Source organism: Musca domestica, unplaced genomic scaffold (genome assembly GCF_030504385.1).
Source record: "Musca domestica strain aabys unplaced genomic scaffold, Musca_domestica.polishedcontigs.V.1.1 46, whole genome shotgun sequence".
NCBI classification, from domain to species: Eukaryota; Metazoa; Arthropoda; class Insecta; order Diptera; family Muscidae; genus Musca; species Musca domestica.
This window is the reverse complement of record NW_026712336.1, coordinates 2,293,546-2,437,724: the sequence shown is the minus strand read 5'-3', so window position 1 is coordinate 2,437,724 and position 144,179 is coordinate 2,293,546. Positions and strand designations below refer to the sequence as shown.

At 35.1% G+C, this 144,179-nt stretch overlaps 13 protein-coding genes across 13 annotated transcripts; 9 read left to right on the top strand and 4 right to left on the bottom strand.

The window, feature by feature from the left end:
* The first annotated feature begins 11,931 nt into the window (after positions 1-11,931).
* LOC131804544 (general odorant-binding protein 56d-like) lies at positions 11,932-12,417 on the top strand. The gene is made up of 2 exons (XM_059127563.1): positions 11,932-11,997; positions 12,058-12,417. The coding sequence occupies exons 1-2, from the start codon at positions 11,932-11,934 to the stop codon at positions 12,415-12,417; spliced, it is 426 nt and encodes a 141-aa protein (XP_058983546.1).
* Positions 12,418-23,046: 10,629 nt separating this feature from the next.
* Positions 23,047-23,685, bottom strand: LOC131804543 (general odorant-binding protein 56d-like). The gene is made up of 2 exons (XM_059127562.1): positions 23,623-23,685; positions 23,047-23,562 (listed from the first exon to the last, which is right to left on the bottom strand). The coding sequence occupies exons 1-2, from the start codon at positions 23,683-23,685 to the stop codon at positions 23,212-23,214; spliced, it is 414 nt and encodes a 137-aa protein (XP_058983545.1). The 3' UTR covers positions 23,047-23,211.
* Positions 23,686-28,267: 4,582 nt separating this feature from the next.
* Positions 28,268-28,905, bottom strand: LOC101891197 (general odorant-binding protein 56d). Its single transcript, XM_005188708.4, has 2 exons — positions 28,746-28,905; positions 28,268-28,685 (listed from the first exon to the last, which is right to left on the bottom strand). Exons 1-2 carry the CDS (start codon positions 28,803-28,805, stop codon positions 28,335-28,337), a joined length of 411 nt encoding a protein of 136 aa, XP_005188765.3. The 5' UTR covers positions 28,806-28,905; the 3' UTR covers positions 28,268-28,334.
* An 11,675-nt stretch (positions 28,906-40,580) lies between these two features.
* On the bottom strand, positions 40,581-41,222 carry LOC101891025 (general odorant-binding protein 56a-like). Its single transcript, XM_005188707.4, has 2 exons — positions 41,062-41,222; positions 40,581-40,987 (listed from the first exon to the last, which is right to left on the bottom strand). Exons 1-2 carry the CDS (start codon positions 41,116-41,118, stop codon positions 40,640-40,642), a joined length of 405 nt encoding a protein of 134 aa, XP_005188764.1. The 5' UTR covers positions 41,119-41,222; the 3' UTR covers positions 40,581-40,639.
* Positions 41,223-43,956: 2,734 nt separating this feature from the next.
* Positions 43,957-45,082, top strand: LOC101891888 (general odorant-binding protein 56a-like). Its single transcript, XM_059127561.1, has 3 exons — positions 43,957-44,064; positions 44,572-44,637; positions 44,704-45,082. Exons 1-3 carry the CDS (start codon positions 43,957-43,959, stop codon positions 45,049-45,051), a joined length of 522 nt encoding a protein of 173 aa, XP_058983544.1. The 3' UTR covers positions 45,052-45,082.
* An 8,513-nt stretch (positions 45,083-53,595) lies between these two features.
* LOC101890852 (general odorant-binding protein 56a) lies at positions 53,596-54,228 on the top strand. Its single transcript, XM_005188706.3, has 2 exons — positions 53,596-53,756; positions 53,830-54,228. Exons 1-2 carry the CDS (start codon positions 53,703-53,705, stop codon positions 54,175-54,177), a joined length of 402 nt encoding a protein of 133 aa, XP_005188763.1. The 5' UTR covers positions 53,596-53,702; the 3' UTR covers positions 54,178-54,228.
* Positions 54,229-57,424: 3,196 nt separating this feature from the next.
* Positions 57,425-58,082, top strand: LOC101890680 (general odorant-binding protein 56a-like). Its single transcript, XM_005188705.4, has 2 exons — positions 57,425-57,571; positions 57,645-58,082. The coding sequence occupies exons 1-2, from the start codon at positions 57,515-57,517 to the stop codon at positions 57,990-57,992; spliced, it is 405 nt and encodes a 134-aa protein (XP_005188762.1). The 5' UTR covers positions 57,425-57,514; the 3' UTR covers positions 57,993-58,082.
* Positions 58,083-66,071: 7,989 nt separating this feature from the next.
* Positions 66,072-66,771, top strand: LOC101891718 (general odorant-binding protein 56a-like). The gene is made up of 2 exons (XM_005188711.4): positions 66,072-66,164; positions 66,364-66,771. The coding sequence occupies exons 1-2, from the start codon at positions 66,108-66,110 to the stop codon at positions 66,718-66,720; spliced, it is 414 nt and encodes a 137-aa protein (XP_005188768.1). The 5' UTR covers positions 66,072-66,107; the 3' UTR covers positions 66,721-66,771.
* Positions 66,772-76,680: 9,909 nt separating this feature from the next.
* LOC105262151 (uncharacterized) lies at positions 76,681-77,345 on the bottom strand. The gene is made up of 2 exons (XM_011296348.3): positions 77,176-77,345; positions 76,681-77,104 (listed from the first exon to the last, which is right to left on the bottom strand). The coding sequence occupies exons 1-2, from the start codon at positions 77,263-77,265 to the stop codon at positions 76,733-76,735; spliced, it is 462 nt and encodes a 153-aa protein (XP_011294650.1). The 5' UTR covers positions 77,266-77,345; the 3' UTR covers positions 76,681-76,732.
* Positions 77,346-77,450: 105 nt separating this feature from the next.
* On the top strand, positions 77,451-78,233 carry LOC105262149 (uncharacterized). Its single transcript, XM_011296346.3, has 2 exons — positions 77,451-77,695; positions 77,755-78,233. Exons 1-2 carry the CDS (start codon positions 77,624-77,626, stop codon positions 78,112-78,114), a joined length of 432 nt encoding a protein of 143 aa, XP_011294648.2. The 5' UTR covers positions 77,451-77,623; the 3' UTR covers positions 78,115-78,233.
* An 18,423-nt stretch (positions 78,234-96,656) lies between these two features.
* Positions 96,657-97,287, top strand: LOC101891543 (uncharacterized). The gene is made up of 2 exons (XM_005188710.4): positions 96,657-96,737; positions 96,803-97,287. The coding sequence occupies exons 1-2, from the start codon at positions 96,672-96,674 to the stop codon at positions 97,166-97,168; spliced, it is 432 nt and encodes a 143-aa protein (XP_005188767.1). The 5' UTR covers positions 96,657-96,671; the 3' UTR covers positions 97,169-97,287.
* Positions 97,288-101,241: 3,954 nt separating this feature from the next.
* On the top strand, positions 101,242-101,870 carry LOC101891367 (uncharacterized). The gene is made up of 2 exons (XM_059127560.1): positions 101,242-101,255; positions 101,465-101,870. The coding sequence occupies exons 1-2, from the start codon at positions 101,242-101,244 to the stop codon at positions 101,868-101,870; spliced, it is 420 nt and encodes a 139-aa protein (XP_058983543.1).
* Positions 101,871-108,126: 6,256 nt separating this feature from the next.
* On the top strand, positions 108,127-108,676 carry LOC131804581 (uncharacterized). The gene is made up of 2 exons (XM_059127633.1): positions 108,127-108,197; positions 108,268-108,676. Exons 1-2 carry the CDS (start codon positions 108,132-108,134, stop codon positions 108,643-108,645), a joined length of 444 nt encoding a protein of 147 aa, XP_058983616.1. The 5' UTR covers positions 108,127-108,131; the 3' UTR covers positions 108,646-108,676.
* The last annotated feature ends 35,503 nt before the right edge of the window (positions 108,677-144,179 follow it).

The following is a 144,179-nucleotide window of genomic DNA, read 5'->3' as shown; positions in this document are numbered from 1 at the left end:
TCGAAATTTAAAAAAAAAATATTTTTTGCACATAGAGAGAAACGATAATCCGATTTTGCTTAAACTTTGCAGGTCTTAACATTTGCGTCAGTACTAGGTCATGTGTAAAAATGGACAATATAGGTCCACTCCTTCTGGTACCTACCCCACAAAGGGTCAACATTTTAAATAATTACAAATCTCATAAAATGTGATGTAAGAGTCCGATTGTCTTCAAATTTCACACATCCCAATATTTATATTAACCCAAGGTCTGGTGTTTAGATGGAAGACATCGGTCTACTCCTTCTGGTACCTCCCACACAAAGGGTCAAAATTTAGAGTATCCATGAAGCTCGTAAAACGCAAAATTAACATCCAATTCTATTCATAGTTGGAGCTTCTCAATATTTTCATCGACACAAGATCTGTTATAAAGATAGTAGAGATCGGACAATTTTTTCTGGTACCTCCCCACATAGAGTTCAAGATTTTTAAAAACAAAACGCTCAAGGAATTCGAGAAAAAAACATCCAAATGCATCCATCCATCTCCAAATTTCCCACATACAGACATTATTTCTAACACAAGATCTGTTGTGATGAAAATAAACATCTGCCAACTTATAACTGTCATAACTTGCGAAAAAAGTCGGCGATTCTTTGCTATATCTAAATATTTATCTTCACCAGTATTCTGATATGAATATGTAATTTGTCGAAATTTATGATTTCGCATAAAATTGGATACGGATGTATTAGATGAATGGAATACTTCGGTCCGCTATATCTATTTTTTCGATTTTCCGAAAATGTGCACATATCTCATATAAAGTACAAGAAGTAGTCGATATAGTCCAAATCCGTTACGTTCATAACTCAAGGCTGGGGATATACATCTGTCGGCAAAACCGACTGATACTATTTTAGTTGTTTACCTGTATTTCCCAGTTGTGAATAAGAATATATTGTATTCCCTTTGTGGGGCTAATTGAGACAAATAGCTCTCCTGGAAAATGTCTCCGTCTGTCAAATATTTACTTTTGTTATTCAGCTGAATATTAAATCACGTAGACCACTGTAGTGTAAATAAATACCTAATTTTCTTTCGGTTCATAGACATATAATTTCCACCCATTGTCCTCATAGTTCCTGTTGAACTTCATTTTGCATCTTGGCTCGTTTGCTTCAAACCAAAACAAACCAACAAAGACCCGAAGGAAAAGGACAAACAGGACAATAAGTAAAATAAAATAACACTTTTTTGTGCGAAAGAAAAATCCATTTAGTTTTAATACCACTACACAGCCACTCAAGCGTTACTCAACAGAAGCGGTTGTCATCGTCTACGGCATCATCATCATCAGCATCCTCCTCAGTGGCAAGAGTGGCAAACACCACCAAAAGCTCTGGCAACTGTCTCCTATTTCTGCAACATTTACCATGGTCCTTGGCGGAAGCACCCCAAACGGAGGGATTGTCTATTAAAAAGTTGTATATAAGCAAATGATATTGCAGCAGAGATTTTGTTGCTGCTCTCATCCGGGCATAACTCCAATAAGGATACATTCTACATAAGAGAGAAGAAAAAAAAACACCAACAGGACGAACTGTTGCATATTGCAATAACAACATTACCGGCTACACGTTCAATGTCACATGACATGGCACTCTCTGAAAGCAGACAGCTTTGGCTGGGCGACAAGCATCATGTCTTGCAACACTTTCCAATGTGGTGGTTGGTTGTTATTGTTTTTGTCTTTCCGTTACAATGCTTCACATTTTTGTTGGGATCCTGTCTGAACTGTTGTTATCCTTATATATTTTTTTGCTTTTTATAGCCATCGTATAATGCAACAATATGCTAAATTTGTTTAACCATACTCAAGTTCCTATGAGTGTTATATTTCGTTAGGTTCTCCTCTTTTTTTCCTATTTCCAAGGTCTTCTCTATTAGTTGCGGCCTCACGGGTTGTTATTCCATATACCTCGCCGCTGGAATAACCCAGGGAAGACGTGGCAACTTCCTATAGCCACTTTAGCCATTTGAACATATGGTGCCATAGTAAAAGACATAATTGCGTGAGATTTCTTGTTGTTGTTGCTGTTTTTTTTTTTTTTTTTTGCAACAACACACTCACACACTTACATTCACATGGTGTAAGTTACATGGACACCATTGCATATTTGCCCTGTTTACTACCACGTCATCGTGATGCAGCAGCAGCACCATAACTGGCTACAGCATCTTTATTGTCTGGTCTAGTCCTAGCCTGGTGTTTCTTTCCTTAAGGGTTTGTTGGTTTTGCATACTCCATGGCTTTTCTATAATCGTTTTTTCGTTATGGCAGTAGTGTGCTCTTTTTGCGACACATTATTTGGATGCGCATTTGGAGTTCGTGTCAGGTTTTCTTTTTTGTCCAAGTGCAATAGTCGTTCATCCTCATCTACAAATGAGGCGTATATATTAGCATTCTAAGAGGATATGTAGTATTTCGCCATATCCTCTACATTGGGAATGGAGGTGAATTGGGTACACTGAATTGATTTTGGAACATAGTTACTTTGGATGATCTCCGTAGAATCACTTTCTGAGTTGATTTAGGCATGTCATACCGTTTATCCGTCCGTCTGTCTGTCCATTTACTTTTGTGAACAAAATGAAGGTCGCATTTATTATCCGATTGAGATGAAATTTTCCAAACAATATTTATTTGGCCCACTGACGAACTCTATTGAAATTTGTGAGAATCGGTTCAAATTTAGATATAGCTCCCACATATATCCTCAATAGGCTTCGGTTAATTGTGCACCAAATGGCCAATAATAGCCCAAAAAATCGGTTCGGGTATAGCTCCCATATATATGTTTCATCCGATTGAGATGACATTTTCCAAACAATATTTATTAGGCCCACGGACGGACTCTATTGAAATTTTTAAGAATCGGTTCAAATTTAGATATAGCTCCCGCATATATCCTCAACATGTTTCGGTTAATTGTGCATCAAATGGCCAACAATAGCCCAAAAAATCGGTTCGGGTATAGCTCCCATATATATGTTTCATACGGTTTGGTGTTTAAGTCCCTCACATTCGTAATATGTACCCCACAACATATTTGATACCAGATATCATGTACAGACCAGAATTAACTCTGCCAAATTTTATAAACGTAGGTTCAAATTTGGATATAGCTCCCATATATACCTTTATCCGATTTCAGGTTTATTGTGCACCAAATGGCTAATATCAGTCCAAATGAACTGAATTTTGGCACTTCTAACCGAATTCTCTCCTGAAGTAAATACCTAAAATTTTGGTGCAAATCGGTTCCGATTTGTGGTTTTAAGTCCCTCACATGTGTAATATGCAATCCACAACAATTAGCTTTGGTACTAGATATAAGATACAGCTCGAAAATAAGTGCCTAAAATTTTGTCAAGATCCGTTCAGATTTGGATATAGCTTCGATATACATCTTCCAGATTGGATTCATCTTCACCATATATGTAATATCAGTCCAAATTTGATAAATATCTTTATATTTAACCGAATTTTCCACTCAGTGAATCTATGTCCGGTATATCTATTGCTCCAATGAATATTTTTTAATACAATCCTCATCGATGTAATATCATGCACTATACAACAATGGTTTTTGGTACAATTTGTTGAAAATGTATTAATAGTCTAAAACCCAGTGCTAAGTTAGGTCAGGAAGTTGCCCTCCCCGTTTTTCTATCGACTCCCCCAAAGAGGTAGAGTTATTTTGGCAAATCATCATTTTTATACCTTCCACCTTGGAAAGGAGGGTGTATTAACTTTGTCATTTCGTTTGTAACATCCCTAAATATTCGTCGCAGACCCCATAATGTATATATATTCATAATCAGCATAAAATTCTAAGACGATTTAACGATGTTCGTCTGTCTGTCCGTCTGTCTGTCCGTCTGTCTGTCCGTCTGTCTGTCTGTTGAAATCACGATAAAGCCCACATTATTTGACGTAGAGCGTCAAAATTTAGCTGAATATTTTGTATTATGTCTAGGATGGTTGGTATTAAAAATGAGATATATCGGTATTTTGGTGATTTTTGCCACATTTTTCCATCGTTTTGGTATAGCCCCCATATAACGGTACCTCCCGATGTTCGGTATTTTGATGATTTTTACCACATTTTTTCACGGATTTGTCTGAAAATTGGTATTTGTAGGTCATAATGGGTCCTAGTTTGTGCGCCGAAACATTATATGTATAGGATCACGCTTTGGTATAGCCGATATTCGGTAGTTTGATGGTTTTTGTCACATTTTATCACGGATTTGTCTAAAAATTGGAATTTGTTGCTCATAATGAATTCTAGCTCCGTTGGCGAAATATTGTTTGTATAGGTCCACTTTTTTGTATAGCCCTATATAGCGGCACCTTCCGATATTCTTTATTTTGATGATTTTGGCCACATTTTCCCACGAATATGTCTAAAAATTGGCATTTGTGGATGATAATTGGTTGTAGTGTTTCAATTACCCTAAGGTGGAGGGTATTAAGAATTCCGCCCGGCCGAACTTAATGTTTTTTACTTGTTTAAACAAATTGAAATATGGCACGATTTTCTCGGAATTTTAGTCAGTGTTGCTGAACCAAAACGATGAATGGGATCCGGCATTCGAAAGTTATCGTGAGAAAGGCCACATAGACGGACATCGCTAGATCGACTCCAAATATCCTCTAGCAAATGCACCTCCTTCTCTCGACCCTAAATACCCACATTGACATCGATACCAAATTTCAGAATTCCATCTCTAGTACATTTTGTGGAATTTTACATTTTTTGTACGTTCATAGTACACATTTCCCAAACCACCTCCAACAACAGTGACATCTATATCTAATTTCACGATTTTAGCTCTATCCCTTCACACAATACCAAATTGACTATCATTTCACTAATAAACAAACGTTGTTTTTATAAAAACAACAATAAGAGGATTAAGCCTGACCATTTTGCAACTAAAAAAATACTATGGCATCCCGAACAAACAATCCAACGTTGTTCTATTATTTATTTATTTTCGTAGAGTAAAGTACTCATTTTTAATACAATTTCCATCAAAAGTGAGCTTAATATCAACTTTCAGGATTTCAGCTCTGTAAGCCCTCATTAACAAATTAAGTACCATTTAGTACAATTATAGTACGCATATCTTACCACATACATCAATTGTGACATCTACATTAAAGTTCAGGATCGCAGCTTTATCATTTCGAAACTTAGTTGAATTTAGGACTTTTCGTACAATTATAGTACATATTTCCAAGAACATCCATATATCTTAAGCACAGATACCAACAGTGACATCTATATTAAATTTGAGAATTCCAGCCCTATCCCTTTACTCAATGCCAGACATATATCTAAACCACCGCCAAATCTCAAACCATCATTAATCTTATATAAAATTTTAGAATTGTATATCTTTCCCTTCACCCAAAAACCAAATATAGTACCACTTAGTATTTTTCGTACAATTATCGCACACACTTTCAAAACCACCATCATACCTCATTCACAGATACCAACAGAGACCTCAATATCAAATTTCGGGATTCCAGCTCTATCCCTTCACCCACTACCAAATTTCGAAAAATTTAATACTATTCGTTCAAACCATATCTCAAAGCAATATTCATCTAAATATCAAATTTCACAAATGTATCTCCATCCCTTCATCCAATACCAAACATAGTATCACTCAGTACTTTTCGTACAATTATAGTACGCTATGTCCGAAACTTACTCCATATGTCAAGGCTACAAACACCAAATTTCAGACCCCAACATCAAATTTCAGATTTCTGGTACTATCTGATCACACAATTCGAAATTGTACGAAATATTGTACTATTTAGTAATTTTAGTGCACTTGTTGTACACATTTCCAAGACCACCTATTTATCACAAACCAATCGCCAAAAGGGACCTTATTACAGAATTTCAAAATTCCAGCTTCATCCGATCACTTTAAACCAAACTGTTCCAAATTAGGTACCAGATCAGTTCACACACTATGTACCCATATCCAAACCCGCCTTCATATATCAAACTTTCTTTCCAGCTTTTAGAAGTTTTTTTTATCATTTTAGAATTTTTCGTATCCTTAAAGTTCGAAATTCAAAACCCCAGCCTTATCACATGCCTACGCACCAAATGCTAAATTTCAAGATTCACCTGTTTCGTTTGGCCTTTCATTCTCGGTCAGTCAGTCTACTCTATTAGATATATAGATGATGCTAGAGGCTTATAAACCCTTATTAGAGCTAATTTAACACCCAATAGTGGTCCGATGAAAATATTTTGATGATTTTCGAAACAAAATCTAACCAAACTAGCTATGAGTAGGTCCATCAAAATTTTTATCAATCTCTATTCACGTTTTAACAACATCACTGTATAACATACATAAGGATTTGTGATTGTCGGAAATTATTTTCTAATCGAGGCTTGTATATTGAAATATTTAAGGACGTAATTTACCCTCGCAAATAATGCTCAATATAGGTCCAGATTTCGAAATATCCCCCACATAAATGTGGACCCGTCATTGGTATTTTGAGAATCGTATTGCCATTTGTCAGCATTGGTATTGCGCTCTTGTAACGACTATCGACCGAAGTATTCAGACATTTAAAATATGTTATGTTATCGATCATGTAACTCTAAGCCCGCAAATTTAGGGCTTCGAGCCCACGGATTTGAGTACTATTCAACTTTTCCAAAGTGGAGGATAAAAAAGTTGTATTTTTATTTGTTTTACGATTTTCCGAATTTTATTTTCATAAACATTTGTTTTAGAATATTTAAAATATTTATGCGTTCTCTCATTTACTTTTAGGGTCCTTTTCAATCCATACGTTCTATACTTTCACATTTATTCTCAAATACATACGCACACATCTATCTGCATACGATGCTAATCCTCGTGTATGGGAATTTTGCATATGTTTAAATCCCCTGGCATGCAGTTCGTCCCGATTTACATAAGGGATCCCATGTCAACAATGTCAAGCTAATCTCAAATGGTTATTTTCATATGAATGAATGTTGTCGTTTTTTTCTTTTTTTGTTACATTTGCTTTTTTTACTTTGTTTTCCGCTTCGTATATGTGTCTGTCCGTCTGTTTGTAAGTTTATTTGACGGGAAATGTGTTTCATTTGTATTTTTTTGTGTTTGTATGGAGGAAATGTTTCAACAAAATGTTAAACTTTTTTCGGGATTAGAACACATTTAATGAAAAGGAAAACATTTGGCCGCATTAAACGCTTTTCCTTTTATTTGTTTAAAAAGTGATTTGAACAATTTTACATTTTTCTTGTTGTGATTCAATTAAAATTGTTAACCATTTTAGAATTCTAATATTAGAATGCGTTGGAGGGGATATTGGTAAGTAGTAGCGGCAGCTTAATGCGTTAATTGAAAAGTTCAATATTGACTTGTAATCTTGATGGCTAAATGGCAGGGATGGTATTTTAACTTAGCTTATTAACCCAGGAAAAGTTGGTAAGCACATGTGCCACTATCAGAATTACCAGCTATGACCACTACATACCCTCTGTATTTCCAATGGGTTAAAATAGTTAAAACTGCGTAATTAGAAATGAGAATTAGACGTCATAGAGCATCGGCAGCTTTATATGGTTATATTGAGGAAACATATATTTTGGCTTTGGTTATCTAGGTCAGGTTCCGATATGAAGCCTTAATTTTTGTATAAACCTTAATTTGTATGCCCTTGCTTTTATAGTATGAAGGGCATGTTATGTTTGTCTTTCCGTCTCTCACTCAAAGAAATAATCACTTGTGACCCTATAGAGCATATATTCTTAATCAGCGTAGAATTCTATCTGGGGTATTCACTTTAATTTTTAGGAAAACGTCCTAGACGATTAAAAAACAAGTAAGCAAAGGCTACAGTCGAGCGGGGCCGACCGTTGAATACCCTACAACACTATAATAAACCACACAGTTTATATAGGCGAGATACTCGAAAGAACTCCACAAGATATTGTGACAAATAATAAAAGAAAACCATCAGGTTTCGTTCTCTAATTTTCGAATAATAGCAACTTGAACTAATTTCCTCATTTCCAATTTATTGGTAGATGTTGCACGTAAATGATCTTCCTAGATCTGGAACCAATATTTCCCAAAGACCTATAATCTCTCAGAAGTGGCAAAAGATTAACATTTATTATTGGTTTTTGACTGAAGCGCATCTATATGAGATACAGACATTTGACTATATTCTTCAACGAAATTGTCATAAGTGCATCTTTCCTGTATTTGTGAATTCTCCAAAAAGTCGCTGGAGTGGACATTTTCGTATTTTGTCTACAAAAGTTGGCAAACTATTTCACATATTGAATACTTTTGGATGGCCATCCAAAACTGCTTGGCTTTTGCAATGCCCGGTAACCCCCATTCAAATGTGCGTGAGGATCGGGCGATAATTACGACCTGCTGACAATTTTGCAGTTTTTTTTGGTCCTTTCCAACCCAAATATATGGCGATCATCTCCAAAAAGAGACACTCATTTGATCCCCATGCTAAATTTCGTTAGGATCGGGCCATAAATGCGATCTGTATATGATATCCTGATATCCTAACTACTTAGTTTTGTTAGCTGTAAAAATATTACCAAATGTTTAATTCAAAATGAAAATATGTCAAAAATGTGACAAAATTGAAAAAAATATGAGAATATTTTACAAAACCAATATTTTCATCTTTAGAGAGATATATTTATGCGATTTTTTTAGACGTTTTTTCTTTCCTGCCAAGAGGCCATTCTGAATTAATGAGAACTGTCGAAATCAGTTCAGCCGTTCTGGACATAAAAGAGATCTTTCAAGCATATCTTCTTTGATAGACATATATATCGCACATATTTTGCTATATATCCGATTTGTTGGATGTTAACATCAATGTAAAGATCAGAAGTAACCTTGTCATGGCTTTGTGATTTCGCCGGGATTTAAAATATTCACGGTTTAATGAAAAATTTTGATTTTTTTCAACATAAAAGATATGGTCTATTTTATCCGCTAAATATTATCCGATGAACACCCAAATTGGTAGGCTTTTTCCCCGCCCTAAACTCTAGCTACATGCGAAATTTCGCGTCGATTGGTCTAAAATTGCGACCTGTATAGCTATACATGCAAAATCCTACATTTTTTCAGTATTTGGTCCATTTCAACCCCTAAACAGTTGGCGATCATCTCCAAAAGAAATAGGCTTCTATTCTGAGCCTAACCCCACCTTCGTGCAAAATTTCGTAAGGATCGGGCCATAATTGCGACCTGTAGCGTGATTACAAATTAACATGGACAGACGGACGGACGGACGGACATACATAGCTAGATTGACTCAGCTCGGCGAGCTAGGAAGATCCATATATACTTTCCTATGTGGGAAACCAATATTTCGATGTGTTACATAAATTCTGGCCCAATCAAACTTATAATACCCCCAACACATAGTGTTGTAGGGTATAAATATTTGAAAATGGGAGATTTTTTTTTGATGTCCCACATGAAGGCACCGCTCGATTTCAAGACGAGATAGGCTTAAAATTCGACTTATGATCAGAGTATCAGAGTTTTATGGGATTGGTATTTCGATCTTGAAGCCTTTTTGAACGGAATTTCTCATTGATAACTTAAACAGAATTATCTACAATTTAATTAAAAAATTTGAAATCGGTCTGCATTTGCACGAACTTGGACAAATTTGAGAACATTTTGCAACAGAAATGGCTATAATTTGGTATCTGGTGTTCTTACTGAGTAGATCAAATCTGACAAAACACTCAGAACAAAAAAAAAAAAAAAAAAAAAACAAGTAAAATCGACGTTAAGCTTGTTCGGGTCAAACTTTTAATGTCCTGCACCTTGTGAAAACTTGACTTATGACCACATGGTCTTCACTCAAAATCCCTCAACTTCAAAGATCCGTTATATGAAGGTCATTCTTATATCAAATACTCTTTTAAATCCAGAAATAACCCGAAAAGTTAAATTACTGCTGATTTGAATAGAAATTAAGTGAGAGACTCCCATGAGATATCGGGAATTTACAAAAAGTTGAATCTACATGGAATATTTTTTGCATGGAATATACCTATTCAGAATCCACAATACCCAAAGACAGGTAATCTAATTCTAAATTAAGAATAGGACCTTTTAAGGATTTGAACCTTCTATAAAGTCATTTCGGGGGTCCTGGCCACCACTATATGTCCCACTATGTCGCGAGTTTATAATAATAGGAGCTAGCAATGGTGGATGAATCTGGGTACAAGTATTTATTGTTGGCTTACAATGTCGAGGACCAAACACTAGGTAGTTATATCCACGTTTTCAGTAGCCTCATATAACGGCATTTTCAGAAATTCGGTAGTTTGTTGACTTAAGTCACATTTTCTAATGGATTTTTTTTTTAATTTCGGTATTTAAGGTGCAGATTTTACCTTCTGTGTCAGAACATAGTCTCCATTGTATATGGTAGATCCACGTTTTGCTTTAGTCATCATTTTAACGCTACCTCAAGTTATTCGTTATTTTGATGATTTTAGCAGCATTTTCAACGGAAGTGTGATAGTATTGTATAGGACAAACGGAATGATCCAGAATTCTGAAATTTAAAATAATAAATAAAATTCGAACTTTAAGGTTACGAAAAGTTCTAAAATGGAACTAAACTTCTAAAATGAGACCATTTAGTATTATGTGAACGAATAGAGCTGGAATGAGAATCAAGTTTGATACGAAGATAGAATCCAGTATTGCGAACTGTACTAAATGTGGAACAGTTTGGTTTAGGGTGAACGGATGAAGATGGGATTTGAAAATTTTAAATTAGGGTCCTGTTTGCAGTTGGTTTGTCATAAAGAGAGGATTTTGGAAATGTGTACTAACAGTACACGAAAAGGACTAATACTACTATGTATATTTGGTATAGTTAAGTATTGGGTGAAAGATAGAACTTAAACTCTCTAATTTGGTGTTAGGGGCGCTGTTCAGATGTAGCCTGAACATATGGCGGTGGTTTCGGAAATGTCTAGTCTACTAGTACGAAAAATACGAAGTAGTTCTAAATTTGGTAATGAGTGAAGAAATAGAGCAGAAATCCTTAATTTTGGAAATGTAGTATTCTTGTACGAAAAGTATGAAGTTGTGCTAAATTTTTTATTGAGTGAAGAAATAGAGCTGAAATCCTGAATTTTGATATGGATATCAATGTTGGTGCCTGTGATGGAGGGAAGGAGCTGGTTTTGAATATGCGTACTATAATTGTCCTAAATGGTACTAAATTTGCAAATGGGGGAAATTAAGTAGCTGAATGCTGAAATTTGAAAGTAAGGTCACTGTTGGTATATGAGGTTTAGATATGGAGATTGTTTTGAAAAGGCGTACTATAATTGCTCAAAAAGTACTAAATAGTACTACATTTAGGGATAGAGCTGAAATCTTGAAATCTTCAAATATCAAATTTCAAATTTGATATAGTCGGCCCCTCCCGAATTCTGACTTTTCCTTACTGCCTTTTTTGTTGTGTTGCATTGAGTTGCGTACCGAAATCCAGTTAATTTTAGAAACTATTATCAGTAACAATTATTTATTGCTTAAATCATTGATCCATTTTTTTTTTTTTTTAATTGTTGTCATATCATGTTTTTAAATATGTTTATGCATTATATTTCGAAAATTTATTTTTGAATAAACCGTAACTAAATAAACATAATCAAAACTAAACTAACAATGTTTTTTTGTGTTTTCTTCACTGTTTATATTTTGTACAAATTTTTGGGTATAAATATCAGAAATTTTATGTACAACTTCAGAAGCTAAACTTAAGCAGAGTTTTCTCTCCAACAAATTGAAAAAAAAATGAAAATTTTGGCATTTGCCGTATTCGTTATTTTCCTTCATAGCCCATTTATTAATGGTGATAAGGTAAGTTATTGATTATTTTAAGGTAATCTCTATAATTCATTACTTTTCTCGCACTTTCAGACCTTCACGATCCCAGCTGACAAAAGGGCCGCTCTAGAGGCTATCATAGACCAATGCCGCGAACAAGTAAACCTCTCACCGGAAATGCTAAACAAAATACGCCACTGCAAACATGGAAATGTTGATGTTGAAGAAAATGTGAAATGCTTCTACGAATGCACTCTGAGTAAAGTGGGATTTTTCATTGACGGTGTTATTCAACCAACAAAAATTGCAAAAGTTTTGGGACCAATTATTGGCATGGACAAACTCAATGACATCATGGCGAAGTGTAATAATCTGACAACAGGTGGCAGTATATGCGATACGGTTTTTAACAAATACGATTGCTATTGCAAGAATCGTGTGGAGGTTGATTAAATTAATGCAATGTTTTTGTGAAAATCGAAGAATCTGTTGTAAATGAATCCATGAACATTTTAATAAATTCAAGTGCATATTTTAAAATGGAAGTGTCGATAATATATTGAATTTCAAAAGTCATATGCAAAGTGACTTTTTCCACGATTATCTTAAGGATTTCTATAGCATTCCTTAAGACACTCCTACAATTTTTAACTTAAAAAATATGTTTATTGTATTTATTTTTATATGATTGTAGCATGAAAACATATCGTTCCCTTAAGTTTAACAATCATTGGGAGAGTCTAAAAGTATGCTATTAAAATACTAAATATAAAATGTGAAATGTCACTTTACATATGACTCTAGCGTGTTGTGTAAACTAGCTTTGAAGACATAAACTAATGGCAATTTTTGTGTGGTTTGTTATAACGATTACATAATTATGTTTAGAAAATATTGCATTTTTGAACGAAAGTTCATATTTTATAAATGCGTAATAGAAGTTTATGTAGGTATGATCATGGCAAACAAATAGAGTAAAAACAACTAGAAAGTCAGTTTGATTGGGCTGAAATTTTATTATTCTCCACTATTTGAACAGTAACACATTTAAAAATATGACTATAACTGCCGATTACGAATATACCAAATTTAAAATTATTGAAATACCAAATTCGGAGAGTAACAGTTTAAATACCGAATATAGAAAACTACCATTAAAAGGGGCTTAAAGTAGACGTGGACCTGTATGGACCAAATTTAAAATAATTCCTTTAAAAAATTGACAAAAATCCTCAAAATGCCGAATATCGAGTAGTACATTTATGAAGGGACCATACCAAAATTTGGATCTATTAGAACAGTTCTTCGAAAAGACTGTCCATACATACTATGAACACAATCTGCAATCATTTCGACTGTAAATTTCTTAAGAACTGTTAAACCCATATATATATATATGGTTTATTCTGAGATTTGTAGTGAAATTTGGCGTAGATTATTTCTACCTTTGACACTTTGAGTCAATAACGAAATTTTATGCCACATTCATGCATCACCTCGAAAAAAGGCCGAGGAAAAATTTATCAATTTATCACGTCAGTCCTCGTTTTCGTATAGTCCCCATACAACGGTACTTCTCAATTTAATTATGTATAATATAAGGTATGTTGATGATTTCAACGACACTATAAACCGGAAGCGTTTAAAATTTCGAATATAAAGTTGGTAACTGGAACTACCGCCTCTGGTAAAAAATTGCATACGCAAATCCACGTCTTCGTATAGCCACAATATAACGGTACTTCCCTATATTCGGAATTTTAATGATTTTAGCTGCATTATTCACCGAATTTTTCTATTCAAGTTACGCATTTGAATATACGTCGTCGTAAAGACCCTAATATAACGACTACATTCGGTATTTTTAAAATTTTAGCAGAATTTTTTATCTAGGGGTTGAAATGGACCAAAAACTGAAAAATTTCTTGATTTTGTTTTTGCTCTATAGGTCACAATTATAGACCAATCGAAGCGAAAGTTAGCATGGGGCTAGAGCTTTGGGCTGGGCAGAAGCCTTCCAATTTTGATGGTCATCGGGTAACATTTAGTGGTGGAAATAGACCGTAGCATTTGTGATAAATAAAAGTCAAATTTTCCATTAAACCGCGAATATTTTTAAAGCCGGCGAAATCACAAATAGACGAACAGGTCAATTTTGACCGTAAAGTAGATGTCGATAGTAAAAATACAATGTATATATACAAAGGAAGGGGGTGTTAGCTAGAATGCTTATATCTCTAGAATGGCTGGAGCGATTTTGACTAATTTTGTAAAATTAGAATGCCCTTTTGGCATAAAAATATAAAATCTAAAAAAATCGAATAAAAAGATACCCATAAAGGTGTTAATATAGATTTTGTAGTATTTTGTGACATTTTTTTTTATCGCATGCGACTTTTTCAATTTGACTTATAATATTGAAGTGTGTATTTTGTAATATTTTTGCACTTTACAACACAGGTTGGGGTTATTATTTATATACAGATTGCAATTATCGTTCGATCCTCGCGAAATTTTTGACAAAGGTAGGGTTAGGCTCAGAAGGGCTTCGAAAATGTCCGCAATATATTTAGGGGTTGAAATGGACCAGCAACTCAAAATGTTCCTGATTTTGCAGCCGTTATAAAGGTCACAAATAGAAACAAAAGGACACGAAATCTTGCATGAAGTAAGAATTTGAGACAGCTGGTAGAATGGACCACTACTTTTGTATGAACAAATACCAACATTACTTACATGTGATATCCGAAATACACAATAGGCGAACTTCTAGCTTTTTTATGCTGATTTCGTTATATATATTTCGAATATAGCCAAATTGCTTTTGGAGATGATCGCAAAATATTTAGGGGTTCAAAAATGTCCCTGGTCAAAATGCTAAGGGTAATATCTGGGCAGTGCTCCGTGACATAATTTCAAAAGCGAAATCTTCCAAAATGGATTTGGACATGAGGGGGATTCTCACATATTGTAGTGTTGTAGGGTATCACATGGTCGGCCCCGCACGACTATAGCCTTTGCTTACTTGTTTTATAATCTGATGGATTTTCCTGTCGTTATTTTATATTTGCACAGCATTTTTTATTTATTATAACAAAATAAGCTAATACATATTGTATAAGTTAGATACTTTGCCCCTCAACTTCCCTTGCTCGATCAATCACGGATGCTGATTGGCGCACAGGCATCTCCTCTACAACTCCCCTGGCGGAGACCGTAGTGAGCGGATCGTCGCTGGGCATTGGTTGTTGTCGGTAACCTCACCTTGTTACACATGCTCTCATTGGAAGTAGTTGTAGTTGTATTAGTAGACAGACATGAGATCCTCTGCGATCACCTAGAACCTCTGCGTTCACTTGTCTTTAGTCTTTGAAGCGAAACCCAACACGGCCACTGTCGCCAACACCATATTTGAAAAGAGGTAATACTTATTGTTGAAAAAACACACCAAAAGCAATTCAATAAACCAGCAAATTTTGCATGAAAAGAAATTAATTCTATTTGTTTGTTTTATTTCTTATTGTTTCTTTTCCCCCATTACTCTACATAAACATTTGGTCGCATCGAGCCGGATTTGCCAAGTTGAGAAGTTTGCCTGGATATTAATTGCTGTTTTTTGTTCTCTTTTACAAAGGAATCAACTCAAAACACACATCCCCCCTCATAAATCGCACCACCGCATCAACATCATTATTTTATTCATCATCATCAACATCAAAAAAGGTACGTAAGTTCAGTTAATTTTGTTTTGTGAGCTTAGAGTGCTTTATTTTTTGAAAAAACAAGTGAAAAAGTGTTAGTTTTTGTTTGCTTCGCGGTACTGGTCGCCTTTGTTTTACCCTTAGTCGCGGTATCTTTAAATTTACAGTCCACAACAATTTTGTTTTGCTAAAAAATCTATTAAATATTCCTTTAAATCGGGGCTTATTCGCATTATTTTCCATTTTCTCGCGAAATAATCGAATTTCCCGTTTGTGTTTAATAATTCACATTTATCAAAAAGAAATATATTTCTGTTAAAAAATAATCTACCGCTGTAGTGTGCATAATTTTGTGTTTGGTTATTGCAATATTCCCCACACATTTCTGCATTGCCGAGTGATCTGTTTTCTATCTCTCTATTACTCTGAACGAGAATAAAATCACCGCATTGCAAGTGCCGCTTTTTCTAATTAACATACAAACATACCAACATTGCTAAATCCCCCCGTACCTCGCCCCAACACACACTGTTTGGTCATTTTCGTTGGTCTGTTTGTCTTGCCATTGCAATAACAATAATCCCTAAAATTCCAAGCGCCTTTTTCTAGCGTCAGTCTACTAACCAACAACTATAACAACAACTTATTTATTTCTCCAACTCTCACTGTTGGTTCGTCGTCGTTGGTTAGTTCGTAACGAGGCAGTTGCTTACCCACACACACTGAGCGCTCTGCTGACGCTGCTTGTGTTTTATTTTCTTTTGTGCGATATCCGTTGCGATCATTGTCGTCGGTCAGCTCGTAGTGTGGTAGATAACCCACCCCCGTCACCGTTCGACCATCAAACACTGCTTGTGTTTTATTCTTCTTTGTGCGGTATTCGTTATTCACCACTGCACAGTGGGTTCAAGTAGAAAAAATTGTGAATTATAAAAAATAAAATTTTGAAAAATAATTTTTATTTTGTTTTTGATAATTGTTGATAAAGAAGTGTTTTTGGACTTTTTTAATTTTTGTCACCCTATATTCGGCATATTATATGTACTTTTTATTGTGCTCTTGTGCAAGGAAAATATCGATATTTTAGAAATTTTCTTAAAAGTTTTGCTCATTTTAAAGAAATTATTAGTACGCGTGTACATATCAATATTTGTCATTTGGAAATACGTGCACCCTACACTCGGCACACACCGACAATTTATAATTTTTTCTTATTTTTCGAATTTTTTCAATATTGATTGATAAATATCTCCAATTTAAATATATTTGATTATTACTTGGATATTTTTATACGCTTTACTTGCCTTTTCCTCATACATTTGTTTTTAATAGCCTTTTTGTTCTTTTTTTTGCTATTTCTTTGGTAAAATTTGGGAAGTTATTCAATTTTCTTTCCACCGAATTAGTTTTCCTTTGCGATTTTCAAATATTTGCCTTTTACTTTGAAACTTTTTTCGCTTTTACAGTTATTTGGGTGTTTTTAATAAGACTTTGCGTCATTTTCTTCACTTTATTTGAATATTTTCATAGCATTTCTTGAAATCGAACTCCGAAACCATGTCTGCAACTCCACTAACTCAATTTATTCGGGCCTCCGATAATGTAGTAAAATTTGCTGCTGCTTTTAAATTGATTAAAGCAGAAACTCACACGGTTTTCAATTTAGAAATTCGAAACACCGAACTTCAGGACTTGTGGTACAAGGTCAAGGATACTTATGAAAAGTATCTTGATTATTTGATAACCGTTGAGGGCACTACCTCAGACGGAATTGCTTCTGCTGATGAGAAATATCAGTCCACTAGAGAAAACTACGTTGAATGTTTGTCGGAAATAACTGAAATGTTGCAGAAACTAAGGTCTGCAAAAACACCTCCTTCCACACCATCAGAAATTCGTGTTAGTACCCCCCAGAATGTCCAAAATCAGGTTTCTGTGGCGCGGTCATGCAATAGGTCGAATACTTCACAGTCAGGTACTACAAATCCAAACAATGTACTGAATAATAGTTTGCCGCCTTTATCCAATATGGCTTATCCAGATATTCAGAGTACTTCTGATATCTCAGTTTCGAATTGGAGTTTACCGCCTTGTGGTTCCGACACCATGCATAACCTTAATTTACCGCCGTGCGATATAGATGATTTCCACGGAGATTTTTTGTCGTGGCCCACATTCCGGGATCTATTTTCTGCCATGTTTATAAATAATTCCCGATTAACTGATATTGAGAGGTTGTGTCATTTGATTAAGAAAACTCAAGGTGAGGCTAGGGAAATTGTGTCGAAGTTTCCACTCACGCATAAAAGTTTTGTTCTGGCTTGGAAAGCTCTTAGGGATGCTTATGACAACAAAAGAATTCTAGTCAATAGTCATTTAAAAATTCTGTTCGATCTTCCATCATTAGCTAATGAAACGAGTTCAGGTCTTAAGACTTTACAAAGGGGCATTAACGGTTGTTTATCTGCCATGTCAGTCTATGACATTGTCACGGATCATTGGGATCCCATTTTAGTTTTTATTTGTATTCAGCGTCTGCCAAAACTTACGGTGACACTCTGGGAACAGAGTCTCACAGATAAGTCTTCCTTATCGTCATGGGCTCAGCTCGATTCGTTCCTTACGGAGAGAATTCAGACGCTTGCCTGTTTGCGGGACATAAAAGGTATAGATTCATCAAAATCCCCAAACAAACGCAACGTTAAGGTACATGTGGCGAAAACTTCTCCTGATACAGTAAAATCTTATCCAAAACATCGTTGTGTTGTATGCCCTAATCAAAATCATGCGCTCTACTCTTGTCATCGTTTCAAAAAGATGTCTTTCGATCAAAAAATTACTGTTGTAAAAAAGTATGGCTTGTGTTTCAATTGTTTGTCAAGAGGTCATTCTGTTAGTAATTGTCCCAGTGCACATAGCTGCTATGTATGCCATGAAAAACATCATACGCTTATGCATAAACCTAAGCGTTCGACACCTACAAATAGTTCCTCCTCAAATGTGACGCCCACAGTCCGAGTCCCAAGAACTGCTTCCAATTCTATTCTAGATAATGTTGCCTCTACATCCACTGGTGCCAATCCGACTGTAGTAAACCGTCAAGTGTTTCATACATCACATAACTCGCGAGTCCTTCTCGGTACCGCCATTGTAAATATTGTTCACGGAGGAAATTCTTATCCTGTTCGAGCCCTCATTGACCCTGCGTCTGAGGCTAGTTTTATAACTGAGCACCTTCAAACTAGATTGAAATTATCGTCTCGATCCACTCTTGCAACCATTTCTGGTGTAAATGGTTCGTCTTCCGTTACCTCTAGGAAAAACTGTCGAATTTGTATAAGCTCTCGCTTAAGTGCTTCAGTTTTGTTGAAAACAGATGCTTTTGTTCTCCCCAAGATTTCTAGTAATCTTCCATCCTTTGCTGTTGACCCTGTTTTATCTCGTTCTTTGCCAAATCTCCTGTTGGCTGATCCAAATATTTTTGATTGTCGTTCGGTAGATATGTTGTTGGGTGCGGACTTATATCCGCAAATATTGTTGCCTGGGGTACAACAAAATATATTAGGCTCTCTATTGGCGCAAAATACCGTCTTTGGTTGGATCCTCTCGGGTCCAATTCCCTCCTCACCATTGCAGGTCTTTACGACCACTTTGAGCTTCAGTGAGGAAGACAGTCTCAATAAAACCATTCTGCGTTTTGGGGAATTTGAGGAGGTTCCCAAACGCAAATTACTTTCGTCATCAGACAAGTTGTGCGAGGACAATTTCCGGTCCACAACTACAAGAAACTCGAAGCGTCGTTACGTTGTCCCACTTCCCATACGTTCTGAATTCCCTCACAGCCTGAAAATTGGTGATTCGCCTCAGAATGTTCTGAGTCCATTTTTTAGGAATGAAAATCCGCTTCAACGCAAACTTCCTTGTAGGCGCCTCCCTTTTTGCTCGGCCAGAACCTATTGTTGAAGAATCGCTATTGAATTTAGCCAATCGATATAGAAAACTGAAGGCATAGTTTTGTTCAGGTTTGCATTAGGTGGAAAGAAGAGTAATAGTTTAGTTTGAACTTTAGTCGAGATACATCCCGATAATTATGGTAAGGTTCGCGTTGCATGCGTCCGAATGCACAGGGTATTATTCGGCGACCAGTCGTCTAGTTAGTCGTGTTACATAATTAAGTCTGTTGTTTGCGAAAATTACCTCGTTTGGTTGGGTAATTTCAGGCCCGTCAATTTGTAATTGCCGCGGTATAGATATCTAATTATATGAATTAAAATGATTTGAATAAAATGCTCACAAATAAACTGAACTTACGTCCTTGTAAATCTTATTTTACATATTTATATATAACATAATTCCTTTGAGCTTTAATTAGTTGATACACATGCATGTATATCAAGGTGGGCGGCAATGTATAAGTTAGATACTTTGCCCCTCAACTTCCCTTGCTCGATCAATCACGGATGCTGATTGGCGCACAGGCATCTCCTCTACAACTCCCCTGGCGGAGACCGTAGTGAGCGGATCGTCGCTGGGCATTGGTTGTTGTCGGTAACCTCACCTTGTTACACATGCTCTCATTGGAAGTAGTTGTAGTTGTATTAGTAGACAGACATGAGATCCTCTGCGATCACCTAGAACCTCTGCGTTCACTTGTCTTTAGTCTTTGAAGCGAAACCCAACACGGCCACTGTCGCCAACACCATATTTGAAAAGAGGTAATACTTATTGTTGAAAAAACACACCAAAAGCAATTCAATAAACCAGCAAATTTTGCATGAAAAGAAATTAATTCTATTTGTTTGTTTTATTTCTTATTGTTTCTTTTCCCCCATTACTCTACATAAACACATATACTAAGAGCTAGTGTAAAATTATTCACTTTCTCATCAATTTTTTGAAATTTTGATTCCACACATTTGATAAAACATTTCGAGTTATTTTGAATATTTTTCACATTGCACTTGTGGGGATCTCTAAGTAAGTCCTTCGAGAACTTTTCCAATTTTAGGCATTCATTCGGGTATGGTTTCACGGATTCCATACTGGATGGTATGATAACCTTAGAAGACTGAAAAATAAGGGAAATTTCATTGTATTTGATAGAGAACACATGAACCTCAAATATATACCTACAACCCCAGAATTTGCCAGAATTATCTCGCCAAAAATCAATAGCGCTATGACTGCCGCCGCCATCATCAAAAGAACTGCGAACGCGATTAACAAACTTCACACGAAGTACCTACATTTCTGTGTAATTTTATGTTATACCACTAAAAAGTATGTCCAGAGAAAAAGCTTTAATAAGTTTTTGTGGTTTTTAATTATTTTTAATTATATCGATATAATATCATAACTCTGAACAAAAAACAAGCCTCATTATGTTTTTATTTCCTCTCTAAAAAAGTTCTATGTAATTGATATAACTCGCGACAACTTTATTACTACTAATGATAATAATAGCTTAATTTTTCTATTAATAAAATTATTTGTTAATTATTACAATTTTTTTGTGATGATTTTTATTGGGCATAGAGTGGATTTTATTAACAAAAAGTTAATGAGAAAAAAACTTTAAATGTTATTCCATGGAAAAATTATAAATGAATACCTAGCAGCTAATGATACTCGTATTTTCAAAGTAGGCTCTCTATAGGCATATTAAACAACATTAAAATATTTATAAGTTATATAATTTGAATATTAATATTTCCGCTCTGTTAGCCATTATAGATTTAGCGGAAAGAAATGTGTATACTTTAACGTCGTTAGTCATCAAATTTTTTAGAAACGTCAAAATATTGAGAACATATGCCGATTTCAAGTATTTTTTAGTTATTTTGTTGTCATATTTTCCATTAGAAACTATTATCAAGTAAAAAATCTGTAAGTTTGGCCAGGCCGATCTTTGAATACCCTCCACCATTTGGAAAGATTTTGGCAATTTTCAAAAAATAAAATCCGTTAAAAACCCTGTTAAAATCTTAAAAATACCGAATGTAGCCGTTATATTTGGGTCTATACGATGACGTGGACCTGCGTAGGCAGGCCAAAAACGTGAACAACTAAAAAAGCTGTAACTTCGTGCTGACCGATCTTTGAATACCCTCCACCATTTGGAACGATTTTGGCAATTTTCAAAAAACTAAAATCCGTTAAAAATTCTGTTAATATCTTAAAAATACCGAATGTAGCCGTTATATTAGGGTCTGAACGACGACGTGGATCTGCATAAGCAACTTTTGTCATAAGCCATTACAATATTCTAATGCGAAACTTGAATAAAAAATTCGGTGAATAATGTAGCTAAAAAATCATAAAAATTCCGAATACAGGGAGGTACTATTATGTGGACCTGCAGAGACAATTTTCTGCCTTAGGCTGCAGTATTCATTACGAAGTTCAAATACAAAATTTGAAACAATTCCGATTAATAATGCCTCTAAAATCATCAAAATACCAAATATAGGGAGGTACCGTTATATGGGGGCTATAAGAGGATGACGACCTGCACAAACAATTTTCTGTCATAGGCTGTAGTATCCATTACGAACTTCAAGTACCAAATTTCAAACAATTTCGGTGAACAATGCCGCTAAAATTATCAAAATACCGAAAATAGAGAGGTACCGTTATATGGGGCTTTTCGAAGGCGTGGACCTGCACGGACAATTTTCTGTCATAGGCTGTAGTATCCATTACGAACTTCAAGTACCAAATTTCAAACAATTTCGGTGAACAATGCCGCTAAAATCATCAAAATACCGAATATCGGAAGGTGCTGATATATGGGGGCTATACGAAGGCGTGGACCTGCACGGACAATTTTCTGCCATAGGCTGAAATATCTATTACGAACTTTAAATACCAAATTTGAAACAATTTCGGTAAATAATGTTGCTAAACTCATCAAAATACCGAATATCGGGAGGTACCGTTATATGGGGGCTATAGGAAGACGTGGACTTGCACAGAAAATTGTCTGTCATAGGCTGTAGTATCCATTGCGAACTTCAAACACCAAATTTGAAACAATTCCGATGAATAATGCCGCTAAAATCATCAAAATACCGAATATCGGGGGGTACCGTTATATGACGCCTATACGAAGACGTGGACCTGTACGGACAATTTGGTGTCATAGGCTGTAGTATCCATTACGAACTTCATCGGGAGGTTCCGTTATATCGGGGCTATACCAAAACGTGGGCCTACATGTCCCATTTTCAATACCAAAAGTCCTGTAGACATAATATAAGTTTGAGTAAAATGTTATCAACCTACTTAATTTCGTTCGGAAGCTAGAGTGATTTCCATAGACGGGCATCGCTAAATCGACATAGAATTTTATGCTGATCAAGAATATATATACTTTGTGGGGTCTAAAATGTTTATTTCGAGGTGTTGCAAATGGAATGACAAACTTAATATACCCTGCATACTATGGTAGAGGGTATACATTGGGAGGGAGGCACATAGTAATTTTACCGTAGCAGTGACACATACAAATATTCATATTTTTTAGAAAAATGTCTGACTTCATAATTTAAGCAATATCTGCATGTTCCTTGTGATAACATTCGAACATCATAAAAGCTGTCTCACATTGATCACTGCCCTTCACTTTGCCACATTTTTCCATTATGGCCTTTAGTTTTGCCTCACCCACACTTGGTGCCATTTTCTCCATAACCACCGAGGTCTGTAGAACACCATCAACCAAAACACCTGCCTTGGTGAGAAAACAATTGGCATAACATTTGACATTTTTATTAGCCTTTGAGAATTCTCCCTTTGAAAATTCCACTGCTTGTTCCGTGGTGATCTTTTCCTGGGCAATACAATCGCTGGCAATTCCAGCAGCACGAGCTTTCTGATCATCAGGAATTTTGAGGGGCTGCAAAAAGGGAGAGAATTTGAGAAATGTTTAATATAATCAGGTTGTTTGATATCTTACCACAAGTCCAGTGATTAGATTGGCGGAATATATTACCAGGAAGGTGACAAGAATGGACTTCATTTTTTACCGAATTTTTAAGAGATTTGTTAGCTGTAAACGTCCTTGGTGATATTTTAGCTGAAGTGCATACTGTCTTTCGCATTTATAGAAGTATTTCGCTAATGGATTTTAAATTAGGGCAATCATGCAGAAACCAAATAAAAAATCAATTTACTAAATCGCTATGGATAATGCAAAAGTTTGGGTGCATTATAAGAGCAATGATCTGAGCTACAATGACATTTATCAAATTCATCTTAATTATATTAAAAGTGCCTTACATCCTGCACCATGAACAATTAAAAACATTGGGAAATATGTCTGAATGTCCTTGTTTCAACAATTCTTGAAGATATTCTAAAATTCCAAACAATCCTATGCGCCGGAATGGCTACGTAAAGCCCCTAAATATAGGATTGCTGTATTATAATGGATATATCGTAATACGGACCCGATTAGCATACTTTGTTGTACAATATAAGGTGCCCATTAAAAAGTCTACATAGTAAATTGTTAATAAATATTAAAAAAACAGGGGAGGAGTCTTTAAAATATCTAAAATAAGACAGGGATGTAAACATACAGGGTGAGATAAAAAAAAAACTGAAACAAAGTCAAACGCCATAATCTTTTTTTTTTAAATTTTATTGAATGAAAGCAAAAAATGTCGGAAATAGCATCAAATCTTAGAATTAGTTTAGATTTGTTCGAATTGGCCAGTTTTGAAACGAATTATGGCCTTCAAACGGCTAATGAAACCGTCACACGCTGCCCGAATGTTGGTCTGCGGTATTTTGGCCCATTACAGGCGAAGCGCTTGCTTGAGGTGATCGACCCTTTGGTATTTTTTAGTGCCCACTTTGCTTTCCAAAATACTCCAGACACAATAGTTCAACGGATTGGTATCCGGAGATTTTGGTGGTCATTTTGCGCTGGAAATGAAGCGAGGAACCTCATTTTGTAACCATTGTTGGGTGGCGCGTGCGGGGTGCGATGGTGCTGAGTCCTGTTGGAATTTCCAAGGTATGCGGCCAAAATGTTTGCGTGCCCAAGGCTTTAATACACCCTCCAGAATATCTTCGCAATGATATTTCTGCCTTTATTCTGATGCCACTGTCGATTAATAAGAACGGAGAATGACCATCGGCTGTTATGGCGGCACACACCATCACCATGGCCGGCGCTTGATTTCTGGTGGCCAACCTAAGTTGCACATTTTAGCTGACCTCTTTGGCAAGTAAACCCGATCATTTTGTTTGTTTACAAACTGCTGGACAACGAATGTTTTCTCATCGGACAAAACCAAATTCGGCAGTTCACCACTTTCGGCCAAGCGATACAACTCTTTAGCTCTTTTTAGTCTATTTTCTTTCTGTTATGGTGTAAGCTCTTGCACTTTTCGGAATTTTAATGGCTTTATCCCGAGCTCATTTTTCAATATTTGCCCAATGGAATATTTGCGATATGTTCAGCTCACGAGCCATTTTTCGGCCACTGCGACGCGTGTTTCGATCAAGTCGCTTCTTTACTTTTCGTACCATTTCTGCTGATGTTGCTGTTTTCTTCCGTCCACTTCCTTGACGTCGGGCTACGCTACCAGTATCACAGTAACGAGCGATGTTATGAGACGCAAACGATTTATTCACATTTAAATGCTGGAGTGCTCTTCCGATATCCACTTGTGGTTTTCCAGCCAAATATAAAGAAATCACACTATCACGCCTAAATTCCATCACGAATAACTTTTTTTCTGGAAAATTCTCAGCAAAATGCTTTTGTACACTTGTAAAAAATATAATGAGCTGTCACTGGAATAATTTTAACAGCTGTCGGACGAGTGGCTTAGAAATGACAGCATTCTGAATTGGTTGGTTGCAGTTTTTTCATCTCACCCTGTACATATTGTAAATGTCATAAATAAATGAATTTTAATTATTTTATCGGTGGTTTAAGTGAATATCTGCATGCAATTAAAAATCAATAAAATGGTCATTATTTCAAAAACCCATTTGAGCCACAATATGATGTAGGTAATTTGAAAACATGCAATGTTGGTTAAGTGCAAAAGTGATCCACAGTCAGATGAAATTAATAGGCGTTGCGAGTTAGGAAGTTATTTTGCTACTTTTACCGTCTTCTTTTTAAATTCCAGATACATGACGATAGTCTTCTGTGGGAACTTTTACAGTGATCCTTCAAAAATATTTGTCTAGATACTGATCGAATAAAAGAGATTTATACCCATTTGCCCATTTTCTTTTTTTTTCCTTAGTTCCTCGTAAGATTTGAATCAAAGTTAAAATAAACAGATAGCAAATACAGCTTATACATTTTTTTAAACAATAGATAAAATTAGTTGAATTTAGATTTTAGTTACTAAATTGCTAGTTGACAACCACTCTAAAACTTTAATTAAAAATTATGAAAATACAGAACAATTAAATATTTCAATAAACAGCATTTACGTGAGAGTCACATTTCATTATCACACAACTTTACCAGAAACAATTAGTGAAAGATTAACGTGTTATTTATATGATAATTTTTTATTTAAATTCTAACGTGTTAAATTCTAAAAAAAAAATATTAAATTAGTAGCTGCAGTATTTAATTGATTTGTATTAACATTTAATACAATAGTGTATTTCACAGCAAGTAGGCAATTAAAAATAAACACTTCATAGCTGCATCAAATCGGATGTGGTGTATAATGTGAAGATTAAAACAGAAAATATCAGATACATGAGCAATTGAAAATAACGGATAGTTTGTTGGGGCTACGCTAACTTTTTTCACGCTTATGGTCCTAAAATCAATTAAAAACTGAACAAAATCCACACTTATGATACTAAAAAATTTTGGAAGAAATCTTGTAAATATCCCTACATATTTGTAAAAAAAAAATTATTAAAAAGTCAACGCTCAATCCAGGCTCATGATGCTTAAAGTCCATGGAAGAAATTTTAGAAAAAAAAAAAATAAAATCCATGTTTTGGCACAAAATCTTTGCACAATTCATGCTTATGGTATTAAACGTTTTTGAAGAAATGTATGGAAAATCTACTCGCGCGAAAAGTTCCTGGGAAGCCTTTGCAAACCATTCTTTAAAAAATGCACGCGTTGATTTGAAAAAACCTTGGGAAAAATCCAACTGGACAATTTTTATTAAAAATTGTTTATAGATCTGTCCTTGTCCTTGTACATTTTCTTTTACATCTACATTTATATAAATCTTAATGTCCTCGGATTTTTTTTAAATCCACGTTTATAGATCTTGATGTCCTTGGACATTTTTTTAAATCCACGTTAATATACGTCTTGATGTCCTTAGACAATTTTTTTTAAATCCACGTTTATATACGTCTTGATGTCCTTGGACTATTTTTAAGTCCTCGTTTATAGGACTTGATGTCCTTGGACAATTTTTTTTTAATCCACGTTTTTTGGATTTGATGTCCTCGGGCAATTTTTTTCAAACCCACGTTTATAGGATTTGATGTCCTTCATGATTTTGTCAAACCGACGTTAATAGGTCTTTAAATTGTTAGAAAAAATTTTACTTATTTGGTTAAAAAATTCTTTAAAAAATGCACGTTTATAGGTCCTTAAGTTCTTGAAAAAATATATTTAAAAATCAACGTTTATAAGTTTTTAAGTCCTTGGAAAAAAAACCTTAAAAATTCACGTTTATAGGTTTTTATGTCCTTGGAAAAAATTCCTTAAAAAATCCACGTTTATAGGTCTTTAAGTTATTGGAAAAAATTCTTTAAAAAATCCACGTTTACAAGTCTTTTAGTCCTTGGAAAAAAATCTCTAAAAATTCCACGTTTATAGGTCTTTAAGTCCTTGGAAAAAATCTTTAAAAAATCCACGTTTACAGGTCTTTTAATCCTTGGAAAAAAATCTTTAAAAAATCCACGTCTACAGGTCTTTAAGTCCTTGGAAAAAATTCTTTAAAAAATCCACGTCTATAGGTCTTTAAGTCCTTGGAAAAAATTCTTTAAAAAATCCAAGTTTATAGGTCTTTAAGTCCTTGGAAAAATTTATTTAAAAATCTACGTTTATAGGTTTTTAAGTCCTTGGAAAAAATCTTTAAAAAATCCACGTTTATAGGGAAAAATCCTCGCTTATAGGTCTTGAGGTGTTCGGAAAAAATCTGTAAAAAAACCAAATTTATGGTTTGACACGTCCTTGAAAAAATTCTTTAACAAACCCATGCTTATGGAAGAAAAATATGTCAAAAATCCACTCTTATGGTTTTAGAAGTCCTTGAAGAAAAATATTTCAAAAATTCACGCTTATGGTTTTAGAAGTCCTTGAAGAAAAATATTTTAAAAATCCATTCTTTTGGTCTTAGAAGTCCTTGAAGAAAAATATTGCAAAAATCCTCGCATAAGGTTTTAGAAGTCCTTGGGAAAAATATTTTAATAATCTTCGCTCATGAAACTAGAAGTTCTTAGAAAAAAAAAATTCTTTAAAAATCCACGCTTATTGTTATAGAAACTCTTGATTTTTTTTTAATTCAGACTTAGTCCTTGGAAATAATTTTGCAGATCTACATCTTTTCACCTTCACTTTCAATTAAATAAAATTTCGTGTGTGCTTATTTTTTAATTTCTTAAAAAATTTATTATTTGAATACTGAAAAAATCCGGCTTTACACTTAAGCCTCAAAAGAAGGCAGCATGTTCCCTGTAGTAGCACTGATACAACACAAATGCAGTTTCACAATTATCACTGCCCTTAAGGCTATTACATTTCGACATTATGACATCCAATTTATCCTGGCCAACATTGGGACCTAATTTTTCCGACAGCACAGCCGGTTGGACAACACCATCGACAAGAAAGCCGGCCTTTTCCAAGAAGCAGTTACCAAAGCATTTGGCATTCTTGTCCAAACCCTCAAATTGACCCTTTATCAATGCCTTGGCAGCATCGGTGGTGCTCTTTTCCGTTTCCAAACACTCGGCACTGTATTTCAAGGCCTTTAGTTTTTGTTCTTCGGTTAGGTTGAGGTGCTAAAAGAAAAACGTATTTTAATGTCAAAAAAAATATTTTTTTCGCTCAGTCCATCTTACCTGCTGTCCATAGGCAATACCGCAAACGATGAGGGCCACAAAAGCAACGGCAAACTTCATTGCTGAGATATTAGTTAGCTTTTAATTATAATTTAAAGTATTTGTTCTAAACGCCAACGCGATACTGCTTAGGAAGTTCCAGTTTGTTTCGGCTATTTATATTCATTTCATGTTTTGCATTGCGTCGCTGCATGCGGTACAAGCCATTAAAATTTAAATACGATACTTTTGTTAACTAAAATATCATGCATTTTTATGATACCCATGGTCGTCAAATTAGTCATTCCTACTTGTTGTTTTTTTTTTTTTTTCAAACATGTGTATTAATAATTTTAGCTACCACTGTATTTTGGTTTCGGTTGTTATATAACTGGTTTTAGTTGCCGGCATTTGGCAACAACAAATTTTGTGCAAAACTGCAACAGAGCCATGTCGCTAGGTTTCGGTTTTTGTTAAAATATGACATTATTAATGATTGACAATTCAGATTAAAGGTTTTGAGGAAATCACTGCATGTTAGTTTTGACACTTGGGGGAATCGTATTTTACAATTTACCTAATGTGTTGAAAGGTACACAAATTTAATAATTGCATTTGTAGATTTTGATATATTTTTTTAAAACATGATAATTTTATTTATCTAGACCTAATTTTATTAGAAAAAAACTAAAAATATTTAGAGAATATCTAGACGGTTTTGCGATAGGTATAGATACTCGACCTAAAGCCGTTATATGTCATTTGTGGGAGAGCTACCAGAGGAAATAGACAGATATATAATTAAATTGAAAAAGTTGAATAGAAATATTAAAATGAGCAAAGTTAGAAGGAAACCGGGCCCACCCTTTGCTTCGTAGAAGAAAAAAACCTGTTTGTAATATAGATATGTCATGGGATGTAAGTACCTTAAAGCAGCAATAGCGAATCAGTATTTGCTATTGCTTTTAATAAAATTATATATAGTTAAATATTTTTTTCAATAATTCCATTGAAAACTCCGACTAAATTCAGTAAGGAAAGGTCGGGCGGGGTAGACTATGTGATATCCTACACCACTATGCGTATTTATTAGGGCTCCCGTAACAAAAAAAAAATTATATTGGGAATTTATGTGAAGTAGATCGTACCAACTATGAACCATATTTGAATGCGTATCATGGCTTTGGAGTAGTCACAGTTTGGAAACTATATCGAACTCTGAATCGATTTTTAACAAATTGGGAGAAGGTTTTGCACCTCTAGTAACAAATAGCATTGCTGTATTGTGAATGACATGACCTCGATAAGAATTAAATTAAACCAGTAAGGAAAGTTCAAAAGTCGGGCGGGGCCGACTATATGATACCCTACACCACTATGCATATTTAGTAGAGCTCTCGTAAAAAGGTTTATACAGGGCATTTCAGAGCTCTATGTGATATTTGGTACAAAATCAAAATCTATCGTGCATTTTACGTACTATAGCTATCTTTGAACCGGGTTTCTCCAAATTTGACGTATTAGCTTCTAGACTGAATTCGGTCTTATGTACGAAAATTCAGGTGATTTGGGCTGATATTGGCCATTTGTTGCACAATTAACACGAAATCGGATGAAGATATATATAGGAGGTATATCCAAATCGGAACAGATTTTAATAAAATTAAAATCAACTATTTTTGGGCTTTATCTGATATTTGGTACCAAATATCATTCCTGTGGAGTGCATATTACGAATGTGAGGGACTTAAAGACCAAATCGGACGAAAGATATATAGTGGAGCTATAGCTATATCTGAACCGATTTTTACTAAAATTGGTGTACTTGCTTCTAAGCTGGTTTCGGTCGGATTTGCCAAAATTGATGATATTACGGCCATTTGGTGGTCAATCACCCGAAATCGGATGAAGATATATATGGGAGCTATATCCAAATCTGAACCGATTTCGATAAAATTTAAAACAGCTATTTCTGTGCTCCATCTAATTCCTGGTACCAAATATCACGGTTGTGGAGTGCATAGTAGGAATGTGAGGGACTTAAAGATCAAATCGGATGAAAGATATATATGGGAGCTATAGCTATATCTGAACCGATTTTCTCCAAATTTGATATACTTGCTTCTAGGCCGAACTCGGTTGGGTGTGCCAAAATTCAGGTAATTTGGACTGATAGTGGACATTTGGTGCACATTTAACCCGAAATAGGATGAATATATATGTGGGAGCTATATCCAAATCTGAACCGATTTCGATAAAATTTAAAACAGCTATTCCTGTGCTCCATCTAATACCTGGTACCAAATATCACGGTTGTGGACTGCATAGTAGGAATGTGAGGAACTTAAAGGTCAAATCGGATGAAAGATATATATGAGAGCTATAGCTATATCTGAACCGATTTTCAAATTTGATATACCTACTTCTAGGCCGAACTCGGTTGGGTGTGCCAAAATTCAGGTAATTTGGACTGATAGTGGACATTTGGTGCACATTTAACCCGAAATCGGATGAAGATATATATGGGAGCTATATCTAAATTTGATCCGATTCTCACCAATTTCAATAGGGTTCGTCCTTGGGCCAAAAATATATTGTTTGGAAAATTTCATCTCAATCGGATAATAAATGCGACCTGCATTTTGTTCACAAGAATACATGGACAGACGGACGGACGGACGGACTGACATGCATAAATCGACTCAGAAAGTGATTCTATGAAGGTTCTCAAAAGTAACTATGGGTCTATTTCGGTTCCTTCTCCATGTTACAAACAAATGCACAAAGACATAATTCCCTTACCACTATGTGGTGTAGGGTATAAATATTTATTGGAACTATAGATATACCGGACATAGTTTCACCAAATGGAAAAATTCGGTTATGTTTGGTTCGGTTCGGAATATGAAAAAATCTATCCAATTTGGGCTAATATTACATGTATGGTGGATAATAACCGAAAAATCAAATAAAGATGTGCATCGAAGGTACATAAAAATCTGAAGCCATTTCGATACAATTTGACAGTGATGTTTTCGTGCTGTATCTGATATCTGGTACCAAAGATAATAGTTTTGGGGTGGATGAGGAACTTAAAACCCCAAATCGGATGAAATATATGTATGGGATCAACAGCTTTATCTGAACCGATTTTCACCAAATTTGAAGTAATTGTTTCTAGGACGAATTCAGTCGGAATTTCTAAGCAATTTATCCATATATCGGATAAAGATATGTATGGGAGCTATATCCAAATCTAACCTGACCTCGATAAAAATTGACAGAAGCATTTTTAAGCTATATAAGTTATCTGGTACCAAACATCATTCTAGTGGAGTGCATATTATGCATGTGAAGGACTTTAACACCAAATCGGATGAAACATAGATATGGGATGTGGTTGCTTCTAGCCTGAATTCGGCCAGATTTGACAAAATCCAGGTAATTTGGTGCACAATTAATCTGAGATCGATTGAAGATATATGTGGGAGCTATATCTAAATTTGGACCGATTCTCACAAATAGGGTTCGTCCTTGGGTCAAGCAAATGATTTGTGGAAATTTAACAAATTTAACAAATTTAAGGCTATGCAGGACCCGTCATCATTTAATACGTGCCTCATCGAAATAACGGGTTTAGGTCCTAGGGCTCTTTGAACCAAATCCATTTCAGAAAATTTAAAGTCGACCTATTGATGTCCGTCCGTCCGCCTGTCTGTCTGGCTGGATGCAAGATAACTCTCAAAGGGTGTGTCCGATTTGGTACAAACTTGGTACATCGTAGTATTGTTGTCAAATTAATATAGAGTTCAGAGATGGGTAATATCGGTCCACACCTTCTGGTATCTCCAACACAAAAGCTCAAAATCTTCAAAGAAAATAATATACCGAATAGGACACGAACGGTTTACCCAATTTTGTACAAACTTTGCAAGTTTGCATCGGTGTTATGTCAGGTGCAAAAATGGACAATATCGGTCCTTTCCACCATATACTTCCCACACAAATGGTCAACATTTGGAATAACTATAACTCTTATAAAATACGAAATAAGCATCCAATTGTCTTCAAATGTCGCACTTCAAAATATATCTACTAGCAGAAGATCTGATGTGAAGATGGAATACATCTTGTACATATACAAAAAAAGTCGATATTTTCAAAAAATATTTTTAATAACCAAAACGATTATAAAATCTAAAATAAGCATCCGGTTCTCTTCATATTTCACACATTCAATAATTTCTACAAACACAATATCTGCTGTGAAGATGGGATGAATACCCATGAAGCTCATTAAACCGAAATTACCATTCGATTCCATTCTGACTTGGCACATCTAAATTTTTCTATGAATACAAGGTCTATTATAATGATGGTAGAGATCGGATCAGTCCTTCTGGTACCTCTCCCACAAAGGATCAACATTTTGAATATCCATGAAACTGATAAAAAGCTAAGTTCACATCCGATTCCATTCAAAAGGGTCACAATCTCTTATCTGTCATAAATTGCGAAACAATTCAGAGATTTTTTACAACTTGCTATATCTTAATATTTCTCTGCTTCAATAGTTTTAAGGCTATGATGCCATAGCCATAGACAAAGCAATATCAAAATTTCTAAAATTTGTAATTAAAGTAATATAAAACAAGTAAGCAAAGACTACAGTCGAGCGGGGCCGACCGTTGAATACCCTACAACACTATAATAAACGATACAGTTTATATAGGCGAGATACTCGAAAGATTTCCACAAGATATTGTGACAAATAATAAAAGAAAACCATCAGGTTTCGTTCTCTAATTCTCGAATAATAACAACTTAAATATGAGATACAGACATTTGACTATATTCTTCAACGAAACCAGCGTTAACGAAATAGTCAGAAGTGCGTCTTTCCTGTATTTGTGAATTCTCCAAAAAGTCACTGGGATGAACATTTTCGTATTTTGTCTATGATTGGCAAAATATTTCACACATTGAATATTTTTGGATGGCCATCCAAAACTGCTTGGCTATTGCAATGTCCGATAACCCCCATACAAATGTGCGTGAGGATCGGGCGATAATTACGACCTGCTGACAATTTTGCAGTTTTTTGGTCCATTTCAACCCCTAAATATATTGCGATCATCTCCAAAAAGAGTAGGCTTCTATTCTGACCCTCATCTTATACCCATGCAAAATTTCGTAAAGATCGGACCATAAATGCGATATGTATATGATATCCTGATATCCTAACTACTTAGTTTTGTTAGCTGTAGAAATATTACCAAATGTTTAATTCAAAATGAAAATATGCCAAAAATATGTTTCCTGCCAAGAGGCCATTCTGAATTAATGAGAACTGTCGAAATCAGTTCAGCCGTTCTCGACATATAAGAGATCTTTCAAGCATATCTTCTTTGATAGACATATATATGGCACATATTTCGCTATATATCCGATTTGTTGGATGTTAACATCAATGAAGAGGTCAGAAGTAACCTTGTCATGGCTTTGTGATTTCGCCAGGATTAAAAATATTCGCGGTTTAATGAAAAATTTTGATTTTTTTCAACACAAAAGATATGGTCTATTTTACCCGCTAAATATTATCCGATGACCACCCAAATTGGTAGGCTTCTTCCCCGCCCTAAACTCTAGCTGCATGCTAAATTCCGCGTCGATTAGTCTATAATTGCGACCTGTATAGCTACTGCAAAATCCGACATTTTTTCAGTATTTGGTCCATTTCAACCCCTAAACATTTGGCGACCATCTCCAAAAGAAATAGGCTTCTATTTTGACCCAAACCCCACCTTCGTGCAAAATTTCGTAATGATCGGGCCATAATTGCGACCTGTAGCGTGATTACAAATTTACATGGACAGACGGACAGACGGACGGACGGACATACATAGCTAGATCGACTCAGCTCGGCGAGCTAGGAAGATCCATATATACTTTCCTATATGGGAAACCAATATTTCGAGGTGTTACATAAATTCTGGCCCAATCAAACTTATAATACCCTCAACACATAGTGTTGTAGGGTATAAAAACGTCTTGCTTGTCGGAATATTGAGTTCGCTAAGTTAATATTATATTCACTTGTTATTCTTAAACACAACATTCAAATTTTAGAAAAAAAATCAAAGAGCCCACTTTTATTACACTAACAACTGACAGCGAATCGTAGTTAAAACATTAAATACACTACTCCACACTGATCTATAAATCAAAACCAAGAATTTACAATTGAGAATATTTCTCTCAATTACAAAGAAAAATGTTAATTAAAATAGAAAATAAAAAGACAATTTATGTAGACAGTTTAATTTCATGTGCATTCATTAGTTTCGCAATTCAACATCAGTTTTACACTACACCAACTAAGCAAAAGGGCTTAAAAGCAGACATACTTACATCACTTCGGCACTGGCAGTTGGTTGGTTACTTTACACCGAAAGGGAGAATTACAAAGTTGTAAAAATGTTGAAGAATTTTTTTTCCTAAAATTAAATTTCAAGTTCAATTCTTCTCTGTGTTAATTGTATGTTAATTAATGGCAATAAAAGCTAAATTTAAACTTGCCACGATAAAAGCACAATAAGATAATGAATGACGATATTCAACCTCAATCATGGTCAATATTACAAGTCATAATATTTAATTGTAAATTAACTGAATTTTCATTGATGGTATTGTTTTTGTTGATTTTTTTTTTTTTTTTAAAAAACTGTGACTGAAGTATTAAATTAAAAAAAAAAGTAATGTTACATGAAATATGACTAAAAACAGGTGAGGTTGGCTACCATGAATACACAGTTTACGTTGTTAAGGGAATACAGCTTCAAAATAACAATTTTGGTAAAAACTTTAATTGAATGGGTATTAATAACTCTTATTCTATCTTACCTCAATAAATAGAAGGACAAGTTCCGCACTCTGCTAAAATCATCAAAATACCAGAAAACGTGGACCTGCACAGACAACTTTCTGTCACATGCTGTAGTAGTCGCTAAAATCATCAAAATACCGAATATCGGGAGGTACCGTTGTAAGAGGGCAGATCTTTACGAACTTCAAATACCAAATTTTAAACAATTCCGGTGAATAATGTCGCTAAAATCATCGAAATAGAGAATATTGGGAGGTTGCGTTACATGGCGGCTATACCAAGACGTGGACCGAAATATCTCATTTTCAATACCAACCATCCTAGACATAATACAAATTGTTCTGCTAAATTTGGAAGCTCCACGTCAAATAATGTGGGCTGTATCGCGATTTCAACAGACAGACAGACGCCCGTCTGAGAATTTTAAATCGACTTAGAATTTTACGCTGATCATGAATATATATGCTTTATGGGATCCACGACAAATATTTAAGGATGTTACAAAAGGAATGACAAGGTGGATGGTGTAAAACATTTACTAGGGCTAAAGTCGTGCTTTATATGAATTTTGTAAAAAAAAAAATCTCCAACAAACATTATTTTAGATGGATAACGATAAAGACTTAAATATTGTTATACCCTACACCACATAGTGGTAAGGGTATTATGTCTTTGTTCATTTGTTTGTCACATGGAGAACGAGGCGAGATAAACCCATAGCTATATTTGAAGATCTTCATCACAGATGCACAAAACAGTACGTTTGCTGTGGTCTCAGTCGTTGATGAGACTTCAACGAATGTAGACATGAATGGGGGATGCATGCTTTGTTGCTCCGTTAACATAAAGAAAACAAATTATAAATAGCTTTTGTAGAAAAATATAAATAAATGTAGTTTATATTTAATGTTTTTTGGTAATTTGCTAAAATAAGATTAAAATTCTTGTTACAAAACGTCCAAAACAAGAAGGTAGATATTTTTTACGCGCTTTTTGGTTTCTCTCACACACAAAAGCGCAATGTTCATTTTGTGCATCTATGATCTTCATAGAATCACTTTCTGAGTCAATTTATGCTTCTCAGTCCGTCCGTTCGTCCGTCTGTCCATGTATTTTTGTGAACAAAATGCATGTCGCATTTATTATCCGATTAAGATGAAATTTTCCAAACAATATTTGTTTGGCCCAAGGACGAACCCTTTTGAAATTTGTGATAATCGGATCAGATTTAAATATTGCTTCCATATATCTCCAACAGATTTCGAGTTAATTGTGCACAAAATGGCTAATATAAGTCCACATGACCTGAATTTTGTCACATCCAACCAAATTCATTGCAGAAGCAAGTAGATCAAATTTGGGGAAAATCGGTTTAGATATAACCATAGCTCTCACATATTTGGTGTTTATGTTCCTCATATTCGTGATATGCATTCGACAACAATGATATTTGGTACCAGACATCAGATACCAGCCCAGAAATACCTCTGCCAATTATTATAAAGATCGGTTCAGATTTGGATGTAGCTGCCATATATCTTCAACCAATTTCTGGTTAATTGTGCACCAAATGGCCAATATCAGCCCAAATGACCTGAATTTTTGTACATCCAACAGAATTCAGTCTAGAAGCAAGTAGATCCAATTTGAAATTCGGTTGAGATATAGCTATAACTCCCACGTATATGTTTCATCCGTTTGGTGTTGAAGTCCCCCACATTCATAATATGCACCCCACAAGAATGATATTTGGTACCAGATACCAGATACAGCCCAGAAATAAATCTAAAAAATTTTATCAAGATCGGTTCAGATGTGGATATATATCTTCAACCATATATTATCTTCAACCGATTTCGGGTTAATTGTGCCAGCAAATGATCAATATGAGTCCAAATGACCTGAATTTTGGCACATCCGACCAAATTCAGTTAAGGTGAAAATCGATTCAGATATATATAACTCCCATATATATATATATATATATATATATATATATATATATATATATATATATATATATATATATATATATATATATATATATATATATCATCCGATTTGGTGTTTAAGTCCCCCACATGCGTGATATGCCTTCGACTACAATGAAATTTGTTATTAGATATCTTATAGAGCTCGAAAAGACATTTGCCTAATTTTATCGATTTGGATATAGCTCCCATATAAATCCTTAGTCCGATTTCTGGTTTATTGTGCCATTACTTGTATAATATCAGTCCAAATGGAGTGTATTTCGGGACATATATTTCCGATACATATTTTTTAATATAATGCTTCTTGAAGTCGTATCATGCACTCCATAGCAATATTATTTGGTAAAAGATTAAAATGTTTACGTCAAATTTAGTGAAAATCGATTTAGATTTAGATATGCCTTCCATATAGTCGTTCCCTTTGCAACCAAATTATGACTCCTCTACAGCCAAAGGTTTATAGGAGGTATGATCTGCTTCAAATATATTGATTTGTTATGGGAGCTTTACAAAATATGCATAGTTGTGTAGGGTATCATATAGTCGATGATTTTAGCGACATTATTCTCCGGTATTGTTTCAAATTTTGTATTTGAAGTTCGAAATTGATACTACATCTTAAGACAGAAAATTATCTGTGCAGGTCCACGTCTTCGTATAGCCCCCATATAACGGGGGCGGAGTAGTTTCAAATTATGTATTTAGAGTTCGTAATGGAAACAACAGTCTGTTACAGAAAATAATTTATGCAGGTCTAGGTCTTCGTATAGGCCTCATATATCAATACCTCCCTATATTCCGTATTTTGACGATTTTAGGTATAATACTCATCGAAATTGTTTGAATATCGGATTTGATTTTTGGTTCGTAATGGATGCTGCAGCCTGTGACAGAAAGTTGTCTATGCAGGTCCAGGTCTAAACAATGTCATCAATGAACATAAATCCCTATTTAAATTTTATGTGATTTTTATATGATCTCTTATGTCCATATCCCATAGTATTTTTTTTACTTGGGTTTGACTGTATTTTACATTTCATACCCATTTTTCACCGGCCGACTTTTGAATTGTTTTAAGAAAAAACAAAGATGTTTGTAATTATATTAAACAAATTGATTGATTGTGTGATACTTATGTTTTTTGGCAATTACTAAGCGTGGTAGCTGCCTCTGCATGAGATACAATAATAATAGTTGTTGTTGTTTTTTATTCACTTTTTAGTTACTTTTGCCATTAATTTGAATTTGAGTTCAATATACCTTAATGTGAAAAAACAACGATAGCAGACACTTCGTGGCAGTAATTATTTTATATTGAGGCATCTAATCTTCAACTACTTGGAATGGAATACTTAATTGAATGAAGATTGCAAATCAGCTTCCCACAAATATACGCGTCTGTTACGATAATTTTTATACCCTTAGCCTTATAGCATCAGAAGATAGTGCTGACTGAGACGCACTATTTGTTATTTTATCGGGAATTTATGTGAAGTAGGTCATACGAACAATGATTGTTATTGGATGCGTAATTTGTCTTTAGATCAGTTATAATTTGGAAACAAAACGAACTAACATATGGGATTTTCACTAAATTTGACGGAGACATTTGTATCTCTTGACTTTGAGAATGTTTAAATTGAAACATATATTTCGGAGTGATATTAGCCATTTGGTGCACAATAATCTTAAAATCGGATAAAGATATATATGAGAGCCATGTTAAACAGATCTCGATAAAGTTTGGCAAAGGTATTTTTCGGCTGTGGACGAAGATACATTTGAGAGCTACATCTAAATTTTGACCGATTATCTCCAATTTCCAAGGGGTTCTTCCTTAGGCCAAACAAATAATTTGTGGAAAATTTCATATCGATCGGGCAATAAATGCGACCTGTACTTGGTTTACAAAAATACATGGACGGACTGACACGCATAAATCGACTCAAGATGTGATTCTATGCAGATCATCAAAGGGAACTCTGGGTCTATCTCGCGTAACAGAAAAATGCACAAAGACGTAATACCCTGACCCTAATGTGGTGTAGGGTATAATGACCACTATATGCTTCTACACCACGTAGGGTATGGAGGGTATAAAAAGGTAGAAATTCCGTTTGTAACTCCGCAAAATAATTTTAGTTCTAAAAAGTTATATATAGTCTTGATAAGTGTAAAATTCTAAGGCGATTCAGCCCTGTCCGTTCGTCTGCTGTAATCACGCTAGAGTCAAAACGAATTAAAGTAGGATGCTAAATTTTTGCACAGATCAGTCCTTTGTTCGCAGGCAGGTGAAGTTCAAAGATTGGCTATATCGGTCCACGATATCGTATGGCCGCATATAACGGTACCCCCCGATATTCGGTATTTCGATGTTTTTAGCCACATTTTTCTATGGAATTTTCCAAAATTCTACGCAAGGAGTTCTTTTTGGGTACTTTACCGCCTGTAAGAGAATTGTCTATAAAGGGCCTCGATATCCCCCATATAATGGTACCTCCCGATATTAGGTATTTTGATGATTTTAGCCACATTTTTCAATGGAGTTGGCTCAAAGTCCACACAGGGAGTTCTCGGTTTACCCCCTGGAAGAGAATTGCTTATATAGATCTACGATATTCTATAGCCCCCATATAACTGTACCCCCAATATTCGGTATTTTGAATGAAATCCACATAAGGAGTCCCTTCCGAATACTTTACCCCCTGGAAGAAAATTGTCTATATAGGTCCACGATATCGTATATCCCAACTATTGCGGTTTCTCCAAATATTCGGTATTTTCGTGATTGTAGCCAAATTTTTCAATGGAATTGTTTTAAAACAAAAGGAGTTCCTTTTGATTTTTGTCACAGGTCGAAGATATTGCTGTACCAAACGTAGACCTATACATATTGATCATTGCTTGCTTCTATAGATTCTAAATCTCCAACAGCAAGAGATCCTTTTCACTAACAACTCAGCTAAACTTCTTACATTTATATATTTTTTTGTTTACATTTTATTAACTATTTTCAAATTATCACAAAAAATCACTTAATAAGCAGCCTTGGCAGCATGGAAACATTGGAAGATTTTGTAACCGGTTTCGCAACGATCTTCAGCCTTGATGCCCTTGCATTTCTCCAAAACAGCCTTGGCCTTCTCCTCACCAACCAAACCGCCCAATTTGGCAATCACAACATCGTCTTGGAGTTCATCATTTTTCAAGGTACCGGCACGTTCAAAGAAACATGTGCCCAAACACTTGAAGGCCTTGGAGGGATTTTCAACATCCTTGTTGCGGAATTTCACAACATCTTCTTCGGGGACATTTTCCTGTTTGGCACACTCCTCGATGTGTTCTCTGGCCTTGACTTTTTGCTCCTCGGACAATTCGAGGGGCTACAAAGAAGAAAGGAATTTGAAAATTAACAGAGTCCGTTTAAAAAAAAAAAAATAAAAATCTTAAAACTTACATTGGCCAAAGCACTGGCAACCAAGCAAACAACAGCCAAGGTAATGAAAGCCTTCATGATGATTACTTTGAGGGAGTTGGTTTTCTTTTGAAACGCTTGCTTCGAAGGTGTAAAAATGTGTGATGCTGATTCTCCTTTACTTGGGGCTTTTTATAACTAGAAGTTTGCTGAATATGATTATTGTTTAATTTCTTTAGTGTGAGAGTTGAGAACACACACAGTTCACACAACTATGTGTGTGTATATCGATCGCCAACAGAAACTACAAAAAATACACATATCAACAACTTCAGTAAACACTTATGTTGTATAAGGGTCAATAAAATTTTGGCAACCGGTTTGGCCTACAACATCAATAAAAATTGAAGAAATAAGTTGTCAAATTGAATAGTTAATTGCCTTCGTTTTGTGGCGCATTACCATTTTATGGTAATTACTGTCCGAAATTAAAGTGATGATGGTAAAAAAGGGTAGTCTCATTATAAATCTTTTGCTACGATATTGCTTGAGCTTTGTTCTAGAATTTTAAGAATATCACTTTTTGGTTTAGTTCATCGAAGACTAAAAAATAATTTTTGAAGTATGTATCCCACAATGATCTTGTAGGACCTTACTATTTTTCAAAATTTAGCAAATATTTGCTGGAATAAAACACGTGACATTTTTTTTTTAATTTAAAAATTATTCCAAATTTTAGAGTTGCAGTTTTTCCCGTCCGCTCCATACATTGGAAGGCATACCTTGGCGGCTGTTTGTTTTGTGAGAATTTGCGATTAATAAACCTTACCTTATTCCCAAGACATATTATCTTGAACTTTACTCTTTTATACCCTCCACCATAGTTATTATTAAATTATTCCGTTTGTAAGACCTCTAAACGTACTTAATAGGACTACGGTATCTCTTAACATTCGGTATTTTGATGATTTTATATACATTATTTCCTCCAATTTCGAATTTGAAGTTCCTAATGGGTTCTGCATACTGTAACAAAAAATTGTCTATGCAGGTCCAGGTCTTCGTAAAAACCCTAAATATCGGTAGCTCAGTATTTTTAAGATTTTAAGGAATTCTACTTTATATTTTTTTTATTTAGTTTTGTTTTTTATCCGATTTCGTGATAAAGTCCCTCTAACGCATTATATGCACGTCACAACAATCATATTTGATATCGGATATCAGATACAGCTCAGAAATACCTCTGTCACATTTTATCAGATATACATCTTTATCCGATTCTACGGTTATTGTCCACAGGATACAGGATGAGATGAAAAAACTGCAAACAATTTCAGACTGTTATCATTTCTAAGCTACTTGTCCGACAGATGTTAAATTATTCCAGTGACAGCTAAGTTTATTTTTTACAAGCGTAAAAAGCATTTTGGTGAGAATTTTCCAGAAAAAAAATTATTCATGATGGAATTCAAGCGTGATAGTGTGATTTCTTTATATTTGGCTGGAAAATCACAAGTGGCAAGTTAGAGCACTCCACAATTTAAATGCGAATAAATCTTTTGTGTCTCGTACCATCGCTCCTTACCGTGATATTGGTAACGTAGACCGACGTCAAGGAAGTGGACGGAAGAAAGCAGCAACATCAGCAGAAATAGTTCGAAAAGTAAAGAAGCGACTTGACCAAAGCCCGCATCGCAGTGGCCGAAAAAATGGCTCGTAATCTGAACATATTGAATATTGCAAAATGAGCTCGGGGTAAAGTCATTGAAACTCCAAAAAGTGCAAGAACTTACACCGCAACAGAAAAAAATATACTCAAAAGAGCTAAAGAGTTGCTTAGCTTGGCCGGAAGTGGTGAACTGCCGAATTTGGTTTTCTCTGATGCGAAAACATTCGTTGTCCAGCATTTTATAAACAAACAAAATTATCGTGTTCACTTGCCAAAGAGGTCAGCTGAAAATGTGCACTTTCGGTTGGCCACCAGAACTCAAGCGCCGGACATGGTGATGGTTGTCGCTCTCCGCTCAAATTAATCGACCGTGGCATCAGAATAAATGCCGAATATTATCGCGAAAATATTCTGGTGGATGCGTTAAAGCCCGCAAAACATTTTGGGCGCAGACCTTGGACATTCCAATAGGACTCAGCACCATCGCACTCAGCACGCACCACCCAAGAATGGTTACAAAATGAGGTTCCTCGCTTCAAAAATCTCCAGATACCAATACGTTCGACTATTGTATCTGGAGTATTTAGGAAAGCAATGTTGGTACTGAAAAATACCCAAGTGTCAATCACCTCAAGCAAGTGCTTCGCCGGGAATGGGCCAAAATACCGCCGTTGGCCGTTTGAAGGCCATATATCCGATATTTTGCTTTCATTCAGTTGCAGTTTTTTATCTCACCCCATATAAAGAGAACCTGATGCTTATTTCGGATTTTATAATCGTTTTGAATACTCATCATATTATAAAAGTTATAATTATTCAAAACATTGACCCCTTGTGGGAGAGGCACATGATGGAGTGTACCTATATTATCCATTTTTTGCACCTGACATAGGACTGATGCATATATATGGATTTGCTAAGTTGGAGCAAATCGGATTAATGCTTCTCTTTCTGTGCAGAAAATATTTTTTTTTTAAATTTTGACATTTTATGGGGGAGGTACCAGAAGGAGTGGACCGATATTACCCATCTCCGAACTCGATCTAAGTTTGATAATAATATTACGATATACCAAGTTTGGACCAAATCGGATACTCCCTTCGCTAGATGGGCTCCAAATGTCCTGAAACGGATTTGGTCCAAAGAGACCAAGGGTCGACTAGACACGTTTTGACCATATCGAATGATATATAGCCTCTCTAGCCATATGACTGAGGGTATAAAAAGACTCTTCTAGCACTCGGCCAAGATTTTTATCACCCCCTAAGATGGCACAACGCTCCCACCAATATCGTCGATTTTTAACTACCGTTAACGAAGCCAGTTCAAAGGGCAAAGTACATTCGAACTCGAACTCATCACACATGCCCATTATGGTGCCACTAATTTAAACAAATGTTAATATATACCTGCGCATACATAATTCCCCAAACGCTAAACAACAACAATGAATCGGCACATTTGCTACCGTTTAAGCGCCAGACAGTCAGACATTTCCATAAAAAGGTAATGCATCAAAATTGGATGGCAATTAAGTATTCAGATTGACATCAAATTTCATTAACTATTGTCTATGTTTTGAGGCAAGAAACCGGTTATTTAGTTAAATTGGTGAGAGAAGGTGTTAAAGTAGAACGAAGTTGTTGATGTGCTTTATGTTGTCTGGGGATTTGATAAATCCCACCTACAGACAAACACGTTTAGGGGTCGTGATATCTGCCGGCATCACGTCCATTATTGACACAGAGAGAAAATGAAATGAATGGTCTCAAATAATTGGTTTCACCAAAAAATTCCAGTTATAAAAAGCCATAGCTTTTGGGCAAACAGCATCAGACAACTTCCCAACCTCTCTAACAAACGTTTCAAAAACAAACTCTTAGAAAACCATTTTGAAGGCTTTCATTACATTAGCTGTTGTTTGCTTGGTTGCCTCTGCTTTGGCCTCTGTAAGTATTTTATAGATAGTTTTCTAAGGATCACTTTTTTACACCCTAATTGTCTTTTCTTTATAGCCCCTCGAATTGTCCGAGGAACAAAAAGTCAAGGCCAGAGAACACATCGAAGAGTGTGCCAAACAGGAAAATGTCCCCGAAGAAGATGTTTTGAAATTCCGCAACAAGGATGTTGAAAATCCCTCCAAGGCCTTCAAGTGTTTGGGTACATGTTTCATTGAACGTGCCGGTACCTTGAAAAATGATGAACTCCAAGACGATGTTGTCATTGCCAAATTGGGCGGTTTGGTTGGTGAGGAGAAGGCCAAGGCAGTTTTGGAGAAATGCAAGGGCATCAAGGCCGAAGATCGTTGCGAAACCGGTTACAAAATCTTCCAATGTTTCCATGCTGCCAATGCTGCTTACTAAGAATGTCTATTAATTTATTGCAATAATAAATTTTATAAAAAAAAAACAAATATGTATTCTTTTATTTTTCGGAAGAAAGAGCCAGAGAAGGTGTTAGATATTCTATCATTCTTTTTCTCAATATTGGGGTACAACAAGGGGATACTACGGTTTAAAATATACATGAGGAATACTTTTTCGTATTAATTTGCAAATTCCATATCTCAATCGTAGACACCAAAAGTCTTGCAGTTTCGGCTCTCAACCAGTAACCAATTAAGTACCACTTAGTTCTTTTCGAATAATTATAGTACACATTTTCAAAACCATACCTGAATTCCAGTTACCAAGAGATACCTCAATATCAAATTTGTGGATTTCAGTCCTTCATACAATACCAAATTTAGTACCCTTTAGTACTTCTCGTACAGTAACTATAGGACGCATTCCCAAACCTCCACCAAATCCCAAAAACACAGATACCATCAGTAATCTAAATTTCGAACATCAGAATTTTATCTCTATCCCTTCATCCAATACAAAATATAGCACTATTCAGTACTTTTTGTACCAAAATAGTACACATTTCCAAAACCACCGCCATATGTTCAGGCAACACATAAACAGCGACTCAATCCAAAATTTCAGATTTCATACACTATCAGACTATTCAGACAATGCCAAATTATACCCATACTATTATACCCATACTATTTAGTACTTTTCGTGCAGCTGCAGTACAAATTTTCTCATCTTTATCACGAACCTTCCACCAACAGGGAGGCAAATATTGTTATGGCAAAATTCCAACTTCATATGTTTACCCAAATCCAAACTGTTCCAAATTATCTCTCATTCCGTTAGTCCTATACTGACCCTCTTGCAGAATTTCAAGATTTTAGCTTCAGCGTTTAATCTGGGCGTTGATTCCCAGTCCTTCAATTATTTCTTTAATCTCTTATGTGTATGTACAGGGTAAGATGAAAAAACTGCAACTTCAGACTGCTGTCATTTCTAAACCACTCGTCCGACAGCTGTTAAAATTATTCCAGTGACTGCTCATTATATTGTTTACAAGCGTACAAAAGCTTTTTGGGTGAGAATTTTCCAGAAAAAAGTTATTTGTGATGGAATTCAAGCGTGATAGTGTGATTTCTTTATAGTTGGCAGGAAAACCACAAGTGGCTATCGTTAGAGCATTCCAGCATTTAAATGTGAATAAATCTTTTGCGTCTCGTACCATCGCTTGTTGCCGTGATACTTGTGGCGTAGCCCAACGTCAAGGAAGTGGACGGAAGAAACCAGCAAAATCAGCAGAAATGGTTCGAAAACTAAAGAAGCGACTTAATCGAAAACCGCTACGCAGTGACCGAAAACTGGCTCGTGAGCTTATCTGGCAGTTTGTAAACAATCAAAATGATCGTGTTTACTTGCCAAAGAGGTCAGCTGAAAATGTGCACCTTCGGAGGCGGAAGCGGAGGCCATGGTTATGGTGTGGGCCGCCATAACCGCCGATGGTGGCTCTCCGCTCGTATTGATTGACAGTGGCATCAGAATAAATGCCGAATATTATCGCGAAAAAATTCTGGAGGGTGTATTAAAGCCTTGACCTTGGACATTCCAACAAGACTTAGCACCATCGCACTCAGCATGCGCCACCCAAGAACAGTTGCAAAATGAGGTTCCCCGCTTCAATATCCACCAAAATCTCCGGATACCAAACTCTTGGACTATTGTGTCTTGAGTATTTTGGAAAGCAAGGCAAAAAATACCAAAGTGTCGATCACCTAAAGAAAGCGCTTCGCCGGGAATGGGCCAAAATACCGCAGAGCAACATTCGGGCAGCATGTGACGGTTTCATTTGTCGTTTGAAGCCCATAATTCGTGCTAAAGGTGACCAATTCCTACAAATCTAAACTTATTCTAAAATTATATGCTATTTCCGATAGTTTTTGCTTTCATTCAATATAATTTAAAAAACATGTAAAAATGATGGCATTTGACTTTGTTGCAATTATTTTTTATCTCACTCTGTATATATAAGAAATTAAGAGATATGTTCATAGAAAATCTAATTGTTTGGAGGTAGCTGCAATTCTGATACTTTATCTTCAGTTCCAAGTAGCACTTTAAAAAAATATATATAGCCTAAGTTACTTTTAGGTGATGTTGTAGTATATTTCAAGGAAATCTGTTTAGCGGTTATTAAAAATAAATTAAAAAAACAACAAGAAGCGTACAGACATTTTCCTCTTGTATAGATATAGATGATTTAAAGCGTCATACCGCAAAGAAGGGTAAACACCGTTCTAAAACTCTTATAAAAATTTACTAAAATGTATTAATGCTAAATGCTTATTGACTCAATTGTCTCTGATTTCAAATTTAAGTATATTATTTTGCCTTGCAAAATTAAAATAATTCCGGATAATCCTGTTCAGAAATATATTATATCCATTACTTGAAAATGTTGACTTCAGTCATGTACATATTTTTTTAAACCCAACCTACAACAAAGTCTTGATTTCTCCTACACCATCCGTCTGATTAAAAACCATCTGAAACCTCTGTCTCTATTTCTAATGTTTATTATTTATTATAATGATTTGTTTGTACTATGCCCCCAGGTTAAATGTAAATTTTGCCGATAACCGGTTTTTTGTTTACCGCACATAGATCTCCGCTAAATGAGAGCTTGTAATAGAAACTGACATGTGTGTGAACTCTAGGCCATGTTACATTATCCATCATTTGATTACAATTTCAACACCCAGCAAACCACAACTTTCTTTCACTACAGGCACACACACATACACATGCACACTCACTCAATTTATTGACGTATTCATATCATATTTCAAATAGTGCAACCTCCTCAAGCTATCATTCTACTGTTCATCTGTGCAGCAATTATAAATTTTCCACTAATTTCGCTGATCAAATCTCAATGACTTTGGGATCTACATTCACGATGTGATTACAGTCGGTCTGTCTCGCTGTTAGACATAAAGCATTTAGTTTGAGATCACGTTTGAAATTTGTTACAGTCATCGGCATTATGTACGAGCTTGTGGCCTGCAGCAAATGATGGCTGAGGTGTTTTTTGTTTTGTTTGTTTGTGGTTTTATTTGTTCTTGTTTCGAGTTCGCGTGTCGCTGAGATTTATGACTGAAAACAAATAAAAGAAAACCGGTTACCGGCAAAATTAATTTACCGGGGGCAAAGTACAGGCCCAAACCATAACAAACAATAAAAAATTTTAAGAGACTTAGACAAAAACACACATACACACATATGTATTGGCGGTAAGTTCGAGACGAACATTCAACAACTATTAAATTGGTAAAAAAAAATACAAAATTTGGTTCGTAGGCTTCGCGGCACCAGATGTTAGTTAGAAGGGGGAATGGGAATAATTTTTTTAAAATATATGCAAAAATTATAATTAGAGAAATTAAAGATATGTACATATATAAATGCAGTTAGTTTAGTAATTCTGATTTAGGGGATTTTTATCACTAATTTGAATATTGTACTTCGACTGGGGTAAATTATTGCCTATTATTTTGTTGGAGTTCCGTGTTGTTGGGAAAGTGGGGAATATAAAAATTGTTAGCTTTGCTGTTAACTGTTGTATCTCGAATAAAACCTCCATAATTTGGGTAAAAAAATAGTTTTCTTGGAAACAAAAACAAAAATACGGGTTATATGTGTTCGTCCGATTTTCAACACATTTTTACAATAATATTTTAGACTTTATTCCAAAATCCAATTCCCTTTAGAAATAATTAATCAGCAACGACAAAAATTGAAGGTTTGGCAGATGCCACCGCAGGCTTTAACTGATTATTTGTTGCCATGCTCAAAAAATTATACATGTCAATTGAAGGGTACTCTAATGTGTCTGCACCTTTTTTGGTTTATATGATCATTTTCTACAAGTATAGTCACGATGCGACGATGGTTTCTGACTAGTAAGATTTCAAATTAACAGCTACAAATGGTGATAGGACCTTCGGAAAACTTAAAATTGACCGAACTTTATATTGGAGCTTGAATGCCGACCGAGAACCCAAAAGGTGTAACAACCAATTCGGAGTTTTTTTATGAAACCTTTAAAATGCCGAAAGTCAATAGACACCACTGCCAGGTAGTGCCAGTACTATATCGAAAAGTTTCAATAGAGATCGTTTATATCTTTAAGAACCGGAAACGTCAAATTATATCTCCTTTGGCTGTAAAGTGCTTCGAAGCTTTAAAAATACTGTAATCGGGATAATAATGAGGCATGTATATTGATTTTAATAGTCAAATGAATAATGACCTAGATTTTTATGCTAATCAAGAAGGCATACAATTTTGAGAGGCCTCAGAAGAATATTTGGAAATGTTGAAGCCTGAATGAATCATACATTATATTCGCCATCTAATAGTAGAGTCGGGGAACATGACCAGCTGATTTTAACACTTCCATAGTAGAAGTGAATCACATGCCTTTACCTTTTTGGTTTCGGATATTTACGATTCTTTAAACAGAAATTCGCAGATCCATTGGACTTCATCAGACAAGCCTACGAAACAAATATCAGAATTCTAGGTCTAATAGCAAACCTCTCAAAAACTCTAACGCAGAAAGTGTGATTTTTATATACATATATATTTTGGCAACACTGCTTTAAATAGACTACGTTTTCTGACTAGTAAGATCTACACAGTAGATTCCGCACAGTACAGACGGTTATGCTGCAATTGAGGTGTTGGAAGGAAATATGCAAGTATTTATTAGTAAGATACCGACCGAAATGTTAGAAGAAGTATGCTTAAATTGGACCTAGCGGATTGACAGTTTTTTTCTTCATAATACTATGTATTGTGGAGGCCCTATCAAGTAATAATTTTAGACCTAACAACGTATTTATATTCTTGAGTAAAATTTATAGACATTTTAGCCCTGTCGGTCTGTTGTAATCACGCTAGAGTTTTTAGATATGATGCTAAAATATTGCACAGATTGGACTTTTGTCTGAAGGCAGGTCAGGTTCGAAGATGGGTTATATTGGTCCACGATATGGGATAGCCCCCCTATATCGGTACCTCCTGATATTTGGTATTTTGATGATTTTAACCAAATTTTTCGGTGGAATTATCTGAAAACCCACATGAGGATTTCTTTTTGTTTACTTTATCCCCTGGAAGAGAATTGTTTATATAGGTCCACGATATCGTATAGCCCCCATGCAACACTACTCCCTCATATTTGGTATTTTGATGATTATATCATCATTATTTACCGGTATTGTTTTAAATTTCGCATTTGAAGTTCGTAATCGATACAATAATCTAAGACAAAAAATTGTTTGTGCAGGACCATGTCTTCGTATAGCAACCATACACCTCCTGATATTCGGTATTTTGATGATTTTAGACACATTATTCACCAAAATTGTTTCAAATTTCCTATTGGAAGCTCGTAATGGTTACTACAATCCATGACGGAAAATTTTCTATGTAGGTTCATATCCTCATGATAATATTAGCGACATTATTCACCGGAATTGTTTCAATTTTTGAAATTAGAAATCGGTGCCACTCTATGAAAAAATACTTATTGAGGTCCACATCTTCTTATAGCCCCCAAATAACGGTTTGCATTTAAACCGTATTTTTTATGAATTTATTTTAAAATTTTCCAAGTTCCTTCCAAATGGTGTAGGGTATTAAAAGTTCGGTCCGGTCTGAGCTTAGGTGCTTTTTACTTGTTATTTATTGAAATTGTTGATAATCGTAATATATAAATTTTAAATATTCTCCCATAAAAATCTTCGCCTAATTTCAAACATATTTTGCCTCATATGTGTAGTATAGGTCCAAACAGAATGGAATGGCCTAGAAGCAATTATGTAAAATTTGGTGAGTATCTTTTCAGAGATAGCTACAGCTTCCATATATACATGATGACATAAAAAACTGCATAAAAGTTATTGAATGAATGTCGGAAATACAATTAAATTTTAGAATAAGCTTAGATTTTTTCGAATTGGTCACCTTTGGCACGAATTATGGCCTTCAAACAATATTCACACACTGCCCGAATATTGCTCTGCTTTAGCCCATTCCCTGCTTTAGCCATTGGTATTTTTTAGTGCCAACCTTGGTTTCCAAAATACTCCAGACACAATAGTCCAACGGATTGGTATCCGAGATTTTGGTGGCCATTGCGCGCTGGAAATGAAGCGAGTAACGTCATTTTGTAACCATTCGTGGGTGGCGCGTGCTGAGTGCGATGGTGCTGAGTACTGTTGGAATGTCCAAGGTTTGCGGCCAAAATTTTTGCGAGCCCTAGGCTTTAATACACCCTCTAGAATATTTGATACCACGGTCGATTAAAACGAGCGGAGAGCGACGGCGGCCCACACCATCACCATGGCCGGCGCTTGAGTTCTGTTGGACAACCGAAGGTGCAAATTCTCAACTGACCTCTTTGGCAAGTAAACACGATCATTTTGTTTGTTTACAAACTGCCGAACAGCGAATGTCTTCTCATCGGAAAAAACTAAATTCAACAGTTCACCAATTTTGGCCAAGCGAAGCAACTCTTTAGCTCTTTTGAGTCCAATTTCTTTCTGATGCGGTGTAAATTCTTGCACTTTTTGGAATTTCAATGGCTTTACCCCAAGCTCATTTTTCAATGTTTGCCGAACGGAATATTGCGATATGTTCAGCTCACGAGCCATTTTTCGGCCGCTGAGACGCGGGTTTCGATCAAGTAGCTTCTTTAGTTTTCGAACCATTTCTGCTGATGTTGCTGATTTCTTCCGTCCACTTCCTTGACGTCGGGCTCCGCTACCAGTATCACGGTAACGAGCGATGGTACGAGACACAAAACATTTGTTCACATTTAAATGCTGGAGTGCTCTAACTCTATGTGGCTCTATAGCCACTTGCGGTTTTCCAGCCAAATATAAAGAAATCACACTATCACGCTCGAATTCCGTCACAAATATTTTTTTCTGGAAAATTCTCAGCAAAATGCTTTTGTACGCTTGTAAAAAATATAATGAGCTGTCATTGGAATAATTTTAACAGCTGTCGGACGAGTGGCTAAGAAATGATATCAATCCGAAATTGGTTGCAGTGTTTTCACCTCACCCTGTATGGTTCGATGACCATCCCAATTGGTAGGCTTCGGTTCAGCCCTAAACTCTAACTCCATGCAAAATTCCGTTTTTGGTCCATTTCAACCCCTAAATATTTTGCGATCATCTCCAAAAACAATAGGGTTCTATTCTGACCCTAATCCCAACTCTTCTTCAATTTCTTGAGGATTAGGCCATAATTACGACCTGTAGCTTTATTAAAAAATTAACATGGATAGACTGACGGACATAAAAAGCTTGATCGACTCAGCTCGGCGCGATAGGAAGATCCATATATACTTTCCTATGTTGGAAACCAATATTTCGAGGTTTTACATAATATTTGGCCCAATCAAACTTGTAATAATACATTTGCTTGAAGTGACTCTTAAGACAAAATTTCAAAATCCTGCCTCTATTTCTTCCCGTTTGGTACTTCTCACCGTTTTAGTCAGGTATTTAGTCCGAATAATGAATTTAAAGATATCTTCTGCTACAACAGCTTTATGCGTTTGAAAATAATTTTGTATCCTAAAGCTACAATAATATATAATACTGAATTGACCAGCAAATTATGAATTCGTTAGACGAAAATACGCTTCAAATTTCAGATATGAGCTTTAATTTTGTAATAATTGTAATTGCGATTTAAAGGAAAAACTACTAAGTTCCAGCTCTTAAATTGCAGAGAGCAAAGTCATCAACTACCATAACTAATATTCCTCACCGTGACAAAGTCGGGTATTATGAAAAAACAGTACAATTCCAAAAGCATTGGACACCTAGGGTTTAAATGTGGAAAATGGGGTTCTTAAGAGCCCCAAATAGGAGCGTAGCTTACTAAAAATCCCATAATTTTATAATATCTGATTCCTCAGATTCCCATTAATCTATGATTCAAGCTAAGGCATTATCCATAACCACAGCGTGAAGAACGACTTCACATGCCTGGCTAAATTCGAAGATTTAGGGCACTTGTACCACCGCTGTAGTAGTCTTTGAAAGACCTACTAGTGGTTGGACCCCAAATAACCCGGACAGGTGACCCACGAACAAATAGCCAAAGAAACCCAACCCAATCTTAAAATTTTCCCCAAACAGAAATGACATGCATAAAATCACTTTTGTCTCTGTTGAAATTCTATACATGATTGTTCACAGAACAATAATAATAGATCACAAAGTAATAAAAACAATTAAATATTCAATTTGGTAGTATTCAATTATTGTTTACAATGTGCACAAAAAACAAACCGGTTAACAAATTATTGTAGCTTGAATTTGTTAATCTGATCTGTTGTCTGATAAACTATTCCTACAGACAAACAAATCACTCCAACGTGCATTTGAGAGAGAGAGAGCATGCTGCCATAACTATTACTGTGCAAAAAAAAAATGAATCTAAGATTTCGCAATAGTGTTCTCGCAAGACTTCTAGATATAAAAGGCGGCGAATTTCAGACAGATAGCATCAAACAATTCGCAACTTGCAAAGCAAACGTTTCAAAAGAACAGAAACTCCTACGTAATCACATCATGAAGGCCTTCGCTACTTTGGCTGTTATTGTTTGCTTGGCTGCTTTGGCTACTGTAAGTTTTTAAATGCATTTATGGGAGTTAAGGACCTCATTTTAATGTCAATATATTTTTCATACATTTACAGTCCCTGGAATTGACCGATGAACAAAAAGCCAAGGCTAAGGTCCACATTGAAGAGTGTGCCAAACAGGAAAATGTTCCCGAGGAAGATGTTGTGAAATTCCGCAATAAGGATATTGAAAACCCCTCTAAGGCCTTCAAGTGCTTGGGCACATGTTTCTTTGAACGCGCTGGTACCTTGAAAAATGATGAACTCCAAGACGATGTTGTCATCGCCAAATTGGGCAGCTTGATTGGTGAAGAGAAGGCCAAGAGCATTTTGGAGAAATGCAAAGGCATCAAGGCTGAAGATCGCTGTGAGACCGGTTACAAGACCTTCCAATGTTTCCATGCCGCCAATGCTGCTTACTAAAAATGTGAAGGACTAATTATTTCAATAAAAGTTATAATTGTTTAAAAAAAATTTTTAATATTTCAAATGGAATTTCCACCCAATCCCAGTAACCAGTTTAAAACTCATATATAACTCTAGAAAGGGAAATAGGGTTCACGTCTACGAATATCTTACATACAACCGTACCTCACTTTTTCAGTATTAGTTATTCAACGGAATTGTTCTAAATTTCGTATTTGAAGGTAATAATGGGTACTACAACCTATGACAAACCAGTAAAGAAAGTCCTAAAGTCGGGCGGGGCCGATTTTATGATACCCTACACCACTTTGCTAATTTAGTTGAGCTCCACTTAAAAAATAAAAGTTTTTTATGGGAGAATTCAATCATACACGCTATGATTATAATTATAATTTAAAGTTCAAAGGACTAAATATGCCGAAGCATTTGTATCTTTTAAATTCGGACTTGTATTGCCCATTTGGTGCGAAATTAATTTGAAATCGGATAAAAATATATATGGGAACTATATCCAAATCTGAACCGATCTCGATAAAATTTGGCAAAGATATTTCTGAGCTGTATTTGATATATTTCCCTGAATATCATTGTTACGGAGTGCATATTACGGCTGTGGGTAACAAATACATTAAATCGGATGAACAATATATATGGGAGCTATAACTATATCTGAACCGATCTTCACCAAATTTGGCATACTAACTTCTAGACTAAATTCGGTCCTATGTGCCAAATTCCATCCCATTTGGACAACTATTAGTTTGGTGCACAATAAATGGTAAATCGGACGAAGTTATATATGGGAGCTATATCCAAATCTGAACCGATCTCGATAAAATTTAGCAAATATATTTCTGAGCTGTAATTTGATATATTTCCCCAAATATTGTTGTTACAGAGTGCATATTACGGCTGCGGAGGACAAAAATAACAAATCGGATGAACAATATATATCGGAGCTATAGCTATATCTGAACCGATTTCGATCAAATTTGGCATACTTATTTCTAGGCCTAATGTATGTAGTTGTATGTGCAAAATTCCATGCTATTCGGGCTGATATTACACGTTTGGTGCACAATTAAAGGCAAATCGGACGAACATATATATGGGAGCTATATCTAAATTTTTACCGATTATCTCCAATTTCAATAGGGTTCGTCCTTGGGCCAAACAAATGATCTGTACAAAATTTCATCTAGATCGGGCAATAAATGCGACCTGTACTTTGTTTACAAAAATACATCGACAGACGTACGGACGGACATGCATAAATCGACTCAGAATGTGATTCTATGCAGATCATCAAAAGGAACTATGGGTCTGTCTCGTTTCCTTTTGCCTGTTACAAACAAATGCACAAAGACATAATACCCTGACCACCTTGTGGTGTAGGGTATAAAAAGAATACTGCAAAACTTATAAAAACCGAATATACGGAGTTACCATTATATTGGGGCCTACACGAAGATGTTTACTTGAAATTACTCGGTCAATTCATGGCTTAAAATTAAGAAATATAAGTTTTCATTTACTTCATTCATTACTTGATATAAATTCGGACACTTGATAGTCCACGATAAACCTTTACAGAATAATTTAAAAAAATCCATGATAGAATATGATATACTTTTCGAAATATCAAAAAAATAACGATTATTATTGTCGAAAAAAATATCCCTAAAGCATACAAGATAGACTTTTAGTGGTGTTGCGGTGTGTAAAAATTTAGAAAATATTCAATTCAAAATTGAAAAGAATCGCATGCGGTAAAAAGTCCGACAAAAACTGAAAAAATGTAACAAAATAAATTCATTTTTTTATTCGTGTATTTTTTCTGGCAATAGATCATTCCGTATTGATGGGATTTGTGAAAATCGTCCCAGCGATTTTTGACTTATAAGCAGAATAAATGAAATATATTTCTTTTACATATATATTGTATCTATTTTGCTATAAATCCGACTTCTTGGCTATCAGCATCACGTTAATGGTCAGAAGTGGCCTTTTAATGTATGTCATGTCATGTGGCTGGAAAATTTTCTGTTTTTGGTCCATTTCAACCCCTAAATATTTTGGAATCATCTCCAAAACCAATAGAGTACTATTCTGACCCTTACCCCATCTCCATTTTCAATTTCGTGCGGATCGGGCGACCTGTGACCTGTAGCATGATTACAAAATAACTTAGACAGACGGACATACATAGCTAGATCGACTCATTTCATTGAGATAGGAATATCAATATATAGGTTCCACTGTGGGAAACCAATATTTCGAGGTGTTACATAATTTTTGGCTCAATCAAACTTGTAATACCCCAAACACATACTGTCGTAGGGTGTAAAAAGCCTCTATTAATTGTCTGATTATTTTATAAAAAAAATATTACTGGTCAATAGGTTTCATAAAATATTTTTAAAAAAATCCACGACTATTATTCATGTAAATCTTCAAATATATTTTTAAAATGTCGATATATCTTTAGAAAATATTAAAAAAAATGGTCGGAAAAACTTATTAGGAATAGGAATATTATTTTCAAAAAAAATCCCTGATTTCTTCTGTCATTGATCTTCAGTGGATATTAAAAAAAATCCTTGATTACTGCTCTGATAAACATTTATAAAATATTTAAAAAAACCAAGATTTCTATCGTAATGTAATTATTTTTAAATATAAAAAATCCTTCCAAATTATTAAAAAAAAACACGTTTGCTTTTTTATACGCTAAGAGTATTCACAATCATTTGTCTGTTTTGATCACAATTATGTATTTTACCATTTAGAATTTTAAAATCTGATTAGAGACCAATATTTCCACTATAATTTACATTTTTCATTATCACCCAATTATAGGTCAAATTTAAATTAATTCACAAACATCATTTTTTCATCTCGAAGGTAGAAAACAAGATTTATTATGAGTGGACACGTTTCGATCAGCTAAAAATTTCCCCCAGACACATAATGCGTCACAATTCAAAAACATTAATTATTCAATTTTGAGAGTATGTTTGGCGAAATGTTTATTCTTTTATGATGTAGTCCAAACGGCTTAGCAAATTTTATTGATCACTTCAAGGTGTAAATGTAAATTGATGTCGTTGATGTGGGTTCTGCTTGCTACTCGGTTGTCTGCTTATGATTAGAAAGCCAGACAAACACACCTGTCAAACCATCGCTGTCTGGGGAGAATTATGTTGGTTTCACAATCCACTCTAAGCAACTAGTTCTTGTTATAAAAGGCCGCGAATATCAGGGCAATAGCATCAAACAATTTTTGACTTTCAAAGCAAAAGTTTCGTAGAAAATTATAAAACAAGAAATCATTATGAAGGCTTTCATTACCTTGGCTGTTGTGTGCTTGGTTGCCTGTGCTTTGGCCAATGTAAGTTTTGAAAGAAATAAAAATCGAAGGATAATTTTGCCAACACTACTCTTTTAATTTGTTTTACTTATAGCCCCTGGAATTGTCCGAGGAACAAATAGTCAAGGCCAGACAACACATCGAGGAGTGCGCCAAACAGGAAAATGTCCCCGAAGAAGATGTTGTGAAATTCCGCAACAAGGATGTTGAAAATCCCTCCAAGGCCTTCAAGTGTTTGGGCACATGTTTCTTTGAACGTGCCGGTACCTTGAAAAATGATGAACTCCAAGATGATGTTGTGATTGCCAAATTGGGCGGTTTGGTTGGTGAAGAGAAGGCCAAGGAAGTTTTGGAGAAATGCAAGGGTATCAAGGCTGAAGATCGTTGTGAAACCGGTTACAAAATCTTCCAATGTTTCCATGCTGCCAAGGCTGCTTACTAAGGATGTAATTGAGGAATGAGATGATTATTATTGGAAAAGAACGGAATAAAAAAAAATAAAATCTTAAATTTAAGATTTACAAAAAGTCAACTGTTTTTTCAATTTTACAAATCAATTTTCTGAAAAAGAAACCACGAATGGGGGTAATATATTATTGTGACTAGATGCTCATCTCTTCCACTGCACATTTGACTTATTTCACCCTTATCCTATTTAAACCAATTACCTTCTTATTAAAAATTTATATATTTACCAGAACGAACTAAAATCTCAGACATCCTTTTGTGCAATTTTTCGCATTACCTCGCAGACAGTGTAAAATTCCAACGGCATCTTATCTTACTTAAAAATTCTACATGAGATTATTAAAACTAAAAAATAATGATAAAATTTTATACAATTCGTCATAGCGACAGTCAGAAAGCTTATTTAATTCATTTTTGTTTTCGAAATACAGTCAGACATGACTAAAACAAACGTTTTGAAAGAAATTGTTTTTTTCTTCCATCATATTTGCTGGCATGTTCAAACATGCTGTTCTATGGTAAGAAATTAATTATCTATCCTAGCTATCCCTAAAGATATATAATTTGTTTTTAATGACAAAAAGTTGAATTGGCGCCCAATGCAAAACATGGAAACTTAATGGGCCGAAAATATGGATCTAACTCGACTTACATAATTTTATGTAAGCATACTTAGGAGAAGTTGTGCAATGTCAAAACAAAGTAAAATACGTATTGGTTTGGCGCCCAACGGTCCATACTTTTGGTAGGTATGCACTTTGGGCACATATGGAGATTGGTTACGGATTCGAAAAATTTACCCAGAACTATTTACATAAAAAATGTGATGAATGACAATGAACTTTTATTTGTGATTGTTGTTTCGCCCTAAGCGGATCTCTCTGTCTACTTGTTTGAAAACTGCAGGGAGGTACCAAAAAAATAAAACTATTGTACATTTTCGAAAATATTGTTTTTTAATTCCCAACGGTTTGTCCGATAAATCTTCAAACAATATTATTATTTTTTTTTTAATTATAGGCATGAAAAAAAATTAAAGGAATTTTTAAGAACTCCCCCCATAATTTGTCTGATAAATTTTAAGAAAAACATGTAAAGAAAGTCCTAAAGTCGGACGGGGCCCACTTTATGATACCCTACACCACTTTGCTAATTTAGTAGAGCTCCGCATAACAATTAAAAGTTTTTATGGGAGAATTCAATCATACACGCTATGATTATAATTATAATTTAAAGTTCAAGGACTAAATATGCCGAAGCATTTGTTTCTTTTAAATTCGGACTTGTATTGCCCATTTCATATGGGAGCTATATCCAAATCTGAAACGACCTCCATAAAATTTGGCAAAAATATTTCTGAGCTGTATTTGAAATATTTCCCTGAATATCGTTGTTACGGATTGCATATTACGGCTGTGGGTAAAAAATACAACAAATCGAATGAACAATATATATGGGAGCTATAGTTATATCTGAACCGATTTCGATAAAATTTGGCATACTTATTTTCAGGACTAATTTGGTTGTATGTGGAAGATTCCATACTATTCGGGCTGATATTACACGTTTGATGCACAATAAAAACTAAAATCGGACGAAGATATATATGGGAGCTATATCTAATTTTTTTACGGATTATCTCCAATTTCAACAACAATTTAAATGTTGTTTGGAAAATTTCATCTCAATCGGATAATAAATGCGACCTGCATTTTGTTCAGAAAAATACATGGACAAACAGACGGACGGACAAACGGACTGACATGCATAAATCAACTCAGAAAGTGATTCTATGGAGATGGAAACAAATGCACAAAGACATAATACCCTTACCACTATGTGGTGTAGGGTATGAAGACTGCAATAAAGTCAAACGGCATAATTTTTACATTTTTTTTTAATTTCATTGAATGAAAGCAAAAAAGGTCGGAAATAGCATCAAATTCTAGAAAAGTTTAATTTTTTTTGAATTGGTCAGCTTTGGCACGAATTAGACCTTCAAACGGCCAATGAAACCATCACACGCTGCCCAAATATTGTTCTACAGTATTTTGGTTCATTCCCGGCGGAGCGCTTGCTTGAGGTAATCTACACTTTGGTATTTTTTAGTGCCAACCTTGCTTTTCAAAATACTTCAGAAACAATACTCCAACGGATTGGCATCCGGAGATTTTGGTGGCCATTGTGCGCGAGGAACCCCATTTCGTAACCATTCTTGGGTTGCGCGTGCTGACTGCGACGCTGCTGAGTCCTGTTGGAACGTCAAAGATCTCCAGAATATTTTCGCGATAGTATTCGCCATTTATTCTGATGGCACGGTGGATTAATACGAGCGGAGAGCGTCCATCATCTGTTATGGCGGCCCACACCATCACCATGGCCGGCGCTTGAGTTCTGGTAGCCAACCGAAGGTGCACATTTTCAGCTGACCTCTTTGGCAAGTAAATACGAACATTTCGTTTGTTTACAAACTGCTGGACAACGAATGTTTTGTCATCGGAGAAATCCAAATGCGGCAGTTCACCACTTTTGGCCAAGCGAAACAACTCTTTAGCTCTTTTGAGTCTATTTTCTTTTTGTTGCTGTGTAAGTTCTTGCACTTTTTGGAATTTCAATGGCTTTACCACGAGCTAATTTTTCAATATTTGCCTAATGGAATATTGCGATATGTTCAGCTCACGAGCCCTTTTTCGGCCACTGCGACGCCGGTTTTGTTCAAGTCGTTTCTTTACTTTTCGAACCATTTCTGCTAATGTTGCTGTTTTCTTGCGTCCACTTCCTTGACATCGGGCTACGCTAGCAGTATCACGGCAATGAGCGATGGTACGAGACACAAAAGATTTATTCACATCTAAATGCTGGAGTGCTCTCACGATTGCCACATGTGGCTTTCCAGCCAAATATAAAGAAATCACACTATTGCCCTCGAATTCCATCACGAATGATTTTTATCTGAAAAATTCTCACCAAAATTTATTTGTACGCTTGTAAACAATATAATGAGCTGTCACCGGAATAATTTTAACAGCTGTCGAAAGAGTGGCTTAGAAATGTCAGCAGTCTGAATTCGGTTGCAGTTTTTTTTTCATTTCATCCTGTATTACATTTCATAAAAAGCATGAAGCCATAAAATGGCGCCCAATGTTGGAAAGAAGTGTTCATATGTGTATATTAGTGATTATAATGAAAATGGCGTCTAATGGTTGGTCAGAAAACTTTTGTCAAAACCTATTTAGGCTTATATTAATGTATTCAAAGCAGTAAGGACTTGTACAAGTATTGAAAAATTGTAGGCCAAAATGGCGCCCAACTGTGAACAAAATTAACAAATTATTTGAACAATGTAAGGCCAAAAAAAATGAAATTTTACCTAACAGACTATAATTCACCTGCATCCAACTCCATATAGGAACACAAACCATGTGTATTCAAATTTTATAGACTTACTGTAAGTTTCGAAAGAGTTTTGGGCGCCCAACGATTTATAGTCATGTTTTAATTAATTCTTTTCTGTTACCCCTATGTTTCACTTCAGGACGATTGGTTAGGTTCTATATAATGTCATCTTGCTCACTATATCCACATTCTACTGTACATTTTAGTGTGTAAAATGACTTTCTCCGCTGAGTTTCACTAATATCCGCCAAATAAGCAACAGAAAAAAAAAACTCTATTAATGCAACTGTGTCCCCATCCATGCCCCGCATTGTTTTCTTAAATGTCCTTTTTGGAAAAAAGAAAATTACAAACTTCCATTATTTTCTTGCAGCACTAATACTTTGCTCATTGCTTCTTGACAAACTTCTTTGGATGTCGTTTTTTAGGTCTGTTTGTTTCTTTCTTTCTTTCTTAAAACTAAAGTTTATATTGAAGTTTTCTGTTTTCAGTTTTTAGCTTAGCTTCAGAAACTAGGAGAACAACAGCAAAGCAATCCCTATGACGAGAACAGGAGCGTCAACAGTAGTAATGCTAAGAAAAGTAACAGATGAAAGTAGCAATGGTAAAAGACGAAAAAATAACAACACATCCCAACGAAGGAATGAAATCCAACAAGTATAACAAAAAAAAAAAAAGAGATGCAAAAAAAACAACAACTCAAACTTTACGAATCCTATTATTTCTACATAGTTGTAATCTTATTATCCACGAGTTGACAGCAAAATGACATTTGTAGAAGACGACAAAAATGTAGAAAGCCAAAATGCGAAGCGAAAGCCATGCATTGCAAGAATACCCACAGAGAGATAGAAAGAAAGAGAAACCGAAAACAAAAGGAACTTTTCAAATCCAACCACGACAAACTGAAATGAAATGAAAACAACATCAAAATCAAATATAAAACTCCATTTGTCGTTGGGGAGCGGGTGTGCGGGAGGTGGCGGTTCTGGGAAATCAAATTGCCTGACAAGGGTGCTGGAATGCGAACGACTTTAAAGGGAAGGGCTGGGTAATGTTGGCACAACACAGATAAGCTGCTGATGAGGTTTATTAAAAAGACAACAGACACTCACTCACTCTGTCGTTCGCTCGCTCCTTCACTCGTTCACTGATGGAGTTTAATATCCATCAAAAAATATTCAACCATAACGGAAATGTTGCTGGAAAACTAATTAAAAAAATATTGCGGTTTGAAAAATGTCAACTTGTTTAAGAAATTTTTGGTGCCGCAATATTGCATGACTCGAGCAGGGATGTACTAAAAATGTCTTGGCTCTCCATTAAAATGTCTATCACTATTAATGGAAGCGGAAATACGGATGTTCTAGTCACTCGTGATTATTTCACTTTTAAGATACATTTAAATTTAAAAATAACGCACAAAATATGCAAAAATACAAGTTATCTATTTATTAAAACACTTTGACAAAATATGGGGGCTACCGTAGGTACCGCTATATGGACCAGCAGGCAGAAACAGACCTACCAAGAACCCCAAATGTAAAATTTTATCTGAATTGGCAGAAACCTTCAAAATAGAGAAAATCTGGAGGTACCGTTATGTGGGGGCTATACCTAAGCGTTTACCAATATAGCCCATTTTCAATACCAATCAGCCTGCATATAATATAAGCAATTGTGCACCAAATTCCGAAGCTCTATTTTAACTAATGTACACTCTATCTTGACTTCAACTGATAGACTGACAGACCTACAGACGGACATCTATAAATCGCCTTATAATTTGGAGTCACCGACGAATATTTCGAGGTGACAGATTTAATATAACCTCTTTTGTACGTAGTAAGAGTGCATAAAATCCTATATCAAGAGAGAGAAAGCAAAAAATGTCGGAAATAGCATCAAATTTTAGAATAAGTTTAGATTTATTCTAATTGGTTACCTTTGGCACGAATCATGGCCTTCAATGAAAATGTCACACGCTGCCTGAATGTTACTCTGCGGTATTTTTGCCCAATCCCGGCGAAGCGCTTGCTTGAGGTGATCGACACTTTGGTGTTTTTTAGTGCCAACCTTGCTTCCAAAATACTCCAGACACAATAGTCCAACGGATTGGCATCAGGAGATTTTGATGGCCATTGTGCGCTGAAAACGAAGCGAGGAACTTTATTTTGTAACCGTTCTAGGGTGGCGTGCCCAAGGCTTTAATACACCCTCAAGAATATTTTCACGATAATATTCGGCATTTATTCTGATGCCGCGGTCGATTAACACGAGCGGAGAGCGACCATCGGCTGTTATGGCGGCCCACACCATCACCATGACCGGCGATTGAGTTCTGGTGGCCAACTGAAGGTGCACATTTTCACCTATACCTCTGCCAAATTTTATCATGATCGGTTCAGATTTGGATATAGGTTCCATATATATCTTCAATTGATTTCGGGTTAAGTGTGCACGAAATTACCAATATCTGCCAAAAAAAGTCCTGATTTTGGTACATCCGACCGAATTCAGTCTAGAAATTAGTACATCAAATTTGGACAACATCGGTTCAGATATAGCTATAGGTCCCATATATATGTTTCATCCGATTTCGTGTTTAAGTCCCTCAGATATTTCGTACCAGATATCCTATAAAGCTCGGAAATACCTTTGCCAAATTTTATCGAGAACGGCTAAGTTTTGGATATAGCTCCTACATATATCCTTAATCCGATTTCAGGTTTATTGTGCAAATAATGGCTAATATCAGCCCAAATTGAGTGAATTTCGTTTCCATTTTGTGTAACTCGGCTCCGATATACATATTTTTTAATATAATCCTTCTCCAATTGATACCATACACTCTATAGCTAACTATAACTGCCCTAAAGCCAAATATTGATTGGTGGTATGATCTACTTGAAACGCTTTCTTTTTTTACGGGACCTTTACTAAATATGCATAGTGGTGTAGGGTATCATATAGTCGGCCCGCCCGACTTTTGAGTTTTCCTTACTAGTTCTTTGTCTAGAAAATTTAATTCCTAATCCCTGTTTCCCTTTCAAAACACTTATTATTTTAGAACCAGCCTCAAGTTTGTAAGGTTATGTTTCGATAAGATTAGCAGACATTGGATTTTTATACCCTTCGCCGTACTGTGGTACAGGTATTATTTGCAGAAAATGAGAATCATACTCTCAGTCGATTTATGTATGTCCGTCAATCTGTCCATGCATTTTTGTGAACAAAGTACAGGTCACATTTATTATCTGATTGATATTTCTTCACGTCAAGAATGAACCGTAGTGAAATTGGTGATAATCCGTCAAAAGTTAGATATAGCTCCCATATAGATCTTCGTCGATTTTAATTTTATTCTTCGCCATATGTGCAATATTCGTCCAAATAGGATGTATTTCGGGACATACGACCGAATTCAGTCTGAAAAAAAGTAAATCAAATTCGGAGAACATCGGTTCAGATATAGCTATAGCTCCCACATATCCGTTTCATTCGATTTGGCGTGATGGATTTATCACATTCTCAATATTCGCTCCACAACATTGGTACTTGCTACCAGACATCGAATAGAGCTCAGAAATACCTCTGACAAATTTTGACATCAGATCAGATTTGAATATAGCTTCCATATACAATCCGATTTCATGTTTTTTTTTTTTTTTTCTACACCAAATATGTATTATCAGCCGAAATGAATTAAACCTAGAAGCAAATATAATAAATTTAATGGAAATCGGCTAAGTTATAGCTATAGCTCTAATATATACGTGTTTTAATGTAAACCTTATCAAAGTCATATCATGAACTCTATAGAAATGGTATTTTGAACATTTTTGACTAAAACTCGTGGAGATTTTAAAGATTTCCTGGACTTTTAACCTCATTTTGGAATATTAAAGAATAGTTCTTCAAGAACTTGGTGGCAAAAAAATAATGTTTTGCTTGATGCGATTCTTTACGTTTCTAGCCAAAACTCTTGTATTTTTCAAAAATATTCGTTAAACATAAACTGACAAACATTCAAAAGACATGTCATATTCTTTTGTAAGTCTACGATTTTTTTTGTTTATCCATAATAAAAATGTTAAAAATATTGAAACGCAATATTTTAGGTGCTGTTGACACCTTAAAGTATTATAATCCATAAAAGAAAAAATAAGAGACTTCTCATACAATTGGTACATCAAATTTTTGAAAACATTCACCACAGCCAATAATCCACGAAGAAAAGTAGTGCTCGTCGTATCATTAACCTGTATGTACTCCATTAAAATTTGACATGCGTCTGGTCGGCTGAACGGTAACAACAATAACGACACCAAAAAAGCCATTAGTTATCTGAAGTTCTTACCACAAAAAAAATGTAAATTGATTTCAATTGTTTTTGAATCGAATAACAATTATTGATAGTGGGAAAGTTCGTGGTGTTTCATATTGATTTTTAGGCACACCTCCACGGCTGTCAGATTTTTTTCCTTTTTTTTGAAATCTTAATTTGGCAAAAACTTTTTAAGAAGAGAATGAATCTTTTGCTGAGCATAATTTGCCTAGGGGCTGAATTTAGAATTTGCACAAAATTTCGATGGGATATAAAATATCGGTTTGCGAATTGAAGTACCACAGAATATTTCCAACTCTTGTAGCAAACATTTGCAGATTTTAATATTTCGTAAATATCATAATAATGAAGACTTTTATTACTTTGGCAGTGGTGTGCTTGATCGCATCTGTTTTGGCTACAGTAAGTGAATAAAATTTTTATTTTCTTAAAAAAAAAAACTTATTGTAGTGACCAAGTTCTATATATAACAGACGTAATACAAATTTGTCTAAAATTCATAATTCTCTAAGGCAGACTATCCCAAAAAGGTTTTTTATTAAAATGTTAAATAATTAATTTCTCCTTCATATTCTCTCCCTCCCTCCCTTTAATTCTACAGCCCGTTGAATTGAACGAAGACCAAAAAGCCAAGGCTAAGGTCCACTTCGAGGAATGCATTAAACAGGAAAATATCACCGAAGAAGAGGCCACCAAGTTACGCAACAAAGACTTTGCCAATCCTTCACACAATTTGAAATGTTTCGGCACCTGTTTCTTTGAAAAGGTCGGCACTCTGAAGGATAGTGTCATCCAAGAAGATGTTGTCCTCAAGACATTGGGCTCTATTATTGGTGAGGAAAAAACCAAAAAGGCTTTGGACAAATGCCGTGACATCAAGGGAGAAGATCGTTGTGATACTGGTTTCCAACTCTATCAATGTTTCGAAGCAGCCAAGGCTGAAATGGTGGAGGCTTGAAAGGGATGCTGGGCATGATTAGATTTAAATTGTATTTAAGAAATGGTATTATCGATCAAATAAATGAAAAAAGGAAATCAATGAAGAAGTTTGAAATTTGGCATAGAGGTAGATGTCGGTGGTTAGGTGGTTATTAGGGCGGATATTTAGAACTAAAAAGTACTGAAACTAATATATTGGGTTAAAATTCAGTACTTTTAAAGAAAGAATCTTGAAAGTTCGAAAATAGATTAATACCGAAACTCGAACTAAAAACGCTAAAACAAAAACCTGTGGTTTGGAACTAACTTTCAAGCATTCCAAAGCAAAGTCCAAAAAGTACTAAACATTGTACAGTTACAATTTGAATTCAGGAATTCGATTGGAATTGTACAAAGGAAAACATTTCTGAGCAATTTGATTTAAAAAACAAGTAATCAAAGGCTACAGTCGAGCGGGGCCGACCGTTGAATACCCTACAACACTATAATTAACCATACAGTTTATATAGGCGAAATACTCGAAAGAATTCCAAAAGATATTGTGAAAAATAATAAAAGAAAACCATCAGGTTTCGTTCTCTAATTTTCGAATAATAGCAACTTAAACTAATTTGCTCATTTCCAATTTATTGGCAGATGTTGCACGTAAATGGTCTTTCTAGATCTGGAACCAATATTTCCCAAAGACCTATAATCTCTCAGAAGTGGCAAAATATTAACATTTATTATTAGTTTTTGACTGAAACGCATCTATATGAAATACAGACATTTGACTATATTCTTCCACGAAATCAGCGTTAACGAAATAGTCAGAAGTGCGTCTTTCCTGTATTTGTGAATTCTCCAGAGTCACTGGAATGGACATTTTCGTATTTTGTCTACAAAAGTTGGCAAACTATTTCACACATTGAATATTTTTGGATGGCCATCCGAAACTGCTTGGCTTTTGCAATGTGCGGTAACCCCCATTCAAATGTGCGTGAGGACCGGGCGATAATTACGACCTCCTGACAATTTTGCAGTTTTTTGGTCCATTTTAACACCTAAATGTATGGCGATCAGAGTAGACTTCTATTCTGACCCTCATCTTATCCCCATGCGAAATTTCGTAAGGATCGGGCCATAAATGCGATCTCTATATGATATCCTGATATCCTAACTACTTAGTTTTGTTAGCTGTAGAAATATTACCAAATGTTTAATTCAAAATGAAGAGATGCCAAAAATATGACAAAATTCAAAAAATATGAGAAAATGTTACAAAATCAATATTTTCATATTTAGAGAGATATTTTTATGCGAGGCCATTCTGAATTAATGAGAACTGTCGAAATCAGTTCAGCCGTTCTCGACATATATGAGATCTTTCAAGCATATCTTCTTTGATAGACATATATATCGCACATATTTTGCTATATATCCGATTTGTTCGATCTTAACATCAATGTAAAGATCAGGAGTAACCTTGTCATGGCTTTTTGATTTCGCCGGGATATAAAATATTCGCGGTTTAATGAAAAATTTTGAATTTTTTCACCAAAAAAGATATGGTCTATTTTACCGTAAATATTATCCGATGACCACCCAAATTGGTAGGCTTCTTCCCCGCCCTAAACTCTAGCTACATGCGAAATTCCGCGTGGATTGGTCTATAATTGCGACCTGTATAGCTACTGCAAAATCCGACATTTTTTCAGTATTTGGTCCATTTCAACACCTAAACATATGGCGATCATCTCCAAAATAAATAGGCTTCTATTCTGACCCTAACCCCACCTCCATTTTCAATTTCGTGAGGATCGGTTCATAATTGCGACCTTTAGCTTGATTACAAATTAACATGGACAGACGGACAGACGGACGGACGGACATACATAGCTAGATCGACTCAGCTCGGCGAGCTATGAAGATCCATATATAATTTCCTATGTGGGAAACCAATATTTCGAGGTGTTACATAAATTCTGGCCCAATCAAACTTATAATACCCCCAACACATAGTGTTGTAGGGTATAAAAATCGTAAAAAAATTTTAAAAATCTTAAAAATAGTATTTTTGGCTCTAAAAACGTGCCAAAACATAATGTAAAGTGACACTTTTGAAATTTAGTACTAAGAGGTACTAAATATATATATTTTTTAGAGTTACAATTTTGAAATATAAATCTTTGGGTACTAAAAAGGAACAAATATCATTAAATGAGACGAAATTGAGCTGAAATCATAAAAGTTGACATAGGGATAGGGAGAGATAAAGCGTAATTTTTGGTCATTTGTACATAAAGGGGACGAAAAGTATTGAAGGGTGCAACATTTTTATTGCGCATTAGAAATTGAACGAAATAAAGGAATTTTTTATATTTGTACTTTGAAGGTAGAGATATTCGTACTTAAATAGTACATCAAAAATTTCTAAAAGAGAAGATTTTTGGAAATCGTACTTCAGGGTATGACAAGTACAAAAAGACATATCATTGCGATTGGGCACTTGGAAAATGCTTCAGCTTTAGAAAAATGACAACCAATAATGTTAAGAAGGGTCCAAAACAAACTGTTTCAAATATAGTGCCATTTAGTACAGATAGTATAAATATTCAAAACCACTTTCATATATCACAGCATATTTCAAGTTTTTTGCTCTATCCGTTCACATAATACCACGTGGTACCATTTTAGAAGTTTAGTATCATTTTATAACTCTTCGTAACCTAAAAATCTAATTTCCAAAAAAAAAAAAAAAAAAACGTTGATAAATCTGTTTATCTGCACTCCACCAGTGACTCTCATTCCAAATTTGAGAATTCTAGTTCATTCCGTTTGCCCAATACCAAGTATTCATTTGTTAGTATATTTTAGTACTTTTCGTAACCTTTTAGTACTAATTTTGACCAAGGTTGTCCCTTGTGCAAAACCACCAAGGTTGTCCTTTGTGCAAAATTTCAAGATTCTACCTTCATCTTTTATGTCTAGGCGCCAATTCTAGATCAGTCAGTTATTTTACTATTTTTTATAACCTGCCGTCTGTTGTAATCGCGCTAGAGTCAAAATGTATTAAGATAGGAAGTTAAAATTTCACACAGATCAGTCTTTTGTCTACAGGCAGGTCAAATTCGAAAAAGGGCTATATCGGTCCACGATATCGTAAAGCCCCCATATAACGGCACCCACCGATATTCGGTATTTGGATGACTTTAGCCACATTTTTCAATGAAATTGTCTGAAATCCTATACAATGAGTTCATTGTGAGTACTTTACCACCTGAAAAAGAATTGGATATATAGGTCCACGATATCGTCCCATTAATATCCCATAAAAGGGTACCTCCCGATATTGATATTTTTATGATATCATCCACATTTTTCAATGAACTTGTCTCAAAATCCACACAAGGAGTACCTTCTGAGTGCTTTACCACCTGAAAGAGAATATCCTATGTGGGTGTATATAAGTATCGTTTATCCCCCATATAACGGTACCTCCCAATATTCGGTATTTTGATGATTGTAGCCACATTTTTCAAAAGAATTGTCTGAAATTCCACAGAAGAAATTCCTTCTGAGTACTTTTCTCCCTGGAAGAGAATTTCTATATGGGTTTCTATAGGTCAGGGCAACTCCCTGTACTCGGTATTTTTTAGATTGTACACACATTTTTCAATTGAATTGTCCGAAAAACCACTCCAGGAGTTCCTTCTGAGTTGAGTACTACAACCTATGACGGAAAATTGTCTATACAGGTCCATATTTTCGTATAGTCCACATATAACGGAACATCCATTTATTCGGCATTATTCATCGGAATTGTTTCAAATTTGTTTATATTAGCGACATTATTCAATGGAATTGTTTCAAATGGCGTATTTAAAACTCGGGATCGGTACTATAGCCTATGACAAAAAATTACTTTTGCAGAACCACATCATCGAATAGCCCCCGTATAAAGGTTTTCCTTTGAGTGGGATTTTTTGACGGATTTTTTCGAAATTTTTCAATTTCCCTCAACATATTAGAAAGCCGAACTTACCTGTTTTTTTTTTTTTTAATTTTTTTAATTAAAAAATCTCAAAATCCTCATTCCGCAAACTTTCTAGTCTCGTATAAACAAAGCAAATTACTCGATATAGTCCGAAATTGGCATATTATAATATTTATATCGGACATTGGCATTATTAGGCCATTCCTTCTAGTACTTCCCCCAAAATAATATTGTCTCCTTAGTCCAAAAATCTTAAAAAATTCATTTTAAATTTCCACCAATCCTGCTGTCCTCCATTCGGCTTAGTTCGGTTTCTGCGGCATTTTTCGATCAAAGGGACAGTATTTAAGCTCCTATTGTTATATAGGGCAAATATATTTCAAATTTACCCCTTTTTTCAATTTTGTTATTAATTTTAAGCAATTATGTATCCAAATAAAATATTCTTCATGTTGACCAATATTTCGAATTAAATTCGGCTTCAGAACAAATATTCGTTTTTTTTTTTGTTCCTCCTTTGCTAAATTAAATGGCAATTCCTTCAAAATTGCCCTGTCCGTATAGATATCCCCATTTCATTTTGTCACTTTGGCTCTATTTCGCCATTACATCCGGAATTAGTTCCGCACGTCTGCTTATCTTCGTGTTGTTGTATATTGTCCCATTTCTATAAATTTCTTTGGATCGTCCATTTCATTTGTTATTGCTTTTCGATATGTTCGCCTAAGAAGAAAAAACACTCCGACATACATTCAAAATCGAATGGCAATTTTTGTGAACATTTTCCTTCCTCGGCCATTATGAAATTTGTATATACGTATGTGTGGGTGTTTTTTTGGGGGGTAAAATTCAACCTTAATAAAATGGATACCCTTTGGCTGGCATCGAGAAGAGCAAAAAAAAAACATTTGACTTTATTAAAAATTTATAGGTCTACTAAACTGTGTGACATTTTTTTTTTTTTTTTTGGTATTTTCAAAAAAAGGGAATACGACAAACAATGTTTCGTTTAAACCATGGAATGTATAAAAGAAAAACACATCGTGTGGAACAACAACAACAATAACTTACCAATGTACGTTGATAGTTGGTTGAGGCCTTTTTGTTTTTGCTGTTGTTGCCGTTTAATGGACTCAAAAATAGATAAGCAATTGATGAGGGTCTTACAAATATATGGGATTTAAGTTAAGTTTTTTCTTTTTATTTTAAATGCTCGGAGAGGACAAAGTGAAATGGTTATTTAAAGCTTAGGACATTATTTTTAAACTTGTCCACGTTTTATACACCTCAATATCAGATAAGAGAATTACATGGGTTGAATTGCAGATCATAGATGGGCAAATATAAACTAGATCCAAATAAAATTAAATCTCATTTTATTCGAAAAAATTTTCTTTTGGCAATTTCGCAATCATTCAACACTTCCGCAATGCAATGCAGCAGAATTGTTCTTTCATTTTTGACTTTAATGGTGGTTTTCCCGTTGCCATCGCCATCAATAAACGTGATGATGACTTCTTTTTAATATTTATTTTCTTGCAGTAGTCGTTATTGAACACAGCGCCATAAACTATGCAATGGATTTTTTTTCACAATTTAACAACTACAAGAACCTACTACTTCAAAGTACTGTACACACACAGCAGCAGCAGCAGCAGTAACAGCAACAACAACAAGCACTTCATTGCATTTTACAATCAATTTACAATGTCGACGATGACTACTACCGGTCATTTGGTCGGTTTAATGACACTATCGACAGTAAATGGTACGAACAGCAACAAACGAACAAATGACAAGAACAACGACAACATGAACGTTCGTTGCTGCAATTGCTTGGCATTGCTTGTTGTTTTTTTTCTGTGTCTCCTAGCTGGCTGTTGTTGTAGTTGGCACTTTATGCTGTTAGTCTTGTTAACAAGTAAACATTGTAAATTACGACAGAGACGCGACAAGATTAAGATCGAACATCTCATAAAATATGCACATAAGTGGTAGCAGACGGAGAGCCAGCATCGACGAAAAGACCTGGAACAAAAAAAGTGCACGTCATACATACATCAATACCATCCAATTGACAAGAACAGTAACGAACGACATCTTAACGTCAACAATGAAGTCATCAATTCTGACAGCATGATATCAATTTACTACATACATACGTTTTTTTCCGTTCCAAGTTATATATCTTTATTTTTTCTTCAATATAGTTTTTATTGAGACATTAAAATATATAGTTTTTGGATTATTGAAGTGCTTTTACGATTGTTGATAGATAATATTCTCCATCAGGGAGGCTGATGTTAATAATCGATAAAGAAGAAATATAATTTGGTAGTTAATTTATTTTGGCAAATAAATTTAGTTTTAAATCTAAGAAATCAATTCTTTCAATAATTGTAGGAGACATCCAGTGCATATATATTTTTTTAATTTTAACAGAAAAAAGGTGTAATTTTTGGCAACACAGTTAAGAAAGTTTATAGCGCTTCTTTTATTTTATGGAGAGTTTAATCGATTCACTGTTCGGGCTGTTGTGACAAAATTTCTGTCTAATTGAACCACCAACACGCTTACGTAGAGCGTGTGTCGGCCAGTGTGAATGATGATCATCAATTATCGATTTGTCGATAATTGGGCCTTTATTACTCAAGAACGTGGACGATTTTGCGGAAGAATTTAGGTGTGATTCTTTTCGAAATACAACAGGTGCACGAATTGAAGTCAACCGCCTACTGCAAAGCAGAATTTTTGGTGAATGGGCTCTTGGAAAGTAAGCCGATGATACACTTTTTTATGGAAAAATTTTCTTTAGCAACGAGACTCATTTTTGGCTCAATGTAAAAGCTACCAATGCATTCACAGTCACAATTTGGTCCATATCGTACGATGTATCGATTTTAAAGTATTATTTGTGGGGCTATGTTATAGCTCATGTCTTAACCGAAGAGACCGCTTCCATTATTATTATTATTATTATTATTATTATTATTATTATTATTATTATTATTATTATTATTATATTATTATTATTATATTATTATTATATTATTATTATTATTATTATTATTATATTATTATTATTATTATTATTATTATTATTATTATTATTATTATTATTATTATTATTATTATTATTATATTATTATTATTATTATTATTATTATTATTATTATTATTATTATTATTATTATTATTATTATTATTATATTATTATTATTATTATTATTATTATTATTATTATTATTAGTATTATTATTATTATTATTATTATTATTATTATTATTATTATTATTATTATTATTATTATTATTATTATTATTATTATTATTATTATTATTATTATTATTATTATTATTATTATTATTATTATTATTATTATTATTATTATTATTATTATTATATTATTATTATTATTATTATTATTATTATTATTATTATTATTATTATTATATTATTATTATTATTATTATTATTATTATTATTATTATTATTATATTATTATTATTATTATTATTATTATTATTATTATTATTATTATTATTATTATTATTATTATTATTATTATTATATTATTATTATTATTATTATTATTATTATTATTATATTATTATTATTATTATTATTATTATTATTATTATTATATTATTATTATTATTATTATTATTATTATATTATTATTATTATTATTATTATTATATTATTATTATTATTATTATTATTATTATTATTATTATTATTATTATTATTATTATTATTATATTATTATTATTATTATTATTATTATTATTGTTATTATTATTATTATTATTATTATTGTTATTATTATTATTATTATTATTATTATTATTATTATTATTATTATTATTATTATTATTATTATTATTATTATTATTATTATTTTTATTATTATTATTATTATTATTATTATTATTATTATTATCTGTTATTTTTTTATTTTATTTATTTATTAATTAATTTTTTTTTTTTTTTTTGAAGAACTTTCATATAGCTTTTAAAAAATCACACTATAGAAGAAACGACAAAATTTATATCGCAGAGAAGGTAAGCTCCCCTTCTTCTAAATATTTTTGAAATTTTCGTATTAAGATTCCTTAACATTCTTGTATTATAGGTATATATGTATATATATTTGACAATATTACTGATAACAATACGAGTAATATTTTGGTAAAAAAGTTTTACCCTCAAGTAAGGCATCAACGGGGTCACTTTCAACTTTGAGAATTCTCAGAATTCACTTTGAGAATTCTAAATTCTAAAATTCATAATTGTTTAAAATTCCTAATCACTTTCTCACATAATAATGAGGAATGACACTGTAAATATTAGAACTTTAAAGTCCTAAACATAGTGCATACTTTTAGGATTAAATTTTAAATTGATTTAACCCTTATTTTTAGCTGTTAACTAACGAAATTATCCGACGGAGGTAGGGTCAATTGGTTTTCCCTCTACTAATTATTTCATCAGCCTAATGCCTGCTGGGAGTATGAATCATTTGAAACAGTAAAAAAATCAGTTCTCCGAATTAAGGTGTTTTCATTTGTTAGGAAATTCGTTACAGGACATTTGCAGTCGATATAGACATGTCCAGCCGTTGTTGCGTTTAATTAATGATCATGAAAAAATCGAACGACATATCCGATATGGCACAAAGAATCCCTCTTCTTACATCTCAATGTTTCTTCCAATATGAGAGCTATTATGGAGATACGATATATCAGTTTACTTATTCAGTTATCTACCCCACAATTGTCCTTTTGTAGAAATTTCGAATCTTCTATAAGACGAACAAATTCCACGACTAAGTCCAAATTTTCACATCTTATATTTTCATAAGAAAAGAGGTCAGGTGCCTAAATGGAAAACCTCAATTCAGTCTGTCCGTTTGTCTGTCTGGCTGTCTGCGCACCAGCACGATAACTCACGAAATGAGTATCCAATTTAGTCCAACTTTGGTACATCGTAATATTATTATCAAACTTAAATCGATTTCAAAGATGCGCAATTTCGGTCCACTCCTTTCGGTGACTCACCCACAAAAGGACGAAATTTTCAAAACATTAACCATTAACCCACAGTCTGGGGTGAAGATCAAATATGTCGGTGCACTCCTTCTGGTACCTCTCACACATAGGGTCAAAATTTTGAATAACCATGAGGCTCATAAAACGCGAAATTAACATCCGATTCCATTCAGACTTGGCACATCTCAATGCTTCCATCAACACAACATTTGATATAAAGATGGTAGAGATCTTACCATTTATTCTAGTATCTCCCCCACAAAGGGTCAATGTTTTGAGTAACCAAAACGATTATAATATCCGAAATAAGCATCTTTTCATATTTCACACATCTCATTATTTCAACTAATACAAGATCTGGTGTAAAGATGGGATGTATCGGTCTACTCCTTCCGGTACCACCTCAACCAAGGGTAAACATTTTGAACTCCCATGAAGCTTAAAAAAGCGATATTAACATTCGATTCCATTCAGGCCAGGTAAATCTCAATATTAAAATCAACACAATATCTGTTATAAAGATGGTGGATTTCGGATCACAAGGGGTTCAAGGGTTTGAAAAAAAACGATAGGCTCAAATAAAGCGAAATAAGCATACAACTCTCTTTAAATTTTACACACACAGACATTTTTGCTAACACAAGATCTGTTATGAAGATTATATAACTGCGAACCTTTTCTGGTGCCTCACCCACAACCGGTCGCAATTTTTATGAAAATGTAATACTTCAGTCAACAATATCTGGTACCTAACGAACATTTCTATATTCTCTAAAAATTATCACATATCTCATATAAAGTGAAGAATGTAACCAATATAGTCCAATCCTGACACGTAGCAAAGTTCATATCATATTTATTTAGGTCCGATACGATATTGATAATATTTGTCCAAAACAGAACTATATAGTACTATAGTACAATATAGTACTTTCGAATTGCTAGATTTTTATTGAGAATATTCAATTTTTACTATAGTTCTCTCGGATATCAATTCATCCCATCTAATACATATACAACCCACTTTCCTTAATCAGGCATAGTTCATAATTGAAACCAATTTCACAATCATCCTTGCCCTCCAATTTCTTGCATTTTTCCAAAATTTTCTCGGCCTTGGTCTTGTCGTTGATCATGACGGGTAGGACTTCACGTAAAAATTTCTCATTGGGTTTGTTGTTTTGAAATATGTTCGCTTCATGCAAATAACAGAGGCAATAGCATTGCAGATTTTTCGGGGTATTGGCAGCCGTGGTGGTGGGGGTGAACAAATCATGATCCATAATCAATTTGACTTGGTCATCGGTGAGTTTATTGGCAGCGATGCATTTTTTGCGGATGGCTTTCACACGTTCTTCGGGGTCCTGGGCATCGATCTATGGGGAGAAGGGGAAATAAATAAAAATGCTTATATTTAGGAATAAATGTTGAAAGGTTGGACACCTACGGGTTTAATTTTCCAACAATTTATAATAACCACAACCATGCCAATTATTAGCAACAATTTGGTGTTGGAAAATGTTGTTTTTGCCGACATTTTTCGTTGCAAAGATTAACAGCTGAATTGATGATGACAGCGTAGTTTGTTGTATGTCACTTTTGACACTAATGGCTGACCAACATGACATTTTATATTGAAAACCACACACATCAGTTCCACGAAATGGTGGAAAAAAACAATTTGTCCACCTAGATTTAATTATATTAATTTAAGGCATGCCTCGGCAATGAGTTGCAAGAATAAGGTTAATTTTTGTAATTTATTTTCAATTTTTGTTAAATTTTATAGGTTATCAAAGTGATCACCCAACCACAACACACCCAACCCTATAATTTTCGTATTTAAGTTCGAAAGCAAACACCAAAGCTATGATTATTTCTCACAACTTGCAACAATGAAGTCTGCAAATTTTCTAACTGGAATTTTGGTAATGGTTGTATTTGTGGGCCACCTCCACATATCTGAGGTAAATTAGAAATTTAAAAATTCTCTACAATTCATTGAATTAAATTTTCATACTTTTAGGCCCTAACCGATGAAGAGGCCGAGTTCGTCATACAACACGCCATAGTCCAGTGTGCCAACCTCACAAAGGTCAACCTCCAAGAAGCCGTACATTTTCTACCCATCAATACAAAACTTATGGATAATTTTTCCCATGATATGAAATGTTACCTTTTGTGTTTCTATCGAAAAATCAATCTAATTGACTTTAAGGATCATCCCAAGCACGATGACTTCGCACTTTTCATGGAATCCCGTTTCGAAGAGAATAAGGCTAAAGTTCAACCGGCCCTAAAGAAATGCTTGGCCATCCAGCACAAGGATCCGTGTGAAGAGATCTATGAATTTGAATTGTGTATGGTAAAAAATGTTCAAGGATAACAGGTGATCTTTTGGAATTTTGATAATAAATAAAGGCATGGAATTTGGAAATAAATAAAGACATATTTGTGCTATTTAAAAACTGACAAGTAAAAAAGCTGTAAGTTCGACCGTACCGAACTTTGGAGGGTATCCATTAGCAACGAATTTGGCAATTTTCATTAAAAAAAATCCGTTAAAAATTCTGTTAAAATCCTTAAAATTCCGAATATAGTCACTGTATTGGGGTTCATACAAAAATGGGGTACAAACAAAGACCTGCATAGTTAACATTTGCCATAGGCACTTACAATATTCAAATACGAAACTTCCGGTGAATAATATAGCTAAAATCATCAAAATACGGAATATTGGGAGACACCGTTATATGGGGGCTATACGAAGACGTGGAGCTGTTCAGTCAATTTTCTGTCATAGGCTGTAGTATCCATTAGGAACTTCAAATACCAATTTTGAAACAAATCCGGTGAATAATGTCGCTAAAATCATCAAAGTATCGAGTATCGGGAGCTACTGTTATATGGGGGCTATATGTGGACCTGCATACGATTTTTTTGTCATAGACTGTAGTACCCCTTGCAACCTTCAAATACCAAAATAGAAACAATTCCGGCGAATAATGTCGCTAAAATCATCAAAATACCAAATATCTGGAGGTATCGTTAAAAGGGGGCTGTACGAAGACGTGGGCCTGCACAGACAATTTTCCGTGTTAGGCTGAAGAAATTCAAATACAAATTTTAAACAATTCTGGTAAATATTGTCGCTTAAATCACCAAAATGCCAAAAATAGGGAAGTACCGTTATATGGGGGCTATATCAAACCATCGACCTACATGACCCATTTTCAATACATTTGAGTAAAGCGGGAGTGAGCCGATTAGTTCCATATTCACATCAAACCCTTGATTGAGAAAAATATGTTAATATACAAAGTTTGAAAAGAATTGCCGACTTGTTTCGCATATTATGAGAGATATAAGTATTACAAACCGTGAACAATTGTGGGATAGACACCAGAATGGTTAATCCGATATCTCTCATTTTAACATCGGTACTTAAAAATAATGGGATATATGAAATTTGAAGAGAATCTATTGCTTATTTCGCATTTTATGGGAGATATAGTTATTCAAAAATTTGACCCGTTGTGGAGGAGGAACCAGTAGGTGTGATCCGAAATGTTCCATCTGCATACCAGGTCTTATGTTAACAGATATGTTGATATGTGCCAAGTTTGAAAGGAATCGGATGCTCATTTCCCCCGTTGTGGAAGAGGTAACAGATGGAGTGGTCTGTTCTATCCGTTCCTCATACCAAATCTTGCGTGGGTAGAAATATTAAGATGTCCGAAATTTAAATAGAATTCTTATTTTACATTTTATAAGAATTGTAATTATTCCGAATCTTGGCCCTTTTTGTAGGAGGTATTATAGAGAGTGGGCCGATATAAATCACTTTCGCACCTGACCTGGCGATCCTTTCTTGTTCTAAGAGGTTGATAACTTTCTGTGAAAATTTTGATTTTTTTGTGGGGATGTACTAGATGGAATGGACCGATACCGCCCATCACCGAACTCGATTTAAATTTGGCAATAATATTACGATGTACCAAATTGGATACTCCCTTAAAGAGTTACAGTGAGCACCAGAGAGGCAGATGGCCATTCGAGTCCAAATGTCCTGAATCGGAAAATGGCCATATAAAGTGATATATACCATCTGTAGTCATAGCCAGCGTCACATTGGCCGAAAATCGCTCGTGAGCTGAACATATCGCAATATTCCATTCGGCAAATATTTACCAACGAGTTCGGGGTTAAGCCGTTGAAATTCCAAAAAGTGCAGGAACTTACACCGCAACAGAAAGAAAAGACTCAAAAGAGCTAAGGAGTTGCTTCGCTTGGCCGAAAGTGCTGAACTGCCGAATTTGGTTTTCTCCGATCAGAAAATATTCGTTGTCCATCAGTTTGTAAACAAACAAAATGATCGGGTTTACATAACAGCCGATGGTCGCTCTCCGCTCGTATTAATCGACCGTGGCATCAGAATAAGTATCGAATATTATCGCGAAAATATTCTGGAGGGTGTATTAAAGCATTGGACACGCAAACATTTTGGTCGCAGACCTTGGACATTCCAACAGGACTCAGCACCATCGCACTCAGCACGCGCCATCCAAGAATGTTTACAAATTGAGGTTCTTCGCTTCATTTTCAGCGCATAATGGCCACCAAAATCTCTGGATACCAATCCGTTGGACTATTGTGTCTGAAGTATTTTGGAAAGCAAGGTTGGCACTAAAAAATACCAAAGTGTCGATCACCTCAAGCAGACCTTGGGCTAGTGATTGTAAAAGTAATTTGAAGATAACCGGATGGTTATTTCGGATTTCATGATCGTTTTGGTTTTTCAAAACTTTGACCCTTTATGGGGGAAGTACCAGAAGAAATGGTCCGAATTCCACCATTTTTATAACAGATCTTGTGTTGATGGAAATATTGAGATGTACCAAGTCTGAATGGAATCGGATGGTAATTTCGGGTTTTATGAGCTTCATCGATATTTAACATTTTGACGACCCTTTGTGGGGGAGGTGCCAGAAGGAGTGGACCGGTATATCTGCCTTCACGCCAGATCTTGTGTTTTTTATTAACATTATTAATTAATTATTATGTTAATATAAATCTGAAGACAATCGGACACCGATTTCCCATTTTATAAGAATTATAATTATTCCAAATGTTGACTCTCTCTCTCTCTCTCTCTTTGGTGGGGTATTTGATGGAGTGGACCCATATTGTCCATTTTCGCACCCGACCTAGTACCGAACAAAATATTAGGATTTGCAAAGTTCGCACAAAATTATTTTTATATTATTAAATTATTTTCTGTGGAGATTTTGACCTTTTTCGGGGGATGTGCCAGAAGGGTATTGTCCCTCTCCTATATTGCCCATCTCCGAACTCGATCTAAGTTTAATAATATTATTATGATGTGCCAAATTTGGACTTAATCGGATACTGCCATCGACTGTTTTCGTGCCCTCCAGCCAGACAGGAGAACGGACACCCATAGGTCGAAATAAAATATCCTGAATCGGAAAATGGCCATATATAATGACATATACCCTCTTTAGCCATGTGGCTGAGCGAAATTAGAACATTTTAGTATGGTAAAGGGTCCTAAAAATTGAATCCATTGCATTGGTGGGTGAAAGTCCTCAAATTTGATATTGAGATATCTGCTGCTATCTGGAATTGAGATATGGAGGTGGATTTGGTAAATATGTACCATAATTGAACGAAATGTACTAAATTGGACTTAATTTGATATTGGGTGACGGGATAGGGAAGGAATCCTGAAATCTGATATGGATGTTACTCTTGGCCTGCGTTTGACATTTAGCGGCGGTATTGAAAATACGTCCTATATTTGTACAAAAAGTACTAAATTGTACTTTTTGGTTTGGTATTTTGGTATTGTATTTTTTGGAATATGGTATTGAGTGAAGGGGTAAGGATGAAATCCTCAAAAATAGCTGTTGCTATCTGGATTTGAGATATGGAGGTGGTTTTGGAAATATGTTCCATAATTGTCCGAAATGTACCAAACAGTACTACATTTGGTATTGGGTGAAGGAATAGAGCTGAAATCCTGAAATTTGTTATAGATTTTAATGTTGGTCTGTATTTGAGATTTGGCGGCGTTCTACTTTTATACAAAAATTACTAAATTGTGCTAAACTTGGTATTGGGAGAAGGGATGGAATCCTCAAATTTGATATTGAGATCTCTTTTACTGCCTGGAAATGAGATGTGGAGGGGGTTTTGGAAAATTTGGTATTGGGTGAAGGTATTGAGGTCACTTTTGAGTATTAATATGAACAGGAGGAACGAATCTAAAATTGTATTATGGACTTTTCGCTGACGAAGTAGGGGGCACTTGCTAGTATGCTGATATCGGATTCACTACTGGTAAGATGGGTTGAAAGATTGGAAGTATTTTTACAAGATGTGGAAGTAATTTTAGAAATAGTACGAAAAGTACTAAATGATACTAAACTTGGTAGTTAGGGAGGAATCATTTTTTGTACCGTAGGGTTGGTATATGGAGGTGAATTTGGAAATATGTACTAAAAAGGTACAAAAACTACTAAATTTATTATTTGAGGATAGATTTGAGAATTCCGATTGAGATTAAATTTTGCAAACAACATTTGTTTGGCTCAAGGACGAACCCTATTGAAATTGGAGATAATCGGTAAAAATTTAGATATAGCTCCCATATATATCTTTGTCCGATTTGCCTTTTATTGTGCACCAAACGTGTAATATCAGCCCGAATAGTATGGAATTTTGCACATACAACCAAATTAGGCCTGAAAATAAGTATGCCAAATTTTATCGAAATCGGTTCAGATATAGCTATAACTCCCATATATATTTTTCATTCGATTTGTTATTTTTGTCCTCCGCATACGTAATATGCACTCTGTAACAACAATATTTGGGGAAATATATCAAATGCAGCTCAAAAATACCTTTGCTAAATTTTATCGAGATCGGTTCAGATTTGGATATAGCTCCCATATATAAGTTCGTCCGATTTACCATTTATTTTGCACCAAACGTCTAATATTTGTCCAAATGGAATGGAATTTGGCACATACGACCGAATTTAGTCTAGAAGGTAGTATGCCAAATTTGGTGAAGATCGGTTCAGATATAGTTATAGCTCCCATATATATTGTTCATCCGATTTATTGTATTTGTTACCCACAGCCGTAATATGCACTCCGTAACAACGTTATTCAGGGAAATATATCAAATACAGCTCAGAAATATCTTTGCTAAATTTTATCGAGATCGGTTCAGATTTGGATATAGTTCCCATATATATTTTTATTCGATTTCAAATTAATTTCGCACCACATGGGCAGTACAAGTCCGAATTTAAAAGATACAAATGCTTCGGCATATTTAGTCCTTTGAATTTTAAATTATAATTATAATCATAGCGTGTATGATTGAATTCTCCCATTCTTTTAATTCTCCCAAAAACTTTTAATTATTAAGTGGAGCTCAACTAAATTAGCAAAGTGGTGTAGGGTATCATAAAATCGGCCCCGCCCGACTTTTTGACTTTCTTTACTGGTTTTTATTAACATTATTAATTAATTATTATGTTAATAAAAATTATCGGACACTGATTTTCCATTTTATAAAAATTATAATTATTCTAAATGTTGACACTCTCTTTGGTGAAATACTTGATGGAGTGGATCGATATTGTCCATTTTCGCACCTAACCTAGTACCGAACAAAATATTAGGATTTGCAAAGATTTCACAATATTGAATGATCCTTTATTAAAATATTTTCTGTGGAGATTTTGACCTTTTTGGGGGGATGTGCCAGATGGGTATTGACCATCTCCGAACTTAATCTAAGTTTAATAATAATATTATAATGTTCCAAATTTGGACTTAATCGGATACTGCTTTTGACTGTTTTCGTGCGCTCCAGCCAGACAGGTGGAAGGACACCCCTAGATCGACACAAAATGTCCTGAATCGGAAAATTGCCATATATAATGACATATACCCTCTTTAGCCATGTGGCTAAGCGAAATTAGAAGATTTTAGTATGGTAAAGGGTTCTAAAAATTTAATCAATTGCATTGGTGGGTGAAAGTCCTCAAATTTGATATTGAGATCTCTCCTGCTATCTGGAATTGAGATATGGAGGTGGTTTTTGTAAATATGTATCATAATTTTACGAAATGTACTAAATTGTACTTAATTTTATATTGAGGCTTCTACTGCTATTTGGAATGGAGATATGGTGGTTGATTTGGACATTTGTAATATAAGTGTACAAAAAGTACTAAATTTTGGTATTGGGTGAAGGGATAGGGAGTGAATGTTCAAATTGAGGTTCTGTTGCGATTTGGAATTGAGTGTGGAGGTGGATCTAGAAAATTTGGTATTGGGTGAAGGAATAGGTCTGAAGTTCTTAAATTTGATATGGATGACACTGTTGGTGCCTGTGGTTGAGGAAAGGAGCTGGATTTGGATATATGCACTATACTTGCACTAAATGGTACTGAATTAGGTAAAGAGGGAAACAAAGATCTAAAATCTTTAAATTTGATATTAATGGCAACCTTGGTATCTGAGGTTGAGACATGGAGATTGTTTTGAAAATGCGTACTTTAATTTTATGAAAAGAACTAGATGTTACTAAATTAGAACTGGGTGAGGGGTTAGAGCTGAAATTTGTTGAGAGAAGGAGGTGGGTTTGGAAATTCGTACCATGAACACACGAAAAGTGTAAAATGTCGTAAAATATGGCGTTGGGTGTAATTGTTGGTATATAGGGAGAATAAGGAGATGACTTTGGGAAATTTATTATACTTCAAGGCTTCCACCCTAATATGTTGGTATCGGGCTTAAAAAACACCCTATATAATGTTTATGTCATTTAGTTAACTTTTCGTGTATTTCGGGACATATAACAGAGGTATTTAAAAATAATTTTGTAGAATATTTTGACGTGCTTAGCTCCCGTTTTAAGGGAGTTTTTTTAATCACATTTTAAAAAAGGACAAATATACCCCTTGATTGTTGAAGGTTACTTTTTTCTACCATAATAATTTCAATGATATTGCCAAAGACTGCAAATATCTATACTATAAATAATTTAAGAAATTTTAATCCAAAAATCTGGAAAAATGTGGTAGGAGGGATTTCTATCAGCCCCCACTTCAATGTGTTAATTCCAACCACTTTGAAATTGAAATAGAAAGCTCTTCAAAATATCCTTTCATTCATCATTTTCTTTAACTTTTATTTCCAAAATTTCATTTAATTTTCTCACATTCTCATCCTTGAACATTTTTCAACATGCACAATTCAAATTTATAAACTTCTTCGCATGGATCTTTATCGTCAATGTCCAAGCATTTAGCCAATGCTGGCTTAATTCTGTCCTTATTCGATACAAAACGTTTCTCCATAAAACTGGCAAATGCTTCATGATTTGGATGATCATCATAGGTGATTAGGTCCATTTTCCGATAGAAACACAAGAGGAAACATTTCATGTCATGCGTATAGTTTTCCATTAGACTTGATTTTTCCGGCATAAAATGCTCAGCTTGTTGGGGTGGAACATTTGTATCGTGGGCGCACGTTAGAACGGAGAATTTTACAACAGCCCTGATCTCAGGTTCTACAGTTGCCTAGAAAAATTAACGAAAATCATCAAAAGGTATTTATTTGGTATATGGAAATTCGCAATTCACCTCAGTTGTGTGCTGCCAGCCCAAATAGAGTCCCAATAATAATAGCCCACTAAGAAAATTATAAGTTTTCATTGTTGCAAGTTATGGTAAATAATCATAGCTTTGTTTTCTGTACCACGGCTTAAATAATAAAATTATAGGTTTGAAGTGCTACGGTTTGGTGATTTTACTGACAAGCGTTGACACATTAATAAGAGTTAATAATTTTTGAAACTAAATTCGAACAATTTAACTATTTTGTTACAATTTAACACCATCGCGTTTGATTTAATTTTAGCCAATGTGTATTGATAAATTATGTTTGATGACATTTTGTATTTTCAGATGAGAAGAAGAAAGAACTGTTTCGATATACGTCAATGATGTAAAAAAATCGGCCATTTTTATACCCTCAGCCATATGGCTACAGAGGGTATATATCATTTGATACGGTCAAAACGTGCCTAGTCGAAATAATGGTTTTAGACCCTAGGTCTCTTTGGACCAAATCCGTTTCAGAACATTTGGAGTCGATCTACCGATGTCCGTCCGTCCGTCTGTCTGTCTGTCTGGCTGGCTGGTGCGAACGACCACTCTCGAAGGGAGTATCCGATTTGATAGAAACTTGGTACATCGTAATATTTTTGTCAAACTTAGATCGAGTTGGGAGTGGGCAATATCGGTCCACTCCTTCTGGTACCTCCCACACAAAATGTCAAAATTTTCAAAGAAAATAATTTATTGCACAGAAAGAGAAAGGATAATCCGATTTTGCTCGAACTTTGCGAATCCTAATATTTTCATCAGTGGCAGGTCAGGTGCGAAAATGGACAACATCGGTCCACTCCATCAAGTACCTCCCCCACAAAGGGTCAAAATTTTGAATAATTACAACTCCTATAAAATGTGATGTAAGGATCCGATTGTCTTCAAATTTCACACATCCCAATAATTTTATTAGCCCTAGGTCTGATGTGAAAATGGAATGTATCGGTCCACTTCTTCGGGTAACTCCCCCACAAAAGGTCGAAATTTTCAAAAACAATAAAATATATATATATTCTTTTTCTGTACATAAAGAGAAGCAATAATCCGATTTTGCTCAAACTTTGCAAATCCTTATATTTGCATCAGTTCTAGGTTAAGTGCGAAAATGGACAATATCGGTCCACTCCATCAAGTACCTTCCCCACAAAGGGTCAACATTTTGAATAATTACAACTCTTAAAATAATGTGATGTAAGAGTCCGATTGTCTTGAAATTTCACATATCCCAATATTTTTATTGACCCAAGGTCTGGTGTTAAGAGGGAATACATCGGTCCACTCCTTTTGGTACCTCCCCCACAAAAGGTCGAAATTTTCAAAAAATATATATAAAATATATTTTTTGCACAGAAAGAGAAACGGTTACACGATTTTGCTCTTACTTTACAAGTCCTAATATTTGCGTCAGTGCTAAAAAGGACAGTACCGGTCCACTCCATCAAGTACCTCCCCCACAAATGGTCAACATTTTGAATAATTATAACTGTTATAAAATGTGATGTAAGGATCCGAACGTCTTCAAATTTCACACATTCCAATATTTTTTAAAAACCAGGATCTTCTGTTAACATGGAATGTATCGGTCCACTCCTTCTGGTACCTCCACCACAAAGTGTCGAAATTTTGAATACCCATGAAGCTCATAAAACGCCACATTAAGATCCAATTCCATTTAGACTTGGCACATCTCAATATTTCTATCAACAAGAGATCTGTTATAAAGGTGGTATAGATCGAACCATTAAGAGTTCAAGATTTTGAAAAACAAAACGCCCAAATAAAGCGAAATAAGCATCCAAATCTCTTCAAATTTCACAATTTTTTTTTTTTTTGCTAACACAAGATCTGTTATGAAGTTGATATATATCTGCGAACCCCTTCTGGTACCTCACCAACAAAGGGTCACAATTTTCAATAATTTCATCTGTCATAACTTTCGAAACAATTTAGCAATATTTACTTTTTGCTATGCTCAAATATGCTCAAATTCAATAAGAAGCTTGATATGAATATGACATTTATCGGAATTTATGATTTCGTATAAAATTGGACATAAATATCCTTTCTTGTAATTTAGTCCAATATTTCGCTCAATATTTTTTATTTGTGTCAAATGAAGTATAAAAATTGAATATTTCGGTAGACTCTATATAGTACATCACGCACATTTTAACATTTTCTAAAAATTATTACAAATCTCATGAAAAGTGAAAAGTGAGTCAATATAATCCATACCAGGAACGTTGGAATATTTATATCATATTTTTGTGTCTGATACAAAATGGACAATATTGGCCCATTCCTTTGGAACCGGCCCCATAGAGGGTCAATCGTTTGAATAATTGTAACACTAGTCAAATATATTTCGATTATTTAATCGAACATAGGCTGAGGGTATATATCTGTCGGCAATACCGACTGATACTTTTTAACTTGTTAGGTTTTCTTTCTGAATGAAAGCTGGAAATGAAATAAGCTGAAAAATATGAATCCATTAAGGAGAGATTTTAAATTAAAACAAGAGTAGGCAGACTTAAAGAAGAAGAATTTACCTTGTTTCAAAATCTAAATTTTGACTGTGGGCAAAAATATTTTTATACCCTCAGAGTATATACCATCTGTACAATCGAAATTCGAAATAATCCAGATTTTTCTTCAAATTTCATCCGCCTTGTGTTAGGTCCTGTGTTAGCCCATTTTGGTATCATTCCCAAAAGGATTAAAATAATCAATTAAAATCATAGGACACACCAATTAGGTTCCAGCATGCGAAGCTACACTAGAGTCAACAGCTGCTTTACACGGAGGCCATTGCTCCATTGTGTTCTTCATGGGAAGAATTAGTGGTGATAGGAAAGATATGAAGCCATTTGGTATTTAATGGTCCTAGATAACTTACATCGATGAGGGCCTTTTTGAAGCGGCTCAAATAATATCTCTTAGGTGGTTCATCAGTCTAATAAGTAAAATCGATCCATGCAGTCCACAATTGACGCGTTCCAATATTCTATTACGCTTAAGTCAGTTACAAATATGGACAATACCAGCCTAGTCCTTTCCGTTTTAGTAAAAATCAAGAATCCCAATAGGGTTGTAATTTTTATACCCTACAACACAGTTTGATTGGGCCAAAAATTATGTAACACCTCGAAATATTTGTTTCCCACACAGGAAAGTATATATGGATCTTCCTATCTCGCTGAGCTGAGTCGATCTAGCTATGTATGTCCGTCCGTCTGTCCGTCCATGTTAATTTGTAATCAAGCTGTAGTCGCAATTATGGCCCGATCTGCACGAAATTGAATATGGAGGTGGGGTTAGGGTCAGAATAGAACCCTATTGCTTTTGGAGATGATCGGATAGCATTTAGGATTTGAAATGGACCAAAAACTGAAAATTTCCTGATTTTGCAGTTACTCGACAGGACGCAATTATGAACCAATCGAAGCGGAAGTTAGCATGGGACTAGAGCTTCGGGCTGGGCAGAAGCCTTCCAATTTTGGTGGTCATCGCGTAATATTTTGTGGGTGAAATAGACCATAACACTTCTTTTAAATAAAATCAAATTTTATATTAAACCGCGAATATTTTTAATCCCGGCGAAATCACAAATAAGCGAACAGGTCAATTCTAACCGTAACGTAAATGCCGATAGTAAATATATCGGATATATATAGCGAAATATATACAATGTATAAATACAAAAGGAGGGGAAATTCAGAATGCCCTCTTGGCATAAAACTATAAAATCTAAAAAAATCGCATAAAAAGATGCTAATAATGATATTAATATAGAATTTGCATTATTTAGTGACATATTTTTATTTTATCATATTTTTTATCGCATGCGATTTTTTAATTTGACTTATAATATTGAAGTGTATATTTTATAATATTTTTTCACCTTACAACACAGGTTGGGGTTATTATATACAGATTGCAATTATCGTCCGATCCTCACGAAAATTTTCATAAGGGTAGGGTAAGACTCAGAAGGGCTAGGTCTATTGTTTTGAAAGATGTCCGCAATATATTTAGGGGTTAAAATGGACCAACAACTCAAAATGTTCCTGATTTGGCTGCCGTTATAAAGGTCACAAATAGAAACGAATGAACTCGAAATCTCGCATGAAGTTAGAGTTAAGGACTGCGGGTAGAATAGACCACTACTTTTGTGTGTAAACATTACTTACAGACGATATCCGAAATACACAAAAGGCGAACTTCTGTTTTTTTTCTGATTTCGTTGACGAATATGGCCAAATATCGTAGATAAGCATATCATATAGATTATTCAAAATTTGGAGATACAGAGGGGCCTCTTACTTTTGCAAAATATTTCGGAGTTCAAATGAACCAAAAGCAGAAAAAATCCTGATTACACAATTGAAGCCAATTGACACGTCTGAGAAGAGAGTTAAAGACAAAAAAGAAGTCTAGCCTTTCGGATGACCATTGGATTATATTTAGCTGTAAAATGGACCACACAACTAAAAGCACGACAGTTTGCGTATATATTGGGCAAATGTCACTGGTGACACATTTTCAAAAGCGAAATCTTTAAAAATAGATTTGGACATAAGGGGGCTTCTAACATATTGTAGTTAAAGCACAACTAAAGCCTTTGCTTACTTGTTTTACCATTAGGTTCTGTGTTAGTCCATTTTGGTACCACCCCAAAAAATTAAAGTGGATGGGAAGCTGCACTAGAGCCAACAGCTGCTTTACTCAGAGACCATTGGTCCATTGTGTCGATCATGGGAAGCAATAGCGGTTAGAGGAAATTTGGAAAGATTTTGGCAATTTTCAAAAAAAAAATCCGTAAGAATTCTGTTAAAATCTTAAAACACCGAATGTAGCCGTTATATTGGGGTCTATACGACGACGTGGACCTGCGTAGGCAACTTTTGCCATAAACCATTACAATATTCAAATGCGAAACTTGAATACAATAATTCGGTGAATAATGTAGCTAAAATGATCACAATTCCGAACATTACCAACTTCGAATACGACATCTCAAACAATTTCGACGAGTATTGTACCTATAATCGTCAAAATTCCGAATATAGGGAGGTAATGATATATGGCGCCTATACGAAAACCTCGACCTGCATAGACAATTTTCGGTCACAGACTATAGTTTCCATTACGAACTCTAAATACGTAATTTGAAACTGCTACGGTGAATAATCAAAATACCGAATACCGAGCAGATTCCCATAAAATTCGAAATGATCCGGAATTTTCTTCAAACTTTGCACATCCAGTTATTTTTCAACATTAAGGAAATAAATAAAGAGAGAAAAGAGAAGGCCCAGTAACATGAGAGTTTATCTAGCCATGATATGCTTGCAGCAAACCTATGGATGACAATGAGATCTACATCTGAGAAAAACTTTAGAATTTTCATTTCCCACTTTCCGAACAACGTATGTCTCCTGCTTGATAATATGGGACATCTGTATAGTAGATATCTACCTTTTTATGGTCTCCACATAGTCTACTGTAGTCAGAACCACTGTTATCCCACCTTGAGGTCAGATATCTGACCCTGCAGTGGTCAGCCAATATGACCACCGAAATTTTTAGATTAAGCCCACTAATTGATAGAGGAGAGCAGTCCTTTCTCGCTAGATGGCCCTATATACCTTACAAACAGTTTCCAAACGTCATCTTCTACCAGCTTCTTTGATAAGAACATTTTTGAAGCGGCTAACATAACGTCTTATAGATGGTTAGGCAGTCTCATCATAAGACATACGTGAAATCGACGCATGCAGTCCACAATCGAGGCATTGCAATATTTCTAATAGCTAGGTGAGAAAATGGCCAAAAAATACGGGTCTTTTCCGTAAGGAAGGGAACTTTTTGTAAAAAATCTGTATATCCACTGTACGATAATTTGTCGCATTTATGTTTCTACGTCCTAGTCAATTAAAGTGGACTTTTTTTGGATGTTAAAAATATTATTCAAAGACTTTCCAGGAGCGCCCCTATCGTGAATTTAAACCCAATATTGTGGAATTTTAAGGAAAAAAGGAACTATTGCCTTAAAATCTTGGATTTTTATGCACTCAGCCTATATCATTTGATACGGCCAAAAATGCTTTATAAAAATAATGGTTTTAGACCCTAGGTCTCTTTCGACCAAATCCGTTTCAGGATATTTGTAGTCGATCTAAGCATGTCCGTCCGTCTATCTATCCTGCATCTTGCTGGCTGGTGCGCTCGATAACTCTCGATGGGAGTATCCTATTTAGTCCAAACTTGGTACATCGTAATATTATTATCAAACTTAGATCGAGTTCGGAGATGTACAATATCGGTTCACTGCTCCTGTTTCTTTAAAAAAAAGGAAAGGATCGTCCAAGTTTGCTCTAACTTTGCAAATAATAATATTTGTGTCAGTCATGCGAAAGTGGACAATATCGGTCAACTCCATCAAGAACTTCCCCCACAAAGGGTCAAAATTTGGGGAGTCCAATTTCTACCAACACAAGATCTTAATATTTACACCAGACTTGTGCCAGATACGAAATCGACAATATTCTATGGGTAATAGAAGGAATTCTTAAAATTTGAAAAAATTGGGCGGGGCCGACCACCTACCCTACACCACTTTGCTAATTTTGTAGAGCTCCACATAACAATTAAAAGATTTTGTGGGAGAATTTAATCATACACGCTATGATTATAATTATAATTTAAAGTTCAAAAAGTGCCGAAGCATTTGTATCTTTAAAATTCGGGCTTTTATTACCCACTTGGTGCAAAATTAATTTGAAATCAGATAAAGATATATATGGGAGCTATATTCAAATCTAAACCGATCTCGATAAAATTTGGCAAAGATATTTCTGAGCTGTATTTGATATATTTCCCCGAATATCGTTGTTACGGGGTGCATATTGCGACTGTGGGTAACAAAAATCGGTTGAACAATATATATATTGGAGCTATAGTTATATCTAAACTGATCTTCACCAAATTTGGCATACCAGCTTCTAGACTCAATTCGTCGCATGTGCCAAATTCCATCCCATTTGGTCGAATATTTTAGACGTTTGGTGTACAATAAGTAGTAAATCGGACGAAGTTATACATGGGAGCTATATCCAAATCTGAACCGATCTCGATAAAATTTAGCAAAGGTATTTCTGAGCTGTATTTCATATATTTTCCCAAATATTGTTGTTACAGAGTGCATATTACGCCTGCGGAGGAAAAAAATAACAAATCGGATGTACAATATATATGGGAGCTATAGCTATATCTGAACCGATTTCGATCAAATTTGGCATACCTTTTTTAGGCCTAATTTGGTTGTACGTGCAAAATTCCATACTATTCGGACTGATATTACACGTTATATATGGGAGCTATATCTAAATTTTGACCGATTATCTCCAATTTCAATAGGGTTCGTTCATCTCAATCGGATAATAAATGCGACCTGCATTTTGTTCACATGAATACATGGACAGACGGACTGACATGCATAAATCAACCCAGAAAGTGATATGGAGATCCTCAAAAGTAACTATGGGTCTACCTCGCTTCCTTCTCCATGTGACAATCAAATGCACAAAGACATAATACACTTACCACCATGTGGTGTAGGGTATAAAAACTTAAAAATGATTGGCTGTGCTTATAAATGAAGATACTAACCCAATTAGCAATTCTTTACCACCCCCAGACTTTATGAGTTTCAGAAAGGTACCATTTAATCAAAATGTGTTATAGTTATTGTGAGTAAACTAGTTGTGGGCATGAGGGTTAAAAAAATATTTATTACAAACCCTTCTTTATGGAAAGCAAAAGTCTCCACTATTTCCTTGTCAAATTGTAAATAATAAGAATAAGCGCAACTGAGTAAAGCATATCTTTAGGGGTAGATTTTAAATACATCAATTTAGTATAGTATACCAAATTGTGAATGTTTCCAGTTTGGTAGGAAAATACTAGAACCCTAAAGCCGGAGATCAATAATATGTATATTGAATTTAATTTTATTTTATTTTGACATTACTTTTACTTTGTTCAAGAAAAGAAGCTCCGTATGTAAGAAAGAAGAATTTTAGTATTTGGGCACAAGAAACACGCGATCAAACACTGAAAAGTTAATGCAACCAAAATTAGGGTGCCCAGAGGCCTTATTGCGAAACAGATCAAAGAGTTGACATTTTGTTATCTGGCTATGTTGAAAGAACTATTGTCAAAAAAATTAAGAGGATGATACTGACAATATTTGGTTTCAACAGGACGGTGCTACGTGCCATACAGCCGAGGCTACACTCGATTTATTGGGCCCTAGTTTTGAAGATCGCATTATCAGCAGAGCTGATGTCGGTTAGCCACTTCGGGGCTGCGACTTCACACCGTTGGACTCTTATTGTGGCGTATCGTCAAAGATAGGTGTTACGCCGATAATCCAGAGACAATTGACGTTTTAACAGATAATATTCGTGAAGCCTTTATCGGAATACAGATGCATACATAAAAAATTGAACCGATCGTGTAGACTACTGATAGGCCAGCCGAGGCTGTCATTTGAATGAACTTCCTTTCAATTGTTAACCGAAATAACTATTCATAAAATCTGCCTTTAACGCTTCTTAAAAATAAATAAATAAAAAAAATACCGGTCGAAAAATACCGCTAAAATGAAAACCTTTATAAGGGGGCTATACGAAGACGTGGTGCTGAATAAGTAATTCCGGCGAATAATGTCGCTAATATCATCAAAATACCAAATAAAGGTAGGTACTGTTGTATACTATACTAAGACGTGGACCTGCATAGACAATTTACAGCCATACGTTGTAGTACCCTATACGAACTTCAAAAACGAAATTTAACGCAATTCCGGTAAATTATGTTGCGAAAATTCTCTTCCAGGGAGCAAATTACTCACAAAGAACTCCTTGTGTAGAATTTCAGACATTTCCATTAAAAAATGTGTCGAAAATCATGAAAATGCCGAATATCGGGGTGTACAGTTATATGGGGGCCATTTGATATCGTCAACCGATATAGCCCATCTTCGAACTTGACCTGCCTGCACACAAAAGACTGATCTATGCGAAATTGTATCTTTCTATCTCAATGTATCTCGCGATTACAACAGACGGACAGCTCTAAATCGCCTTAGAATTTTACGCTGATCATGAATATATATACTTTGTTGAGTCCAAAACTATTATTTCGATGAGTTACAAACGGGATGACGAACTTAATATACCCTCCATACTATATATGGTGGAGGGTATAAAAATAAACAAATAAAAAACAAGTAAGCAAAGGCTATAGTCGTGCGGGGCCGACCATGTGATACCCTACAACACTACAATATGTTAGAAGCACCCTTATGTCCAAGTCCATTTTGGAAGATTTCGCTTTTGAAATTTTGTCATGGAGCACTGCCCAGATATTGCCCTTACCATTTTGACCAGGGACATTTGCGCACTCCGTTGTTTTTTTTTTCACACAAAAGTAGTAGTCCATTCTACCCGCTGTCCTTTGGTTTATATTTGCGACCTTATAACGGCTGCAAAATCAGGAACATTTTTAGTGGTTGGTCCATTTCAACCCCTAAATATATTGCGGTCAACTTTGAAAACAACAGCTCTTCTGAGCCTAACTTTACCCTTGTGAAAGTTTTCGTGAAGATTGGACGATAATTGCAAACTGTATATAATAACCCCAACCCGTGTTGTAAGGTGAACACATTTTACAAAATGTACATATCAATATTATAAGTCAAATTGAAAAAATCGCATGCGATAAAAAATATGAAAAAATAAAAATATGTCACAAAATGCTACAAAATCTATAATAACACCATTATTGGCACATTTTTATGCGATTTTTTTAAATTTTATTCTCTTATGCCAAGAGGGAATTCTAAATTGACAAAATTTGTCAAATTCGGTCCAGCCATTCTTGAGATATAAGCATTTTAGCTAACATCCCCTTCCTTTGTATATACACATTGAACATATTTCGCTATATATAACCGATATATTTACTATCGGCATCTAAGTAACGGTCAGGATTGACCTGTTCGTCTATTTGTGATTTCGTTGAGATTAAAAATATTCGCGGTTGAATGGAAAATTTGATTTTATTTAACACCAGTGTCATGGCCTTTTCACCCACTAAATATTACCCGATTACCATCAAAATTGGAAGACTTCTGCCCAGCCATAAGCTTTAGCCACATGCTATCTTCCGCGTCGATTGGTCTATAACTGCAAAATCAGAAAATTTATCAGTATTTGGTCCATTTCAACCCCTAAATATTATGAGATCATCTCCAAAAGAAATAGGGTTCTATTCTGACCCTAGCCCCTCCTCCATTCTAAATTTCGTGAAGATCGGGCCATAATTGCGACCTGTAGAGTGATTACAAATTAACATGGACAGACGGACAGACGGACGGACGGACATACATGGCTAGATCGACTCAGCTCGGCGAGATATGGGAAACCAATATTTCGAGGTGTTACATAATTTTTGGCCCAATCAAACTTATAATACCCCCAACACATACTGTTGTTGGGTATAATAAAAAAAAATAATTTGCAAAACCTGTAGGTTCATTATTTAATCTCAGTTCAGAGAAGGTTTCATAAGATTTCCACCTTAATATTCATCCGGTATGCTGGAATTTATTATATCAGCTTCACTAAGATGTGGATAAAATTTAGCACATCATGTTATTTATTTTAGACTTAGATGTGATATGGACAACATTAGCGGCGGCCTTTCGTTAGCTCCGCCACAAAAGGTCCGGATTAAATATTACTTCATTTTATAAATGTATAAACGGGAATTCATTGTTTTGGACTTTTTTCTTACATAGTTTTAGCATTGTGCTTAATTTTTGCCGAGTCGCTTAGGGAGTGTATACTAGACTGCTGGACTTTCAAATACATAAATAATTTCATAATGATATGTGGTTTCATATTAAATTGGATATATTTTACTATAATTAAATTAACCATTTTAAATTAATTAACCATTTTTTTTTCAACAATAAGACTGATTTTCATGTAGAATAATTATATTATTTTTTTCGCCAAAAAATAACATGTTCTGTAATTTAATTTAATTAAATAATTTAATTCCTATTATTTTCCATTGTCATTGTCAGTAGGTATTTAAACAGAATGATTTGGCTTGAATATTATCATTAAATTTCACAACTTGCAACAATGAAAGTTCTAATTTACCAAATTGGTCTATTGGCCATAATATTGGCCACTGTGGAATTAACACAGGTAAGGATGATATATTCCAAATCACACAATTTCTAAAAAAAATGTATCCCTTATAAAACTTCCAGGCCATGGACAGCAAAGAACTGGAAGAAAAGGCCAAAAAGATTGGCGCAGAGTGCGTCAAGGAATCGGGCATCAGTGGCGATGAGAGTAATCTCATTATGGCCGATGATTTGGAAAAGATCGATGAGAAGAAATTCACCGATAAAATGAAATGTTACATGTTGTGTTTCTACAAGAAGTTGGGAATTGTCAATGCTGATGGCAAACCGAATGTGGCACCCTTGATTGCCTTCATGGAGGAGCGTTATGACCACAATAAGGCTAAGGTCAAACCGGCCATTACCAAATGTGGCAGCATCAAGGACGCCAATCAATGCGAACAGGTGTTCAAATTTGAACGTTGCATTGCACAGGCGATTGAAGGCTGAGGACAGCGGCATTAAAAGTGAATTGAAAATATCGCAAGCAATTTTAAAATTAGATTTTTTAGCACATATTAATTATAATGGTATAATTTGGAAAATAATTCGGAAATTTTTGGAAAAACTTTTAAATAAAATTGTCTAACAAAATTCGAAAAAAAGTCTTTGTAATACAAGCATTGATAGATCAACAAATTTGATTCTATATAGATTGGGTGTCACTAAGGTTGATGCAATAGATATAAAACAAGTAATAAATTATCCGTCAGTTTTAAGAAGAAAATATTATTTCTCAAAAATGTGAAATAATTGTCCGTCATTCTTCAAGATCTAATGTCAAAATGAAACATACAGCGTGAGATGAAAACACTACAGAATGCTGGCATTTCTAAGCCACTCGTCCGGCAGCTGATAGCTCATTATATTATTTACAACGTTCAAAAGCATTTTGGTGAGAATTTTCCGGAAAAAAGTAATTCGTGATGGAATTCAAGCGTGATAGTGTGATTTCTTTATTTTTGGCTATTAAACCACAAGTGGCTATCGGAAGAAAACAGCAACATCAGCAGAAATCGTTCGAACAGTAAAGAAGCGACTTGATCGAAACCCGCGTCGCAGTAGCCGAAAAATGGCTCGTGAGCTGAACATATCGCAATATTCCATTCGGCAAATATTGAAAAATGAGCTCGGGGTAAAACCATTGAAATTCCAAAAAATGCAAGAACTTACACCGCAACCGCAACAGAAAGAAAATAGACTCAAAAGAGCTAAAGAGTTGCTTGGCTTGGCCGAAAGTGGTGAACTGCCTAATTTGGATTTCTCGGTCTCCGATGAGAAAACATTCGTTGTCCAGCAGTTTGTAAACAAACAACATCATCATGTTTACTTGCCACAGTGGTCAGATGAAAATGTGCACCTTCGGTTTGCCACCAGAAATCAAGCGCCGGTCATGGTCGCTCTCCGCTCGTATTGCGAAAGTATTCTGGAGGATGCATTAAAGCCTTGGGCAAGCAAACAGTTTGCCAAAGACCTTGAACATTCCAACAGGACTCAGCACCATCGCATTCAGCACGCGCCACCCAAGAATGGTTACAAAATGAGGTTCCTCGCTTCATTTCCAGCGCACAATGGCCACCAAAATCTCTGGATACCAATTGATGGACTATTGTGTCTGGATTATTTTGGAAAGCAAGGTTGGCACTAAAAAATACTTAAGTGTCGATCACCTCAAACAAGCTCTTCGCCGGGAATGGACTGAAATACCGCAGGGCAACATTCGGGCAGCGTGTGACGGTTTCATTGTGCGTTTGAAGACCATAATTCGTGCCTAAGGTTACCAATTCGAACAGTTCTAAAATTTTATGCTATTTCCGAAATTATTTGCTTACGTTCAGAAAAATTAAAAAAATGTAAAAATTATGGCGTTTGACTGTTTGTTTTTTATCGCACCCTTTGTACTGTACACGAAAAGTACTAAATTGTACCAGATTTGATATAAAATGTTAATGAAGAGCTAGAATTCCGAATGTTTGGGATGTTGAGTTACCACTGTGAGTGTGTAGCTATTAGATATATACGAAAAGTAAAAAGTACTGGATTTGGTATTTTTGGATGAATTGTATGATGTAGACAATGGAATTGTATGATGTAGACAATGTTTTGTTTGTTTTTTTTTTTTTTTATAGTACTCGGAATGTACTAATAGATTGTAGAAACTGTGGGTGTGTACACCCTACACCACATAGTTTTAAAGGTATTGTGTCTTTGATTGTAAAGTGGAGAAGGAAGCGAGATCAACCAATAGTTACTTCAGAAAATCTTCATAGAATAACTTTCTGAGTCGGTGCATATGCACGGAGTGAGTATGTCCGTCCCTCCGTCTGTCCATTTATTTTCGAGAACAAAATCCAGGTCGCAATTATTATCCGATTGAGATGTCATTTTCCAAATAATATTTGTTTGGCCCAAGGATAAACCCTGTTGAAATTGATTAGAATCGGTTCAAATTTAGATATAGCTCCCATATATATTTTCATCCGATTTCGGGTTAATTGTGCACCAAATGACCAATATCAGTCCAAATGATCTGAATTTTGGCACATCAGACCAATGCTATCCTAGAAACAAGAACATCGAATTTGATGGAAAACTGTTCAGATATAACTATGGCTTCCATATATATGTTTCATCCGATATGGGGTTTTAGGTCCCTCACATGCATAATATGAACTCCACAACAATGATATTTGAAACCAGATATTGAAACACCTTTATTTGTGTTTTTCGTAGTTTCTGCGTTGGGCGTCAATGAACAGATTTGCTTCGCAAATTGTACATGAATAAAGCAGCGCTGCTCAAGAAAAATATCTCTCTCCAGTCAAATTTCTCTTTGCTTATTTAAATCAAGAACAAAACAGTGTTAATTCTTTTTTATTTATACAAATATTTTTACCCATTTGCTTTATAAATTATTTAGGAAAGCATTTATGTTTAAAAATAATTAAATGGAATTGTAAAATATAAAGAAAAACAAAATGTTAATTTTCTCTTAAATTATCTCTTTTTTCGGCCCTTGTTCTAGAACACGGTTTTGAGCAGGGCTGAATACAGACACACCAAGATACAAGTATTTTCTTTGTTAACGCTCACATCAATCTTATCTGATGGTTACGATGTAACAGTTAGAATGGAGATCGTTGTATGAGTACTACTTTATTCTTGCTCCAATGTAACATTATAGAATGTAGATCGCTGTATGAGTGATTTATTGAAATTCATTCTTACTTAGGTTCTATGTTTGAGAAGCGAAACTGTCGTCTAGAACGCAGTTATTTAATAACGTAATAGCTAAGTTGTTTGTAATAGTACTAATTTGAATAGAATTCAAGGTTGCATAATTTGGGTTTATATATAAATATATAAAAAAAACTCCAGAAATACATTTGCCAAATTCCATCGATATCGATTCAGATTTGGATATAGCTTCGACCCAAATTGTTAAATTGTTATATCAACCCAAATTGGATAGATTTTTGCTCATTCAACTCAATTTACTCTGGAAGCAAAGGCAACATTTATTGAATATAGAACAATCTTCGAAAAAAACATTTCATTCTTTTTTTTTTTTTTTTTTGAATTGTATGTGTTTTTTTAAAAACCCGCCTACAGCACTTAAAAAATTCCCCTTTAAATCTACAAATTAGGAGTAATCACTATATGGAGCCGGATTTGTATGAAAATTGTGGCCGGAATCTCGGAAATGCCGAAAGTAAAATGGATTAAATGTTTTGACATGGCATTTAGAAATTCAGTAGTACATGGCGTGTTACGGCCGTGCTATGGCTCCGAAGACTACAACTAAGATGTACTACATTCTCTGATATGGTATTTGGAAAAGGTAAGTTAAAATTTCGTTTCTTGGGGTACTTAAAGATGTAAAGTGATGTCTTATGGTGCTTGTCTGTAGAGTAAGTTCTTATATTTGGAATGTGGGTTGTTGCTTATGCCCTCTGTATATAATTTCTGGAAGTGATTTTCGGAATTAAAAATTTTTCCGGTCGTATGAAAATTTTGAAATTTTGGCTCATGGCTCATTTCACTTTCTGAATATCAAATGATTGGTCTATAAAAGTGACTTCATAATCAGCAAAATGGTCCGTTTTTGGTTCAGTTCACCCCTTTAGAATTTGGCTATCATCTTCCCCAACGATAGGCATCTTTTATGACCTAACGGACGGACACACCTAGCTTTATCGACTCAGCTCAGATCGAAGGTCTAGGACTATAATTTTGTATCACTCTTTTTGACCCAAGCCAACTTATAATACCCCAACACATAAAGTGGTTCAAGTCAAAGCCTATATCAATTCATAACAAATTCTCTAATTAACAATGTAATCTTTGTGAACTATCACCGTCTGGAGTTCCAGACAAATAAATCTCAGCGACAAATAAAAAAGCGGATGAAATAAGAAAACGTAAAAATTTTTTGTAACTCGAGTAGAACCATATAAAAAAAGTTCATTACAAATTGGCTAGCTTTCCAAATACAATTTATTGAACACCCCAGCATATCAATTATGCTGTACACCATGTAATTAATTGAAAATATTTTTTACAACGAAACTCCACATCAATTTTGGTATTTAAACAGCGTGAATTTGCTGAAATGTCATCATTCATACATTTTCACAACTTACAACAATGAAAGCTGTCATTGGTCTCTTTGCTCTATTAGCCACATTGATGGCCCTTGTCGAATTAACACAGGTAAGGGAGATCACAATGGATTTGAAATCATAGTGGAATATTTTCAACATTAATAATTCAAAATTATTTTCAGGCCATGGACAAAAAAGAACTCGAGGAAAAGGTTAAAAAACTTGGAGCCGAATGCGCCAAGGAAGTGGGAATTAGTGACGATGAAATGAAACTTTTCATAGCCAATCAATCGAAGGCAATCGATGAAAGGAAATTTACGGATAAAATGAAATGTTACATGCTGTGCTGGTACAAGAAAATCGGAATTTTCGATGCTGATGGTAAACCAAAAATTGCCGAAATTATCAAGTTTTTCGAAGAGCGTTATCACAGCAAAAAGGATAAGGTGAAGCCGGCTTTGAATAAATGCGCCTCGATAAAGGAGGATAATATGTGTGAGCATGTCTTCAAATTTGAGAGGTGTGTTGCCAAAGCTATTGAGGGATAAGCAGGAAGGCGCTGTGTTGGATGTATGGTGGATGAGAGGATAAGTGGAAGGATAAAGGACCTCAGTAATGTTCATTTAAGTAAGGGCATATTTTTGTGTAAAACATAAAAAAGCGCTTTGTATCATTTTTTTCTGAACTATATGAAGTCAAAATCGAAAATAAATAAATTTTTTATAAGAATTTAATTTGTTTTACTAGAAATGATATTAATTCATTTTTATTATTATTATTTTTTTTTTTGAGTGGACCAAATTTTTCTGTCTAATATCTGCATATATAAAACAAGTAAAAAAGCTATAAGTTCGGTCGGGCCGAACTTTGAGTACCCTCCACCATTTGGTGCAAATTTGTAAATTTTCAAAAAAAGAAACAGTAAAGAAGGCCTTAAAGTCGGGCGGAGCCGACTTTATGATACCCTACACCACTTTGCTAATTTAGTAGAACTCCGCAAAACAATTAAAAGTTTTTATGAGATAATTCACTCATACACGCTATGATTATAATTATAATTTAAAGTTCAAAGGACTAAATATGCCGAAGCATTTGTATCTTTTAAATTCGGACTTGTATTGCCCATTTGGTGCACAATTAATTTGAAATCGGATAAAGATATATATATATGGGAGCTATATCCAAATCGGAACCGATCTCGATAAAATTTGGCAAAGATATTTCTGAGCTGTATTTGATATATTTCCCTGAATAACGTTGTTACGAAGTGCATATAATGGCTGTGGGTAACAAATATAACAAATCGGATGAACAGTATATATGGGAGCTATAGCTATATCTGAACCGATCTTCACCAAATTTGACATACTAGCTTCTACTTTCAATTCGGTCGTAAGTGCCAAATTCCATCCCATTTGGACGCATATCAGACGTTTCGTGCACAATAAAATGTAAATCGGACGAAGTTATATATGGGAGCTATATCCAAATCTGAACCGATCTCGATAAAATTTAGCAAATGTATTTCTGAGCTGTATCTAATATATTTCCTCAAAATTTTGTTGTTACAGAGTGCATATTACGGCTGCGGGGGGACAAAAATAACAAATCGGATGAACAATATATATGGGTGCTATACCTATATCTGAACCGATTTCGATCAAATTTGGCATACTTATTTTCAGGCCTAATTTGGTTGTATGTGCAAAATTCCATACTATTCGGGCTGATATTACACGTTTGGTGGCTAATTAAAGGCAAATCGGACGGAGATATATATGGGAGCTATATCTAAATTTTGACCGATTATCTCCAATTTCAATAGGGTTCGTCCTTGGGCCACACAAATGATTTGTACAAAATTTCAACTGGATAGGGCAATAAATGCGAACTGTACTTTGTTTACAAAAATACATGGACAGACGGACAGACGGACAGACGGACGGACGGACATGCATAAATCGACTCAGAATGTGAATCTTAAAAATATCGAATGTAGCCGTATATTAGGTTCTATACGACGACGTGGACCAGCATAGGCAACTTTTGTGACAAGCTATTACAATATTCAAATGCGAAAGTTGAAAAAAATCTGTTTATAATGTAGCTTAAATCATCAAAATACCGAATATAGGGAGGTACAGACAATTTTCTGGTGTAGGCTGTAGTATCCATTACGAACTTCAAATAGAAAATGTGAAATAATTCCGGTAAAAAATGTCGCTAAAATTATTAAAATACCGAATATCGGGGGTTCCGTTATATAGGGGCTATACGAAGACTTGGACCTGAACAAACATTTTCTGTCAATTTCCGGTCATAGGCTCTAGCATTTATTACGAAATTCAAATACCAAATTTGAAATAGTTCCGGTAAATAATGTCGGCAACAACCTTCAAAGTACCGAATATCGGGGGTACCCTTATATGTGGGCTATTAAAAGACGTGGACCTGCATAGAAAATTTTCTGTCATATTCCGTAGTATTAGTTATGAATTTCAAATACCAAATATGAAATAGTTCCGGTAAATAATGTCGCTAAAATCATCAAAATATAGAATATCGGGGGCTACCGTTATATGGGAGCTATTAGAAGACGTGGATCTGCAAAAACAATTTTCTGTCATAGGCTCTAGCATTTATTACGAAATTCAAATACCAAATTTGAAATAGTTCCGGTAAATAATCTCGCTAAAATCATCAAAATAAATCAAAATGTATATTATATCTGCAGGATTTTTGCTATTGAAAATAGGCCATGCAGGTCCACGTTTTCGTATAGCCCCCATATAACGGTACCTCTCTATATTCGGTATTTTGATGATTTTAGCGACGTTATTTACCGGAATTGTTTCAAATTTGGTATTTGACGTTCGTAATGGATACTACAGCCTATGGTAGAAAAGTGTCTGTGCAGGCCCACATAACAGTACCTCCCAATACTCGGTATTTTGAGGATTTTAGCGCCATTATTCACCGGAATTGTTTTCAATTACGTATTTAGAGTTCGTAATGGGAACTACAGTCTGTTACAGAAAATTGTCTGTGCAGGTCCACGTCTTCGTATAGGCCCCATACATCAGTACCTCCCTATATTCGGTATTTTGACGAGTTTAGGTACAATACCTACCGAAATTGTTTGAGATGTCGTATTTGAAGTTCGTAATGGATACTACAGCTTGTGACAGAAAATTGTTTATGCTGGTCCAGGTCTTCGCACAGCTCCGATATAACGGTACCAACAGATATTTGGTATTTTGATGATTTTTGCTACATTTTGCACCGTTTATTTCAAGTTTCGAATTTGAATATGGTAATGGCTTATGACAAACAATGCCTATGTAGGTCCACGTCGTATAGACCCCAATATAACGGCTATATTTGATATTTTTAAATTTTTAACAGTATTTTTAAGGATTTTATTTTTTGAAAATTTTCCAATTCGTTCCAAATGGTGGAGGGTATTCAAAGTTCGGCACGGCCGAACTTACTCCTTTTTAATTTGTTTTTAAATGTGATAGTATTTGGTTAGTTGCCTTTATATATGAGACCCTAAGCATATACAAAGGGTGCCAAATGTTTTGCTCCATACTTCTTAAAATTTCAGATAGAAATTTTGAAATTTAATAGAGACCTCTTGGTTCAAATCTGCGTCATATTGGTCCATATTTTTATATCCCCCGAATATTGGGGTTATTTCCGGTTTCATGTATTTTTGACATATTAGCCATATTTCTCAACTATTTCAGGAACTTTTCGAATTTTGAGTCATTAGAAAGTAGATACTCTCCTTACAAAAAACTCTCAAGATGGGCAAACTTTTTGGTGTAGCCCTCGAAAAGAGATACCGCCCGAGTTCAGATATTTCGTAGATCTTGGTCACGTTTTTAATTGATTTTGTTTTTATCTGAGATATCAGTTTCCCACTTCCCATTTCTTAAAAAAAAAAAACTTTTTAAAAACTGTAGGTCAATATTTTGGAGTAGCTTTCATATGAAGGTACCCCCTGATTTTTAGCTATTTAGAGGATAATGGCTAAATTTTCCAAACGATTTAACTAAAATTTGATTTGCATTTTCGTTTAGAATAGGTGTTTTCTTTGGGAAATTCCTTTTTACTTTATTCCATATTTTACAAATAAATCGGAAAATTTTCGTATTTTCCGATCAGAGTATGAACAAACTCTTTCTACAAACGCTGAGTCCACTATTTGTTGTAGTCCTCATTAGATTTCAGCTATTTCGAGAGTTTTAGCCACATTGATTTGACCCTTGTTTTGTATTTTGGTTTATCAGGGAGTAGAACATCTTCCAACAAAGGTCACAATTTTGAAGTAGCCCTCATATGGGATTACCTCCTGATTTTAGCTATTTAGAGGAAATTGACAACATTTTTCAAAAAATTTGGCTGAAAATTGAGTTTTTGTTTCACTGAGAGTAAACTGCCTATCTGCCAAAGTATTTATTTAGGTATAGTCTCCATATAACAATACCGCCCAAGTTCACTTTCCCAAGCGATATTAATTGAAGTGGGATTTTTAAAATGCATGTGAGGGTATTAAGTCATCATCAGGCTATTTATACCCTACACCACATAGTGGTAAGGGTATTATGTCTTTGTGCATTTGTTTGTAACATGGAGAAGGAAACGAGATAGACCCATAGTTACTTTTGAGAACCTTCATAGAATCACTTTCTGAGTCGATTTATGCATGTCAGTCCGTCTGTCCGTCCGTCCGTGCGTCCGTCTGTCCATGTATTCTTGTGAACAAAATGCAGGTCGCATTTATTATCCGATTGAGATGAAATTTTCCAAACAATATTTTTTTGGCCCAAGGACGAACCCTATTGAAATTGGTGAGAATCGGATCAAATTTAGGTATAGCTCCCATATATATCTTAATCAGATTTCGGGTTAAATGTGCACCAAATGTCTACTATCAGTCCAAATTACCTGAATTTTGGCACACCCAACCGAGTTCGGCCTAGAAGCAAGTATATTAAATTTGGAGAAAATCGGTTCAGATATAGCTATAGCCCTCATATATATCTTTCATCCGATTTGTTCTTTAAGTCCCTCACATTCATACTATGCACTCCACAACCGTGATATTTGGTACCAGGTATTAGATGGAGCACAGAAATAGCTGTTTTAAATTTTATCGGAATCGGTTCAGATTTGGATATAGCTCCCATATATATCTTCATCCGATTTCGGGTTAATTGACCACCAAATGGCCAATATCAACCCAAATGGCACGAATTTTGGCACATGTGACCGAGATTAGCCTTAAAGCAAATACAACAAATTGGTTCAGAAACAGCTATAGCTCCCATATATATGTTTTATCCCATTTGGTGTTTAAGCCTCTCACATTCGTAATATGCACTCCACAAGAATGATATTTGGTACCAGATATAAGATACAGTCCAGAAATAGCTGTTTGTAATTTTATCGAAATCGGTTCAGATTTGGATATAGCTCCCATATATGTCTTCATCCGATTTCGGGTTAATTGTGCACCAAATGGCCGATATAAGTCCAAATGAACTGAATTTGAGTACATCGGACCAAATTCAGCCTAGAAGCAAGTATATCAAATTTAGTGAAAATCGGTTCAGATATAGATATAGCAATCATATGTATGTTTCATCCGATTTAGTGTTTTAGTCCCTTACATTCGTAATATTCACTCCACAACCGTGATATTTGGTACCAGATATTAGATGGAGCACAGGAATAGCTGCTTTAAATTTTATCGAAATCGGTTCAGATTTGGATATAGCTCCCATATATATCTTCATCCGATTTCGGGTGACTGACCACCAAATGGCCGTAATAGCATCAATTTTGGCAAATCCGACCGAAACCAGCTTAGAAGCAAGTACACAAATTTAAGTAAAAATCGGTTCAGATATAGCTATAGCTCCCATATATATCTTTCATCCGATTTAAGTCCCTCACATTCGTAAAATGCACTCCACAGGAATGATATTTGGTACCAGATATCAGATAAAGCCAAAAATAGTTGATTTTAATTTTATTAAAATCTGTTCCGATTTGGATATACCTCCCATATATATCTTCATCCGATTTCATGTTAATTGTGCATCAAATGTCCAATATCAGCCCAAATCACCTGAATTTTGGTACATATGACCGAATTCAGTCTAGAAGCTAATACGTCAAATTTGGAGAAACCCGGTTCAGAGATAGCTATAGTTCGTAAAATGCACGATAGAATTAGATAGATTTTGATTTTGTACCAAATATCTCATAGAGCTCTGAAATGCCCTGTATAAACCTTTTTACGAGAGCTCTACTAAATATGCATAGTGGTGTAGGGTATCATATAGTCGACCCCGCCCGACTTATGAGCTTTCCTTACTGGTTTACCTTATGTTATGACCATCAAATAGCAGTACCTCATAAGAGAAACTTTCTCAAAAGTTCGGCCTTAAGCCCCAAATCGTTTTCGGGGTTTGATCTACCAACCGAATGCCATCACCTGCACTTAGAATTTTTCAACCCCAGATAGGCTGTTGCACAGTTATTAACTTTGTTTGGCCACTAAACGTAGTTACGTAAGCACTCATTCGTAATATTCTAGTTGTCATAAAACTATTTTTTATTTCGTACGTACTTTTTATTTTGAGATATAAATCCCCTGATATAATATTTTGTCAATGATTAAACTTTTAAAAAACATTTTTATTAAAATCACTTCAATTGAATGATTTGTCAAATTTTCCTATTTAAAGCGCTTGCATTCGCCGCTAAACCCTTATTAAGTCTCACAATTTGCAATAATGCAGATACAATTTTCCAAATATTGTTTATCGCTTATTCTGTTAAGCTATTTGCAACTGTCTCAGGTAATTTCAAATCAAACTCTTAATTCATTTATAAAAAAAATAATTAAACATTTAATATTTACATTTTTAGTCTACTATTTTGGAGGAAGCTGTCATAGAATATATACAATCGTTGGTCCAAATCTGTGGCAATGAAAGTGGTCTGAGCGAGCAAGACATCCATTTAATTGCCAGTGATCAAGTGGATGATTTGTATAGAGCACCAATTTCGGATAATTTTAAATGTTTCTTGCATTGTTTTTATCTAAAACTGAATTTATTTGATGAAAATGGTCAACCCATAGTAAGTGAATATTTCAAGGAGTACATTGGAGATCATTTCTCTGTCAGTGAAGATAAGGCCGCAGCAGCAATGGAGAAATGTGCCGCCATCCGGGATGAAAATAAATGTGAAAATGTTATTAAAGTGGAATTGTGTATTATGGATGTGGTTAATTATAAATATTGAAATTAAGTTGAAGAACCATTGATATTTTGAGAAAAATAAATGCTTATAAAAAACAAGTTAAAAAGTATCAATCGGTTTTGCCGAAAGATGAATACTCTCAGCCAAAGTTCGATTAGTCAAATATATTTTGACTTCTGTGATGATAATTCCAATTGTTTCCAATTGTGGAGTAGGTTCCGAAGGAATGCGCCAGTGTGATTCATTTCGTATCAGACCTAAATCAATGTAATATAACTATTGCGACGTGTCAGGTATGCGCTGTATTGGTTACTTCGTACACTTTATATGAGATAATTTTTAGAAAATGTTAAAATGTGCATGAGGTGCCAGATATAGTCGACCGAAATATTCCATTTCCAGTCTTCATCTAATTCAGATATAAATATTGGTATGGGCAAAATTACAAGGAAATCGAACATTTATATCCAATTTTATGCGAAATCAATAATTCCATTTTCATCTCAGGTTTCTGGTTGAGAGAAATATTTAGATATATATATGTAAAGAATGTTTCGATAACAGATAAAACTATTGGTGAGGCATCAGAATGGGTTGGCAGCTATATGCAGGGTGAGATGAAAAAAATGCAACCAACTTCAGACTGTTGACATTTCTAAGCCACTCGTCTGACAGCTGTTAAAATTATTCCAGTGACAGCTCATTATATTGTTTACAAGCGAACAAAAGCATTTCGGCATTTTCCAGGAAAAAAGTCATTCGTGATGAAATTCAAGCGTGAAAGTGTGATTTCTTTATATTTGGCTGGAAAACCACAAGTGGCTATCGTTATAGAACTCCAGCATTTAAATGTAAATAAATCTTTTGTGTTCGTAACCGTAGCTACACTACCAGTAGCCCGACGTCAAGGGAGTGGACGGAAGAAAAACAGCAATATCAGCAAAATTGGTTCGACAGTAAAGAAGCGACTTGATCGAAACCCGCGTCGCAGTGACCGAAAAATGGCGCATGAGCTTAACAGATCGCTAATACTCCATTCGGCAAATATTGAAAAATAAGCTCAGCGTAAAGCCATTCAAATTCCAAAAAGTGCAAGAACTTACACCACAACAGAAAGAAAATAGACTCAAAAGAGCTAAAGAGTTATTTCGCTTGGCCGAAAGTGGTGAACTGTCGAATTTGGGTTTCTCCGATGAGAAAACATACGTGGTCCAGCAGTTTGTAAACAAACAAAATGATCGGGTTTACTTGCCAAAGATGTCAGCTGAAAATGAGCACCTACGGTTGGCCACCAGAACTCAAGCGCCGGCCATGGTGATGGTGTGGGCCGCCATAACAGCCGATGGTCGCTCTCCGCTCGTATTAATCGACCGTGGCATCAGAACAAATACCGAATATTATGGCGAAAATATTCTGGAGGGTGTATTAAAGCCTTGGGCACGCAAACATTTTGGCCACAGACCATGGACATTCCAACAGGACTCAGCACCATCGCACTCAGCATGCGCCACCCAAGAATGGTTACAAAATGAGATTCCTGGCTTCATTTCTAGCGCTCAATGGCCACTAAAATCTCCGGATACCAATCCGTTGGACTATTGTGTTTGGAATATTTTGAAAAGCAAGGTTGATACTAAGAAAAACCAAAGTGTCGATCACCTCAAGCAAGCGCGGTTTATGAGCTTCATGGATATTCGGAATTCTGTGCCTTTGTGGTGGAGATACCAGCAGGAGTGGACCGATAAAAATAATGGGATATGTGAAGTTTGAGGAGAACAGGATGCTTATTTCGGATTTTATAATTGTATTGGTTATTGAAAACTTTGACCCTTTGTGGGGGAGGTACTAGATGAAATGTTCCGATCACTACTCTTCATAGCATATCTTGTGCTGATAGAAGTATTGAGATGTACATGTAATTTCGTTTTATGAGCTTTATGGATATTCGAAATTCTGACCCTTTGTGGGGTGAAACCCGAAGGAGTGGAACGATATATCCCGTCTTAACATTTATCTTGTGCTAGTAAAAATAATGGGATATGTGAAATTTGAAGAGAACGAAATGCTTATTTCGGATCTTATAATCGTTTTGATTATTCAAAACATTTTCCCTTTGTGGAGGAGGTACCAGATGGAATGGTTCGATCTTTACCATTTTTATAACAGATCTTGTGCTGATAGAAATATTGAGCTGTGCCAAGTCTGGAATGGAATCGGATGTTAACTTCACGTTTTATGAGCTTTATGTATATTGAAAATGTCACTTTTGTGGGGAAGGTACTAGAAGGAGTGGACCGATATATTTCATCCTCACACCAGACCTTGGGTTAATAAAAATATAGTTATAAACGTAATTTCAACACAATCATACTCGTAAATCACACGTTATAAGAGCTATAATTATTCAAAATTTTGACCCTTTGTGCAGGAGTTGCCACAAAGAATGGTTTGATATTTACCATCATTATATCTGTTCTTGTGTTGGTAGAAATATTGAGATTTGCCATGTCTGAATGGAATCCAATGATAACTTCGCGTTTTATGAGCTTCATAGCTATTCAAAATTTCTGTGGGGGAGTGAGTCCCATCTTCAAAGCAAATCTTGTGTTAGTAGAAATAATGGGATGTATGAAATGTAAAGATGAGCAGATGCTTATTTCGGATTTTATCGGATTTTATGTGGGGGAGGTACAAGAAGGTATGGTTCGATCTCTATCATCTTTATAACAGATATTGTGTTGATAGAAACATTTAGATGTGCCAAATATAAATGGAATCGGATGGTAACATCGCCTTTTATGAGCTTCATGGATATTCGAAATTCTGACCCTTTGTGGGGGAGGTACAAGAAAAAAGCGGATGTATATCACATTCCTCCTGTGTTGTTGGAATTATTAGAATGTGTCACGAATTGGATTATGATTATTATGCGCATCATTTTTTTTTTTTTAATTTTGACCTCTTGTGGTGGAGATACCCGAAGGAATTGTCCGTTCTAAACGTTATTGATACCAATTCTTGTGTTGGTAAAAGAATTCGGATGTATGAAATTTAAAAATCATGGGCCACTTATTTCACATTTTATAATAGAGACGATTATTCCAAATGTTTACCCTTTGAGGGGAAGGTATCTTAAAGAGTGAATCTGTATATCCCGTCTCCACACTATATATTTTGTTGATAAAAATTGCCCATCTCCGAACTCGGTCTATGTTTAATGATAATATTACGATGTAAAAAGTTTGGACCAAATCTGATACTCCCTTCGAGAGTGCACCAGCCAGCCAGACAGATGGTCGGACGGACGTAGCTAGATCGACTAAAACCGTTTTTTCGATGAAGCACGTTTTGGCCATATCAAATGATATATACCCTCTCAAGCCATATGACTGGGGGTATAACAAGCCATATGGCTGAGAGTATACAAATATACAAGGGCTGGGTTCACATCTTTCGAGATAACATTCGAATCGCAATATAAAACCAGTAAAGAAAGTCTTAAAGTCGGGCGGGGCCGACTTTATGATACCCTACACCACTTTGCTAATTTAGCAGAGCTCCGCATAACAATTAAAAGTTTTTATGGGAGAATTCAATCATACACGCTATGATTACATTTATAATTTAAAGTTCAAAGGCCCAAATATGCCGAAGCATTTTTATCTTTTAAATTCGGACTTGTATTGCCCATTTGGTGCACAATTAATTTGAAATCGGATAAAGATATATATATATGGGAGCTATATCCAAATCGGAACCGATCTCGATAAAATTTGGCAAAGATATTTCTGAGCTGTATTTGATATATTTCCCTGAATATCGTTGTTACGAAGTGCATATTACGGCTGTGGGTAACAAATATAACAAATCGGATGAACAGTATATATGGAAGCTATAGCTATATTTGAACCGATCTTCACCAAATTTGACATACTAGCTTCTAGACTCAATTCGGTCATAAGTGCCAAATTTCATCCCATTTGGGCAAATATTAGACGTTTGGTGCACAATAAAATGTAAATCGGACGAAGTTATATATGGGAGCTACATCCAAATCTGAACCGATCTCGATAAAATGAAGCAAATGTATTTCTGAGCTGTATTTGATATATTTCCCTAAATATTGTTGTTACAGAGTGCATATTACGGCTGCGGAGGACTAAAATAACAAATCGGATTAACAATATATATGGGAGCTATAGCTATATCTGAACCGATTTCGATCAAATTTGGCATACTTATTTTCAGGCCTAATTTGGATGTATGTGCGAAATTCCATACTATTCGGGGTGGTATTACACGTTTGGTGCACAATAAAAGGCAAATCGGACGAAGATATATATGGGAGCTATATCTAAAGTTTTACCGATTATCTCCAATTTCAATAGGGTTCGTCCTTGGGCCAAACAAATGATTTGTGCAAAATTTCATCTGGATAGTGCAATAAATGCGTGCTGCACTTTGTTTACAAAAATACATGGACAGAATCTTCTCCTTCCTTTTTAAATCCTGGGAAAATTCTATATTTTCGTCTTTGGACATTTTGGTATGGTCGAACTTCAAACCATATTACAGTTCACAGCGTTTCAACTTAGTTGCTCAACTAAGTGAAAAGTTTTTAACCCTAAAACACCTGCATATCCGCATTCTTACTTTATATTTCCCTCTTCATACTTTTTTTCAAACCGCTCTAAGCAGGAAAACTTTTACTTTTTGCAATTATTCACAGAATAACATTTAATCAAACTCTATTATTAAAATTTATGCCAAAAGTCAAAAAGCATTTTTGTGTAGGCGTGTCTCTTCCGACTTGTATTAGAGCAAACCAAAAAAAGTTGTTTACACAACAAATCTGTCATAATTCCCCAAAGTAAAAATTGTTTTTAATTTGTTTGTTTAAAAATGGGATGACAGATTAAAAGAGAATAACAGATGAAGAACCCATTTTACAAATCAAAACCTCTTTTATTGTCAGAGAGTGGCAGAGAACCCTAAAAGTATTTAAACAAAAATTTTCGCATATTTCTGTTGGAGACACTTCATTTGAATAGCATAACTTCACACAAATCAAATCTATAAACACAAGGATATGCAATTGTAGACAAAACAAATTAATAAATCCTCAAGGATTTGCAAATTCCCACACACACACACTATAACTCTTACAAAAGCATACCTCAAACCCACCTCAAACCAAACTTATAATGTTTTTAGAGAGGCTGTAGTCGGCAAACATAGACACAGTCCCCATTGAATTGAACTGAAATGCATGAAAACTTTTTCATTTCCCCCCCGAAAAAAAAAGTAATTTCGAACATGAATAATGGCCAGGTTTGCATGGATGTTCCTGTTCCAGTTCACTGGAGAATACAAAAATCTGTACATACAATTTTTTTGTTCGGCCTAACATCGATTGTGTGTCAAAAGTTTTCCTGAAATTTTGCCAAACGAAAGGATGACTTGAGAAAAACCCAAAATCCAATTAACAAATCATTAAACTTTCATTAAACGCAAAGTCGGCTTAACAAACCATTTTACACAAATGGCACATCCCTTATTCTCAGTCATTTGAATGTGTGTGTATATATATACATATGTATGTCGTCGATGTAATAGCCATCCACAACTCGCATGGACCTTGTGCAGTTAACAAACGTATTTGGGATTTGTATATGCGTGCGTTAAAAAAATTGTACTCTTAATCATAGGATACCTTCCGAATGTTCGCCGTTTTTCGGTTAACTTAAAAGTATAGGTCAGTTGGTTCATGGTTTGGCAAGGTTTGATGTAATTTACATTTGCGTGCGAAAACTGTGGTTCGTCAGTTCTATAACATATCTTGGGATTGAGAGTAAATGGGATTTTTAAATATTTGAAAGTGGAACATAGGCAGTTATGCGGCATGCTTGTGTTAAAAATTTGTTATGAGGTGTAACAAATGGAAAAGCAGTAAATACGGTCGAGCCAAAGTTTGAAGTAGTAATCTGCAATTTTTATACCCTCCACCATGGGTAGGAGGGTATATTAACTTTGTCATTCCGTTTGTAACACCTCTAAATATTCGTCGTAGACCCCATAAAGTATATATATTCATAATCAGCATAAAATTCTAAGACGATTTAGCGATGTCCGTCTGTCTGTCTGTCTGTCCGTCTGTCTGTCTGTCTGTCTGTCCGTCTGTCTGTCTGTTGAAATCACGATAGAGCCCACATTATTTGACGTAGACCTTTGAAATTTGGCACAAGTGTGTGTATTGTCCCTAGGATGGTTGGTATTGAAAATGAGATATATCGGTCCACGTTCTGGTATAGTCCCCATATAACGGTACCTCCCGATATTCGGTATTTTGATGATTTATGCCACATTTTTTCACGGATTTATCTGAAAATTGGTATTTGTAGGTCATGACGGGTCCCTGAGCGTGGGGCAAAACATTGCATGTATAGGTCCACGTTTTGGTATAGCCCCCATATAAGGGTACCTACCGATATTCGGTATTTTGATAATTTGTGCCACATTTTTTCACGGATTTGTCTGAAAATTGGTATTTGTAGGTCATGACGGGTCCCTGAGCGTGTGGCAAAACATTGCATGTATAGGTCCACGTTTTGGTATAGCCCCCATATAACGGTACCTACCGATATTCGGTATTTTGATGATTTATGCCACATTTTTTCACGGATTTGTCTGAAAATTGGTATTTGTAGGTCACAACGGATCCCTGAGCGTGTAGCAAAACATTGCATGTATAGGTCCACGTTCTGGTATAGTCCCCATATAACGGTACCTCCCGATATTCGGTATTTTGATGATTTATGCCACATTTTTTCACTGATTTGTGTAAAAGTTGGTATTTGTGGGTCATAATGGGTCCTAGCTCGTGTGGCGAAACATTGTAATTATAGGTGCACGTGTTGGTGTAGCCCCTATATAACGGTACCTCCCGATATTCGCATTTTAATGTTTTTTGCCACATTTTTTCTAATGTTCTTTTACCCTAGGGTGGAGGGTATTAAAAGTTTGGCCCGGCCGAACTTAATGTTTTTTTACTTGTTTTATAAATAAAATGAAAAATTTCAAAAAAAAAAAAAACAGTGGAGAAAGTCTTAAAGTCGGTCGGGGCCGACTTTATGATACCCTACACCACTTTGCTAATTTAGTTGAGCTCCACATAACAATTAAAGGTTTTTATGGAAGAATTCAATCATACAAGCTATGATATATAATTTAAAGTTCAAAGGACAAAATATGCCGAAGCATTTGTATCATTTAAATTTGGACTTGTGTTGCCCATTTGGTGCACAAATAATTTAAAATCGGATAAAAGCATTTGTATCTTTTAAATTCGGACTTGTATTGCCCATTTGGTGCAAAATTAATTTGAAATCAGATAAAGATATATATGGGAGCTATATCCAAATCTGAACCGATCTGTATAAAATTTAGGTATTTCTGAGCTATTAAAAGTTTGGCCCGGCCGAACTTAATGTTTTTTTACTTGTTTTATAAATAAAATGAAAAATTTCAAAAAAAAAAAAAAAAAACAGTGGAGAAAGTCTTAAAGTCGGTCGGGGCCGACTTTATGATACCCTACACCACTTTGCTAATTTAGTTGAGCTCCACATAACAATTAAAGGTTTTTATGGAAGAATTCAATCATACAAGCTATGATATATAATTTAAAGTTCAAAGGACAAAATATGCCGAAGCATTTGTATCATTTAAATTTGGACTTGTGTTGCCCATTTGGTGCACAAATAATTTAAAATCGGATAAAAGCATTTGTATCTTTTAAATTCGGACTTGTATTGCCCATTTGGTGCAAAATTAATTTGAAATCAGATAAAGATATATATGGGAGCTATATCCAAATCTGAACCGATCTGTATAAAATTTAGGTATTTCTGAGCTGAATATCGTTGTTACGGAGTACATATTACGGCTTTGGGTAACAAATACAAAAAAATCGGATGAACAATATATATTGGAGCTATAGCTATATCTGAAATTTGGCATACTACCTTCTAGACTCAATTCGGTCATATGTGCCAAATTCCATCCCATTTGGGCAAATATTAGACGTTTGGTGCACAATAAAATGTAAATCGGACGAAGGTATATATGGGAACTATATCCAAATCTGAAGCGATCACGATAAAATTTAGCATAGGTATTTCTGAGCTGCATTTGATATATTTCACCAAATATTGTTGTTACAAAGTGCATGATACGGCTGCGGAGGACTAAAATAACAAATCGGATGAACAATATATATTGGAGCTATAGCTATATCTGAACCGATTTCGATCAAATTTGGCATACTTATTTTCAGGCCTAATTTGGGTGTATATGCAAAATTCCATACAATTCGGACTGATATTACACGTTTGGTGCACAATAAAAGGTAAATCGGGCGAAGATATATTTGGGTGCTATATCTAAATTTTGACCGATTATCTCCAATTTCAATAGGGTTCGTCCTTGGGCCAAACAAATGTTGTTTGGAAAATTTCATCTCAATCGGATAATAAATTGCGACCTGCATTTTGTTTACAAAAATACATGGACAGACGGACGGACAGAAGGACTAACATGCATAAATCAATTCAGAAAGTGATTCTATGCAGATTGTCAGAAGGAACTATGGGTCTATCTCGTTTCCTTTTGCCTGTTACAAACAAATGCACAAAACATAATACCCTGTCCACGTTGTGGTGTAGGGTATAAATACCAAAACGTGGGCCTGCACAGACAATTTTCTGTCATTGGCTGTAGTATCCATTACGGACTTCAAATAACTAATTTGAAACAATTCCGTTGGATAATGTCGCTTAAAGTACCAAAATACCGAATACCGGGAGATACCGTTATATGGGGCTATACCAAGACGTGGACCTACATGGTCCTGCAGATATAATATATATTTAAGTAAAATTTTATCAACCTACTTCATTTCGTTCGGAAACTAGAGTGATTTCCACAGACGGTAACACGGATAGATGGATAGGCGGACAGGCATCGCTAAACCAACATAGAATTTTATGCTGATCAAGAATATATATACTATGTGTGGTTTAAAATGTATATTTTGAGGTGTTACAGACGGAATGACAATCTTAATACTATCGTGGATGGTGGAGGGTATAAAAAAAGAAATGTAAATTACCATCAACCATATACGAAGACGTGGACCGGTATATGCAATTTTCTGTCATAGGCTGCAGTACTCATTAGGAACTTAAAATACGAAATTTGATACAATTCCCCGGTGAATGATGTCGCTAAAATCATCAAAATGCCGAATATAGGGATACGGTGGTTTTACGAAGACGTGGACTTGTTTGAGAAATTTTCTGTCATTGGATGTGCGGCTCGCTGTTCCGCAGGGTTTTGGCACGCTAACCCGCAGGAGATTCGGATCGCTGGTTCACACTACCTTCGGGCCGTTGCACTGTATCATAGCTCAAATATTGGTACTGAATTAGGGGTAGTCATAAACCGCAGTGCTAGCTAGAATAGTTTCCTTGGCATTGTAGATAGTACAAATAGCTAAAACCAATCATACCCGTGAGCTGCCGAAGCCGGACGAGATCCGACTCATCTGCGAATACCTAGACATCGGCAACCGGACCTAACATTAGCAAGCCGCCGAACCCGAACGAGCTCCGATCCATCTGCAAAGGCCTAAAACTCGGACCTCGAGCATATTTACTCTGAACTGCCGAACCCGGACAAATTGGGTTCCATTTGCCAAAGCCTAGACATCGGCTGCCGAACATACCTTCAGTGAACTGCTGAACCCGAACGTGTGCCTATCAATCTGAGAAAGCCTAGACATCGACTTCCGAGCTACCAGAACGAGTCCCGATCCGTTTTAGAAGACCCGGACCGCTGCTCCCGATTATCTCTGCAGTGAACTGCTAACAGTTATGCCACGACTCCCCAACCCGCCTACGTAGACCAGAAAATCAACATCCCGAACGCCAACGGCACTATATTGTAATTCGTGATTATATTCAACTCGTCGACTCCCGGCGACCATAAGTTAACAATTACCTTCAAATCGTCAACATCCCGATCGCTGATGTCACGTCGAACGTGAATATCATAATTCCAGATCTTCCTCACTTTGATGTTGGATGGTCACCCACCCGATCACCTTCGAATCGTCGGCTGATCACACTTCAAATCTATCACCCGTAAACAAACCGACATGGCTATATCATAGTTTCCGATTGTCCAAGAATCCTTCTCCCTTTGAATGTCGACCATAAAATGTGCTGCTTTGGTCCTTGAAAACCATTCTCTATTAAGCCAAGCTTGGAACTTCTTCGGACATTTCCTTAAAAATCCATATTTGGGGTTTCGTGATCCATGAAAATATTCGGTTAGTCCTTAATAAAAAAATATTTTTCAAGGAGCACCCACGATTGCGGTAAAAGTATTTTATTGGTCCTTGGGAAAATATTAGGGTACTTAAATAAAATATTCTTTCGATCCATGAACATATTTTCTTTAAAAATTATGTGTGAACCTGAATTGATGCTTAACAAGTAAGCAAAGGCTATAGTCGTGCGGGACCGACCATGTGATACCCTACAACACTACAATATGTTAGAAGCCCCCTTATGTCCAAATCCATTTTGGAAGATTTCGCTTTTGAAATTATGTGACGAAGCACTGCCCAGATATTACCCTTAGCATTTTGACCAGGGACATTTGCCCAATATTTACGCACTCCGTCGTATTTTGCGATAATCTCCAAAAGCAAGAGGCTCCTCTGCATCTCCAAATTTAGACTCTTCTATACGATCTTCTTGTCTACGATATTTGGCTATATTCGTCAAAGAAATCAGCAAAAAAAAGGCAGAAGTTCGCATTTTGTGTATTTCGGCTATCGCCTGTAAGTAATGTTGGTATTTTTCAGACAAAAGTAGTGGTCCATTCTACACGCTGTCCTAAACTCTCTTTATGACCTTTATAACGGCTGCAAAATCAGGAAAATTTTTAGTTGTTGGTCCATTTCAACCCCTAAATATATTGCGGACATCTTTGAAAACAATAGGCCTAGCCCTTATGAGCCTAACCCTACCTTTTTCGTGAGGATCGGACGATAATTGCAATCTGTATATAAAATCCCAAACCTGTGTTGTAAGGTGGAAAAATATTACAAAATGTACACCTTAACATTATAAGTCAAATTGAAAAAATCGCATGCGATAAAAAATATGAAAAAATAAAAAAATGTCACAAAATACTAAAAAATCTATATTAAGACCCTATTTGACTTATTTTTATGCGATTTTTTTAGATTTTATACTTTTATGTCAAGAGGGCATTCTGAATTGACAAATATTGTCAAAATCGCTCCAGCCATTCTAGAGATATAAGCATTCTAGCTAACATCCCCTTCCTTTGCATATATACATTGTATATATTTCGCTATATATATCCGATATTTTTACTATCGGCATCTACGTAACGGTCAGAATTGACCTGTTCGTCTATTTCTGATTTCGCCGGGACTAAAAATATTCGCGGTATAATGGAAATTTGACTTTTATTTATCACAAATATTATAGTCTTTTTCACCCACTAAATATTACCCGATGACCATCAACATCGAAAGGCTTCTGCCCAGCCCGAAGATTTAGCCCCATGCTAATTTCCGTGTCGATTGGTCCATAATTGCGACCTGTAGAGCAACTGCAAAATCATGAAATTTTTCAGTTTTTGGTCCATTTCGACCCCTAAATATTGTGCGATCATCTCCAAAAGAAATAGGGTTCTATTCTGACCTTATCCCCACCTCCATTCTAAATTTCGTGAAGATCGGGCCATAATTGCGACCTGTAGAGTGATTACAAATTAACATGGACAGACGGACAGACGGACAGACGGACGGACGGACATACATAGCTAGATCGACTCAGCTCGCCGAGACAGGAAGATCCATATATACTTTCCTATGTGGGAAATCAATATTTCGAGGTGTTACATAATTTTTGGCCCAATCAAACTTATAATACCCCCAACACAAAGTGTTGTAGGGTATAAAAACCACCCAAATATATTTTTGGTCCTATTTTTTTTTTTTTTTTAAATTCAACGTTTCCTTTGGTGTCTGAAAAATGTTATTTTGGTCCTGAGGAAAATATACGACTGGTCCCAAAAAAATATTTATTTGGATTTTTGATGAACCAAAATTGATGGAAATTCTTACACGTTTTGGCATGGACTCCATAAAACGATTCCGCTCAATTGCTGGAATGTCTGAAATTCTTATAGATTTCAACAACTCAGCATGAAATCGATTCAAAAAAAGGTATTTTTACGATCTTGTCCATTTTTCAGAACAGAATAATTTATAATTGACCCCGTTTTGTAATTGTTTTTATGTGACATTCATAGCTTTCACTAGGTATATAAAATATCTAAAAACTATGTTAACTTCGACGGACCTACATTTTTATATTCTACCATCCCAATAAATTGGAAGCTCTATTACATGGGTATATTTTCCGACACCTGTGTTAAAAATTTTTTCAAGAGAAGATAATCTTCCCATTATTAACATGAAACATCCCAATGCAACTGGCTTGGTAAATTCGAAACCTTTAAAATTCCAAAAATCAGGAATTATATGGGGGATAGAAAATGGGACCTATATAATAATATTTGCAAGATAATAATAGATAAGAGAACCCAAAATATTAAATTACTGCTGATTTTATGTGACCGATAAGTTCAAAATACCGAAAATTCAAGCTATATCCAATGAATTACCAAATGTTATGGCTTGAGGGGCTATATTTAAGTAAAGGGCCACAAATTAGTAGTTGCTTGAGAATATTCTCCACTTTGAGAATTTTTTTACCACCATTTATGGCATCATTAACATTTGGAACTTCCATACGAATTATGAGTATTAAATCTCAGCCACCGAATTTTACTAAAATTTTAAGAAAATTCTTTAAATTTTCTACGCGTATTCAAATCAAAGAAGGTTGCGTGTATTTGTACACACCCCCTCAAGCTCTCTTTCTCTCTCATTCTCTACGCGGCAGTGTAGCAACCCCGTTTTAGCATCGCCTTATTTATTTTACTATTTAATATCCTTTTGATATGAGTGCTAGAGAAAGGTTTTTCTGTGTTCTCATTGCTGTTGACTTAAGAAATCGTATTTGTTTTTAATTTACTTAACAAGCCAGTAACCAGTAACGTTATTTGCAAGTACACACACAAACGAGCGGATAGGCAGACCGACAAACAAAAATAAAAACAAATGTCCAGAAAATGCTTTAAATTACAACACAAGTCACAAAAATATGGTACTTCAAGTCGATATTTTGAGAAATGAGCGAAGTGAAAAAAGAGGTATAATGATGATAACATTGTTTATTTAGATGCGAAGTGGTTGTGACGTAAAATTCACTGGTTCCGCATTTTAAAAGCTTCCTCTTTTCCTGGAAGTTTATAAAAAAAAGTCAAATTGACAGCTACCTACACGGAACGCAATTTCTACAAATAAAGTACATTAAATTGTAAGCTGCAGGGTTTTGATATTTTACAGCATAAAATGCAACAAAGTCATACGCCATAATTCTTACATTTTTTTAAATTTTATTGAATGAAAGCAAAAAAATGTCGGAAATAGAATAAAATTTTAGAATAAGTTTAGATTTATTCGAATTGGTCACATTTGGCACGAATTATGGCCTTCAAACGGCCAATAAAACCTTGACACGATGCCCGAATGTTTCTCTGCGGTATTTTAGCCCATTCCCGGCGAAGCGCTTGCTTGAGGTGATCGACACTTTGGTATTTTTAGTGCCAGCCTTGCTTTCCAAGATGCTCCAGACACAATAGCCATTCTGCGATGGAAATGAAGCGAGAAAACTCATTTTGTAACCATTCATCGGTGACGCGTGCTTAGTGCGATGGTACTGAGTCCTGTTGGAAAGTCAAAGGTCTGCGGCCAAAATGTTTGCGTGCCCAAGGCTTTAATACACCCTCCAGAATATTTTCGCGATAATATTCAGAATTTATTTTGATGCCACGGTCGATTAATACGAGAGGAGAGCGACCATCAGCTATTGAGGCGGTCCACACCATCACCATGGCCGGCGCTTGAGTTCTGGTGGCCAACCGAAAGTGAGCATTTGCAGCTGACCTCTTTGGCAAGTAAACACGATTATTTCGTTTGTTTACAAACTGCTGGACAATGAATGTTTTCTCATCGGAGAAAACCAAATTCGGCAGTTCACCACTTTTGGCCAAGCAAAGCAACTCTTTAGCTCATTTGAGTCTATTTTCTTTTAGTTGCGGTGTAAGTTTTTGCACTCTTTTGAATTTCAATTACTGTACCCCGAGCTCATTTTTCAATATTTGCCGAATGAAATGTTGCGATATGTTCAGCTAACGAGCCATTTTTCAGCCACTATGACGCGGGTTTCGATCAAGTCGCTCTTGTAGTTTTCGAACCATTTCTGCTAATGTTGCTGTTTTCTTTCGTCCACTTCCTTGATGTCGGGCTACGCTACCAGTATCACGGTAACGAGCGATAGTACGAGACACAAAATATTTATTCACATTTATGCTGCTTGAGAGATCTAACGATAATCACTTGTGGTTTTCCAGCCTAATATAAAGAAATCACTATCACACTTGAACTCCATCACGAATAACTTTTTTTTCTGGAAAATTCTAAGCGAAATGCTTTTGTACGCTTGTAAACAATATAATGAGCTGTCACTGGAATAATTTTAGCAGCTGTTGGACAAGTGGCTTAGAAATGACAGTAGTCTGAAGTTGGTTGCAGTATTTTCATATCACCCTGTATATCGCAGCTATTAATAAATCTAGTCCGATTTGATAGAGGTATTTTTGAGCTCCATAAGTTATCTGGTACCAAATATCGTTCTTGCGGAGTGCATATTACGCGTGTGTGGTACTTTAAACAACAAATGAGAAGAAACATACATATGGGAGCTATAGCTATATGGAACCGATTTGCTCAAATCTGATGTACTTGCTTCTAGACTTAATTCGGTCTGATGTGCCAAAATTCAGGTCATTTGGACTGATGTTGGCCATTTGGTGCACAATTAACTTTCTGGTTAAAGATAAATTTTCACCGTCAAATATGTCAATAGGATTCGTCCTTTGGCCAAAAAAATATTGTTTGGAAAATTTTATCTCAATCGGATAAAAAATGCGACTTGCATTTTGTTCACATGGACAGACGGACGGGCGGACCGACTGACATGCATTAATCGACTCAAAGAGTGATTCTATAAGGATCCTATGGGTCTATCTTGTTTCCTTCTCATGTTACAAACAAATGCACGAAGACATAATACCCTTATCACTATGTGGTGTAGAGTATAAAATCTGTACCGCTCAAATTCTGGATCTAGGTACTTACATATACACATATTTTCAAAAATGGTTACTCCAAAATAGTGAACGGATTATAATTATCTACTTCTTTACTTGTTCATTACAATTTTGAAATCTTCTCTATTCTTTCTCTCAGTGCATTAACTTTTCTTTATCATCGCCATCGCGTTTGGGGGTGACAATTTAAACAAACATTTCATAAAAAACCAAAATCTTTCCGGAGAGTAGTTAAAATAAAGCTGAATGACAATTAAAGTGCCATGACACAACAGTGTAGTTAACAATTTTTGGGTGAGGGTGAGGCTATGAACATCATCACAAAAATGGAAAGATTAAAGAACTAGAAGTAAGTTTTATCAGGAATGATTATATGGGCTTATAAGGTTTAAGGTTTATTTTATTGAGCATTTTTTCATAGCTATATCTGAATCGATTTTCAACTTGATCTACTTGCTTTTAGACTAAATTCGTTCGGATGTGCCAACATTCAGGTCATTTGGATTGATATAGGCCATTTGGTGCACCATTAATCCGAAATCGATTACATTCAAATTTAAACCGATTTTCATCTAAATCAGATAATAAATGCGACCTGCATTTTGTTCATGGACAGACGGACGAACATACAGACTTACTGACATGTATCGTCAAAAGTAACTATGGGTCTATCTCGCTTCCCTCTCAGTGTTACAAAACAAATGCACAAAAACAAATACTCTCAACCCTAGATTATAAAAATAAAGCCTTCCTTTTTTCACAAAGTTAAGACTTTTTCCGCATTTGTCGCATATTTTCTAATAATTTTATTTGTTGCATAGACTGTCTGGTTTGTGAAAAACTCAAAATGGATTTAATAGTACTCGTTTTTGATATAAAAAAGATCCCAAAAAATCGTGTTTTTACGCAACTATATAAACTTTTTAGTGACTATATAGGCTTGACCACGTATACAGTCCACCACACACATATATGTTATTTATATATATTTATATTATATTTTTTTTTGTCTGAAAATCGAGTGTATGTTTGGCTGTGAGCCAAACCAAGCACCGCCAAAATAAAATGTTGCCAATATCCTCCCCATTCAATTTTTGCGTATTAAAATTCGTTCAACATTGCCCAATAACGTAACGGCCACTCTTTGTATATTTTCGACGAAGAATGACAAAAATTATGACAGCATGACAATCGTGTTCTGTTTAAACAGCTCTATTTTGCGTTGCAATGAAAGAGGTAACCCCAAAGAAGCCTCAAACCCTCAAGAGGCCTATTTAAGGCTTATCTACAGCAACCCTTTTTGGTTGGACTTGTGATAAGACATGTAGAGTAATACCCTCCCCCCTCCAAATACTTCTCTTGTTTTTGTTTTAACGATTAAAGAAAATTGGGTGACGTATAAATAAATATAACAAGTAAAAAAGTATGATACAAATTTGGCAATTTTCAAAAAGAAAAAATCCATTAAAAATTCTGTTAAAATCTTAAAAATACCGAATATAGCCGTATATTAGGGTATATACGACGACGTGGACCTGCATAGGCAACTTTTGTTAAAAGCTATTATAATATTAAAATGAAAAAAATCTGTTTATAATGTAGCTAAAATAAATAAAATACCGCATATAGGGAGATCCCATACGTGGACCAGCAAAGACAATTTTCTGACATTGGCTGTAGTATCCGTTACGAACTTAAAATACCAATTTTGAAAGAATTCCGGTAAAAAAAGTCGCTAAAAACATCAAAATACCGAATATCGGTGGGTACCGTTATATGGGGGCTATACGAAGACGTGGACCTGTGGTGTCCATTACGAACTTCAAATATATACGAAGACGTGGGCCTACATAGCCCATAGCCCATAGCCCAAAAGTCCGGCAGACATAATACACATTTGGGTAAATTTTTATCAACTTACTTCATTTCGTTAGGAAGCTATAGTGATTTCCACAGACGGACGGACGGATAGACGGACGGACATTTATAAATCGACATAGAATTTTATGCTGATCAAGAATATATATATACTTTGTGGGGTCTAAAATGTATATTTCGAGGTGTTACAAACGGAATGGCAAACTTAATATACCCTCCATACTATGGTGGAGGGTATAAAAATATACCTACCGAAAATCTGCCAATTACAGACCCGATAACTATGAAATCAAAACCGATCTAACTAATTCAGGGATTAAAAATGCGAAATCCAAATTATTAATTTTCAATTGCCACAGATTCCACACATTATTCAAGGCCTTACTTCTTTCAAGGAATTACAATTTTATATTACAAAATTAACTACAAATTGGCCAGTTTTAGATTGGTACAGTAATACAAGACAGAGTTTTTTGAGTTACGAAGTAAAATTAATAATGAAAATAATATCACATCTCTTTTTTCTTTGATACTGCTAAAATAATTATATAAAAATAAGAAAAAAAAAAAAACAAACAATAAATGATTAAAAATATTTTTTAATTTAAATATAAAATCCAATTTATATCATTTTCCCGGTAACCCATCTACACTACACACACTAATACCACGAAACAATGTTCTTTTATACATTTCCCTACACATGTTTAAAAAAACAGCGAAAATGTTAAAAATATTTACTCCCGAGTAATGAAATAGTAATTTTAATTGAGTTTCATTTTCAACGTTCCAGCATCCGTCGTCATCTCTGATGGCAACTAACAAAAGCTAGAGTTTAGGGAAATTAAAATAAAAACTAAAATGCTTTCCATACAAATTTAAAATGAAAATGCACACATTTCGAAACACTTACAGCGATGGGTCGCAAATGAAAAAAAAAATCTCCTGCTAAATGAGAATTAAATGTAAAAGAGAAGCAACGAGAAGCAAAGAAATTCCCCAACATAAAGTAGATGAAATAGAATTTTTAGTGTTATTAAAAATTAAATTTCACATTAAGGGATTTGGGGCGATATTGCAAAAGCGGGCAAGTGTTTAATTTTGAGAGGGTCGCATTTTTTGCCTAGAGATAAAAAAAGGGGAAAATGAGAAAAATTAAGGAAAATTTAGTATAATTGTGCAAAATTTGTCAGAGAGGGTGTGTGTGGAAAAGGGATTTTATGTCTGGGGATTTTTGTAGGAATTAATTGTTAAGCCGAGATGTTTTATTTTTATACCCTTCACCATACATAGTTTGAACGATGTATTATGTTCATCCGTTTGTAACTCATCGAAGTAATAATATAAGACCTAACAGAGTAAACATATTCTTGACCAGCGTAAAATTCTAAGACGATTTAGCCCTGCTCGTCCGTCCTTCCTTCTGTTATAATGACGTTAGAGTCAAAACGAATTAAGGTAGGAAGCTAAAATTTTGCACAGATCAGTCTTTTGAGTGCAGGCAGGTCAAGTTCGATGATGGGCTATATCGGTCCACGATTTTGTTTACCCCCCATATAACGATACCCCCGACATTCGGTATTTTGACGTTTTCAGCCACATTTTGCAATGGTATTGTGGGGAATTCTACACAAGGAGTTGCATCTGAGTTCCTTACCCTCTAAAAGAATATTGTCTATATAGGTTCACGATATCGTATATCCCCTATATAACGAAACCTGTCGATATTCGGTATTTTGCGTACTTTAACCCCTGGAAAATAATTGTCAATATAGGTACACGATATCGTATAGCTAACATATAACGGTACCCCGATATTCTGTGTCTTGACGATTTTAGGTACAATATTCACCGGAATTGTCGAAATTTCGTATTCGCAATTCGTAACGAGTACTACAGTCTGAGGCAGAAAATTGTCGATGCAGGTCCAGGGCTTGATATAGCCCCCATACAACCCTGCCTCCCTATTTTCGTTATTTTGGTCATTTTAGCGGGATTATTCACCTGAAATGTTTCAAATTTGGTATTTGAATTTCGTAATGGATACTGCAGCCTATGACAGAAAATTCGGTACTTTGATTATTTTAGCGACATTATTCACTGGAATCGTATATATAACGATACCTCCCGATATTCGGTTTTTTGATGTTTGTAGGGACATAATTCATGGGAAATTTCGTTTTTGAAGCTCGCAGTGGGTACTACAACCTATGACAAAAATTGCGTATAAAGGTCCACGTTTTGCTATAGCCCCCATATAACGCTGCCTCCCGATATTCGGTATTTTGATGATTTTAGAGACATTGTATACATGAATTGTTTCAAAGTTGGTATTTGAAGTTCGTAATGGATAATATAGCCTATGACAGAAGATTGTCCCTTCAAGTCCACGTCTTCGTATATCCCCCATATAAAGGTACCTCACGATATTCGGTATTTTGATGATTGGAACTACATTATTCACTTTTTTTTCAAGTTTCACATTTTAATATTGTAGTGGCTTATGACAAAAGGTGCCTATGCAGGTCCACGTCGTCTTGTATACCCTATACTACGGCTACATTCGGTAGTTTTAAGATTTTAACAAGGTTTTAACGAATTTTTTTTTCTTTGGAAATTGGCAAATTTGTCCAAATAGTGGAGGGTATTCAAAGTTCGGCCTGGCCGAACTTACAGCTTTTTTACTTGCTTTGTTTTTTTTTCTTTTTCTTTGGAAATTTTTCAAGTTCCTTAAAAATGGTGGAGGTTATAAAAAGTTCGACAAGTCGAACTTAGCTGCATTTTTACTTGTTTGTTTTCTTATTTCCGAAAAATTACTAAGGAGTCCTGTAAAAGTCCTTCCTCCTCAGAGAAACCCTTTGGAGATGTTCTTTTTACAAGAGGCATGTGTTATATATTCCATCTAGCGAATACCTTTACAGAACCTTTTAACCAAGTCCAAGTATCTAGGGAAGACCTTTAAAACGGCTTTAAACCAAGTTCCATTGAAGGCGGCCTTCAATCCTTAGAAGGCCTGTGCATTTAGAAAATGTTTTCTGTCTATTAAATCTCTCTTTACTGCAGAAGACTGCTCGAAATTCTTCTATTTATAAAAATCCCCGAAAACTTTATTTTGTAGATACTTAGTATTTTTCTCTCCAAAATATAAAGATTTTTTTTTAAACTTTTAATCTATGCAAATTTTTATTCGATTTCAAACTTTAAGAAACAATTTCCGGCTGAGGATTCTCTTTTCTTAATTCACCAAAAATAAATTTAAATTTTGACATATTGAAAAAAAACTTTTTTCTCGGAACACTACGGCTAAGCCTCCAATAGAATTAACATTCATTCCGTCTTACGGCTAGACAATAGGCAGACACAAAAGGCGGAAAAGAACACAAGAAACGGAAATATAAACGGAAAAAACATGAATGAAGTTAGTTTAACAACAAACAAACAACATTAAGACTCCACCCTAATCGAATAAATCTATTTGGAAGTTCCAAAAACCCCTAGAACAATACCGCACTTAGTGGAGAGAGAGAGGCAGCAGAACATAACGTCCATCTCCTTCCCCCTTCTACTGCAACATGTCTTTACAACAGAATACACGAAAAACAGGAAGCTGTCGTTGTTATATTCCCATTTTGTTTTTTTTTCCTTCTAAAGAAGAATTACCGCCGCCAATAGGCAAAAGTCCAGCAGAGCCACAACGAAGACAAAAAGGATAAAAAGGAAAGGAGAAAAAGAGAAAGGAAAGAGGAAAAAGCTCACACAAAACCATTGATAAAAATTAAATTAAACAGATTGACACATTGTCACCCGAATACAATGGCTAATGTCGTGGTCGAAGATAAAGTGCTGGCAGACTAAATATCAGGACGATGAATGGTAGTACCACAGGACTTGTGACAAACTGGACATCACCCCGGCCACATAAATGTGGTTGCTTGTGGGTGTTTCAAAGGAGAAGAAATTGCTGCGAATTGATGCTGCTGAATGCCGGAAGAGCAACAAAAACAAAATCAAAGAAAGGTTTTTCTTTTGTTGTTCGCTTTCCATTGAAAAGCAAAGAAAACAGACCATCCAACCGACCGACCTATCAATGACTGCTTTTTAATAAATTAATGTTGGCCATTCAATAAAACGCATGTTATCAATCATTTAGGACAACATCAACAACAGCAAGAAAATCACTTAGATATGGGTATTTTTAGTTTTTACGTTGCATTGTCTCTTGCCTTTAGAAAAATAACTCCCCCCGTTGTTTTTGTTGCGGATGTTTTTATTCTCCCATGTGTTTTAGAAATGGGGTCTGCTAAGTATTTTAATATAATGATATCATTAAGTAAATTAAGAGATATTTTTTTTATACCACAATAGGCCGATGAAAGAGATAGGAAAACTAATTTATGATGAAATGTAATGATTTGATTCGCAAGGTATCCAAAAATAAAGGTTAGTCGAAGCATAAAATACAAAAAATTTAAGCGAAAACTGGGCTACATTTGTATAACCTCAGGCATGTGAAAACTTTATTATGCTTTCAGCCATATGGCTACATAGGGTATTTGTCATGTGATACTGCCAAAACGTGACTCATCGAAATAGTGGTTCTAGGCCCAGGATTGTAGCCAAACTTTGTAATGAAATTTTCTGAAAATTCACACAAGGAGTTTCTTCTGAGTACTTTACCCCCTGGAAGAGTATTGTCTATATAAGTCCACGATATCGTATATATCGTATTTATTTATATAATTTTATTTTGTATTTTGATAATTTTAGCTACATTTTTCAATGGAGTTGTATAAAAATAACACAAGATGTTCTTTCTAAGCACTTTACCCCCTGGAATAGTATTGTCCACTATTTCATATAGCCCCCATACAACGGTACCCCCCGATATTCGGTATTTTGGCAAAATTAAGAACATTCTACACCGAAATTGTTTCAAATTTCGTATTTGAAGTTCGTAATGGGTACTACAGTCTATGATAGAAATTTGTCTATGCAGGTCCACGTTCTCGTATAGCCCCCATCAAACGGTACCTTCCTATATTCCATATTTTGATCATTTTAGGCACAATGTTCATTGAAATTGTTTTGAAAATTCTTATTTAAAGCTCGTTACTAGATTTTATGACAGAAAATTATCTTTGCTGGTCCAGGTCTTCGTATAGCCCCCATATAATGGTACCTCCCGATATTCCGAATTTTGATGATTTTACCGACGTTATTTAGCAAAATTGTTTCATATTTCGTAGTTGGACTTCTACAGCCTATGACAAAAAATGGATACTAAAGTCTATGACAGAAAATTGTCTATGCTGGTCCAGGTCTTCGTATAGCCCCATACAGCGATACCTCCCTATATTCGGTATTTTGACGATTTTACGTACAATATTCACCGGATTTTTTAAAATTTCGTATTTGAAGTTCCAAATAAGTACTACAGCCTGTGACATGAAATGTTCTATGTAGGTCCAGGTCTTCGTATAGCCCCCATATAACGGTTCCACCCTATATTCCGTATATTGACGATTTTAGGTACAATATTCATTACAATTGTTTCAAATTTCGTATTTGAAGTTCGTAGTGGGTACTACAGCCTATCATAGAAAATTGTATGTGCAGGTATACTCCCCATATAACTGCTATTTTTGGCATTTTTAATATTTCAATAGAATTTTTAAGGGATTTAATTTTTTTTTTTTGGAAATTTTTAAATTCGTTTTAAATGATTGAGAGTATTCAAAGTACGGCCCCACGTATAATCTCTCGATATTCGGTATTTTGATGATTTTTGCCACATTTTTCTACCCATTTGTCTAAAAATTGACATTTGTCGGTCATAATGGGATCTAGCTCGTGTGACGAAACTTTCTATGTAAAGTTCCTCGTTTTGGTATAGCACCTATATAACTGTACTTACCAATATTCGGTAGTTTGATGTTTTTTGTCACATTTTTTTTTCACGCATTTGTCTAAAAATTTACATTTGTTATTCATATTGAGTTCTAGCCCGGTTGCAGAATATTAAAAATTAGTTCCACGTTTTCCTATAGAGCACATTTAACGATACCCACCCATATTTGGGGAAATATATCAAATGCAGCTCAGAAATACCTTTGCTAAATTTTATCGAGATCGGTTCAGATTTGGATATAGCTCCCATATATAACTTCGTCCGATTTACTTTTTATTGTGCACCAAACGTCCAATATTTTCCCAAATATGATGAAATTAGGCACTTACGACCGAATTGAGTCTAGAAGCTAGTATGTGAAATTAGGTGAAGATCGGTTCAGATATAGCTATAGCTCCCACATATATATTGTTCATCCGATTTGTTATATTTGTTATATTTGTTACCCACAGCCGGAATATGCACTCCGTAACATCGATATTGAGGGAAATATATGAAATACAGCTCAGAAATATCTTTGCCAAATTTTATCAAGATCGGTTCGGATTTGGATATAGCTCCCATATATATCTTTATCCGATTTCAAATTAATTGTGCACCAAATGGACAATACAAGTCCGAATTTAAAAGATACAAATGCTTCGGCATTCTTAGTTATAATCATAGCGTGTATGATTGAATTCTCTCATAAAAACTTTTAATTGTTATACGGAGCTCTACTAAATTAGCAAAGTGGTGTAGGGAATCATAAAGTCAGTCACGCCCGTCTTTAAGACTTTCTTTACTGGTTTTATTTTTTCATATTTTTTATCGCATGCGATTTTTATACCCTACAACACTATGTGTTGGGGGTATTATAAGTTTGATTGGGCCAAAAATTATGTAACACCTCGAAATATTGGTTTCCCACATAGGAAAGTATATATGGATCTTCCTATCTCACCGAGCTGAGTCGATCTAGCTATGTATGTCCGTCCGTCCGTCTGTCCATGTTAATTTGTAATCACTCTACAGGTCGCAATTATGGCCCGATCTTCACGAAATTTAGAATGGAGGTGGGCCTAGGGTCAGAATAGAACCCTATTTCTTTTGGAGATGTTCGGATAATATTTAGGGGTTGAAATGGACCAAAAACTGAAAAATTCCTGATTTTGCAGTTGGGATGTAGTTAGAATGCTTATATCTCGAGAATGGCTGGACCGATTTTGACAAATTTTGTCAATTCAGATTGCCCTCTTGACATAAAGGAATAAAATCTAAAGAAATCGCATAAAAATAAGTCAAAAATTATGCTAATATAGTTTTTGTAGTATTATGTGACCTTTTTTAATTTTTTCATATTTTTATCGCATGCGATTTTTCTGATTTGACTTATAATAATGAGGAATACATTTTGTAATATTTTTTCACCTTACAACACAGGTCTGGGATATTATATACAGATTGTAATTATCGTCCGATCCTCACGAAAAGGGTAGGGTTAGGCTCAGAAGGGCTAGGCCTATTGTTTTCAAAGATGTCCGCAATATATTTAGGGGTTGAAATGGACCAACAACTAAAAATGTTCCTGATTTTGCAGCCGTTATAAAGGTCATAAATAGAAACCAAAGGACACGAAATCTCGCATGAAGTTAAAGTTTAGGACAGCGGGTAGAATGGACCACTACTTTTGTCCGAAAAATTCCAACATTACTTACAGGCGATAGCCGAAATACACAAAATGCGAACTTCTGCCTTTTTTTGATGATAGCCAAATATCCTAGACAAGCAAATCATATAGATGAGTCTAAATTTGAAATACAGAGGGACCTCTTGCTTTTGGAGATAATCGCACAATATTCAAAAACAGGGAAAATTTCCTGATCAAACAATTGAAGCCAATCGACACGCCTGAGAAGAAAGTTAGGGGCAGGGAAGAAGTCTAGCATTATGTATGGCCATTGGATTACATTTAGCTGTAAAATGTACCACTACAACTAACAGCACGACGAAGTTCGTAAATATTGGTTAAATGTCCCTCGTCAAAATGCTAGTAATATCTGGGCAGTGCTCCGTGACATAATTTCAATAGCGAAATCTTCCAAAATGGATTTGGGCATAAGGGGGCTTCTAACATATTGTAGTGTTGTAGGGTATCACATGGTCGGCCCCGCACGACTATAGCCTTTGCTTACTTGTTTATGCTAATTTCGTTGACAAATATAACCAAATATCGTAGACAAGCAATTCATATAGATGAGTCTAAATTTAAAGATACAGGGGCCTCTTGCTTTTGTAGATGAAACAACGTAAACAATTTCCTTATCACACAATTGAAGCCAATCGACACGCCTGAGAAAAGAGTGGAAAGGGATGAATTCTAGCATTTTGGATGACTATTGGATTATATTTAGCTGTAATATCGACTACAACAACTAACAGCACGACGGAGTGCATAAATATTGGGCAAATAACTAGGGACATTCCAAATCCTAATTTCAAAATCTTCCAAAATTGATTCGGACATAAGGGGCTTCCAACATATTGTAGTGTTGTAGGGTATAACAAAGTCGGCCTCGCAAGACTATAGCCTGTGCTTACTTGTTTAAAATTTCGTATTATAAGTCCGAGATAGGTACTACCTCTGACATGAAATGATCTATAGCCCCCATATAATGGTTCCTCCCTATATTTCGTATTTTGACGATTTTAGGTACAATATTCATTGGAATTGTTTCAAATTTCGTATTTGAAGTTCCTAATGGGTGCTACAGTCTATGACAGAAAATTGTCTATGCATGTCCAGGTCTTCGTATAGCCCCCTTATAACGCTATAGACCCCAATATAACTGCTATATTTACTTTTTTTTAAGATTTTAATAGAACTTTTAAAAGATTTTATTATTTTTTTTTTTTTTTTGAAAATTTTTAAATTCGTTCCAAATAGTTGAGTGTATTCAAAGTTCAGGCCGGTTGAATTTTTTGGTTTTTCACTTGTTTTTGAAATTCAGAATAATTCTTACATTAAATTTAATGGGAGATTTTAACTCGGAAAAAAGCAAAGACATAATTTCCATTTTTAGTACAAAAAAATTTAATTTAATTTTCAAAAAATCTACTGTACCAAGATGTATAATTTCTTCTGAGGTTTATAGTGAAATTTGTTGTACAATATTTTATCTTTTGACTGCTTCTGCCTAATGCTAAATTTCATGTTACTTTCAGGTGTCAAATCGAAAAAATTCCGAAGAAAAATTGATCAACAAAAAATGTTGATGCAAATATTTTTTGGTATACAATGAAAATAAAGATTTCTTTTCGTTTGTGACTCGTTGTAAAATTTGATTGTTTTTGAAGTCATTCTTCTACAATAATGACAAAAAAATTGTGGATTATTTTAACTTTCTACGATCCCGTTAAAAATGGTTTTTTAACCATATTTTAAAAACTGGCCGTTTGTTGTTTTGCTTGAGGGCTACAATTTTTGACTAAAATATTCTTCGCATTTTTATTTACAATATTGCCGAAGACACTATATACCAAAATTGCACGGATTTCGAAGAATCTTGCTCCAAATGTTTTCAAATTTCTTGGATATATTTGCATTATTTCATTATTTTTGGACTTTGGATAACGCTGATGGTATGTTGCTGTCACTACTCTAAGTAGCACTGAAAGTGACAGATGCGCTTACCAATTTTTGCAGTTATGGGTTTTAGTTTCACGATAATTATTTGAAAATCTTGTAACCATAATTTTCGTTTATATTCTTAAACATTTTCCCAACTTAAGCCACTTACGAACTTAAACTTTTATCCCGAGTGCACAAACTCTTACATATGCATATTGTACCTTCTTCCTTGCCGTATTACATTTAAATATATTATCCAACATTGTTGGCCGCTAATGAATGTACGTGGAAGACACACACACACTCACGTTGCATATTTTTAATAAAATGAAGCGCTTCATTTAATAAAGAAAAGAGGTGAGTAACAAGAACCCATTAATTATAAGTTTTTTTTTTCTCTCTCCCTCTCAGTTACATCCTGCATTGAGCAGCCAAGGAAATGTGGAAAGAGTGGCAAACGAAGAGAAGCAGCCAACGGCTTTATGGTTTGTTCCTGTTGCATTCAAGTCTGGTGTTATCGCGTCGCTGTTGTTTCACCATCATTAACGATGCTCTTCTGACACTAAATCAACAGCAGCCGCAGCAGTAGCAGCAGAAGAAGAGTTACACTTAAGAAAAAGTAGGAGGCTGATGATACCACACATGCCAAATGGAGGGCGGTGTGGGCGTTTATTGCAGTAAGAGAATGGGCGTTTCTCATATTATCCTTTGGTATTATTTTCTTGAAAAACTTTATCGTGTGCATTCAGCAGCACACTCACACTCCCACACACATACATCGTTGCATTGCATTGGTCGTTGGGTTGTTTGTTGCCTCTGCCTCTGAGTGGCTTGTCGTTAAAGGCTGTTTTGTATGAAAAGGGTTCGAGTTTAATAAATTTCCATAAAAACATTAAGTCATTCATTGTAATTAGTGCAACAGTAAATTTATAATTATAAATTATGCATATTGTTGTTGTTGTTGTCCTTGCTGTCGTTATTATTCATTATGCCGCCATCCATTTATTTTGTTGTTGTTGCTATTGTTTGCATATCAAGTCTGCCATTTTTTCCGCCATTGCCTCTCAAGTAGCTGCATATGTTATGTGTTTTAGATGTCATTATCTCCGCAAATAAATTAAAATTAATGACAAATTAAATTTTAATAGCAAAAGTAATAGCTTCGTTTAGTTGAGTGAAGTAAGTTAAACTGTAATAGTTTTCAAAGATGGAAAATACAGTAGGTATTAATTAATTAAATTTTTACTGGCTGACAATAACTAAAGTATAAATAATACATATGCCATTGATAAAAACATACCTAAGTAAGGAATACATAAAGAAAAAAATATTAGTAAATGAGAATGCCGCTACTATTTACAAATCGTGTTTTATTATGGGCATTATCAGGTATTATATTTTTCAAGTGGAATTTTACCCAGTAACATTTTGGCGGACACATCATTGCAGTAACTCCTATTAGAAATAATTACCATTTTACTAGTCATTATTTGCCAGTCATTACAAGGGTTTCGGAACCACAGTCCGAGTAGGACCATTTTGTAGACGTCGGAGTCTTGGTTGAAAAAATAACTGGCCTCCGATTGCAGGTAGCAATATCTATAATTTCAATTCAAACTTAAACAAGTAAAAAAACATTAAGTTCGGCCGGGCCAAACTTTTAATACCCTCCACCTTAGGGTAAAAGAAACATTAGAAGAAATGTGGCAAAAACCATTAAAATGCCGATTATGGGGAGGTACCGTTATATGGGGCTATACCATAACGTGGACCTATAAATACAATGTTTCGCCACCGGAGCTGGAACCCATTATGACCCACAAATACCAATTTTTAGACAAATCAGTGAAAAAATGTGGCAAAAACCATCAAAATACCGAATATCGGGAGATACCGTTATATGGGGGCTATATCAAATCATGGACCCATGCATGCAATGTTTCGCCACCGAAGCAGGAACCAATTATGACCAACAAATACCAATTTTCGAACAAATCCCTGAAATAATGTGGCAAAAATCATCAAATTACCGAATATCGGGAGGTACCGTTATATGGGGGCTATAACAAAACGTGGACCTATAATTACAATGTTTCGCCACCGGAGCTGGAACCCATTATGACCAACAAATACCGATTTTCAGATAAATCCGTGAAAAAATGTGGCAAAAATCATCAAATTACCGAATATCTGGAGGTACCGTTATATGGAGGCTATACCAAATTATGAACCCATACATGCAATTTTCCGCCACCGGAGCTGGAAACCATTATGACCCACAAATACCAATTTTTAGACAAATCCGTGAAAAAATGTGGTAAAAAAAACTAAAATACTAAATATCGGGAGGTACCTTTATATGGGGGCTATACCACAACGTGGACCTATACATGCAATGTTTTGCCACACGCTCAGGGACCCGCTATGACCTACAAATACCAATTTTAAGACAAATCCGTGAAAAAATGTGGCATTAATCATCAAAATACCGAATATCGGGAGGTACCGTTATATGGGGACTATACCAGAACGTGGACCGATATATCTCATTTTCAATACCAACCATCCTAGACACAATGCAAATAGCTCTGCTAAATTTTGGAGCTCTACGTCAAATAATGTGGGCTGTATCGTGATTTCAACAGACAGACAGACGGACAGACAGACAGACGGACAGACGGACAGACAGACAGACAGACGGACATCGTTAAATCGACTTAGAATTTTATGCTGATTATGAATATATATACTTTATGGGGTCTAAAACGAATATTTAGGGATGTTACAAACGGAATGACAAAGTTAATATACCCTTCTTTCCAAGGTGGAGGGTATAAAAATCACCAAAAAAAAACAAGGAAGAGAGGGAAGAACGTTCGGGCGGAATATTTAGTAGAGCTCCCGTAACAAAAAAGTTTATATTGGGAATTTATGTGAAGTAGAATATCAACTACGAACCATATTTGAACGCGTATAAAACATAAAGTTCTGCCGGTTCTAACTTTTAATATCCTCCACCACCATAATGTGGCTCAGGCCGTTGTATGGGGGCCATACCAAAGCGGGAACCTCCTAGACAATTTTATACTTCAAGCATTGTCATCTACCAAATCTTCTTAAATACCAAATTTGAAACAATTTCGTGGGTAAATGTGACAAGGATAATCAAAATACCGAGTATCGGTGGGTATCGTTATATGTGCGCCATATGTGCTAAGTTGTCAATGTTCTGCCGCCGGAGCTAGAACCTAGAAAAATAATCAAAACACTGAATGTCCGGAGGAACCATTATGTGGGAGCCATACGAAGACGTGAACCTATACATACCATGATCTACCACAGGAGTTAGAACCCATTACAAAAATACCATTTGGACAAATCCGTAGAAAAACGAGGGAAAAGTCATCAAAATACCGAATATTGGGAGGTACCTTTATATGGCGGCTATACAAAAACATGGCCCCATACATACAATGTTTGGCCATCGGAGTTAAACCCATTACTACCTACAAATATCAATTTTTATAAAAATATTTTTCATCCCAGACACAATGTAAATTGTTCTGCCAAATTTTGAAGCTCGACGTCAAATTATGTGAGCTGCATCGTAATTTCAGCAGACAGACGGACATCGTTAAATTGACTTAGAATTTTATGTTGATTAGGAAAATATTTCCTTTATGGAGTCTACAACGAATATTTAGGGTTGTTACAAACGGAATGACCCCTATTTTCAAGGTGGAGAGTATAAAAATAAATATCGGAGCCCAGCACCACCAAATGGAATGTTAAATGTTAAAATAATCTATCAAATTTGTGCTAATATTACATATATGGTGGACAATAACCGTGAAATCGGATGAAGATACACATGGAAGCTATATTCAAATCTAAGATTTGGCAGAGGTATTTCTGAGCTGTATCTGATATCCGATTCCATTTGATAATTTTTTGAAGTGCATATTACGAATATGTGGGAACACAAAATCAGACGCAACATATTTATGGGAGCTGTAGTTATATCAGAAACGACTTTCACCAAATATGAAGTACTTGCTTCTAGGCAGAATTCGGTCGTATGTGTCGAAAACCACTCCATTTGGGCTAATATTAGCTATTTGGTGAATAATAAACCAAGTTACTGACTATTCGAAGGTGATCCGAAATTCAGAAATTACGATGTTAGTGTTCGAATTGATGTCGGCATTCAGGATGTTGATGATTTAGCGGTAATCGGTAACTTTGATAAAAAGTCCTCGGGGCTGACTAGCGTTAGATAATCAGGGTTTACGATTTTGGTGTTCGGAATTTTGATGTTCAAGTCATTTGAGACGAATTGGGAACGGCAGTTCACTGTGAAGATATTCGGGAGCAGATTCACTACCAGTGTTTGAGGTACGACATGGTACAAAAACCGAAGTTCCTATAGAACAATGATTCAAAAACCCCTGTAGAACAACGAGCCGAAGCTCCTGTGTAAATATATTACTGTTGTTGGTAAATGTACCAGAAGTGAATTTCGTACCCATTTTGTGGTGCCTAAATATTAATGTTTTCCATGCAAAATGGACAAATATATCAGAAAAATAACCATCTCAGAGGGGGCCGAGTCCGAGGGACCCCAATTTAGTGTATTTCCAAATATAAGTATATGAAAAATAGGCTAAACGGAAAACAAGGCAAAATTTTGCAAAAAAAAAAAAAATAAATCGTTATATAAAGGTTATACCAAAACAGGAGCCAATTAGGAATTTTCTATATATGGTTGACGTAGGTAATCCAAGTCCAAAATACTAAAGTATCGCTAATACGACCGGAAAATTCGTTTAAAACATCATATCTGAACAGATTTGAAGATGTTTTTGTTTTAAGGGTTAGGGTTTTTGCGGAAACACCTAATTTCCAAATAATGGTATTTCTTGAAAAAACTGCTTTAAATGTGACTTTACCTTTGTGTGTATAGGTCCATATCAAAAACTGTAGCAATATAATTCATTTTCAATACCAATGATTTTGGGAGTTATTCAACGCTGTTTATAAAATATCAAACCTCTATGTCAACTATAGCTTTAAATACTGAAGATGTAAAATATCTTAAAACTAAGTTCTTATAACTCAAATTCCTTTTCCCAGATTGGCCATTAGCTTGAGTAATACACCTTATCTCACAGCAGAAAAATTCAAGGAAAATATTTTTATGTCTAAACACCAACAGCGAAATTTGTTGGGGCACAGCACAAGAAATCTGCAGAAAAAATGTATGTTTGTCGTATTTTTTATCTCTACTCCACAAGTACTTTTATTTTATAATTTATGACTTATTCCAAAAACTGATATGACAATTTCCGACAAACACATACACACACTTCCACAATGGCAACAACATATTTCAGCTGATAAGAACCCTTTTTTTGCATATCAAGGTGCAGATGTTACCCCTAAAACATAAACAACTTGTCTTAATGTAGGAGATACTTCATCCTCACGATTACAGGTGTGTACGGTTGTGTGTGTGATTTTTCCAAAGTATGTCAAAATCACATGTGGATGTTAAAGGATATTTGTCTGCGTGTGTGTGCACCTTTGGCATCGTTATTATTTCTTTAATTGTTTGTCGTTGTAATTTGTCATCTTTGAACTTTCGAGTGTGTGTGTGTGGGAGTATGAGTTTGAATTTGTAATGTCGTAAGTGTGGAAGTAATGTGGTTGAGTGAATCTTTCCTTTACTTATATGTGTGTGTTGGTGTAAATATTTTTCTGTTTATCAAAATCTGTGTCTGTGTGTGTGTTTATTTTTGAGTTTAAGCAAAAGTTTACAAATGCTTTATGTCAATTTATTATGTTGCATGATAAATGTTATTAAATTTAACAAACATACACATATATGAGTACATAAATGTAAGAGTATTTAGGTACCTCTGGGTAAAGTTTTCAAGCAATTATTTAACTAATTAAGTATTTAAATTTACATACTAACATATATTCGTATGGCTTTATACCAAGAGAGTATTTTGCTTTACCTTATTTTTGAACATTTCCTATTGACAAAACTCAGTATTCGCTTAGGGAAGTCAGTTATTTCTTCACACATTTCATATGGAAAAAGCTGTATTGAAATAAAATGTAAAAAAATATCAAAATAATCAAATCGGAACTCACTGTGCGCAGTATAAAGAATATCTGGGAATCATTTCACATTTTATGAGAGTTAAAATTACTAAAAATTGCTAAACTTTGTTGGAGAGGTTAGCGACACAATGGGCGGATATGTTTAATGGACTCCTTTACAAAATATTTTTTATACCCTCCATACAGGGCATATTAAGTTTGTCACTCCGTCTTTAATACCACGAAATTTACATTTTAGACCCCACAAAGTATTTATATTCTTGATCGGTATAAAATTCTATGTCGATTCAGCTATGCCCGTCCGTCTGCTCCTCAGTCCATCCGTGAAAATCACTCTAGCTTCCAAACGAAATGAAAAAGTTTGAATTTTACTCAAATGAATATTATGTCTGCAGGACATTTGGTATTGAAAATGGGCCATATAGGTTAATGTCTTCGAATAGCCTCCATATAACGGTACCGCCGATATTCTGTACTTTGATGATTTTAGCGACATTATTTATAGGAATTGTTTCAAATTTGGAATTTAAAGTTCGTAATGGATACTACAGCCTATGAGAGAAAATTGTCTGTGCAGGTCCACGTCTTCGAATAGCCCAGAAAATCTGTGCTTCGAATAGCCCAGAAAATCTGTGAATACAATTTCTGGGACCTGTAATCGTGGATTGGCTAAGAATGTTTCCGCAAGCACCAATAAGTGGGGATATTTAAAGAATATATTTCCAAGGACCATGAGAATTTAAAAAAAAAAGATTCAAAGACCTCACAAACTTGGATTTTTAAAAAAATATTTTTCAGGAACTTCAGATACAGATAAAAACCAGTAAAGAATGTCCTAAAGTCGGGCGGGGCCGATTTTATGATACCCTACACCACTAATTTAGTTGAGCTCCACATAACAATTAAAAGTTTTTATGGGAGAATTCAATCATACACCCTATGATTATAATTATAATTTAAAATTCAAAGTAATAAATATGGCGAAGCATTTGTATCTTTCAAATTCGGACTTGTATTGCCCATTTGGTGCAAAATTAATTTGAAATTAGATAAATATATATATGGGAGATATATCCAAATCTGAACCGATCTCGATAAAATTTAGTAAAGATATTTCTGAGCTGCATTTGATTTATTTCTCTACTCAATTCGGTCGTATGTGCCAAATTTCATCGCATTTAAGCAAATATTATACAACATTTGGTGCACAATAAAAGGTAAATCGGACGAAGTTATATATGGGAGCTATATCCAAATCTGAACCGATCTCGATAAAATTTAGCAAATGTATTTCTGAGCTGTATTTGATATATTTCCCCAAATATTGTTGTTACAGAGTGCATATTACGGCTGCGGAGGACAAAAATAACAAATCGGGTGAATAATATATATGGGAGCTATAACTATATCTGAACCGATTTCGATCAAATTTGGCACACTTATTTTCATGCCTAATTTGGTTGTATGTGCAAAATTCCATACTATTCGGGCTGATATTACACGTTTGTTGCACAATACAAAGCAAATCGGACGAAGATATATATGGGAGCTGTAAGAGGCGAGAAAAGAATACGACCGAATGGTTTGGCTGTTGCTTCAATTCTATTTTGGATCCGGCTCGAAGGACCAATGGGTGAGAAAAGAAACACGACCGATTAGTTTTGTTGCTATTTCAATTCTTAGTATTTGGCTCGAAGTACCAAATATAAATAGTGAAAAAAGAAAGAACAACCTTATTCTTTGGATGTAGTTTCAATTCTAATTTTATTTAAAGAATATGTTTCTTACGTACTATTGAAACTAATCTAACTTAACCTAGTCGCAGCCACACAATTGTTCTTATCTATTCTAATATTGAATGGAGAACATTGCAGGGCTACTTGTCATTTCATTCAAGTGGTCTTGCACATCTACTGAGCGCATCGATATCTGTGCGTGTGGGTCATAACCTTTATTATCTCACGCATTATCGTATGCGTCAGCGCACAAGATCACCGAATTCTTCACATGTCATGTTTTATGGCGGCTGGGAAATATTTAATTTTAGAACATTTATTTTTTATTGCTACATTTTCCCAGCGCCTCAATCGCACTCAAAAGTATGTACAAAGTATTTTTTACATTTTCCCGAGCGGCTTAAATGTGTATGTTAATAGTGGACTGTATTTTTATAAAGTTGAATAAATGTATACTATAAAATATTTAAATATAAAAATATGAAAAGAAAACTAACTATATATGTTCAAACAATATAAATATTCAATTAAGTAACTGCTTCCAGGAAACGACTTCATTTCTTTGTCCAGTCCTTCTTGCCAATGCCACCACCTTTATCTGCCGGCTTCATTCTCCATACCGCATTCATAGTCCATCGATGCAGACCGCCATCATTCACGTCGGAAAGGATTACCATTGGCTCCATGGTACGCTCTGCTTTCTCGTGTTCTGTTTTTACGGCCATCGATGATTTCCTATTGGTTTCTCTAAGGCAATACCGTTCAAGAACCGGAACCAGAGAACTTTGTTCGGCTTTACCCATTTCTTCGTTGTATTCTTTTTCATATTCGTTGGAAATGAAGGGACCTTCTGTACGTAGAGGCTTTCCTTCTTTTTCCTCTTCTGCTATGTTTTCTTTTCCTCTAGAATCGTTGT

What these genes read in the sequence shown, in the direction of transcription:
- LOC131804544 (XM_059127563.1), top strand. Translation starts at nt 11,932, where the DNA reads ATGAAAATTTTGGCATTTGCCGTATTCGTTATTTTCCTTCATAGCCCA. An exon ending in CATTTATTAATGGTGATAAG is followed by an intron (nt 11,998 to 12,057) that starts GTAAGTTATTGA and finishes TCGCACTTTCAG; the next exon opens with ACCTTCACGATCCCAGCTGA.
- LOC131804543 (XM_059127562.1), bottom strand. Translation starts at nt 23,685, where the DNA reads ATGAAGTCCATTCTTGTCACCTTCCTGGTAATATATTCCGCCAATCTA. An exon ending in ATCTAATCACTGGACTTGTG is followed by an intron (nt 23,563 to 23,622) that starts GTAAGATATCAA and finishes CCCTTTTTGCAG; the next exon opens with CCCCTCAAAATTCCTGATGA.
- LOC101891197 (XM_005188708.4), bottom strand. Translation starts at nt 28,805, where the DNA reads ATGAAGTTTGCCGTTGCTTTTGTGGCCCTCATCGTTTGCGGTATTGCC. An exon ending in GTATTGCCTATGGACAGCAG is followed by an intron (nt 28,686 to 28,745) that starts GTAAGATGGACT and finishes TTTTTCTTTTAG; the next exon opens with CACCTCAACCTAACCGAAGA.
- LOC101891025 (XM_005188707.4), bottom strand. Translation starts at nt 41,118, where the DNA reads ATGAAGGCTTTCATTACCTTGGCTGTTGTTTGCTTGGTTGCCAGTGCT. An exon ending in TTGCCAGTGCTTTGGCCAAT is followed by an intron (nt 40,988 to 41,061) that starts GTAAGTTTTAAG and finishes TCTTCTTTGTAG; the next exon opens with CCCCTCGAATTGTCCGAGGA.
- LOC101891888 (XM_059127561.1), top strand. Translation starts at nt 43,957, where the DNA reads ATGGCACAACGCTCCCACCAATATCGTCGATTTTTAACTACCGTTAAC. An exon ending in CATCACACATGCCCATTATG is followed by an intron (nt 44,065 to 44,571) that starts GTGCCACTAATT and finishes ACAAACTCTTAG; the next exon opens with AAAACCATTTTGAAGGCTTT. An exon ending in TTGCCTCTGCTTTGGCCTCT is followed by an intron (nt 44,638 to 44,703) that starts GTAAGTATTTTA and finishes TTTTCTTTATAG; the next exon opens with CCCCTCGAATTGTCCGAGGA.
- LOC101890852 (XM_005188706.3), top strand. Translation starts at nt 53,703, where the DNA reads ATGAAGGCCTTCGCTACTTTGGCTGTTATTGTTTGCTTGGCTGCTTTG. An exon ending in GCTTGGCTGCTTTGGCTACT is followed by an intron (nt 53,757 to 53,829) that starts GTAAGTTTTTAA and finishes ATACATTTACAG; the next exon opens with TCCCTGGAATTGACCGATGA.
- LOC101890680 (XM_005188705.4), top strand. Translation starts at nt 57,515, where the DNA reads ATGAAGGCTTTCATTACCTTGGCTGTTGTGTGCTTGGTTGCCTGTGCT. An exon ending in TTGCCTGTGCTTTGGCCAAT is followed by an intron (nt 57,572 to 57,644) that starts GTAAGTTTTGAA and finishes TTTTACTTATAG; the next exon opens with CCCCTGGAATTGTCCGAGGA.
- LOC101891718 (XM_005188711.4), top strand. Translation starts at nt 66,108, where the DNA reads ATGAAGACTTTTATTACTTTGGCAGTGGTGTGCTTGATCGCATCTGTT. An exon ending in TCGCATCTGTTTTGGCTACA is followed by an intron (nt 66,165 to 66,363) that starts GTAAGTGAATAA and finishes TTAATTCTACAG; the next exon opens with CCCGTTGAATTGAACGAAGA.
- LOC105262151 (XM_011296348.3), bottom strand. Translation starts at nt 77,265, where the DNA reads ATGTCGGCAAAAACAACATTTTCCAACACCAAATTGTTGCTAATAATT. An exon ending in ATTGTTGGAAAATTAAACCC is followed by an intron (nt 77,105 to 77,175) that starts GTAGGTGTCCAA and finishes TTCTCCCCATAG; the next exon opens with ATCGATGCCCAGGACCCCGA.
- LOC105262149 (XM_011296346.3), top strand. Translation starts at nt 77,624, where the DNA reads ATGAAGTCTGCAAATTTTCTAACTGGAATTTTGGTAATGGTTGTATTT. An exon ending in GCCACCTCCACATATCTGAG is followed by an intron (nt 77,696 to 77,754) that starts GTAAATTAGAAA and finishes TCATACTTTTAG; the next exon opens with GCCCTAACCGATGAAGAGGC.
- LOC101891543 (XM_005188710.4), top strand. Translation starts at nt 96,672, where the DNA reads ATGAAAGTTCTAATTTACCAAATTGGTCTATTGGCCATAATATTGGCC. An exon ending in CCACTGTGGAATTAACACAG is followed by an intron (nt 96,738 to 96,802) that starts GTAAGGATGATA and finishes TAAAACTTCCAG; the next exon opens with GCCATGGACAGCAAAGAACT.
- LOC131804581 (XM_059127633.1), top strand. Translation starts at nt 108,132, where the DNA reads ATGCAGATACAATTTTCCAAATATTGTTTATCGCTTATTCTGTTAAGC. An exon ending in GCTATTTGCAACTGTCTCAG is followed by an intron (nt 108,198 to 108,267) that starts GTAATTTCAAAT and finishes TTACATTTTTAG; the next exon opens with TCTACTATTTTGGAGGAAGC.